Source organism: Xiphias gladius, chromosome 23 (assembly GCF_016859285.1).
Source record: "Xiphias gladius isolate SHS-SW01 ecotype Sanya breed wild chromosome 23, ASM1685928v1, whole genome shotgun sequence".
In the NCBI taxonomy this organism is placed as follows: domain Eukaryota; kingdom Metazoa; phylum Chordata; class Actinopteri; order Istiophoriformes; family Xiphiidae; genus Xiphias; species Xiphias gladius.
The window spans coordinates 2,604,854-2,749,032 of NC_053422.1; the positions used below are offsets into that span (position 1 = coordinate 2,604,854).

General features: G+C 43.4%; 4 protein-coding genes and 1 pseudogene across 4 annotated transcripts; 3 read left to right on the forward strand and 2 right to left on the reverse strand.

Moving 5' to 3' along the window:
• Nucleotides 1-12,567: 12,567 nt before the first annotated feature.
• Nucleotides 12,568-27,044, forward strand: LOC120785672 (annotated as a pseudogene).
• Nucleotides 27,045-36,945: 9,901 nt separating this feature from the next.
• pcdh12 (protocadherin 12) lies at nucleotides 36,946-56,246 on the reverse strand. The gene is made up of 6 exons (XM_040120203.1): nucleotides 56,204-56,246; nucleotides 52,935-55,872; nucleotides 48,630-48,721; nucleotides 44,054-44,205; nucleotides 38,259-38,423; nucleotides 36,946-37,582 (listed from the first exon to the last, which is right to left on the reverse strand). The coding sequence occupies exons 2-6, from the start codon at nucleotides 55,800-55,802 to the stop codon at nucleotides 37,329-37,331; spliced, it is 3,531 nt and encodes a 1,176-aa protein (XP_039976137.1). The 5' UTR covers nucleotides 55,803-55,872; nucleotides 56,204-56,246; the 3' UTR covers nucleotides 36,946-37,328.
• A 13,621-nt stretch (nucleotides 56,247-69,867) lies between these two features.
• gm2a (GM2 ganglioside activator) lies at nucleotides 69,868-77,052 on the reverse strand. Its single transcript, XM_040120772.1, has 4 exons — nucleotides 76,836-77,052; nucleotides 75,489-75,641; nucleotides 72,459-72,641; nucleotides 69,868-71,997 (listed from the first exon to the last, which is right to left on the reverse strand). The coding sequence occupies exons 1-4, from the start codon at nucleotides 76,926-76,928 to the stop codon at nucleotides 71,815-71,817; spliced, it is 612 nt and encodes a 203-aa protein (XP_039976706.1). The 5' UTR covers nucleotides 76,929-77,052; the 3' UTR covers nucleotides 69,868-71,814.
• A 2,370-nt stretch (nucleotides 77,053-79,422) lies between these two features.
• shtn3 (shootin 3) lies at nucleotides 79,423-118,902 on the forward strand. Its single transcript, XM_040120742.1, has 16 exons — nucleotides 79,423-79,689; nucleotides 88,215-88,275; nucleotides 104,514-104,608; nucleotides 105,565-105,739; nucleotides 106,143-106,240; nucleotides 106,502-106,583; nucleotides 106,970-107,064; nucleotides 108,329-108,475; nucleotides 109,597-109,750; nucleotides 111,445-111,619; nucleotides 112,176-112,246; nucleotides 112,841-112,944; nucleotides 114,222-114,284; nucleotides 114,817-114,946; nucleotides 116,708-117,011; nucleotides 117,989-118,902. Exons 1-16 carry the CDS (start codon nucleotides 79,618-79,620, stop codon nucleotides 118,113-118,115), a joined length of 1,953 nt encoding a protein of 650 aa, XP_039976676.1. The 5' UTR covers nucleotides 79,423-79,617; the 3' UTR covers nucleotides 118,116-118,902.
• A 4,711-nt stretch (nucleotides 118,903-123,613) lies between these two features.
• Nucleotides 123,614-128,471, forward strand: thoc3 (THO complex 3). Its single transcript, XM_040119128.1, has 6 exons — nucleotides 123,614-123,867; nucleotides 124,582-124,738; nucleotides 125,444-125,648; nucleotides 127,051-127,212; nucleotides 127,365-127,465; nucleotides 127,988-128,471. Exons 1-6 carry the CDS (start codon nucleotides 123,688-123,690, stop codon nucleotides 128,149-128,151), a joined length of 969 nt encoding a protein of 322 aa, XP_039975062.1. The 5' UTR covers nucleotides 123,614-123,687; the 3' UTR covers nucleotides 128,152-128,471.
• Nucleotides 128,472-144,179: the final 15,708 nt, after the last annotated feature.

Genomic DNA, 144,179 nt, shown 5'->3' on the forward strand with positions numbered 1-144,179 from the left:
TGACTTTCTCACTCTCTAATTGCACACACACACACACACACACACACACAAACAACCACACACACCAGTTAGACATTCCCACGGTAAATCACAGCCTCTGTGTGAAGAGCAGAAACTGTCCACCTTTCGGCCGGTCGGCTGAGAGCGGCGAAGAAGAAGGTGAGATTGTCACCACGCCACAGTGGAGAGAGAGTGAAAGTCCCGAATCCTCACGGTCCCACTTCAGTAGCAGTGAAATCTACTCAAGGATCCAAAGTAAAAGTGTTTCTCGTGCACTTTTGATATCGGTAAGAAATACTACTATCAGACTGATCGGGCTGATGAAAGAAAGTAGGAATGGAAAAGAGAAAAAAAGGATGAGAAAGATAAGGAGGCAAAGGAGGAAGGAAATTACGGAAAGAAAGGGAAATAAGGAAGGAAGGAATAAAGAATGTAAAAAAAAGAGAAGGATACCAGAGAGAAAGAAAGTCAGGGCCTCAAATCAGGTGACAAGAGAAGGAATGAAGGAGAAGAAAGGGGAAAGGAAAGGATGCAAAGAAAATGACATTAGGAAGATGAACAAAGATGGTAGGAGATCAGAAAGGAAGAAAGTTTCAGATCAGCTGAAGGAAAAAAGTAAAGAAAGAGGGAAGAAGGAATGACTAAGGAAGGAAAAGCAAAGGAATGAGGTGGGGAACAAAGGAAGCAGGGAAGAATGTCAAGGTTTCAGACAAGGTGAAGAAGGAAGACACAAAGGAACATGAATGGGGGGATGGATCAAGAAGGAAAGGAGGAGGGAAAAGATGGAAAGAGTGAATATGGGACGTAAAGAAAAAGAGAAGAATTGAGAAAGATGATCAAGCAAAGAAGAAAGGGTCCTAGAAAAGAGGGAAGATTCACATCAGCTGAGGAAAGGGTTAAAGAAAAACATATTAAAAAAATATGGGAAGAAGAAGGGGAAATGGGAAGGAAAGAAAGATTGTAAAGAAATTAAGAAAGAAGGAAAAGCTTCTTGGGAAGGAAGGAAAAAATGAAAAGGGATGGAGAAATGAAGAATGGAGGAAAAAATGGAAAAAAACGAAATAAGCAGGGAAGCACAAAAAGGAAGGAATGAAAGGAAAAAAGAAAATATGGAAGGATCCCAGAGGGGAAGAAATTCACTGACTGGATGAAGAAATAAGCAAAGAAGGGATGATACAAGGAATAAATTATGAAAGGAGGGAAATATCTTTATGTAATACGTCTACTGTGCTATGCCCCCCCCCCCCTTTCTCTCTCTCTCCAGCAGGTCGGGGCAGACGCCCCCCCACCGTGAGCCCGGTTCTGTTCAAGGTTTCTACCTGTTAAAATGGGGCTTTTCCTCGCCGCTGTCGCCAAGTTCTTGCTCAAGGGGGAATGTTGGGTCTCTGTAAATAGAACTATAAAGAGTCCTGGTCTAGACCTGCTCTATGTGAAAAGTGCCCTGAGATAAACTCTGTTATGATTTGGCTGCTAAATGAATAAAATGGAATGGAATTGAAGTGAAAATAAAGAAAAACAAGAAAACCAGGAGGGAAAGTGGAGACAAGGAATGAGGAACATGGGAAATGAAGAGAAGGGCAAAAGAAAGAGAAGAAGTGAAGAAAACAAGAAGAAAATAGGAGGAAAGAATCGAAAAGGGAAAAAGGAAAGACATGTTGAATGCAAAATACGATTCTCAGAAGTTCTGTAAAAGGTAAAAAGTAGAATATTTCCCTCTGAAATATGGTGGAAGAAAAGCGTAAAGTCTCTGAAATGGAAACACTTAAGGAGCAGGACATGTAAACTGGGCTGAAGTGGGGGCTCGGTTACTTTACAGCTCTTCCTCTGGCGGGCGGAGGAGGCAGCGGCCCCTGTGGAGACCAGGCCCCAGCCCCAAATAAACTGATTGAGATCGACAGCACAATCCACACATACGCTGGACTAATGGGGCAAATTGCTGAGTGAGGAGGCAGAGCGCAAAAAACAACCGCATGTGACGGACAGAAGGAAGACGACAATCACGAGGTCCAGACGACAAGGATGTCCTAGCAGGAATTGGCTCGCTGTCGTCACTTAGCACCGCGCTAAATTGTGTTTTTAAGCCGGATAGGACAAAGTGCGCCTTCTGTGTTTAATGCGTGAAATTGTCTGTGTTGTGACCTCTAGCACGCGCGGACGCAGACAGCTGGGTCGAGTCAGAACCAGTTTGTCTCACAGAGAGATGGGAATGCGCACGAGGCTGGTCGAATTAGACCTCACATGTTACACATGCAGGAGACACAACAACAGCAACACCTGTCCTCTACCATTTCCTTTATGTTTTATGTGACCTTTTACTTTAGCAAAATGGTCTCTTGAGATCAGAATCTCTTTTGGGCGAGTCACGACCAAAGTGGCGGCAAAATTATGTTTCAGAAACAACACGCACAGAAGGAGACGGGACTAAAGACGAGAGGGGAGGAGCAGGAAACCGAGGTAAGCTTGAGTATCATGTTTGTCGGAAAGTTTGGTTTCTTAAGAAAGTGACTCTGCTGACTCTGCAGTTACCATTTACGACCATACTGACCATTTAGTTTTGGTTTTCCTGCCCGGGTCCAGTCTCAGACGGATCATAACGTGGCTCCGTGCCCGTCGTGTGTGTAAATAGACAATTGTCTGCCAGCACATTTACCACATCAACCTTATGGCACAACGTTATCACTGCAAAAAAAAAAAAATCCACCATTGTAAATTTGAGACAGTACTTCTCCTCGGGCCCGGGGCCACTTTAGGGCCGCGTCTCTCTCAGCTGGGAAAAAGCAAGACCTTAAAGGCTGATGTCATGGAACAAAGGTCCCCATGTGCTGTGAACAACACACGCTTTCAGTTAGCATGTTAGCATGCCCCGTACACATTAACCTCCGAGTACGGCTGCGGCTGACGGGGATCGGGCCCGCGGTTTCACCGATATTAGGTCGCATGGAGTGGACGGATTACCGAACGGGCCTAGTGGACATGGGCCCGAGAGGTCTCAGGGGCCCCTGGGCCAGAGCCGCTGCATGAAGTGACTGTTCATATTTTCTTGTCTGTGTAGTTTATTAGGTGGTGATGATGATGGGAAGAGGATGAAGGAGACTCCGCTGACGCCGTCTCGATTGCATATAAAGGTTTATTACAAAGAAGAACAGCGTCAAGTCGAGCACCTGCAGGTCTGCTCGCGAGAGGGTGTGAAGCCCAGTCTGAGAATCAGCCTTGACCACGACTCTTAAACAGGACGGTTGTTTTCCTAAAAAAAGTCACTAACGTACGGTTTCAATCAGGTCTGGGAGAACTCCTCTGAGTCCCCCCGACCTAGGGCCTCTATGTGAACATGTAAATCTGGCTCTGCATATTTAACCTTACGCCTCATCTGAACGTCAGAGCTCAGTTACAAGACACTAAATGAGTGATTCAAAACATTGTACTATACTGTAAATCTCTGAAAATCCATCAAATTGCTGTTGTGATACTGCATCTCACAAAATGTTGTAACAATGTGCTTCTGTTGCTAATGTCTGTAAATGCAAAAATAAAGGGTCAAGAATTTGGACTTGTACAAAGTTCAAACCCCCTGTGGGTAGTTAATAGAGAATGATGCTGATTGTTGCATTAAAGTTAGAAGCAGCAGAAAGACATCGGCCCCTCCCACCGCAGCCTCCTCCAGTTTGCCCGATGTGTCGTCTTCTCGGAGAAGAAGAGGAAGGCGTTGACAGTGTTAATATTTATCCCGCTGAGCAAAGGCCACAACACTCTGCAGAAGCTACAGATGACTTTAAAATGTCATTTTCTAGTTCACTGCCCTGTAACTCTGCTGGTGCTTTAAAGAAAAACAAATACCAGCATTTAAATCACAGCTGCCTCAAACACTCAGAAACACTCACAACTGCAAAATGTCACAGCGATGCAGAGGATGCTTCAGATATTTACAGGATAATCCAGTCACAGCTTATGAGAGATGATTTTCTGAAAAACTTACCCACACTGTTTTAATTCAATTCCATTCCATTTTATTTATATAGCAGCCAAATCATAGCAGAGTTTATCTCAGGGCACTTTTCATGCAGAGCAGGTCTAGACTGGACTCTTTGTAGTTAGATTTACAATGCAGGTTCCACAAAGAGATGTCTAATCAGAGTAAGACTAATAATAATGATAATAATAATAATCAGATTAAATATAAGAATAATAATATTTGAAGCAGTGGGTGTTGAACAGGATCATGGGGCAGTAGGTGGTTTACAGTCACAGATCCAGACTCTGCAGCACCAGGGGCAGAAAAACCTGCAGAAGGCGACAGGAAGAGAGAAGAGAGAGACGAGGAAGAACAAAACTACTGGAGAGAGAAGAAGACGAGTTAGTAACGAGCTTTGATGGGATATGAATTCATACAGATGGAGAGGAAGAGGAGGAGAGAGGAGCTCGGTGCATCATGGGAAGTCCCCCGGCAGTCTAGGCCTACAGCAGCATAACTAGGGGATGGTTCAAGACCAGCCTGAGCCGGTCCTGACTGTAAGCTTAATCAAAAAGGAAGGTTTTAAGCCTCCTCTTCAACCTGGAGAGGGTGTCTGCCTCCCGGACCCAAACCGGAAGATGGTTCCACAGTAGAGGAGCCTGACAACTGAAGGACCTGCCTCCCATTCTACCTTAGGAGACTCTAGGAACCACAAGCGAGCCTGAGTTCTGGAAGTGCAGTGTTCTACTGGGGTAACAGGTTCTAGGAGCTCTTTCAGATATGATGGTGCCCGACCATGTGATCTCTTTTCCTAGCTCAGTTTTCTGGGTCAGCTGGAGAGTATTTAGAGACTCCGTGATGACCATAAAGTTTAAGTTTTGTTTTTGTTTGCATGTTTGTTTGTTTTCTTTGTAATTATTTGTGGTATTTTGCACATTTTACTATGTTTAGTGATCAATCCCTAAGTACTTGAAAGTATGTTATTGTTTTTAGCTCATCCTTAATATATATGTAGTACTTTGTGTATTTATATGTGTTTTATTTATATTATTGTATAATTAGCATTCTGTATTGAATGTTGTCTTATCTGTCCTGCATTCTGAGTTCACAGAGGCAAGTTACTAACTATGTTTTTTGAAATAGCAATAAGGTTATCGTAAAAAAAAAAAGATGACGGTAGAATTTACGGAACTGCTGTTGTATTAAACTGGTTTCAGCTACTGGTACCTGATAAACCGGCAGCTGAATGTAACTGCTGAGTGTTGTTGTTGGTTTGGCTCCTGGAAACGCCAATGGAAGAGAAAGGAGGAGGAGACCTGTGGTTAAAACAGCAAATCAGCCACCGCTGTGAAAAATCAGGAGTTCATACAGCGCACCTTCATGTCAGAACACAGACACTGACTTTGGGAGGTTTATTTTTCCCTTTCCCTCCTTGCAGCGCCGTTTGCAGCAGCACGGTCACATCTGTTCCCACATCACACCACCATCACTGCTAATTATGCTCCCAGTCTCCATGGTGAGAGCGGCTGGCTGAGTTTGGTGCTGTCTCACCTTAAGAGCCTATTTATATCCACACTGCAAATGTGTTGTCTGGTGGTTGCGCTTTTGGGGTCCAGGACTCCCAGGACGTCGCACCCCAGATGGCGGAGCCACGGCCGCCCCGGTGCATGACCGCTGACTCAACCTGTCACTCAACTCCTCATGCCGCCGCCAGCCGGCATCTCTGAGGCTGAAAACTTCATCCTGCTGTCACTGACGGCAAGTTCTGGGGGCTCGTACTATCTCTGAGAAAAACATTTCGCTGGTCAAGCGGAACATGTCGTGCTGAACCGAAGCAAAGGGATTTCTGTGCGGTTGGAAATCCCTCCCCTTATTTTCCGGTAAATCGATGTCAACCTGCAGGACGTGACAGAGGGAAACCAGCCACAGACACCTGGAAGAAACGGCAACACACCAACAGTCATCAGACTCAGAAATTAACACCATTTTCAGGTCTGCTTCCTCCAGGGGAGATGTGTCCTGCTTGAATTCCGGCACACACACACAAAGTAGATGATTTTGTCTGCTGCAGGTTCAGGAGCCAATCGGCAGAGCAGAGAAGGACATCAGGGAATGGTTTGCACCTGAGTAGCTTGAGCCTCAGTCTATTTAAGAGCCTTAAATAGACTCTCTTCCTTCCAGCCTCTGCCTGCTTGCCTGGGTTCAGGATTTCGGTTTTCTCTACACGAAACTCATTTGCACACTGCTCTCATGACTGAGACACAATATTTTAACAATATTTAACAGGGAATTTTATTTTGAACCGTTACTTATGTGTGACTGCTCTTTTAGTCACTAAAATGGTAGGAAATTGGGGTCTCGTCCTTTGTCAAACTGATAAAAGTTTCTGTTTCTTTTTTGAAGAAATGTAACAATAATTAGCCAAACTAGTAGGTCATAGTATCATTGTCAGACATCAGAAAAACAGGAAAACAAGCCCTTTAAACTTTTCATATGTATAGACAAAACAATTTCACCTTAAGGTCTATTTAGTGGCTCTCGCTGGCATGATGGGATTTGATTAAAACCCTGAAGAATAGCTACTAAAGGGACCATTTAGTCGAGATTTGTTTTACGTACGAGGCCAAAAAAAAAACTCAAAAGCTGAATTTTCATGTTAAGTTTCAGAGAAAATGTACGTTGACTGACAAACTGCTTCATTTAACCCTTGATAGACCCAAGTGAAGCCATCGTGTCAACGTTTTGCTAATTATCAACGTGTTCTTCAGTTTTGAGAGTCACTGGAAAACGCACAAAAATGTATAACCATAACTTGTCGTTCTGACTTGACTTGACTTTGCTATTTAAATACAGATTAAACAAGACACAGCTTGTTCATTAGTGGGCTTTAGATGTACTGATAGACGTATTTTTGAGCTTCGGAGAGAGCCAGTTTCGCATCTTTATACAAAACGGGGCAAACCATATCCTGTCTCCAGAATGGTATTCATCTTTTTTTTTTTTTTTTAAAATCCCGGCACAAAACATCAAATAACTGTTTCCCAAAATGTGGAACTATTCCTTTAAAAACAACCACAATTGTAAATATATTTTGTTTGTTTGTTTATGTTTCAGTCATTTCCAGAAACCGCTGGGCGCTGTAGTTTTTTGCCCTGCACTCATCACAGTGTATTTTTTGGGGGGACTATTTCTGGTGGACTAATCCACATTTGGTGCTCTAGTGAGCACTTGGGGCAGCGGGACGGCGTAGCACTGTGTGGGACTGAGTCAAATAAAACACAGCTTGCATCGGTGTGTACGGTGGAGCTCTATGGCACAGAGGAATGAGCTATATCAGGCTTTGGATAAACACACAATACTTGTCAGTAGAAGACATTCGTTGTTGGTTTTTTAATGGGATTTGTTGACAAGCAGAGAACTGGACAAAATTGCAAGACTCTTCCTTCAGACAGAGTCAAGACTGTGGATTTATATGCAAACCATTTCACCATTACAGCAAGTTGACACTAGATATACTGTATTTCTGTTTATAAAAGTGAGGCTCTGGTGCCTCCATAATGTGTTTTTCTGTATCTATTTTGTGTGTTTTCTACCGGTGAATGTGCTGGGTATGAGAAATTATTTCCTCCGCTGTATTTCATCATTTTCTCTCCTTTCCGAAGGCCAGCGGAGACGCAGGCTTGAAACACTTCTCCGCCTTTGATTTCTGAGTGTTTACCTTGATTCTTGTCATTTCAGAGCGAAGCTTGGCCAGAAAAAGAAAAAAAAAAAAAAAAAAAAAAACTACAAAAAGCTAATGAAAAGAATTCTGTGAATATGAAGTAAGCAGATGTTTCTATGTATTACTGAGATTCCAGAGGAGGTGCGGTGTGTTTGCAGTCCGGAGGTGTGAATCAGGGTCACATTCTCGGTTCTCCTTCCCACTTGATTTGAAAGAATCTGTTATGTCGTTTTTCTAGAGAGAGTAATGAGAGGTGGAAGTGATGTAGAGACGGCCTGTGCTCGGCGAACTCCTTCCCTTTATGTGGCTTAGGCCCATCAGTGAAAAGCTACCGAGAAAGTCAAATGGTCACATGGTAAAGATCCAACCTTGGTCGTCTGAGGGCTCGTGGATTATGAAATAAATATACCTTCATACTCAGGCGTGTTATCAAGTTGTTTCAAGCTGCTACTTGGATGGAATAGAACGCACTAAGGTTCAGACTGAGTCATGATATGTTGGGACGGAACACGTGGAGAGAAAGGTTATGACCACTCATGTTTTAGTTTTAGTCTCGGATCAACAAGAATCTCTCCTTTCCTATGATCCTAAAACGATAATTCCCTGATCAGGAAAATGTTTTAAAGTTACAATCCTTAAGTTTCCTGTCATGAAATCGAACCCAGTTTTTATTCTATTTACGCTAGGTATTTTACATTTATCAATCACTTCGCCAACCCTGCGCTGGATTCAAATGGCCGACGTTGGCACAAGAGATTGACAGATGCGGCATGTAATCCTCACTTACTGTTTTTGATTTTATATCACTGATATCAGCCTCACTGTGTTCACTCTGCCCACAGAGCTGCATTAAGTTACTGTGAAACTTGCCAAACATTTCTTACTTCAAGCTAAAAGCAACCGTTGGCTTTTACTGTGACGCAGCCGCAGGAAATGCAATGTAATTGTGATCAAGGTCATCGCTGACGACAACTATTCGTCGAAAATTTATCAGTAGTACAAAACAACAGTCATTTGGGTTGTATGTTATCAGCGGACTCGTTTTAAGTATTGCCGGGAGTAATGAAACAAGATGGAGCAGCTGCGGTGAGTTGTTAGAGGCAGCACATCTCCATCTCCTCAGCATTCTAACCAGCTCCTGTTACTCTGCTGTTTTTCTAGAAAAACAATCTGCGCTATGCGCGACATGACATCAGATCACGGTTGCAATCATTCTCGACTGGCTTCTTTATTAGCTGCTCAAAGAGCGGGGACAGCAAACGCTCGTTGAGCTATTGTTGAAATAATAGGCAGAACAAACACTGACACCACGAAGCCGATGCATGATCCATGAAAATCATCGAAAATAATAGGTGGCACTCAACAAATGCTTTCATATTTACACAAAGTACATGCCGTCATCGTTGTGTGTTTACATTCATGATCCATCTCAATAACCACAATTACAGTTATTTGGAAATAGTTGAATGCCCGTGAGTTGTGTTTCCAGATATCGCCGACAGTGTATACAGTAAGTGTTAAGACCGTAACCAGCGCGTGGAGGCTTTTCAGAGCACGCCTGCTCGGCTCAGTCACACGCAGATGATTTACGTTCTTTAACTAACTTATTTGCCTCCGGAATTCCTTAAAATCACATGAATTGATTTCTTGGCCACTCGGTGGAAGCGAAATCAGCCGTGAGCAAATCATCTTTCATATTATCAACTTGTAAAGGTGATATGACTACATGTTAGCACGCAGTCGCCTCTTTACACATCCATCAGCAACATTACCATTCGTTCGGAGTGGTGAGTCTAAGTCCAATGTTCACTCTCCCCTCAGCTGAGGTTTGGTTTTCGGAGAAAAAATATCTGGCGCTTTAGATATTCCACTTTCCTCACCGGCTTGTCCCTAAGTTTGTGCCTCTGCTGTTTGGCGCTGGACAAGCACTGTACAGTGGCTTCTTCAGAGCTGCTTTGATGAAAACAGCTGCACAGGAAAATGTGCTGCAAAACCAAAACCGCAAGCTTAAAGACGCTAAATGGTCCGTGCAGCTGAGGGGAATCGCAGTCGTGTGTCAGTTCTCTGCAGGTTCATCACAACTACCCCCTTTTATATTAAAAGTCATCATTTGATACATTGTTAATAACATAATATTGATAAGTGCATCTTGTGTGCACGAGAGAGAAATGCAAAATCCAAACATTTATCAATTGCAGTAGATCTCACATAACAGCTGAACCGTAAAGCAGCGATTCGCACCAAGAACCTTGAACCATAATAATGCAAATCATGACAACAGGACACAATTGAACCATATGGACTAAATGAGGAAATGAATCTATGTTGTTTTCCTGCGACGGTAAACTCCAGACGGCCTCACTCCAGATACTACATACTGTTTACTGCACCTTCCAAATGGTTGATTTCTCGTACGTAAAAAGCTGTTCAAAGAGCTTTCTGATTATAAAATATGCCAATAATTCCCAACTGTTGCACCTTTTAATGGTCCTTCGAGAGTTGCTTGAGGCATCAGAGTCACTGTGATGCCCCGTTTTTATACCGAATGGGATTAGATATCTGTGTCAGTTTGTCCATCGATCTGCACTCAGCTCTTCAGCTCCTCCATTCTGGCTTGTCACTCTCATTTTGGAAAGTTGGCCCAACTTGTCATTTCCTTTTTCGCAGACTTGCAGCATATTAATATCCTCAATCTGCATTTGCCTGAGGATGATTACAAAGCTTACCTTTCAATCACGGGACGCTAATGACGGCGGCCAGGCGTGATCAGGTGATTGATAGGTGGCATTTAGCCGCAATGGACCCCAATATACTGTGTCCTCTCACCAGAGGCCCGCAGGCAGGAGAGCAAGCCACAACCTTTCAATAATCGAAAGGCTCTTGCCCAGCGAAAGGCTGATCCTTTTGTTCTAATTAACCTGTGAAATGAGTTCAGCGGCTCCCTATCTACCCGTGGCGTAAACGCTCTAATAGTCTGTGAACAGCCAAGCGAGGAGAAGAATGCCAGGAGGTGGAAGGTCCACTGGGCGATTTTCAACAGATGCTCTCTGTCTCTGATAGCATTAGCATCAGGAGAGAGGAAGATCAGCCACAGTTTGATTCGGAGGGTATTAACTCAGAAATGAGACTTTTCAGAAGACATAAGAATCTCGAGTCCTTCAGCAACATTTAGGGGTGAGAGGGAGTTAAACAAGTGCTCTCTTCACTTTATTTAAGTAACTTTTTCACGAACTTTACATATTCAAAGACACTGTGAAACCAGTCAGCTTCTTCTTACAATAAGCTGAAGTCTGAGTGTTTCAGTTACTCAGCTCCTGACTCTGGATGGATGGATCTATCATGGTGAGCTAAATTTTCTGGCCTTATTAAACCCCAATCTGTAGAAAATGACTTGACTTGGTTACCCTCTAATTTGACTCTAACTGGGCCATGAAGCATTGTTATTATACTATACTATTACACTAAAATAAAAAGGGAATCGTGCATGGTTTATGTTATATGGCTAATAGAACAAAAATTTATAATTCTTGTTGGACAAAATGTTATTCACAGTTAAAGAAATGTAGGCTACAGTATCTTGCATTGTCATACTACTGATTTTTGGGGTTGATTAGACCCCAGAGAGGTTTAACTCCATGTTACATCCCTCATGAAGAAACTGCTATTGAACTCCTATATCAGAAATCAGCATGAACTTAATGGGATTTGGGAGGGGTCATCCTGTGTAAAACAGCACTGTCCATCCGTACCAATCACAGATAACAATCTATAGTTTTTAACCAGGTTCTACAGCTGCTGAGACCCCAAACTGAAGTAATATGTAATTGACTTGGATTTCCAAAAACATGTCATCAGTTCAAGTCATGTTTCTAAGCAATTTCCATGAAATAAATGCTAAATCAATGCTATGCGGGTATTTTGAGCTGTTTAAAAGAGCCCTGAGTCTCCAGGACCACAAACAGAGCTTAATTTACTTTGCATTGCGGTTGTTTTTTAACGTTTGGTCTAGTTCCCTTATTTCCCATGAACGGAAATCTTAATGCTATAGAATACAACTCTGTTTTTATGTCAACAGCTTGGGTTTGTCTCTTTCCAGTTTCAACATGACAACGCCCCCATGCACAAAGCCAGTTCCATAAAGAAATGGTTTTCCCAGTATGGTGTGGGAGACCTTGACTGGCCTTAACAGAGCCCTGACCTCAACCCCATCCCACACCTTTGGGATGAAGTGGTCTGTCGACTGTGAGCCAGGCCAAAAGAATGTGGACATCACTGTTTACCTTCATTTGTGTACTTTTAGTCTGGTGCTGTTATTCATTGATCGGGACACGCACTACTGGACTTACCTTCATCAGATGGACGCAAACATGTCTCCAGTGGGATAATAATGTTTCCCTGTAACTGCTGGATTTGGAAGTAGGGAACTGCTAAATATGTTAGCCATAACAACTTTAGAAGCCTGTGAAATAGTGGCTGACAAGACTCATTCACATTAGAAAAACTTAGCAAGGGAAATTATTCAGGTATTAATTGTGCAATGTTAAGTAATTAGCAGGTTACAGTGGCAGCGTGTGTCGGTGAATTTCTAATAAGGGTTTGTTTTGTTGAGTTCAATACTTTATGCAGATAACTTGAATCCATCTGGTTTTGAGGCTTCCACTTTTTTTATTTTACAAGAAGACACACATTCACACACACAGAAGCAGCATCAGAGCAGCAGCTTACTAAACTGTAAAACCCTACTTATCCTTGATAGTTTTGATATGCTGGTCTTTTTCTGCACCACCAAACCCCACTGAGCTTGTATCTATTTCTGCAGACGGGGAAGCAGCGAAGGCCTCGTAGAATAAGAGAGAAGAGGAGTGAGGTGGAAAAACAAAACAAATTCTCCAACACGATGCCTGAGGCGGAGAGGCTCTGCAGGCAGACTGGCTCTCCTTCATCTTCCTGCCGAACTGAGGAGAGGATTTTCAAACGCTGTCAGAAGCAGAGGGCATCCCCGCTACCAGGAAAGAGGGCCGGCAGCGACGCTGTCAGTCAGCATGCAATCCAAAGTGGCTCATCTGTCCGCAAGTACAACTTTATATTTATACCTTGTCTCTGTAGGAAGGTCTGTGGGCCTCCTGACAACACTACAATATGTGTATTTGTGTGTGTGGGAAATGAGATAACTAAGCTCACTGGCTCCTGCCTGCTTCATATTTATATGAATGTGAAACCTGTTAGTCAACTTTTAATTCAGATTACAGATTCATTAACAAATCCAACAATTAAAACAACAAAATATATCATAGGTCCTCGCCTTCGAGACCTAGGCAAAGAAGTATTTTCTCTTCTAAAAAATTCCAAACCTCATCAAAAATAGCTCTGACACAGGAGCATCATTCTACAAATCAAGGTCCTGGTCCCATCCGCTCTAGACTCTTACCAAGAAGCTTTAAAGTTAATGCCCAACTGCGCTCTCTGTACCCTTCATGGTGTCTTGTATGAGAGGACTGGCCGACCTTCAGGCTCAGAAGCCTAATGACGGCATGCTGTTATTTGTGATTTGTACACAGACTTTTTGTGAGTCGAGTCAGGTGAAAAGTCAGGCAAAAAGAATAATGATTTATTCGTAGTTAGGGGCCCAAAGTGTGCCAACAAAACATTGCCCACACCACCACCACCCTGGACTTTTGACAAAAGGCTGGGTCCGTGGATTCTTGCTGACCCAACCATTTGCGTGCCTCAGCAGAAATCCAGATTCGTCAGATCAGGCTACATTTTTCCAGCCTTCAACTGCCCAGTTTTGGCGACCCTGTGCCCATTCTGAATAAACTCTAGAGACTGTTGTGTGTGAAAATCCCAGGAGATCAGCAGTTTCAGAAACACTCAAACCAGCCGTCTGGCACAACAATCATGTCACTGTCAAAGTCACTGAGATCACATTTTTTCCCCATTCTGATTTTTGATGTGACCATTAACTGAAGCTCCTTACCTGTATCTTTAGGGTTTTATGCATTGCACTGCTGCCACATGACCGGTTACCGGTTTAATGTTGTGTGTGTATATATTAATTATTCATTATACAGTATATATACATACAGTCTATGATCCGGTGTCTTCCAATCACTAATACCCAGGGCTGTCTCGTTAACATGCAGCTCTGCCGCAGGTTTGTTTTGAGTCCAGATGCGTTCAACGATCCAACAAGTTCTGGCATCAATCTGCTGCTGTTGGCAGCTCGACCAGCCAAACAGAAATATAGATTTCACCCCAAACACACACTCACACTCTCCAACATTTACACTTGCATGCACGTTACCTTTGGCTGTTATTATCACACCGCACCCACTCAGAGATTTGGTGTATCGGTTGAGTGGCCAGGGGCTTCAAGTATTGAGTCCTATTACAGCGGTCTGAGCCGAGCGGGATATCATCAATGTAAACTTGGTAAATAGCGGGGGGGCCTCTGGCTGTTTCTGCTGCTGTCAGACAGGAAAATGAGCACAGACTTTAAAATGTCATTTGTGGTTGTTGGGCAGATTAAATGGACTTGTATACATTTGGGGAAAAAAGAATAAATCGGATATCAGAGCAGCTTCTGGTTGTTTGGCTGTAGTCAATAAAAATGGGTTGTGTCTCTATTTGGTTTGTTTGATGGATAAAAATAAACAACCTTCACCTGCATATAAAAATTCATCTAATTTTTCTTATTATCCCAAACCTTCAAAATTGTATCCAAATCTTCATCTAAAAGCTCCTCCAAACTGTTGTTGTAATCAAATTTCCTCAAAGAACTTCACCTTCATCCAACTTTTTTCCCAAACTTTAATCTTTATACAAACTTAAACTTTCAATCAAAACTTCTCCCAAACCTTAACCCCAACTTTACAACTTGTATCAAAATCTTCCTAAACCTTCACCTTTATCAAAATGTTCTTCCAGAACTTCACATCCATCCACATCTCCTCCCAAACTTTAACCATAACCTCAAACTTAATCCAATTCTTCTCACTAAACCTCAGCCTAAAAATATAATCTTTTATCCCTGCCTTCATTAAAAATCTCACTCAAAACTTCATTTTCATGCATATTGTTTTCCATAACATACACTTAATCCAAATTTTCTGCCAAACTTTTAAACACTTATCCAAACCCTCTCAAATTTTATCCTAACTTCAAGACTCTTTTTCTAAACTTTAACCCCAACCTTTAAGCCAAAACCTTCTTAAATCTTAACCAAACCTTTACCTTTACCTTTACCTTTACCAAGTAACATTCTAAAACTTTAGCCAACCTTAGTCAAATCTTACGGACATCAACCTTTGAGATTTCATCCAAACCTTCACTTTCATCCAATTTTTTTTTAAAGAACAAACCAAACCAAACCAAAACCGCAGCCTTTAAATTTTTATCCGAATCCTTATTTAAACTCTTTTCCAAATCTTCCCATTTATCCAAATTGTTAAACTTCACCTTCACCCAAATCTTCTTCCAAACCTTTTTAACTTTTATTCAAACCTTCATCCAAAATCTTACCCAAACCTCCAAATTTATTTACAATTCTGCCAGATCTTCACCTTGATTAAAGTCTTCTTCCAAACCAAAACTCAAACTTTAATCCAAACCAACATTAAATTCTCTCCTGCTTATTTCCATCCAGAACTTGACCTTAATCTAAACCCCTAAACCATAGCCAAATCGTTTTTTCAAAACCTTACCCTTCATTGAATCCTTCACCTTTATCCCGATACTATTCCAAACCTTAACCTTTTATCCAGGCTTTCTAAGCCAGCATTCAAAATCTTACCTTTTTTATAAATGATCTCAATTGTCAGCCTCATCCAGTGCTTTTTCTTCCAAACTTTACTCTTAATTGCAACCTTTACTTAATCCAAATATTAAGTCAGAACTTTATTTTATGACAAAATTTAATCCAAACTTTAAACTTCATAAAAAAATCCAAAGTTACACATCTAAATCTTATTCAAATTCTTCACCTTCTTCCAGACCTATGTTCAAATGTTAACCTTCATAAAAAGGTCATTGCATAAAAAACTAGTCTCGAAACCTTCAACTTTATCCAATGCTGTCCTGCGTCAAAACATGAATGTTCATCAAGATCTTCCTCCTGGATTTCTTCCAGTTAAATTATGCATTAAATTATGCAGAATTTCTTTGTGGCTTCTGCAAAATATTCAAGTCTTTACCTTCAAAAAGGTTATTCAAAATGTTAACTATTGAGCAAACCCTCATTTCATCGAAACTACCTCACAGAACCCACAATTTTATCCAGACCTTTTGTTTCAAACATTCACTTTCCCCCAAATCTTTGTGTTCATTGATGGTTTCTTCCAAATCAACAGAACCCCCCTTTGTATCATCTCATAAAGCACTATGAACTGTGCTCAATAAACTTTGACTTGACTTTGACTTGAATTTTTTGTTTCTGTCATTTAAATTCTCATTTTAAAATCTGAATCCAAATTGTTAAGACAAGTAAAGGCTCTCATTGCCTCGAAACTTATATAGACCTCCTCCTCTCTTTAAGTCTGAACCACATTCCGATCTTTCGTTTCGTTCAGATCTCCACTTCCATCCAAACTTTCAACTTAATCTAAATTTCAGTTTTTGCCACCTACCTGTGCAACCAGTCTCTAGCTGTGACTGTCATTTATCACAGTGTGAAACACAGCAGTAATATGCCCATAGCTGTAGGCTACATCACACTGCACACTGCACCTCATCTGTTCCTCCTCAGTTTACAGTTTCCCAAAGGTTTAACACATTGACAAACGTTTGAAATGTCCTCCATTGACTGACAAGAGTTCTGGCATCGACTGAAGGTCTCTGGGGATCAGTTCTGATGTCGCCTCTTTAGCAGCATAAAGCAAACCTTGTTAATGGAGTCCTGGAGAAAAAAATGCTCAATTAAACCCACAAAGAGAGTAGCTGAGGGAGATAGAGGAAGAGGAATATAAGATAGACAGATGGAGAGAAATAATAATTGAAATGAACAAAACCAAACGAAGAGGGTGGAGAGTGAGGCAGAGAGAAATAATGAGAGAAGGATAATCCCAGGTAGAGTCAGACAGGAAGGTGAAACAAGGGAGGAACATATAAAGTACTCGCTGTATGCGTCAGAGAGCTGCAGGACTGAATGACAAAGTCCCCATTAGACCAAGATGGAGTCTCCTGTCTGCAGCAAAGCACAGCCAGCGCTGAACTCGCTCAGGTGGATCCATTACAGAGGCGTAATTAGAGAGAAAAAACAGGGATTTCAGCAGACGGGTCACTGCTGCAGTTTACAGAAGAGCTGCTTGAAACTGATTTTAGATGGGGGCTAACCCACAGGATCAGCTCCTAAAGTATGGACTTTTGTTGTGTATGTTGTCTGTTTGCTGATAGTCAAGAAACTGACATGTTGAGATGTTTAGTGTCACCAGACAAATGACAGACGACAGCCCACCACCGGTTTAAAGTCCTGGTCAGCAGAATGTGCTAAAATGAATAGATTTCACTTGAAATGCCTCAATCAGTAGATTTTTTTCCCAAGGGGGCAAAGTAAATCCACTCAAATCCTTTGCATCAAGTCCAACTTTACTAAACTGTGACATATAGATTTGTGCCGCTGACCCAATAGCAAACTATCTTGACCATGATGACCTTTGAGGGAACAGGCAGCCAAAGAGTCAAAAACAGGGGACGCTACAGTTTATTAGCTGTGTTGCACCATCCAACCCTGCTCTGCTGGAGTATACACCCTTCAGTCACAACATTAAAACCGGTAAGTGGTTTTAATGTTGTAATGTGGAGATAACATCTATCTCTCACACAGTTTGGTTTTCATATGAAAGGAGACAGAAAAAGTTGTGTGACAAATGAAAGAGACAAGCGCTTACGCTGCTTACTTCACATCCCCAAACACCCGGCCAATCGTTGCGTGAATATGGCGTCAATGTCGATCGCCAGTTTCAGAAAGTGACTGAAATGGTCAGACGCAGTCGGTTCGACAATCCGACTCGGGTCTGGTGGGGCATACTGGCGCCTTAAGGCCCTGACATGTGAACAGTGGCACTGCGCAGTGCACACGTCGGGACACAAATCACAGTGCAGAGGCAAAGGCCGAATCCAAATGTCAACCCTCAGTCTCAAACTTCAGTGGTACTCACCGCGACGCGTTCACCGTCGTCAGGTCAAGCCTGCGAGTGCAGGAGACCGCGAGGCTTTATAAGCGGCTGATAGACAGGCCTATGGGCGACACTCGTTCAAATACAGAAATGTCAGTAAATAAGGACTAGACTGTGGCAAAATAAACTGGGCATTATTTACACTGTGAGACCATATGTTGTTGCTTTTCAGCCCTTTTTCTCATCCTATATATTTCTCATTACGCTGCGTGGCTTTTATAGGCTACCGTCACTTAAGGACTACGATGAGAAAAAGCATTTTGATTACCTCTGTAGCCAATAGTTCTACATACTTCTGTATCATGATGTGGTTGAATGATATTTCTGGCCTACACGATTCAAGTAACATTTTAATAAAGCAATTGCTTTTCATAACATAATAGTAAGTTCTTTTTGCTTTTTTTATTTGGTAGCTGGAAAAACTACAACGTCACGTCTGTATTGCAATGGATTGTGTGTAATTAAATCAGTGACATCTGGTGGAGTCTTCAACCCAAGAGGACTCTTTGGAAGTGTGCAGAAAGTCTGCTTGAGGCCCCTTGTGGACTATGAATTGTGGGTTTGGACAGCCCTCAGCACCGGCAGACTTTCCGGGAACGCACCTGGAAAGTCCGCGAGTCTACTAGTGTGTTGAAGTCTGGACAACTGGATTCAGCCAAGGTTCAGCAAAGGTTTAAGTCACCAGTGTGGACCAAGGTAGAGAGTGCTATTGTTAACTCTTGACCTATTCACATATCTGGTAGCCCTGGTCTGACTCCTGACAGGCTTAAGTTTTCTGGCCAAGAGTTTGATTGTGATTTTAAGTTGGTGTCCTACGGTTTACACAAAAAACTGTGGGTTCCTAATGAGTTCTGAAATGGTTCTAAGTCTGTGTTCTGAACTAAAGCACACACATACGCAGATACTCTCAACACACATTAGCTAGTAAACAGTAAACCTGCCTCTGTTCAAAGTAAAAAATGAATAAGCATGCCAGCATCTAGAAAAACGTGTCTTCATTTACACAATGTATCATGTTTGTTTAAGATGACACATAAACCGTCATATCGGATAGGGACACCCCCCCCAAGAAAAACCAAGATGGACATGCAATAGATGTCGAGTGCACTGAACATAGAGGATTTAAAGTATGAGTAATGACAAACGATAGATTCATGACAAAATTATAGATTCCAAACATGATAAAGTTAATAATGACTGAAATGTATTCTGTAAAAACAGAATCAAAGCGACTCGAATGAGAAATTAGATAAAACACAACTGACAATAAACAGCCATAATGAGTGAAAACACATGCTTGCCAAATTGACAAAATACATTAAGAATTTAAGCACAAATAACATCAGTATAGCTCAGCGGAGACATAGGTGAAATTAAACACTAGAAGTATATGGGTGGAAAATGAGAAAAAACAGCCCCAGTATAATGAAAAATATAAACAATAATTTCATCGTCCAGGCCTCCTTCCTTCACTTTTTATCTTCTGCTTGCTCTTTCATATATGTGAGAATCTCTCCATCTATCTGTCTCTGTCAGCCACTTTCATTTTCCTTCATCTTCCATACAATCTCTCATTATTTCTCTCTCTCCCTCTTTCTCTCACTCTCACTCTCTCTCTCTTCCAGCCTCTCAGCCTTAATTGAAGCAGAAGCAGCGGGGCGAGTGAGGCAATACCTGATTAGGAGGTTAAACTAATGGTGCGGCCCAATAGCAAATCCATCTGCTAATAAAAACAGGGAGACGATTATATCTGCACAACGTGCTCACCCTCGCTCTCGCTCTCTCTTATTTGATTTTCAGTTCAAAGGTGTTTTATTGGCGGAAAAATCTAAAGCATCTCATCAGAGCACAAAATGTCCTATACATCTTTCACTTCATTCATTTTATATCCGATTCAGTATCTAATCAATCTAGTTCAAAAGATAAGACTCGGCGATAACTGGACTAAAAGTGGATGAACGAATGAGGTTCTGCACCATGTTTTGTTCCCAACTGCCATGAAGAAGAGTTGGGATTTTGCTGGAGCTCCGATTCGTTCCTCTGACTCATGGTAGCGTTTAGAGACCTCCGCTGCGTCAGACTGACTTAGAAACTCAAAAGTCATGTGAAAATAATCCAAACTAATGGCCATTACTTAAAGCCATGGTATCAATAAATACTTTATAATGACAGTATCATCAAAAGAAAACTTGTAGATGGGAGTTTAAAGGGGCGTCTTCGTAACCTAAGGTTATAAGATGCTGACCATGTACTCACAATGCCTCCTGTTTGAGTCCAGTCGGGGACCTTTGCTGCTTGTCACTCCCACCATCTCTCTCTCTCCCCTCATTCTTCTTCATGTATGTCTTGACTTCATCCTATCCAATAATAATAAAAGCCCTCCAAAAAGATCCCATGTAGGAATTTACCATGGGTGGAAAAGACACAGACATCCAAAGGTTGTTGGGTTAGGACATTTTATTTTGTCAGAAACACAACTTACCCAACACAATTCAAAGCACTTTTTTCTTTTTCTTTCAGAGATCGCTATTTATATATATATAACGGACGGACAACAAATAGGTTGTAAGTTTTCTACAGAACTTATTTGCTGTTGCAGTTAATTGTATATAAGCTTAATTTTTAGGACACGTTACTGGAAAAGCACAGGTGTCAGTGATAACATGAGCGATGGCTCTGTTCTATTTAGGTGTCCCATGCCAGGACCCTGAAACTGAAGCAGCTACATGGAATTCAGCCATCATTCATTCGATTATTTACACCTGTGCTTTCCCTACTATGACTTGTCAAAATATATTCTTTTAAAAAGGCCTATCAAACCAGGAGTGGTAAAGATGCACAATATGGCCAAAATAATGCTGAGACCCCTGTCTTCATACGTTAGTGTACATTTGGAGTTTTTCCTGGTCCAATTAATTCTCCTGGAGCTGCTACAGTATGCAATGATATTTTGGACAATAGTGTGCAGCAGTTTGGGTAAGGCCCTTTCCTGGTTCAGTGTTTTTTTCCCAGTGTGGTGTGATAGCGCTTGACTGGTCTGCACGGAGCCCTGACCTCAACCCCATCCAACACCTTTGGGATGAGCTGGAACATGGACTGTGAGCCAGACCTTATCACCCAAAATCAGTGTTGGACCTGGCTGATGCTCTTGTGGCTGCCTGGGAGCAAATCCCTGCAGCCGGGTTCGACATCTGGTGGAACGACTGAAACCAGAAGAGTGGAAGCTGTTATAGCAGCATATTAATACCCATGGTTTTGGTGCCACACGCCCAGCTATTAAATATGGGTATACTGCCCACGTGCCCTCATTCTCTTGGCCTCGTAGTGTATCTCACACATTGCTGGTCTGATTGTTCTCTATATATCTTTTGGCTTTGTCACTGGCAAAATTTTGTTGAGGCTCCCAGTTTGTCCAAATTAAATTCTGGTGCTAGTCTGGCTGCTTCCACAGGAACTGATTGATCCAAGAGTCAAATTCAAATAGTTTTTCCTAAAACAGCAGTACAGACTGTTTTCTCCAAGTGTTTTCTCTTATCGCCATATGGGACCAACAAACAAGTTACACGTAGTTCAATAAAGGAGAGAATTTGGTCGTCCAGATAGAGTCTGCGACTGTAATATGTAACTATACATTTTGCTGCAGATATTTTTCTCTTATAATATAATATGCTTCTTCATTCGGGAAAGGGATTTCAAAATAAGTGAGTACTATTTTAACTTTGGGAGTTTGGGAGTTTTGTTTTGTTTCGTGAGTTACTGCAAAGCTTATTTTTCACTCCCACTGGTTAAGTTTACACTCTTTATATTAATGGGGTTCCTGACAACATGCACACAGGTTCACACACATGCACACACATTTCTTACTGCAGCTAGATGAGCTTGAGGTTCCTCCCCAGGTGATGCCGAGCTGCTCATAAAGCTATATGAGGTGTGGGATTAAACCTCTGTGAGTGTGTGTGTGTCTGTGAGTGTGTGTGTGTGTGTGTGTGTGTGTGTGTGTGTGTGTGTGTGTGTGTTTACACCCATATACAATGAACATCTGAATGTAAAACTTTTATTTTGAACTGCTTCTATAGAGAAACTTTAGCGGAAAATATTGACTGAATCCCCTCCTGCTCCACTGAGCCCTGACCTCTGACCTCTGGATAGTGTTTTAGTAGATGGGTCAGGCATGGACCAGGTGCTGGAACAGCAGGAATCGGTGGCTTGAAGAGGGGCTCCGTGATTGGCTGGAGAACCCTGCTTTTGCTGAAGAAACTTCTTGCTGTTTGAGGATCTTGAAAATGGCAGGAAGGTGAACTGAACAGAAAGAGTCTGCAGAGTCATCCAACATCAATCCGATCCTTCATTCTCTGCTCTCGTGTGTTCATCACGAAAGATGATAGTCCAGAATTGAAACGTGGACATGAGGGATCAACAAAAGGACCCCATTTCCACCTGGCATGGATTCGATATTGTGTTACATTATCTGGGCCTTTGCATTTACACCTGGTTTTGAAAACTGTTCCTGTTATCTCTATTCTGCCCTGCATTTGGAATCTCCACATGTGAATTAGTTAGGCTGAGCTGGTGGACTTGTCTACGAATGTAGTGATGCTGCTGTATGGGTTCTGTTTATTTTTCTTCTTCAGAGGTAGGGCTCACCTTTAGCTTTTGATGGGAACCTGGGGTAGCAGGAAGAGGCACAGTTAGGTGACCTTTTTGTACTTGTGGGATAGATTTGTTTCTTACAAATGAGGCCAAAGTGTACAGAAGACCTTGACACCTAGCTTAGATCAGAGCACACTGGAAGATGTGGTCTTGCTGATCTGATAGCATTCTTATTTCCCTGCCGTCTGTGTGCATTTGCACAACATTGACATGATGGGATATTCAGATACAGAATGCATGTTAATACCAGAAGAGGTTTGTTTTCTGCCTGCAACTCGAAAATCCAATGTCAATGAATAATCGGTGCTTAGCCCAGTAAGTGGTGAGTGTTTTGATCATTTAACATTAAACCTACTATGAATATATCATGTCAAGAACTGCTGATTTGTTGGCTTACACGGGAAACAAGAGGTGCACATGTTTGGACGTGTCGTTTACTACTAGTATGTGTTGCTGTTGTTGTCGCCGTGTCAGTGGCACACTGAAAAAGCTTTAACTAACTAACCGTCAATGTAAAATATTCAAATGACGTAGCTTGGTTCCAGACCTCTGGATTGCTGCCTGCATCTCATACTTTTTTAGCAATTCGATTTACTCAGGTTTCGTGCTTATTGATGGCTGTTTCCCAGATTGGAAAAACAATTGAGCCGAGGCAGAAAACGGTGACAAAAAGCATGGATTGTACAACTTGTTGTGAACTCTTAAATCGACATATTTCTTCCGTCAACATGACAAATGTTGACTGCTCCTAGAAACCTCTACCATAGCTTCTGTGGCGGCAGAAAGCGATGTCAGCAGGATGGATACGTCTGACCGAATAACAAGATGAAAATTAAATGGAAATCCGGTCTGACAATTCTCTAGTAGATATCCAAAATCGAGAAAAAAACACGAAGAAAAAAAATTCCAACATCAAACATGTAATATGGTTAAAAACAAGGATTCAGAAAAAAACATCAGTGTTGCTCCAAATGAAAGTGGAGGGATGAAGAGAGACAAAGAAAATGAAGAGGAGCGAGCAGAGAATCAGAGAGAGAAAGAGAAGTGAACCTGGAAGATAAACCTCCATCAGCAGCAGCAGCTTAGACTCTAATAAATGTTTGGTGTGGAGTAAATTGCCTGCTGGCCGCTGGTGTTTGACCACAGTCTGCTCTGTCACTGAGCCTTACAGCCTCTGAACTCACATCTGAAAAAACCCATCTGGGCCTCTCACACACACTTTGCACTGCTGAGGCCTGGAGAGCAAATAAACATTTATGTGGTCTGTGCACACAGCAATATAGGAGAAAAAAAAACATGTAAATTCGACAAACTAGACATCACATTCCTGCCAGGATCTCTTCATCTTGTTTCTCTACTCATCCTCTTATTTAATAAGGCTTTCACTTGACCTTCATTTCATTTTATGCTCAAATTCTACTGATTTCTGTGAATCTTTATAGCCACTCTTAAACAGATTTAAAAGGCTGGTTTGAAGCGGTTTTATCTGCAGATACAGTTATTTGTGTTCGACTACCAAAAATACCACAGCAGAGTCCTGAAGCCAACACAAAGCAGGCCTTCTGTGCCACAGGAACAAAGCATTTCAAACAGAAATAAGTTGGAGTTGTTCCTCCTCTGAGGCTGAACATGTGTATAACGATGAAATCATGTTGGAGGATCTGGCAGCACTAAAAACCTCTAGATTTTTGGCTCCATATGGCACATAAAGGCCCAGGAAGGTGTAAAGGAACAGTTTACTGGGATGAAGCAAAACAGGAGGAAAGGAAAATACACACGTAAAGGAACAACAAATGTTTTTTAGCAGTAAAAACCAACTTTCTAGCCAAGGATGCATTCATTTTGAAAACATTTTGAAAACATTTTTCTAGTTGAACAACTTCTTAAGAGCCAGTTCACACCATAGTGTGGCAGAATAAAATCCCTTTGAACAATTCATAACATGAGACTCAATTGTGTCGCAATTATGGGCAGGCCGTAAGCTGACAAGTGAGCTAGCTATCTCACCAAGTAAAAAACAAAGATCATTTAAAGCATAAAACTGGTGCTATTCTGGATTTTTCTTATTGTCAATAAATCCCCTGCGAAGACTGCAACTAACAATGATTGTTTTTTTACTAACAAGTACTGTCCGTCTATCCAAACCCTGATATACTGCATCCTATTCCTCTGTGACATAAAGAGCCACTGTTGTCCAGAAACTATTAAAAACACATCAGTGAGCCACACCGTTGCACTCGGTGACATGTCCCTTCATCACCACGAACACACACACACTGTAGTTTATTTTGACTCAGTTCCACACACACACACCGTCCCTCTGCCACAAATACCCATTAGAGAACGAAACTATATATTTGTGAGGGTTTTTTTTTTACAGACTTACATCTTTAGTAGGAACCAATGAGCGTGGGGCTGAGAGCCGCAGACAGGGTGGGGAAGTCAGAAAGTATGAAGAGATGGACTAACACGTTGTTTGATTTGGTCTGAGATTTGTTGACAGTAAAAATAAAACAAAACACTAGCCTTATTCTTAGAGGCTAGAGGTAAATTACTTATGTGCAAGTTCATGATCATTAAACAATTCCCATATAGGTCAAATATCCCATAACTGACAGCGAAAGCTAAAATAAAGCCGCAATACTGAAAAAGTAATGAATGCAACAAATTAGCATTAAATGCCAGCGAAGCTTCTAAACTGACCAACCAGTGGGTCACTCATTACAGACTTATACTACATCACCAAACAATGTTCAAACCCACAGGACTTCTGTAAGTGCTATGCGAAGTCAACTGGACATGCTTGATGTTCTTGAAAACGCTTCGCCTAGTTTGGCTCGCTTAGGACCCAGCCACCTATGGGGAACTTAGGCGAGACCCTACAAGCGGCTGAGAAAAATAAAGTAGTTAGTTGCATACAACAACTGGAGAAGGACCATGCTATTAACCAATCTCTATCTTTCAGACTGTACCCCGGAAAAGCCACCCCTCACATTTATGGGCTCCCAGAGATCCGCAAGGAAGGAGTCCCACTCAGACCCAGCATCAGCATTATTAACTCGGTAACGTACAATATTGCCAAGCATCTGGCCACCATCCTGGCTCCTCTGGTCGGAAACACTCCACATCACATCAAGAACTCCCTGGACTTTGCCAACAAGGTTGGAAAAATAAAACTGGACTCAGATGAAACCGCGGTATCCTATGATGTAACGTCACTCTTCACATGCATTCCTACCACAGAAGCAGTTAAAACAGTTAGGAAACGACTGCGGGAGGACAGCACTTTACCCAACTGAGCCGACCTCACCCTTGACCACATATGCGCCTTGCTTGACCTCTGCCTGACCACCACCTATTTCCAATTCAGTGAAGGCTTCTACAGACATAAGCACGGCTGTGCCATGGGCTCCCCGGTGTCACCAGTAGTGGCTAATCTTTTTGTGGAAGAGGTAGAGAGCAGAGCTCTGACCTCTTTTCCAGGAGCTGCCCCCAGCCACTGGTGTAGGTATGTGGATGACACCTGAGTCAACTTCAAAACCCATGAAGTTGAATCCTTCACTGAACACGTCAATGCAGTGGACAGCAACATCAAGTTCACTCGTGAGGATGTCAGTGGAGACAGCCTAGCCTCCTTGCATTGTGCGGAGTGCATCGAGAACGACAGAAGCCTCAACATTGAAGTATACCGGAAACCCACACACACAGATCGATACTTACTGTTTGACTCTCAATAGCCACTGGATCGCAAACTGGGCGTCATCACAACCCTACACCATCGGGCTCAGAATATTCCCATAAGGTCAGAGGGGAAAGAGCAGGAACAGAAACACATCAAGGAAGCACTTGGAACTTGTGGTTACCCCAACTGGACCTTCGTCAAAACCAGAAAAACAGACAGAGAAGAAAACTGCAATAAACAAAACCACATTATCATTGCCTAGGTTCCTGGATTATCTGAAAAACTTAAGAGGATCTTCTGCAAACATAACATCCCTGTGCATTTCAAGCCCAGTAACACTCTGAGGCAAAAACTTGTCCACACTAAGGACAAAATACCCAGGCACAAGCAGAACAACGTAGTTTACGCAGTCCAACGCAGCGAGGAACGCACAGACCTGTACACTGGGGAAACTAAACAACCGCGTAACGTAAATGCATGACACAGCACAGGAGAGCCAGTTCCTCAGGTCAGTCCATCTGCATCTTAAGGACAAAGGACAGCGATGTACGCATTTTGGCCGAAGACTGATTGTTTGAAAGAGGACTGAAAGAAGCGATCTTTGTCAATTTGGAACAACCGTCACTAAACGGAGGCGGTGGTCTGAGACACCACCTGTCAACCACCTACAATGCAGATCTAAGTTCACTCCCCAGACAGGTGAACACCCATCCACACCGGGACTCATGTGACAACTCACTTGATGGCAGGGTGGGTCATCGACTCACTTGTTACCCTAACGACCCTCAGGGTGTTAGCACCCAGCCACACCTTGACCCATATGATCCTAACGACTCAAATGATGATCGGGAGGGTCAACGACGCATGTGACCATCAGTTAGAACTGAAGAAGCCTTTCGGGTGAGAGGCGAAACGTCTTCAAGAACTTCATGCAAGTAAAGTTGCCTTTGCATGGCACCTACAGAAAACCAAGAACTGGATGTCTGAGATTATTCACAAACAAACCACAGGACTTTATTTTAAATTCTAGAGAAAATCCCACAGTTTCCAAACATACTAAATGTCAGGCTGAATTTTGGAGAAATGTGGGCAAAATAACAAACATGACATCTAAAATATTTCCATTTGATGGAATGGTGCTGCCTTGAAAAAAATATGGTTTCTGGGGTTTGAATATTTCAGTTTGTTTAAACATCATATAGCTTCAGTGAACAAGCTAATCAATATACGGTATATGCTACTTCAACTCTGGAGAAATGACAACCCACGAGGAAACCACTCTAGAAAAGCTTAAAGCTCGGTCACTATCTTGGTTGATATATTTCAATCAAGAACAGGATACGCTTTTTAAAGAATGGACGGAAGGAAATGTGATGGCGGCATCTCTCCCTCCAGCTGAAGTTAATGTTACAAGCATCGTTCTTCATCTTTCTGCAGCTGATCTGGCGGTTCAGGAGAAAACACAGGAGCTAACAGCAGATCTGTGGAGCGTAGCGGCCGTTACCATCGACGCTGTTCCGGGCACCGAGCGGTCTACATCTGTCGCTGCAGTTGGACATTGTCCTCGGCTCTGCTTGTGCGTTTGGCTGTTTGTTTGTTTGTTTGTCTTTTCTGTTTTTCAGCTGCCTGTCACACGCAGTGATTTTAGCTGGCGGTGGACGTCGCCACTGGCCGAACCGACAGAAGCCCCTGCCTCGTCCTTTTTCTCACTGCGGAAGGTCGCCTACTTTTTTCACTGATAGCTAAACACTGAAGTTTTGCTCTAAAGTCGTGAGGGCATTTGTTTCTGGAGTACTTTACTAACTTATTTTACTGCTTATTTAAAAGTTGAAAGAAAAACCTCAATGCTCCTGAACATAGAAACGTAGGAGCCCCTGCATTGCAGGGTAGGAAACAACAATACTTTTCGGTGCCAACTAAAATGTGTCTGAAGCACTGAGTACCCAAAACTTTTAAGTGTAGAAAAACTGACATCAAATGCTTTCTCGGATTTCTGGTCTTCTTTCATTTTTCTTGCTTACATAGATTATAATTAAAATCATAGTTTTGCCAATTTTAGAGTGCATTTCAATTAGGCGGAGTTCTCGTAGAGCAACATTTAAAATTTGTGAACTCAAATGGAGAAACACAAATACAGAATGTTCCTCAAGTCAAGGTGACGACATGAAGTATTGTTTTGGTATTGCTACCGAATCTCACATGATCAACACTACCTACAGTAGCCATACAAGACTGTGTTATGTGCATCAGTTAGAAATGCTTTTTTGTTTTTTTCTTAGATAGTTTAAATGCTCACGTCTCCATGAACCTCAGAGGCTTCTGTTACGTTGAAGATCAGCCAGCGCCCTACAATATTTTCACACTTTGTGGCAATCAGAAACGAATCTCTGTAACCTAGCTGCTGATCCAAAATTTAAAAGTGAATCAATATCATCTGCTTCAACCTGCCATTAGCTGCACAACAACAGCATCTGAAGCTCTCCCATTTTATGCTTCTAACAGCAATTCTGTCTTCGACTCGTATTGAATTTTCTCTGCAGCCTGATTTAAACACTGTCTTGGACCTTCTCGACTATTTTCAATTTTAGAAAAATACTGGCTCGCTCTGTGTGGGTTTCAAAAATCCAGTCAGTCCTTCAGCCAGTTAATTTCTCCACCATCGAACTGAGCCACCAACAGCTAGAAAATCTACATCGCGACCGTTTGTCCCCTCAGGGCTAAGTTTCACATCCATATTGGATGAAGCGCTATGTTATTTATTTATTTCTAAATTTTTTGTATTTGTGTTTATATAATCATTATCAAAAACTTCTCAAGTCGAAAACTGTGTTGATAGCTTTAGTGGATGCGAGTTAAATGTAATTCCAATTTGACAGTGATCTTGCAAAGAAACGTTTTCCGAGAGTGCATTAAACTGCAGCCGAAGACGGCCCCCGAATGCACCATTTCCTCCTGCGGGGTAATGTTTGCATAAAAACTACAGCGGCCCGCTTCGGTAGAAAGAGGATTCTTGCAGCTGAGAGCCACAGACAAGGTAGGGAAGATAGACAGTGTTGAGAGATGGACTAACACAGTGATGGGTTGGGTCTTTAGTTGATGATTATATTGTTGACAAAAAAATAAAGAAATAAAACAAAATAATAAGAATAATGCTGGCCTTGTCATTCTTATGTGTCGAGCCTGAATCAGACAGAGCCGAAGACTCAAATCTTCCAAACTCTTGTTTTTTTTGTGTTTTTGTAACATGTTTGTTGTCAGCAGAGAAAAAAAAACAACAAAAAAACATCTTCCTATTACTGGTTGTATGTGCCAACTATTGCCTCACCAACCACTCAACTCCAATCCGGGTTTACAGCGGTCCCATACACATGTTGTATCCATGGTAACAGCTGTCAACAGCCCCGTCCTGCCTGCAGTGCTCGGCAGGGAGCTGACAGTAACATCTGAGAAGATCGTGTTATTAAAAATGCCATTTATTTGTACAGAGTTTGGTGCAGGGCTTTAGCTGCTGCCTCTAGTTGTTGTCTTAATAGTGACAGCTCTGCAGCTGCTGTGTTGATCGGCCGGTCTGTGCCGCCATTGTGGCGTTAAAAACATGTCCCCTCAATAAACTGTCATTAACACGAGGCCTTGTTTCAGACAGAAATACTCCGCCCTATTCTGTCTGTCCAATATGTTATGGATGTGATGATATTTTTGATGTATGATTTTGTTGTCTGATTGATAATTAACCAGTTATCTGTAAAGGAGCCCGGTTCCCTGTGAAATCCTTCATTTAGGTTGTGTCAGGAGAGGCTGTAGATAAAATACTTGACCTGGCTCATCCTGATTTGAGTCTCAGGCTTTGAAGCCGCAGCTGTTCATCCACGGGCTGCTGCTGCCCCCCAGTGGTTCCTGCAGCTGCAGCATCACACAGGACACACAGAGCAGCGTCTCTCTGCTGCACCGACGGACTGTCATCGTCTCCACGGGACCACCGTGCAACAAATGTCCCAAGCTGGAATCAAACCAGGAACGTCGCTGTTGAGCGGCACCGTATGTGTCTTAACCACTAGGCCACCTGAACTCCCAGCTTCTTAACTCCGAGACACGTCCGGTCCTTAGAAGACATCCACCTCAAATTAGCAGTCTCTTCAAAATGTGATCGCATTTTTTTCTTTTCCAGTCAAAATATTGTAAAATGTTGATCTTCTGTTCCCGTAAATTAAATGATGGTTTTCTATTTTACACTTTGCAGCATTAGAGCATGGGTGTAATATTTTCAGCGATTGCATTTACAAGTGACTGCGTGTAAAAGTTTTGGTGTCTTGATTAAACAGACAGACATTGTGGCAGATACAGAATTAAAAAAGTAAACGGATCCAATAACCAGATGACAATCACAACCGTCTGTATTTACACTGATAAAGTATATTAACTGTAATACCATTTTTTTTTCCCCAATAGAAAATATTTCATTTAAATATGTTTGTTGTATTGACTTTCTTGTTGCTATTTGTATAATCTTTTACCTTTACTCTCTGTTTTAACGATACTTTGTTACTGTTATTCGACAATGACACTGTTATTAGATGATGACTACACTCAAATAACAGTAATAAGTAAAAGACTAATAATTAATGATCCAGGATGCGTGATGCAGTAGCTCATTTCAAAGTTATTTTCATTTTGCAGCTTGTGTGAGATTTTGAACCCAAAGATCGGAGAATTCTCTGTTGAGTTTTGCACATTGGAAACGTCAATCAGTCATAGTATACTGTGAAAAAATATATTCCTGGTGTGAGAAAGCCCTTAACAGAATCAGAAAACAGTGCAAACCGGTTTGCCTGCTGCTTCCCCTGATGAATAGCTTGTTATTTGTTGTTATGTAAAAGTTAAGAGTTAAGACACAGTTCAACAACTCATTAGTCATCCTGTCCCCCTCCCAAAGCACTAAGAAAAAAAGAAAATCAGTAAAAAAGAGAGAAAATAAAATAAATGCGCTTTCCTGCAGAGGTTGTAAACTTCAGGTAAATTATATCTAAAAGGGGAAAAACAGCCCAAAAAGGGGCTTTTTTTTATGTCCGTTCTCCTTTCGTCCAGCACTTAGCAGGAACTTTGCCAAAACAATCAATAACTGCAGCCTGAAAGCTGAAATGAAGTACCAGAGTTTTGGTGGATGTGTGTGGGGTCAGAACAGCAACACATAGCTCAAAGAAGCGCACTACGGCAAGCCGGGGGGTCAAAAACCCACCAGCAGAGTTATACTTGGATGGTACGAAATACTTTTAGCACTGTGTTAACAATGTTTCATGCTGGTGTTTACATAAGTTGTGTCAGGCAGCTTCAGAGAGAAACCACTGCACCGTTGCTCGGTATTTATATGTTCGAGTTTCTTCTTTTGGAAATTTGATCAGCTCAGATTTTTAGTCATGTTGCTGAAAAATTGCTCCTGGAGAGATTTAAAAATTGAGCACTTCCCGAAGAGATGAAAATGTTTTATAATTATGGTCATCAGGCCCGAGAAGATAACAAAGAATTTCATTTTTTTTTTTGTCTGAAGTTTTGCCTCGTTTTGCGAAATACTGGATAATTTTCCCTCTTTGAGCCCGGAACAGATTGTTTAAATGAAACCAACTGAGAAGTTTAGAGGGAGAATGCCGTCAGTCGAGTTACTAACAAACCATAAACATCTGAAACATGAGACCGGGTCCCTTCGAAATTTGAATCCATAAGGTTTCGGAAAAAAAAGTAGCAAAGTATCTCCCTGGAAAATTTAGTGGAGTAGAAGTATACAGGAGCCTAGCATGGAAACGCTAGAGTAAAGTACAGGTGCCTCAAAATTGTACCTAAGTGCAACACTTGAGTAAATGTACTTAGTTACCTTCCGCCACCGCCACTTATGCGTATGTGTATATATTTTTAACCCTCTGTGCCTTCGTGTGTCGTGGGGATAGTTTTCCCAGCGGGACGTGTGTTGCTGTTTAGGGTCTCACAGTAAGTGTCTCGGACCGGACCCCGGCGCTAACACAAGCAGCCCCACCTGACTTAGAGTACGAAGTATTTCCAGTTTCACGGTTGGGGGAAAAGTAGTTGAACTCCTTCGCAACGACACTGACAAGATCAGCAGAAACCGGTAAACCCCCGGTTGCAGTCCATCAGAAAACTTCCATCGGTGTGTAAATGGAACACAAACAGAAGACCATTTCTTTTTCTCTGTTTTCCTCCTCAATACAAACAACGGTTTATTTCCAACGCTTTAAGTGATATTCCAGCTCTTTCATCATCTGAGATGACTGGATCAAAATTAAACACCTGTTGTTCTCGCGCTGCTTCTGCTTTTATGTATCTTCTCTCTGCGTGTCCCCGCCGAGGCCCGGCTGTGCTTTATTCTGCAGCAGGTGAATCTACTTCTCCTCCTCCACATCAGCTCCTCCTGGGATTCACTCTCCGGCCCAAACATCCTCACATTTCCTGCCAGAAATAAGTGTATACTCCGCCTGTATTATTGGGGTTTACATATAATATACTAGTGTTGTTCTAATCGAGTTTTTATTGGATTTTGGTTTCTCTCGCATTCGGTAACTCACAGGTGGCACGTTTAATAGCAAGCTGTGCATTAGCAGCTTCCGGATCTGTTTTGTACCACAGGGCTGCTGCTCCCTCTCCTACCTGTTTACTCTCCGTCTGTGGGGAAAGAAAAATGTTTGTTTTGCTCTCGTTGTTTCTCAGTAAATCTAAACTGGACCAGTTTGTCTCTTAAATTCCCCCTGCAGACTGAGATCTGCTCGCTGCTCATCAGGCGTCTCCCGAGTCATGTTGGATTATAACTGGCTCACGCTTCATGGAATACAATGAAAACTTAAAAACAGAAAATGGATGGAAGATGCGATATTGGTAATATTAATCAACAAGAAGGGATTAGTCCAAGTATCTTATTCAAACTAAAAGTTGTTGTTTTTTTTTCAAAAGTGAACCAGTGACAAATGCTTAAAAAAAAACATAATAAAGACAAATACAAAATCAAGGAAATCCCTTCTTATTAAGGAAATATTATGCATAGCACTTAATATTAAAGAATATATCCGTTTGAAAAATAACACCGGTGCTGACCCTTTGGTGCCTGAGGACAGAGTCCGTGATGGTTTGACTTCGACCCACCTGGACTTGACTGCCTGTGAGCTGGAGGCAGAAAAATCCCTCTGAGTCTGAAAGACATTCTCTCAGACAAGCTCTGAAAAAGAGAAACGTTTAAACCGGGGAAAACCATTCAAAACGATTAAGGCGTCACATTAAAGGATAAGTCTGTCTTCACACGGTACTGACATGCAGCACCGTACTGTCTGTCGGTGTATGTACGGCATGTTGAGCAAGTTTTGGCTGCGATGATAATTCGTCTGTTCCATACTGGCTGCCAAGTGATCGCTTCCCGCCAGACACGCACTGAAAAACCCTGGGGTTAAACACCATGACGGCTATTTGGAAACACATTTATGCAGCATTTTATTGTGATACTGTGTGTGCATTTACTGCGGAGGTTCTAGGTGAAGAGGAGAAGAGTCCCATCTTCCTTCGTACTGTACAAATGATGAGGATTTAATAACAGAGTTAACTTTGGCTCCACGTGGCTCCCGACGGTCAACAACTGGCGTGGCTGTTTCATTTGTCTAATTTCGTTGACTTTGTCTCAGAAGCCTGGAAAAGAAGGCGAGATGGACTATTCAACTAGAATTTCTGATTGATTTCTCCAGTGCCGTATGATATATGTCTTTCTGATTCAGGAATGTTACACGTGTGTCGCATGACGGCCTCCTGTAACTTCTAAAAGCCGCCAGATGTCAGTGCGTTCGATGGCCTGGAGCAACTTACCTCTGTGAGGGCCGTGTTGAATTTAATGCACCATTTAAACAAGCGTGAGAACTGTGACCCTTCACAAATACAACTCACCCATCGGTCTATATACAACCGATCATCTCCACCACCCTGCTGAGAGGAAAGCTCACATCGACACTATAATAAAAAACAACTCAAATGAGGGAGGCAGAGTAAATTCTGCTGCTGTTTGTTACCTGGTGCCGCCACTAGGTGAAGCTGTTGGTAGTTCGGGAGAGGGTCTCTGTGATCCCACTCTGTGTAACTGTGTCTTTTAAACTCCAGAGGGCGCTATGCACAAAGCGAACGTCTAAGCAGTCACCATCCGCACACACTTGGGCTCCAGTGGCACGACTCTGCGTTGCCTTCAGAGGTCTCACTTGGAGGTTTCGCCCGAACCTTGACCAAACATCATTCTCACCTTACCCCAAAAATAAGGCTCCAACCTGAAATGAGCGGTTCACTGCGTGGAGACCAAACGTTTGATCCCACTCAAGTCCTCAGTCCTCCCACGATGTCAGCAGATGTCAGTCCGGACACACACACACACACCCCAATTCTTCTTCGCACAGCAGGGAGGGACTCGAACAGTAACTTCATCAAAAAATGAAGTTTTTCCAATGAAGTTCTGAATGCCACTTGTAATGATACACATTTTATTGAAAACGTTACAAATCTATCTTTCAATGAAACAAAACAAAAAGTTTTCTTGGTACAAAATTAAAAAAAAAAAAAAAAAAAAAAGTTTTACAAAAGACTATATACAAAGTGCTGTTCACCTGGTTTGCGCAATACAGTAAAAAAAAAAAAAAAAGAAGCGACAAATAAGACAACTTTGGATGGAAGTTAAATCAATAATTTAAAAGACAAATGGATAGGTATCGCAACCAAACAACATACCTACACATTAATCTTAAAGTATTTTACTTTCGGGAGGGGGGACTTCAGACACGTCGAGCATGGGAAGTTCAGACCGAGCCGCTCTACTGACAACAAACACTTTTTCCTCCCTTCCCTTCATTCAGCTCATTGTTGTTGTTAAGTCTTGAGGAAAAACAAAAAGACAAAAGGGACATTTCCCTCTGGTCACTGGCTCACTCTCTGCTGGCCAAACTCTGGACAACAGTGGGGTTTATAACATCCTGTCAGACAAAAATTCATCCTTCTAGAAGGGATCGACCCTGCTGCTGCTGCGTTACGTGACCGGGTTATAAGGACACACGGAGATGAGGTTCCAGTGCCTTCAGGTGAGAGATAATGTACACCGAGGAAACCAGAAACATTCGGAGTTTCAAATTCACTTTTAAAGATGAATTCTTTCTGTTATTGAAGTTTCTGCTTCGTTCCTCCCTTCATTTCCTGTTTTTCTTTCAAATCATTGTCTGTTTTTTCGTCAGTCCTACTTGTTTTTCTGAGTAAATATCCTGGAGCAAAATCCGTCCAAACCTTCGTTCCTGTTTCTCTTTCAGTCTACGGACTCCTCTGTCCTTGTCCTCCTCCCGCCATGCTTGATTCATTTCGTTTACTGTTAACCAGACCTGAATCGAAGTGCCTGATGCTTCGTGATTTACCGATGGTCAAAATGCAACAGCTGCTGTGGCGCCATCGTAGCAGGATCTGTCATTTTCAACACATCCGTGTTCATAAAAATGGGTCCAAGGATGCTTCAGTCATCAGTCAGTCCGTCAGTCTGTCTTAACCTGTGGTCCAAAGCAAGAGTATCTCACCAACTGCAGGCCAGATTGACATGAAATGCACTAACTTTATATAAAGCTCATCAAAATGTTGTTTGTTCAGTCCAAAAACTTTGGTGTGTAATACTGAAGGTCTGTTCTAACTAAACACAGAGAAAAAATTAGAGGCTGTGAGAAACCATACAAAGTAATCTAAAGGGGAAAGCCGGGAAACGATACACCTTGTTCACACACACAGAAATAGCAAATGGGCACAACGAAGTTTGTTTTTCTTGAGCATTGTGTTGCCACGCGTCATATTTCTAAATAAAGTCCTAGTGGCTAACTGGGAAGAGAATTTCTCATCTGTCTTTCTCATCTCTGCAGAAGACACTGTGCCACCGTCTTCTAGTGTCTGCAGTTGATACCAGACCCTGCACTGAGGTTCATTCACTCTTGGCATCCCACCACTTCATCAGTCTTCGAGTCTGTAGGTGGGAGCAGCGGCTAAAGATGTTTTTGTTGTCATATAAAAGCAGATAAAAATTAGCTTTATGTTCCTTCTAAAACATCAGAAACTCCTGCAGATGAACTCATCCTGCATATTCTGTCCATTTCTTATGCCCGGCTTTCACTGCCCTCCCCTGTCATTCTCCACCTGTCCAGTAGCTGCCCTCAGTGTGTTCCTGGCGCCTCCAGTCACCTGATCCCCTCTCCCACCTTTGCACCTGCTCCTCATGCCCTCATTAGTCCCTCAGCGTATAAACCAACTCCTTTTCCCCCAGTCCTCGGACACATTGTCTGTTGTGTTCTGTAGCTTTAGCGGCTGAACCCTAGTCACCTGCCTGCCTGCCTGCCTGCATGCCTGCCTGCCTGCCTGCCTGCCTGCCTGCCTGCCTGCCTGCCCCTCCTGCCTGCCTGCCTGACCCTCCTGCCTGCCCCTCCTGCCTGCCTGCCTGCCTGCCTGACCCTCCTGCCTGCCTGCCTGCCTGCCCCTCCTGCCTGCCTGCCTGCCTGCCCCTCCTGCCTGCCCCTCCTGCCTGCCTGCCTGCCTGCCTGACCCTCCTGCCTGCCTGCCTGCCTGCCTGCCTGCCTGCCCCTCCTGCCTGCCTGCCTGCCTGCCTGCCCCTCCTGCCTGCCTGCCTGCCTGCCTGCCTGCCTGCCTGCCTGCCCCTCCTGCCTGCCTGCCTGTCTATGACTTCTGCCTGCTCCTCTTCTTTTTTTTCTCTTCCTCACCCATGTTTTTTTTTTTTGTTTTGTTGATTGCCCGCCGCTCACCGACCTCTGCTCTGAAAAGCGACCGTGTAAACGCCTTTTTTATTTTCACTCGATCTTCGTTTGACTCCCGCTTTTGAGTCACAATCGTCAGACAGTGCGAACACACCTTGAGACCACTACTCTTGTCGCCGCATTGACACCGGAAGTATTGTTTGTACAAAAAACAGATTTATCATGGCGTTATTTACAGTTGCAGTCATTTAAATCATTTACGTATTTTATCAGTTAATGCCTCAAAGATCCCGTCTTTCGGTCAGTCACAGAAACAGTTTCTGTAACTTCCTGTTTGGACCTGCATCGCTCAGCTCTCAGTCTTTTCCAGTGTTCAGTGTACGGACGTTACATTTATCGATTAAAGTCGTGACGGTGTAGCTCGGCCCGACCTCTTCTCAGCGTTCCCAGAGCTTCTTGGTGCGTTGCCTGCAGCAGGTGTGGCGGTGCCGTCCAGGCCCAGCGAGCGCCGATACGCTGCAGAGAGTCGGTACAGGACGTCGGGTCGAGGGCCGGGGTGGGCGTCGGCCTTCTGCGTCATCAGCATCTCAAACAGCGTGCTGACCTCAGACAGGAGGGCCCCGCCCAGTGGGCCGTCCTTCTCTGGAGTTTTACCTGAGAGCAGGGAGAAGGCAAGGAGGTGTCACTCTGCTGCTATTTCTGGGAACTAAAAACAGAACTTCTAACTAGAACATTTCTTTAAATAGTTGATCATTTTTTTCAGTAAATTTTAAGCACAAATGGTCAAAATTCAATGGCTACTGCCTCTGAAATGTGATTTTTTTTTTTTTTTTTTTGTCCTCCATTATAATAAACTTAATATCTTTTGTAGCAGTAGCAATTTTAATAAATCAAATTGTAATAGCCTTTACATAAAAAAATACTTTCTGATTATCAAATGTAAATAAATAGATAAATAAACAAAAGTAATGAAGATTGGACCATTATTTGCAACCCTAAAACTAACTTAACTAACACCTACATTTCTTGGAGATCCTACAAATGTGACATTTTATAAAGACAAACTCATATGAAGTTTTAATGTTATGTTTTTGTCAGTGTTTAAAAACAGCACTGGTTGAATCCATCTGATCCTCAATAGTCTTTCAGAAGTGAAAGAACTGAGACCTGCACCAAAACAATATGCACCAAAAATGTGCAGCTATTTATTTATACCAACTTTGTTTATATAAAGCAATTAAATAGATTTAACTGCTATGATTTTTACTTTAACTTGAAGAGATCAACAGAGATTTTTGATTTCATGTGAAAGCAAACATAGTTGTTTTACCAAAGGTGGAGAAGGACGAGGAGTCCAGGCCGTCCCGGGGAAGGAGCTCACTATCAGGGGACGGCGGCCCATTGGGGACAAAAACATTGTCGTGATAGTCGCCAGCGAGCGGGAGAGAGAGTCTGGCCATCCAGGCCGGGTCGCTGACCTCCGAGAAGACGTCGTCTGCACAGAGAGACAGTGAGGGACAGATCCACGTGAGATGTTTGAACTGCACAGCTTTACCAGCAGAGCCTGTGAAGATGGATCTAGCGCTGATGCATTGCTCAATCAATGAGCAAACTGACAGGAAATAAAATGCCAACAAGTTTTTTAATGATCTATCAATCATTGAGTCAAGCATACATGTCAAATATTCTCTGGTTCCAGCTTCTCAAATGTAAGGATTTGCTGCTTGTATCTGTTTTTCTGAATGAATGAATCTCAACTGAATGTCGTCAAGGTTTGGACTGTTGGTCGGACAACACGTGCATCACCTTGGGGCCTTGCTACTTGCCGTGGGCCATTTTTTGTCACAAGGTGTCTCGGCAACTGCTGACCAGGGTTTCCTTGTAATGTAGCGGCTTTATCCCTTTTAACCACTTTACGCACTTTACCTACTAATCTATGATAATACGTCATCATTTATTGTTGGTTATATTCTGTACTATTAATCAGAATCTGCAAAGTAACTAGCAACTATAGCTGTCAAGTAAATGCAGTAAAAAGTACAATATTTCCCTTTGAAATGTTGTGGAGTAGAAGAATAGAGTAACATAACATGGAAATACTCAAGTAAAGTACAAATATCTCAAAATTGTACTCATGTACAGGACTTACACTTACACATATTGTGCACAGATAAGTGTGAACAATGCTGCTCACATTGCAGCCTAAAGGGAGATGCAGTATATTCTGATCTTTGGTCTAGTCACTTCCTTGTTCACTGTTTTGTGATTTGTAAAATTTAAAATCTGCTCTCCCTTGCGGGTTTGTATTTCTGTCAGTGTGAAATCTGTCTGCTGCAACAAATGCGACACAGGAGTCCTGCAAACAGATTCATTAAAAAACCAAAACGTCTTATATTCCCAGACTTTCCCTGTCGCGATACACCTTTCCAGAGCAGATTACAGACAAAGTGTAATGTTCCATGTTAGTTTCTGTGCGTCTGCTGGATGAGAACGAGGCAGGAAAAGGAGGAAATGACACACTGGTTCTATCTGGCTGCCGTCAACAGGCTTTTCCTGCCATCCATGGCGTCCAGCGCGCTTCGAACGTACGCTAAACATCACGTCCACACCGCCACAAAAAGCCCTGCTGGCCTGCTCGCTGCCTCCAGTCCGACGTTCCAGCCACCGTCAGGGGAGTAAACGCCGGGTGTGTCTGAGCGAAGAACACACAAACTGAGTCTCTGAGTCACAGAGAAAACATAGCCCAGATGATTATACGTCTCATTTCATTTATTTAGATACTGTAAAATATGCTGTCCGCTGGACATAAATGTGAAACACCCTCATTTTCTTTGTTCTTATCCTCATTATATCCTGTTTACGTCCTGCTCTTCCTGGTCGTATGCTGTTATCTGCTCGCGCATCCTCTTGATTTCCCATCAGAGCTATTTAAGTTTCATCTGATCTAATTTAGTCTGCAAACCACGAAAGATCCTCTCAGCGTGTTGTTGGAAACAGGTTGGGGAGGTGAGATGGGAGAAACAGCACGACGGCTTGTCACTCAGGGGAATAGATGGAAGGGACAAACAGAGAACGAGGAGCACAGAGGCCAGAACAGTGGGTTTATATGAAACATGCCAAACTGCTCGTTTCAGTTTCTGGTTTTTAACAGGCTCTGTCTGCATGGAGACAGTCTGACCTGCTACTTCATTAGCGTCCAGCGTTGCTATTTCGATTCTGCCACGCAGAAAGAAATGTATGCAGATGTTTTTCGTCAAAGAGCATTTCTAATACATTTCCAAAATGTGAGACTTTAGGGGAAAAGCCTGAACTAATAGTGTATCACTGTTCACAAAGTAATACTTATCTCATATCGTTTTTAAGCATTTTTAGCTTTTTAAACACATTTTAAATAGATAACGATAATTATATTAGCATCAGCTTTCATTTGAGACTTTATGGCCCTATATAAAACTGGGTGGATCCTTACACACACACACAGAATCAATCTTTATTCCTTGATGTAGCCTTTTTGTCATTTTTATCACCTTTATTTGTTTTATGCGTAAGCAGCTTGTTCGAAACTCGTGTTGCTCTTGAAAACCTGAAGCTGCGACTGCTCTCTGACTCGAGATCACAGATCAAACGTTCGGGCCCGATCCGGAACAGACCGACCTGCATCGCTGATTTAAAGTCAAAATTAGAGCCCGACCGATTCTGAATTTATGAGGCCAGTGCATATTATTGCGATTTGAGGGTTTAAAAAAAAATCAATTCTGCCATGGATACTATAATCTCAACGTAAACACACAATATTTTTTGATAAGGATCCAATAAATTTGGTTATTATAGAGCTATGACTAAAAGATGTACTGAGTGAGACATTTACAGGTGAAAAATAAACATGTCGCTGCTCTCTGATCAGTTAACTACGTAGGTGAGACACTGTTTGTAAGTTTCGTCAGACACATCAATGCAAGATTGTTCTGCTTCCCGATCAGTTGAAGATCTCACGCCTCTCTCCAGGTTTAGTTATTTCCTCGTCTTGAATAATGGGTCATCAGACTGAAATAACAATGTTTTTCATTCAGAGCCTGAAAATATTTCAGAGATACAAGACTTTACCTGGCAACAGCAACATTTATCACATGTCGAATTTAAACTGCGAGTCTGCAAAGTTACTCCTCGGCTCTCAGCTCAGGCCGATCAGCCTGTGGTCTCCTTCATCTAATCACAACCAGATGCAGGGAATTAACTTACGAACACACACGCAGAGTAACACACACACACACCCCAATGCATACACCCAGTGTGGCACAGACCGCACCCAGAGTTAACCTCCCCTCCCTCTGCCCCCTTTCCTCCCTTTGTTTTGGCAGCGTTTCACCGCAGATCCTCCGAACACAAAATCCTCTTTAAATTACCAAACGCATCGAGTTTCAGAGGATCCTTCAGAGATAAAAAGTCTGCTGCTTAAATCCACCATTCACAGCGTGAATCGGCGTAAGAACAATGAATGATGTCGGGAATAAGAGGATGAGAAGAGCAGCTACACCACTCAGTTCAGACTCTCAGTATCAGCCAATTTCATGTTTAACAAGTATCGTATACAGGGTTACTTCTACCTGACTCATCCTAAAATTCATGTCCCACAGGTTGTTTTGATTCGTACAAAAACACATCAGGTTCAGTGTTTTACAGGCCCAAAAAAAGAGAAATACAGCTTATTATTCAACAAATCCACTGAGGAGACCAAAACCAACAATGTACTGGTCAGTCTAAATACTTTCTAACTTCCCTTCTCTGTCTGTGGCCCTCAGCTCCGAGCTCGCCGCCCGATATGTGAATATTTAAACACAAATATCTGTATTTTATTTTTAACGCATTTTGCACAAACAGGTGGAAACAGCGCATCTGTTGGGGACTATTTTCAGCGGCGCATTAATCCACATTTGGTGCTCTGGTGAGGACTTACAGCAGCACGACAGTGTGTGTGGGCTTGAGACACAATAAACTGCAGAGTGTGTGTGATCGCAGTAATTAAGGAACATGAGGCCCAGTGCAACAGTGTGTTTTTAACAGTTTTTCTCAAACAATGGCGCAGAGAGAAGATATATCAGGGTTTAAAAACACGCACGGTACTGGTTAGTAGGATCAACTCATTGTTGGCTTTGGTTGTTTCATGGGACGTAGAATAATGTCAGTCTTATCTTTGAAATTTTGCCATTTCAGAGATCCTATATCTTTTCCTCTTTATTTATCCACACAGAAAAAGATGGACTACAGGTAACTGCCTTTCAGTTGTTTGTGATTTTGTCTGGTGAAACCTTCAGTCAAAGTGGTCGACGATGCCATAACGTTGCGAGCTGCACTGTGATTTCAACTCCTAGTAAAACATTTGGACAAGAAAACACGTTTTACACATGGTATAATGTGACACACGCTGTCATAAGCTTACATTTAACAACAGAATCCCTGAGAACACAACCACAGTCCCAGCAGACAAAGAAAACACACACACACACACACTCATACACACCCTCAACACCCATAATATCATACCAGACCTGAACAAGGAGACAGGTATGTGTTTGCGTGAATCATAACGACAGTCTTGGAGAAGGAGCAGCAGTCCCAGGTCAGAAAAACAAAAAAGAAAAGAGGAGCGTGTTTCACTGACGGCTTCATCAAAGCTTCAGCACACACACAGTGAGATGTCACAGTACTCTGGTGTGAGTTACACTGATAACAGAGCCTGCAGGGTAGAAGGTGAGTCAAGCATCACACACATAACAAAACATACTCCCACTCACACTTGTGTTTCACTCCCTCCTGTCATGAAGTGAAGCTCGCTCACCCATCATCAGTCGCTGAACCCCTCTGCTCACCCCGCGGCTCTGGCCACCACAATACCAGGAAGAAACTGTTTAACACGCACACACACACACACACACCTACTGCACACACTCAGACACTGTACAATCCCAGCGCTGGCCTACATACCGCTGTGGAATTCCAGGCTAAACAATAAGCATTGAGTGCGTTTGAGGTCCGGTAGCAAAAAATATACACTTTGGCAAAGATGGCGGTCATGGTTTCAAGGAAGACGTGAAGCTGGGGGTCATGGACCCATCCGGTGTCCTACAGCCTCACGGCCTGATTTCAGCCTTCGGTATGGAAAGGCTAACATGCCAGTGACCAAACATACACAACGGGCTAATGACATGGAATTCATGCTACTAAATTCATGCTGCCTTCATGCTGTTTTCACGTGTTCACGAGAAGAGTCCGTACGAAAGCCCCCCCCCCCGATGTACTCACGACCTCGGAAGTGGAAATTTTCTGAAAGCTGCGAGTTCACGAGTTGACGTGAGGCCACGGAAGCTAACACTAACAAGCTAACACTTTACACTGGACTGGTAGGTGTCAGTGTTGCCGCCGGTGTTTTATAAAGTAAACTGATGAAACTACACAGGTGGTTTAAGGGAAACCTAATGAGACCTTTCCATCAGTGTTTGGGGGAATATTCAACCATGAAAACACACAAAATCCCATTTGAAGACAAAGAAAAAGAAACAACATGTCTCTGAGCATGTTTGACACATCACGAGTTGTAGGAAAAAACCAGATGTGTGGGTGGATGTGGATGTATGACCTGCCACTGTGTTATTTCCTGATTTTGTCCTGTTTTCTACCTTTGTCAGTGTGTGTCCATTGTAGGTGACCACTCTGTATATTTCTGCAGGGGTCAAAGTTCAACTGCTTTTGTCCTGAGGAATTGAGTTTCACCAGGAGGCCACCGCTAAACTCAGCGACACCAGTTTACTTTGTAGTTGTCTCTTCAAAATAGGAAGAGACGGCTGCTGTATTTCCTGGTAGGTCTTGACTCTCTTTCATTGATCCCTTGATGTTGTTATGCTACCAATTACATGATCTAGATGTTGCCATGAACATTGTGTTTCTGTTGTCATGGCAATTGCATCAGTATAAAACAGGGATTTGATGGAGGATTTTGATGAAGCAGCTCTGGGCACGATGTTAGCCTCAGTTAGCAGGAAATCATTAGCATTTATGAGCCTCAAACAAGTCACTGCCATAGCGTGTGTGTGTGCGTGTGTGTGTGTGTGTGTGTGTGTGTGTGTGTACCAGGGTTGTTGAGCAGGTTGTTGAGCCCCTCCTCCAGATGTGGGTCTATGGGTGAGTCTCTTCCTGGTTCCCAGTCCACATCTCCAGCCTCGCTTTCACCATGTCCACTATCTTTGGTGCTCTGCCAATCAGAACAGTCCTGGCCTCCATATCTGCAGAAAGCGTGAACACGCGCGCACACACACACACACACACACACACACACACACACACAGAACAGTCAGATGACATCAGAATTGACACCTTTCTCCATAAAACATAAAAAGATAGTGAACTCATAAAACCTTGAGTCAGAAAGTCAGTCCCTGTGTTTGCTTTGACACCGAAGAACAATACAAATCAGACCAATAAAGTAAATTTTATATAGCCCCAAAATCAGTTGGTCTTATAATTTGATTTACAATCTGTACAATATGCAACATCCTCCTTACACCTTTGATATGGAAAATGAAAGGAAAATAAAAGATTGATAAATGTACTACTTGGTTTGAGACAACTTTTTAGACATTTTCATGGATCATGTAAGAAACTGAGTAGCAATTTACAGAAAGAACAAGAATTAAAAGAAAAAATAAAACATGAAAACATTTTTTTTTCTTTTTCACAGAGAAACAAAGAAAGTAAATCCTGATAAAAACCAGACAGAACTCCAGTGTGAATCTAAAGATATGGAGCCAGAGGTTTGGTGTAGCGAGATAAAATGGTGATAAAATTCCTGAGGTTTTAGTTGACAAATCCAGTGATAACCACAAACAACCCCTCACACACACACACACACACACACTTCTGAACCTGTAGAGCTACGGCACCAGTGTGCTTGGCTGCAGGCAGGCTCAGACAGGAAGCACCCGTCAGATAAAGGTGAGCCGACAGACGAGTTAGTCACTCCGGAGCAAACACGCAGCCTCATTTTATCCCGACAATGAGGATTAAAATCTTATCTGACTCTGAGATGAGATGTTGCCGCTTGGGTCCTGTTCAAGTTACTTCATGGTTTCTTCACGGATTTGGTAAAGAACAACTTTAAACACCCTGCCAGTGTTCAAAACATGACTAAGATCTAAATAAAAGCTCGGCATGAACAAAACAAGTCCTTCGAACTGAACCACAAAACAGCTCCTTTGTCCCTGACGTTCAGAACAAGGCACATGAACCCTTTTCCTGCTGATTTCACTGTGAGCAGGACAACACGGCCACGGCCGAAACAACCTCCTCGAGGGCCCCGGGGCACACATTTGTTGTCGGGCCCCACTGTGCATGTCAGCTTCATCATTTCCCCAGACATCCACAAATCAAACAGGGCTCTACAACAGAAATGGTTAGTGGATTAATCAATAAATTGGTTGACTTAAAAGACAATGTGGGTAATTGTTTAATGGTTAAAATCATTTTTTTAAGCCGAAATGTGCTGGTTTCCCCAGTTTTCTGAGAGTAAACTCATACTATGCGGTTTTTGGGTTTCGGACTGTTGGTGAACGGGAGACATTTGAACTTGTCGACTGCGGCTTCAGGAGATGACGGTGGGTCTTTTTCCCGATTTTCTGACCTTGTATTAACTGAAAGTTGTGCTTAATCAAGTGATGTAGACCCCCAGGATCTGGAGTGAACCTGCCCGCTCTGCCCGGTCGGTAATCCGGCCTTCAACACGGTTTGTCACTGGCTTCCAAAATCCTTCCGAACGACCAAATGATTCTCACAACCGTTTGCTGATCTCCTATCACTATGTATATAGTCTAAGGTCTGCACATGAGTGTGTGTGCTAGTGTTTCAACAGTGCCAGTGTGAAACAGTGTGTGTATCAAGGTGATGTCAGATCTAATCTCATCGCCACGGCGACACTGAGGTAGCTGCTTCCTGTGAATCAGTCAGACGGAGCTGCTATAGCCTGCCCTTCGCGCCCACGCCCACACACACACACACACACACACACACACACACACACACACACACACAGACACACACTTTAACACTTTGGGGGTTATGAGACACTCTTCCTGTGACATTGAGGGTTTGACTTTGTGTCCTGTTTGTCTGTTGCTGTTATTTCAGTCACGGCAGGTCAGTCGGTCAGACACACCGAGGAAGACTTTTATCAGCCACAACTTCGGTCTTTCACCACATCAACTCAAAGCAAAAGGCTAAAACGAACGTCGCCTCACTGAACTTGAAATAAAAACACAGGAAAAACACAGACATCTGACATGAGCTGTGACACTGTTTAAACTTGGGATACTTTTCAAGTTGCACCTCAAGGTGTAGCTGTCAGTCTTTACAGCTTGGCCTCTTCAGACTTTTACCTCCTGCAGGGACGCTGGAAGTAGGTGAAGTGGTGCCAGACATGCCTGCTCTTTTTTAATGGGCGTCTACACGTGTACCGAATGTGGTGTTTTTGATGGTGTACAAACGAGTACTGCGTCCGTTCAAGGCGACAGAAGAGTCGACCGCCTCTTCAGTCCGGATTATACTGTAGATAGGAGGCAGAAATGGACGGCTGGATCCCATTTCATCCGTTTTGGATTTGTGCTTGTGGCTCAGGGTTTCACAGGTCTACGTGTTCGTAGAATTTAGCAGCCTTTCCTCTCCCGTCTTTGTCTATACGGAGATAAATGTGTTTGATCCTTTCGGTATGAAATCAGAGGCGGAGGTGCGAGACCTGACATCAAATAGCCCAATCTGAGCCTCTACCCGCCCAGGTGTTATAAAAGTAGGCCAAACTTCTGCTTAGGGCTGGAGAGGGTTAGTTCTTCTAGCAACAAACGTATGGAATGGAGTCCGAATGGGGACGTGAGGATATTCTGTTGAAGTAACACAGGCTCAGGCAGCTTTTTTTGGGCAACTATGCCTGCATCTGTGTGATGGTGTGATCAGTCTCTATAGGAACTGGACGAGAGGTTGCTGCTGTGTTTGAATATAGCCTGTAACTTTTAATCAGGTGAACTTGCCCAATTTATCTCACAAAACCCAAAAACATTCACACTCTTCTACTCAAATAAAAAGTAGTTGCAGGCTGAAAACCCACCACAGCCGCACTGATTGGAGAGTTTGCTCAGTAGTTTTCATAAAACTAAATGAACACATGACAACCTGTACATGCTTTTCCCAGCAATTTATCAAAAAGGAATAACTACAAGGACTTTTCTAAGCTGGGTCACTCTCCCATTGATTGTCTACAGATCATCCAACCAACTTCCCGTATTCACCGGCCAGCTCTGCGGTTCCTAGCTTTGGGGAGGATCTTTGCAGATTGACAAACGCAAACAGAAATGTTCAGGTTCAAGAGAAACATCTGTGAGTTCTTAAAATGGGTGACATGCCCCTTTAAAGTCCGTCTGTCCGGCTACCGGAGGCAGCCTGGTTTGATCAGAGAGCGCGGCAGTGATCACAGTCTGCAACCTGCGGCCAGCTGGCTCCGAAACAAACCTCTGCTGATGAAGAGGGTGACGGAGGAGAGGAGGAGACGCTGATTTTTTTCTTAGGGATTTCAGTCTGTTTTAAGGTCACAACACTCTCCCTCACCTCTAATGTGAGCCTCATGCGAGACTCAGTGGTGTAGAAGTTACAGACCAAGTGGAACGGGGCAGGCGACGTTTCCAAATGTCTTTAAACTCTTAAACGTCTCCTAGAAGGCCGGCACGGAGAGGCTGGGGTTGTGTCTAGTGACCTGCGTTAGGACTTGGTCCCGTCTTTGCTACCCAGTAACAAAACATTCAACGAATGCAGGGCAAGGATCTGGCCACACGGGGAAAATTTGCACCAGGGCCACAAATATTACAGTTCTAATGTTCAGAAAAAAGAAGATTTGAATGTTATCTATGAGCAAACTGAGTATCTGACATGTTCAGCCTGGTGTCGTATCTACTAGGAATCGACATGATGAGGTGAGTTGGTGGTAAAAACAGACGGCCACCAACTCAACCCAGCTACTCTGTTTTTCATCCTTTTCCTTTTGAAGACCTCAGACTGAAAACCACATGAGACAGACAGTGCGGTCTCACCACATTACAGAAAGTTAACTCCTCATATTGGATGAAAACCACGACACTGTTGTGATTCCCAACAATACCGACAGTTTCGGTTCGTCAAATAACAGCCTGATTTCACACCACCTACTAGGATTAACGATTGGCTCAGTTAATTAATGTTAAGGTAAAGGTTATGTTTAGGTGTTGTTTGGTTTGTTCACTATTTTTTTAACTCCCTATAGCTTTTGCAAAGAATGTATACTGTACTTTGCATACGTTTTCCCAAACAAAACTACAAAGTTCCTCTGAGATCAAACTGACTTCTGCCAGAACGTCATTTTCAAATGCAAGAAACAGATGTTGCTATAATGTCGGTTATATGGTAAAGTAATGAGAAACCTTCTTTATGTTTAAATGCAAGCTGGTTAGAACAGACAATGAAAAATAAAACCAAAAAGAAAAAAAAAAACATCAGGGAATGTAAATTTGAAAGCAGAAGGAGCCTACTGGTTTGGCTCTGTTGTGGTTTAGCTGGGTCTACATCAGAGGAGGACAAGAGGGAGGAGGAGGGTGGAGGACGGAGGAGCAAGATGAGGAGGAGGAATCAGACTGACCTGCCGTTGCGATGAGAATATTTGTTCCCCCGGAAGTTTGGCCTCGGCTGCAGCTGACCCTGCCGGAGGAGGGAGAGGAGCTGGGATATCTGCTGCGGGGAGGAAGAGGAGGAGGGATGAAAGTGAAACAGAGAGGGAGAAAATTGTTAGAACAAGGACTTCACGCATTAGGCCAAAGACTTCTTTCGCCTGACATCCGTACATCTGTACATGAATGACCCATCCTCACGATCACTAACACCCCAAAGGCACAAGCGACCATGCAGGGCACTGGCCTAACCAGTGGGAGCACATCACTCAGGGGCAATTCGACATGTGGACAGGAGCGGACGACGTGCCCCATCTGCTCTGCCGGCTGAGCCTCTGGCTGACGCTGACCGTTTGCCCCGCCAGTTAAAATGACCGGCGTCATCTGTGGCATATTATTTCGGCTGTAGCTGATTAATATTAACAAAGGACAAAAATTGAACGTTTGACTTTTTGGTTTAATCGCTCCCTGTGAGCCGGTGAGGAGCCTTCTGTGGTAAAATACCCTAAACCGATCCCGGCACATCAACGTCAGTGAGCAAAATCTTGCAGTTAATTCATGAATTCATGCGGATCGTGCATCAATCAATCATCTCCGGTATTTGGAGAAACAGCTTGTGAAACATAATCTGTGCCAAAGTAGGTGATCTAAAGCTCTGACATTTCTTCAGCATTTCATACCCTCTGCTGCTCATCTGGTTTTCAGGTTGTTTCAGATTATGAACAGTGTGTCGGCCTTCTCAGCCAACACAGGGTGATTTCGCACGTCAAATGAATCTTCAGTGTTTTTAACTTCAGGTTGTTACCCCCGTGGAAAGCTGAACCGAAGGGGTAACAATAAGGCAACTGGACCGATTCCGAGGCAATGTGCTATCGAACCCCTGTCCTGGGAGCAGCGGGATTGTCTCTCTGTGGGTCTGACTGGTTGAACAATAAGCGCAGCTGATTTCAGCAACGCTCAGGTAAAAAGTGAATAAACATTTTCTTTCTTTCCCTTTTAGTTAGTTTAACAGTGTGAGAACCGAGCGGCTGCGTCCGTCTCACTGCTCAGAGCTTTCTGCTGACAGCTCTGTTATACAGCGGATACACACTGCACACCAGGGAGGAAACACACACATTGGGGAAGGTGTGTGTGTGTGTGTGCGTGTGTCTGCGTGTGTGTGTCTGTGTGTGTTCACATGCTAAAATATGACTTTGTTTTAGCCATGACATTTGTGTGTTTTTGCACATGCATGCTGCTGCAGCGACAGGAAATGGCCTCTACGTAAAAGCCTATTCTTCTCTGGCCGGTTTCCTTCCAGGATGGACTTCAAAATTTGGATGAGTGGAGGGTGTGTGTGTGTGTGTGTGTGTGTGTGTGTGTGTGTGTGCGTGTTGAGGTGGAGGTGAACAGTAAATCCCCCTCCTCCCAGGCGTCCAGCAGGCCTCTTCCTCTCCAATCTGGAGGGAGGAGAGAAACTTCTGAAGCCAGAGAAGTGCCAACTGGGCCGACTGGGAACATGGAGAGGGGGATGCTGGGTAAAAAGAAAAAAAGCCTCTTCCGTTCTTTAATGGGATTCACGTGAGGATGTCAGACCTGGCCGAGCTCTTTGTTCTGTCTACTGGGCGTTGCCAGCGACTTTCGCCCTTGATGACGCGGGTTTGTGTTTCAGCCGGCGCAGCCTTTCTACAGCTCAGCAGTGTTAGAGCCGCTGTGTTGGCGGCCGTGTTCGTGACTCCGACCGACTGACGGAGCTCTTGTGAAAAAGGCCAATTGTATGTGAACGTGTTTTAGATTATTCCTGAAAAAATATTGACAGTTCTGAAGTTCTAAGTGGGTTTTCTTCCCTTTAAAACAACCTCCAGTGGCGGCTTCAGCTGTACAAACTCATTGTTTTGGTCAAGCCTTGTTCAAACCCACAGAGCTCTATTTTATATTCTCGTGGAGATCGATACGTTTCTGAAGATACCAAGTACGACGGGCTGAATTTAAAGGTATATAAAACCAATCTAGAATACCGCTTTTGTAAAATAATTGCTAACATAATGAGTAAATATAAATTCTTTCAGCAGGTCATGGAAAACCATACTTTTCATTCCTCTCTATATTACTAACTCAATAAACTGTAATTTTAAGGCTTCACATGACCAAAGTATATCAGTGATTCTGTCCATATTCCCTGAAACACTCAGATTAGATGAACGAGTCACATTTAACTTTACAAATGTGATTTACTAAAACACTGCATCTGTTTCTTCTGATTGTATTTATCCCATGAGGGATTGAGAGATTTCATTTTGAAAAGATATTGCTAATCTAATATGGCACTTTTTTTTTTTTACTGTCAACAAATCCCATTAAAGACCAAAACCAGTGTTGGTTCGTCTCTCAATACTCTCCAACTTCCCTCCAAGTCCACTGGTTCCTCACAAATACAGTAAATAGTTTCCCTTTTTAAAGAGGCTCAGTCATTTCCTCAAAATGCCGGCCACTGTAGTTTTTTGGCAAATATTACTCAAACGGGAGTAAATAGTGAATTTGTTGGGGGACTATTTTCAGTGGCGGATAAATCCACATTTGGAGCTATGGTGAGTGTCTGGGGCAGCAGGACGGTGTGTGTGTGTGTGTGTGTGTGTGTGGGACTGAGTCAAACTAAACTACTGTGTGTGTGTGTGTTCATGGTGATGAAGGAACGTGTCACCCAGTGCAACGGTGTGGCTCACTGATGTGTTTTTAATGCTGTTTGGACACAATGGAGGTGTGTGGCTCAGAGGAATAAGACATATCAGGCTGTAGAGACACACGCAACACCTGTTTTCTTTTTGTTAACAATAAGAAAAACAAGACAAAACTCTGGAAAACTTTGTCATTACATTGTGTTTTAAGGCAGATCCACACCGCTCTAATGAGTATATCTGGGCAGATACGGTATCTGTAGCTGACCGGCTGTGCCCTGGTTCGGTATCCTGCTCTGCACTCTGAGTTGCGGTTTTTAGTCTGAGCTGTTTTTCTTTCCTCCTACTCAAGCTCAGCTCAGTAAAAGTGATTTTTGGGTCATTTGTAAGCGACAGAGCAGCATGTCAGAGTGGTCTTAGCTTACACCTCAGACACATAGCAGCTTACTTTGCCCCCCCCCCGTTTCAATATGAATCTGATATGTGATACTTACCAAGAAAAAAAAGGACTGTCGGAGCTGCGGGAAGGTGGGGGATTACTGTCACATGACACATGAGCACCTGAATAAACTTGCTGCTTTTTGGCTTCACAATCATCCGTCAGCTATTTAACCCCCCCCCAAACACACACACACACACACACACACACACACACACAAACACACACACACATCCACTCAACTAAAGCCTTCAGCCTGTATGAATAAGTCATCACACAGGAGGCTGAAAAAGCAGAAGTGCTGCTGGGAAAATGTAAGGGAAGCTGGTCTGTGTGTGTGTTGGGGGGGGGGCTCTCTACTTTCTAATGGACTTCACCTCAGATTAATCTTAAAGCCTGCAGGGGGAAGACTTAATTACTCCAGCACTAACTATAAGCACATGTTGGAATAAATGTGATCACATACTTTAGATGGAAGTAAATTACATTTAAATGAGAGCCAGCAGCAACACATTAGCCTTAATGTTCAAGCTATAGTGGAAAAATGTAAATAAGAAGACATTAAAAAATCATCATGCAGATTTAGTGAAATCATTAATGCCACGTAAATGGATACATTTGTTAATTCAGCTTGCAGTATAGCTATCATTTGCTGCCTTGAACCCAACTTCAGAACCTCAATCATGAGTTTAAGTCTTGCAGCATGATTTTAACGAGTTTTAAGGAATGCTGAGCTGAGTGAACTCAATTTTAAGTTTGTTATAAAAGACATTGTCAGCTTGTTAGCATGCTTCCAAGCATGCGTTGTATTTGAGTTCTCTAAATGTACCCTCCAGAAACTACTTTTTTCGTCCCTCGTGAATACACTTACATGATGGAGCTTTATTTTGCCGTTACACGCATGTTTTTAGGTGAGTCTTAGGTTTTTCTCTGATACAAATAGAGCATTACATATGAAGACTCTGCAAAATCCATTTGATGAGAGAGGAACTGACCTCCACACTTTTGCTGTGAATTGGAAAGCAGATGCGAATGTGACTAACATTGCTGATTGAACTACATCAGTCTTGATGATCTACATCATCAAACTCGGAAACAAAAGCTAACTAACAATTTGAAGCTACCAGGGTAGATGAAATAATATTTATTGCTATAAATATTGGAAGTAAGATTCCACAACTCACCTGCACCTCCGGGGAAGCTGAGGAAAGCTCGATGGAGTCCCCAAATGCAGCCATGGAGAGTCGAACCAGGTTTCGAAGCATCTGCCGGTGTTCTGCATCATGCCCCCCTCGTCCCTCCGAGGTCTTCGGCCTCCTGAGAGTCGCCTGGGACCCCGAACACGCCTGCTCTGCCTCTTCCCCTTCAGGGCGAGCCTGGCGCTTTAAGGTGCTTGAATGTGAGACTGAAGAGGACGATGAAGGGTTCCTGGCTTTCCGAAGAGTCCGGTAAGATGTGGCGGGCGTCAGAGGCAAAGTGCCATCAAGTTCAATGTTTCCAGGTTTCCAAAGGGTTCTGCAGTGATGGGTGACAGGTTGAGTGGCATCCCCTTCTGGGTAACCTTGGGAATGAAAGCTTGTGTTCATGACTGATGGGGTTAATGTATACTGGCTCTCATTTTGTTGATCCTCTGACATCACTGGAGGCGGAGCCAGTGGCTGCGCTTCACTGTCATCCTCAGGAGGATCTTCCTTTCGCCCCCGGATGACGGGAATTAGCTGAATGTCAGACTTTCTGATGTTCTTCTGGGGGCGCCGAGGATGGCGGGTGTAGGTTGATTCAGCCTGTCTGCAGTTGTAAGCTCGGTTGTCCCGTTTCTCAGGGCGGCAGAACGTCGTCACCAAAGCGATGGCCAACAGAAGTAGCAGGCATGTAGCACCCAGGCAGATCGCCATCATCATAGTGAAGCTTAGCTGTCCACGGTTACCAGGTGACGAGTTCTTCAGATGGTCCTTGAGGTTGATGAAAGTCACCTCCAAAGTCACCTTGGTGGCCAGGCTGGGAGTGCCCATGTCTGATACAGCTACGTCCACCTTAAATGTTTTCCCGATTAGCTCAGTAGCATTGGTGGTGTTAACAAACAGCTGGCCTGTAACCTGATCCAGCAAGAAGAGTCCATAGGGATTTCCATCAGTAATGAGGTACTGGAGTTCTCCATTGCGCCCTGAGTCTGGGTCTTCAGCCTTTATGGTGGACGCAAGGAATCCAACAAGTCCCTCTCTGACTGGCTGATTAATTTGAAAATGGTTGGATGCCTCCTCCAAGTCATTCCCCAGCTCCGTCACTATCTCACCCTTGTCTGCATTGACAGGTACACTTAAAGAGGCCACACCCTTTCTGGGTTTTGGCTCCTTGATGACTGGGTAGTTGTCGTTCACATCCTCGATATCAACCTGCACAGTCGCGGTGCTGGTGAGAGGTGGATGACCGTGGTCGATGGCCTCCACAATGAAAGAGTAGGTGTTGGATTCCTCATAGTCCAGAGGGCGCTGGATGCTTATAACACCACTAGTCGGGTGGATGGAGAAAGATTGTGTTTCCCTCTCAAGGTCGTAGGAGTTATGTATGAAGTAGGACACTCTTCCACTGAGCTCCAGGTCAACATCGTGAGCTTCGACTTTGAGAGCATGGTAGCCAGCAACATTGTTCTCTTTGAAGGAAGTCTTATAGAGGGAGTTGGAGAACACTGGGGCGTTGTCATTCTCATCCAGAACATGGACAGGCAGGTGTTTAATACAAGAAAGTGGAGGATCTCCATAATCCTGGGCAAGGAGAGTGATGTTATATTGCATAACCTTTTCTCGATCCAGGCTGCCATTGGTTACAATCATGTAATTGTCACCGTGGATCCGTTTAAGGCGGAAAGGGCCGGATCCTTTCTGAATATGTGCTCTCACTTTGCCATTTTCTCCTGAATCTGCATCAGAGACCATCACCAGAGCGAGAAATGTGTCCTCTAGTGCTCCCTCTAGTACAGTCGCCAGAGGTGAGTTGGGTGGAGTCCAGGTCATGTGTATCCTTGGTGCGTTATCGTTAACATCTCTAAGCTTGACGTGCAGTTTGCAGTGCGAGGGGATAGCGTTGGGCCCTCGATCACGGGCCTGTATGATCACTTCATAAGAGGCCTGGGCTTCATAGTCCAGGGGTGCTCTGAGACTCACAGCTCCACTTTGTGGATCCACGTGGAAGAGCCTCTGAACCTCTGTACGTGTGTGCTTACTGAGCGAGTACTCCACCTCCCCGTTGGCACCCTGGTCTGGGTCAGTGGCCTTGAGGTTGATGATGATTGTCCCACGGGCTGTATCCTCAGCTAGCTCCACAGTCGGAGTGCTGTCCTCAAACGTCGGGCTGTTATCATTTGAGTCCTGAATGTTAACACGGACTAATGTACTTCCAGATCTGGGGGGGTTCCCTTTATCCCATGCCACCAGGGTGAGGTCGAAAGAGGTCTGGACCTCCCTATCCAGTTCTTTAATAACAACCAGCTCTGCTTGTTTTGTCCCATCTGGACCGACCATCACATCCAGAGCGAAGTGTTGGTTGACAGACAGCGAGTAGGTCTGGAGGCTGTTGGGCCCGGCATCAGGATCTACCGCCCGGTCCAGAGGGATACGCATTCTGAGGCTGGCCGTCTCTGAGATCTCCACTTCCTGCAGAGGACTGGGGAAGCTGGGACTGTGGTCGTTCAGGTCCATCACCTCCACATGAACCCTCAGGCAGTTCACAGCACCGCTTTTCCTGTAGAGGACGCTGAAGGCCACCTCACACAAGTCCGAGCCCCGGCACAGCTCCTCCCTGTCCAGCCGGCCTTGGGTGGAGACAACCCCATCTCGAGTGCTGACGGAGAAGGGAAGGGCTTTTCCGTGTTCTACCACCTGGAAATCCTCCAGAGGACCACCTTCGTACCTCTGCCGAAGGTCGTCCACCAGCCGGCCGACCTGGGTTCCCGCCGGCTGCTCTTCCCAAACCCGGAACTGGATAGCTATTGATGACGGCTCAGAGGAGCGAGCCTCAGAGCAAAGACTCAGAACCAGAAGCAGAGCCAGCAGCATACTGATGTGAAGTAAAATGAATCTCCTGTCTACTGGCTAAACTGACATCTCCAAAAACAACTGCCCCGTACTATAAAGAAAAATACATTTTTTTTTTTTTACTTTAGAATTTTAAATTACTTTAAAACTGACTTTTTTTTAAATAGAAATGAAAAATATCAAGTCTCTCTGTTACAAACATCAGATATAATGATGATCAATTACAGTTTTTCTTCAGAATAATCTTTCTTCTTACAAAACAAACAACCACAACCAAACTAGTGAAGAAAACTGTTTGTAAAGCAAATACCTACAAAAAAACCTCCAATTTTGTCAGGAGACAATTATAGAAACCTATAATTAAGAAATCATCCTCTCTCTCTTCATACACTACAAGCTTCTCTCTGCCGGTTGTTACTCACTCATACAGCTGCTGGCGTCCAGCCTCTCAGTTCATCCTCCTCTACTCGGGACAGTTTTGCTCCAACTGAGAAAGTTTGGATGTGGGTTTGCACATGTTGGTGGAGCCCCAGCCAATCCGAAGGGAGGAGGAGGGTTATATGCAAATAAATCCAGACTCAACACAAAGAAATGCCCTCCTGCCCTGAGGAAATTCAGCACAGCTCTGGAGTGCTTTTAAAGAAATATGACACCACCTCGCTGTCCCCCCGGTCGGACTGCGTAATCTCATCACGACCTGCAGCCTGGGCCCTTAAATCATTTGGAAAATTTGTGTTAAGATAAATCCCAGTGGGATTATAGGTCACGGCGAGACATATAACTGAACTCCGTCACAATGAGGAATGGTCTGCGGTACTGACAGCCAAAACACAAACATAGATATGAAGACAGGCCGTCATCATAAATATGGCGACAGCTTCAGAGCTGCCAGTCGTCAGTAACGCTCTGCATTAAAATGCCTGTGTAAGCAGACAGGCTTTTTGTTCAGAGTTCTAAAAGTAAGTTATTATTGTGTATTCTTTAAACCTAAAGTCTGACGCATGCACAATAAAGGGCATCCAACGAAGTGACGGCTTTCTCTTCTTTGATCTGCCAGGTTTTTTTTGTTGTATGTCCTTGGAAGTTAACAAGATGACACAGTTGGTTTTAGGACGTAAAAGCAGTCCTTCAACCAGCTATGATACCAACGCTCAAAATTCAGAGGCCTGTCCTTAATGTGACAAAAGCCACATTCCAGCTTTTTCCCCAAATATAATTATGAAGAATTAGAGCGTTCATCTTCAACCACAGGCCAAAGGGATCAAAACATTTCCAGCAAATCATGGCAGGAGCTCTTTTCAGTCATTTCTTTTCAGTTAAAGGTTTGTTCGTTAGTGAAAACATCTGCAAGTTTCGAATCAAGTATAAATCCCGGCTCATATGGATTTAGGATTGATTTGCATTAGAGATCTGCTCAAAATGGACAATTTACAGCTTTAAGAAAGAGTGTCGTGCATTTTTGAGAAGCTTCATTCTCGAGTGAAACTGTAATAACCTGTACTGAGCTTTAACACACAATTTGGGTTGTGATTCACTCAAGAGACATCAAAGAGGTGGTTTGCAGACTTGAGCAAGTATGTATGCTGTCAAACATTTGACGAAGACAACGTGAAACATATACTTTGTTAAGATATGATTTCAGGTGCATATACTGTAAACTGTGTACATTATTTCAGTCTCTGTTTAGAAACCTGCAGACACCAAGTTAAAAGCATTAAAACCAGTCAGAGCTCACAGCTGCAGTTCCACTGATGAAAGCTAAATGGTTTCCCAGCATGCACAGAGCTTATTTTTCATTTGGTCTCTGCAGGCTGACAGAGAATCAGGCTGAAGAAGGTTCAAGCGTATCGCTTTCCTCTCAGCTCTGAGGGACGGCGACCGTCTAAAGCGTAAAGACGTCAGCGCACTGTCACCTGCCAATGAAAGACCTCCACTGGACGGAGAGGTGAATGACTGAGGAGGTAACAGAGAAGAGCACGGCCCTACTGACAGGGCTCTGGGTTCATAAATGCTGGATATAAGAGAAAAGCAATGATGATGAAAGCAAAACACAATGCTCAATCACAGACTTTCAATGTTTTGAGACAAGTGCATTAGAGTAAAAAATAGCCAAGTATCAGCTGCAAAACACTGTCGAGAAAATGTAAACTAAGAGCAAAAGATAGTATGATAAAATTAACAGGAAAAATCCAGTAAAAGCAAAGTCCTAAAAAGCAAAAACGAATGCATGGAACAATAAAATACAAAAACCGATTCAGTAAAGCACGATGAAACGCAGGGGGTGTCCTGGTGGAGGTCGGGGTGCCGACCATGGGCCGCAGTGTACCTCCCTCTCCCATTATTTCATGTTATCATTCTACGGCCTGCTACCGAATAAAGGCATGAAATCCAATTCTTCATTATGTTACGAGAAAACGTAATCCGGTCTGTATTTCATGCCCTTCATAAGCTATTTGCTGTTGCAAATCATTTGTATATAAACTAGTTGTGATTAAACAAAATTCTAGGAGACAGGGTTTCAACAGCCATGACTGAAAAACAAGAGGTAACTTTGTCCTGTAGTTTTTCACTGAAACAAAGAAGCAGGCTTCTTTGGGCCAATTCTGTGATCTGGTTTCATCATTGTTCACTTTGAATTTGATTGAAGTTTAAGCATAAAAGAACCAAAACGGGTTTAAAATGACCGTTAACTTCACGTGATGTCCGTTGAGGCGACGCAAACCTGAGCCGGGGTTCATCCAGGCAGAGCAGAGGTCAGCCAATCAGATTAGATTATCAGCAAAACAAACACCATCAACCTCCTGTCTGCAGCCAATCAACTGGCACTCTGTGTGTGTGTGTGTGTGTGTGTGTGTGAGAGAGAGACAGAGAGGAAGAGGGGGAGAGAGACTACATTCCCAGTTGAATAAGTCGCAGGAGGAAAAATGCTTTTGCAGACAAACGTCTGCTTCCAATTCATTTACCACCTGTACGAAAGTGTGAGTGGTCAGACGTTCCATACCGTCAATGCTCCTGTGTGTGGTGACAGCTTCCTTCAGTCCACGGCTCAGCGGAAGCTTCGAAACATTAACTCTTTCAGTGCTCCGCGATTTGCTCTCATTCATTTTCAATGTGAGACAACACAACTCAGATTTTTTTTGGTTTTTTCTGTCTGTGATTGGTTTTCAGTTTTGGAAACAGGAGGGAAAAAGTGGGAGTGAAAAACAAACTACTGAATGAAGAACAACTGCAACAGCCGCAGTGATTTAGGTAAAACTGTAAGTATACCTCATCCCTCTTTCTTCAAGCATGGCTGATAAGCAGCCGTGCAGATGATAGATCACAGCACGTTGGCTTATCTCTCACACACACACACACACACACACACACACACACACACACACACACACACACACACACACACCCACACACACACACTCATCTGAGTCCTCTTATAATTTTCATGTAGAGGCGGATGTTCAACATCTACAAGCCTGATCACTACATCTGTGTGTGAGTCTGTGCATGTGTGTGTGTGTGTGTGTGTGTGTGTCACTGTGTTTAGTGAAGGGAATGTAAAACTGACAGGAGTGTATTTGTCACCAGTTCGGTTGTAAACATTGCTTCAGTATTGGATGATTCTGTTCTTCGGGTCCAACACAGACATAATTCATAAGATCCTGGGCCTGGGACTATCATACCTCCAACAAGTCATCAAGGTGAGCAGCACCTGGGACCACCACCCTCCTGCGTCATGGAAAACCTCTCGCGCTCCACAGCTTTGTGGGTGTCCCTACGCAACTGCTGCGCGTGAAAAGCGCCTCATTTCAAACCACATCAGATTAAGTGCCTCACCTGATTCTGTGTTTGTGTGTGAGTGACTATGTGTGACCCCATTAACAGCCATTAGCAGAGTAGTAGACAAAAAAAATGCACCTTTTGTTTGGCCTGAAGCCTTGCGGAAAGCAGCTGAAAAACGCTGCAGCAACAGCGTGTGTGTGTGTGTGTGTGTGTGTGCGTGTGTGGGCGCGCGATGTTAAAAGCAGGATGTAGCTGATCTGCTGACCCACATGTTGCCAGATACGGATCAGAGTGGAAGAAGACAAATACCATACTCTCCAGTGAGAGGATGCACTGTGTGTGTGTGTGTGTGTGTGTCATTCCATTCATTTTCTATAATAGCTCTGTGCCTGAATGAATGTTTTCATTTTCATCACATCAAATTTACAGAATTCACAGCTGTGTTAGAGTAAATAGAAACTTTTCCTGTCAATCTCTTCAGACAATTTTCAGTTAAAAGGAACAGTCTCATTTATTGTTAAATATTTTATTCCATCGCTTTCCAGTTTCTGAGGTACACCTAGATAGAACTAATGCGGGCTAACACAACAGTCCTGCAATAAATCCTCCGCCCATGAAGGTCATAATGTTCAGTTTTTAACTGAATCTGTTTAGGAGGATGTTGATTTATATCAGTGGTCATTTTGGAGGCTGTCACTCATGGTGCTGTTGAACTGTACTGGGTTATACTGAAAGGTGTTCCTAATATTTTGTCCATCCCATTTATATGAATAAAGGTTGAGAAAATATCAGCATCACCTTTCAGTATAAACCACTGCAGCGCGGCGTCAACCGTGACAGATAGTCGCGGTTGACGCCGCGCTTCCTTGGGTCCCTAACAATACACAGGTGAAGTTTGAAGTCGCTCGGGTGAGCGGTTGTCAAGAAAGCTGAAGGACAGACAGAGAGACATGTCCATGTAGGATAAGTCTCGCGATATTCTGTATTTTCAATGTATATTGAGTATTGTCTGCATGTCCAAAGTCTACTTTATCTTATTCTACAGTGACTCAGGCAAACTCCTTCGTGCTGCCCCATAAAGTCACTAGGAAACCAAATGTGGATTGATCTGCCACCGAAAACGTCCCCCAACAAAAGCAAAACAAAGCACTATTTCCTCCTGTTTGAGTAACACTTGATAAAAACTACGGTGGGCAGCTGTTATAGGTCGCTACTGAGCCTCCATCAAATACAAAAATGAAAGCTGACGTAAAGATTTAAGTGTTCCGTAGGAACCAACGGGCTCGGGCCGTGGAGCCGCAGACGGGGTAGGGAAGTCGGAAAATACTGAGGGACAAACTAACTAACTGTTGGTTTTGCTCTTTTCATGGGATTTTTCTAGAAGAAGAAAAATACAGCAAAGACTAAGGTCAGCTTTATCTTTTAAAAGTTAGTGAGCTAATCTGCCAGCATGTTTACTGCTTGATACACGATATTAGTTCACTTTTATGTATAGATCACCATTTGCCGTTTGGTAATATTATATTGTCAGTTTTCACAAAACAATGCCAGAGTAGTTCCAATTCACCATGAAATGATTGAAAACTACACTTGTTGCCTTTCTGAAAAACTTTCAAGGCACCGTGTTGAGCTCTGCCTTCACTATTGGCCTGAGCGCAGTTATAAACGTAGCTGCGTCTGTTGCAAATGAGCATCATGAAAAGTTTGACCTGACAAAGAGCAGACTGGGATCAAAACGGTGCCCCCTTAGGTAATTAACAGTGTGGTCTCGAGTCGGTGTGAAGGCGTTACTCTTTTCATCTGTTCCTTCATTATCACGTCCTCACCTGGAGACACAGTCGGGGGAAGAGGTGTTAGAAGGTTTTCGCTGGCCGATGCTTCAACACATTAGGGGATTCACTGGGAAAAAAATGAGGATAAGCTGTGAAACCGAAAAATAGACTCAGGGGATGACCACAGTTCACACCAAGACCAGGGCCATCTGAACCACATTGTATGGTCGATCCAAAAGTTGCCAAGATCCAAACCATTTGGAGATATTGAGATATTTCACCCAATAGGTGAAAACTCTCACCTGCTGGCGGCACTAAAGAAAGGACAGGGGATCACTGACGTCATTAGGATTCATCCTCTTGACACCATGAATATCTGGACCGCGTTTGACGAGAACCCCTCCAAGATGTAGTCAAGACATTTCGCTAAAAAAAATCAGAGGATTGCCAAAATGATTCATCTTCCGGTGACCATGGCAATCTGTCCGACAGTTGTTGAGATATTTCAGTCTGGGCCACAGCGGCCATCCCTGGAGTTACGCTGTTTGTACGGCTAAAAAGAATGTCATACGTGTTTGGCAGGAGGATGGATAGCTACCAGTCTCTATTCGGGTTGAGCTCGTTTTCTTTCTTAATCACAATTTTTACCTCTGAAACGTTTGCATTTGCATAATAAACATTAGAATAAGTCCGAAGAAAACTTGCTTTTCCCTCGGCTGGAGAGAGGTTGCTTCTGTGCGGTGACCTTCGCGTTGGACAAAGTCTCAGTGGAAAAAGCCGAGCTAGTGAAGCTGCCACAACACTGAGTTCTCAGGCCACAGTACCACCATTACAGCCCATACTTTCACAGTAGTTTACGCAAATTTAGAGTATTTTCTAAATTACAACGTTTAGACGTAACAAAAAAAGTAGAAATATAAAAACTATAACTGGGATGGACCATAGGTAGTTAGCTAGCACAAAGCGTTCAGTACTGTTTGTCAGAGCCGTTGTCCCATTGGTCGATCCAACATGACAACAGGTGATGACACCTGTCTGTTGACATCCAATCAGTGACTGAGCTGAACCCGTTCACCTCCACTTCTATTGTCCAACTGAACGGCTGATTTGTTTGTTTACGTGTCGACCTCCGACCTTACTGCTCCTTCCTTCCCTCCTCCCCCTCCTCATCACCTCCTCTTTGTCTACCTCCTTCACCTCTCCACCCGTCTTTCTTTTCCTTAAACATTTCTGCAGACTTTCTTCCTCTCTTCGCCTCCTCGCCTCCTCCTCTCCGCCCTGCCTCCTCCTCCCTCGCCTCCTCTCCTGCATCTGGGAAAAAGCTCCTATCACAGGAAACAGTCTGATGGTTGAGGCCAGGAACAGGATGTCCTGCAGAGGAGAGGAGAGGAGAGGAGAGGAGAGGAGACGAGAGAGGAGAGGATAGGAAACGAGAGGAGACGAGAGAGGAGAGGAGAGGAGAGCAGAGGAGAGGAAACGAGAGGAGACGAGAGGAGAGGAAACGAGAGGAGACGAGAGAGGAGAGGAGAGGAGAGGAAACGAGAGGAGAGGAGAGGAGAGGAGAGGAGAGGAGAGGAGGAGAGGAGGAGAGGAGAGGAAACGAGAGGAGAGGAGAGGAGAGGAGAGGAGAGGAGAGAGAGAGGAGAAGAGAGGAGAGCAGAGGAGAGGAAACGAGAGGAGAGGAGAAGAGAGGAGAGGAGAGGAGAGAGGAGAAGAGAGGAGAGCAGAGGAGAGGAAACGAGAGGAGAGGAGAAGAGAGGAGAGGATCAAATTGCTTCTGTACTGTTACACCAACAATAGCAATCATAGGTAATACCCAGAGACACTGGATAACTTTTAGGCCTCTTCCAAAGGAGTCCGCTGTCTCCTGCAACAGCAAATACATTCTGTAGGAAATGCAACCACCGGCTGGATTATGTGCAGAAGCAACGTTTTTCTTGAATAAATGAAGTTGCACATTCAGTAACGGCAGCGGAGTTGGCCAGAGACAGGATTCGCGCGGACTCCGAGTTATTATTGTCTCTCCCCAGTCTCTGCTGTCTCCCCACTGGGGGGTGACGAGGTCCCACTCTCCACTCACACAGTTCGATCAGCGTGAGGTAGCTCCCTGACCTGGACACTGTTTACTTCGGTTTGTGGCTCAGTGTCATGCATCTGAACCATGTGCGAGCTCGTGGCCTCGCAAAAATGAAACAACCGATGGGTCCGGTTAGATCCCTCGTCCAGGGGGCTAACCTCGCCGGCCTCGGGTGGGCCGCTCATGTAATTTACTGACCGGTGCCCACCTTTTGCCTTTTACACTGTGCTCAGAGGCATCTCGTGCACAGTATTGTTCGTTTCCTGCCATTCGTGAAATTAATGCCTGGCAATCGCCTGGCAGCTGGAGAAGAGGTGACGGTGCATTTTAACTCTTCAGCCGTCGGGAACTTCAAAAAGCAAAGACACCACAGAAACCAGAAAAGGCATTGAGGGGGATGAAGTCGACTTTCCCTGATTTTGCATCATCATTTCAAGTGTCTATGAAAAAGAAATGGACACGATATCGTGACGACATGCACGCTGGGTGTTTTCTTTAGCGGTTATGTTATCGGGCTGCTAAAATAAAGGCGACACTGAACGCAGTAGTACCAGAGGAAACACTGTTCGCGGACATTGCTATGCGTTTCGGTTAATTGTTTTTCCTGTGATTAGGGATTTCTCCACTCTCAACATGACCTACTTGACCTCCGCTAGCTACACACACACACACACACACACACACACACACACACACACAAAGCCTAACATAAGTGTGTTCTGATTTTTGTCAGTAGACTACCTGTAACTGTGGAAGAGTGTGTGTATAAAAGTGTGTACATAAGGGTTGAGAACCAGGAATTAAGACCCTTCAGATGTGTTAGAGGACAGAGACGGTTCTGTTTCCACACCTTGAGTATGGTTGGCAGTGGGTTTTTTCGTTTTGATTTTTCCCCTGCAACTCACCACTCAAAGATGTGTGTACCTTTAACAGGAATTGTTGCTCTAATCAAATATCACCATATAATTTAACACTATTTTCATCAGCGGGCAAAATGGCGAAACGGGCAAAAACCAAAATAAAGCAGTTTTCTTTCGGCTCGGTCACTGTGGAGGCTGAAGGCTGGAGACTGGGCTCAGCTGAGGACAAATAAGAAGAATAAGAAGAACCCTTTTTGCTAATCAAAAAAAAAAAACAGCTCTCATCACTAAAATAGTTGCATATTCATTGTGTGCACCTGCCGACAATTTCTCTTATCCTAATTCAGGAGTAATGAAAGACTATTATTATTTCGTTATTGGCATCGATTCTTACTGACTTGCATCATCATTGACCCAATGGCAACGGCCCAGACGCACTATGTCATCAGACGACCTTCACATACGGTATCTGAAACCGGTATAGAGTTACTGTTCAAAGTCACGCAGTCGAATAAATCCCATCCGCGATGCACAGACATGCTATGAAAATAATAGTGAGGCTCATAAATCTGCTCCATCTGCTCCATCTTCTCCCTGCCGCCTCCCTGTCACTATTCAACTCTACTGAAGCTCATCTTTATTTAAATAAAGAGAAGCATCCCGATCCAATCAGCTTGAAGTCAGTCACGCCCCCACAGCGTTACGGAACTTCAACACATTCGGCTTTGATTCATTTTCTGGGGGTCCAAAGCAAAAGAATGGACTTAAATTGGATTTAAATTTTGCAGCTGCAGCCAGACACGAGACATGAGAAAACGCGGCGCGGATGCTTCCATGCAGGCAGTGTGATTTTTTTCATTACCTGACTTTTAAAAATAAAATTTCATTTACTACACATCGAGTGTTCAACACATGATCGTGATTACTGTGTCATTATTAGATTTATAAAAGCATTCCTCGGATCAGGGCCTGCTTCCCGGGCGTCGCAGCGCTAATAGTTGGTTGTGCTGGTGAAATTCCCAGAAAATATTCCACAGCAGCTTCCTCCTGCAGTAAGAATATAAACCGTTTTACCTGCTCAGGAGTTGTATGGAGCTCAAGTGGCAGAGCTGCGGGTCGTCCCTTAATGGCAGGCGTGTTGGTTCTACGCCCTGATGCGTGCCGGCGTGTCCTTGAGCAGTGCGTTGAAACCCCAAACTGTTTCTGATCAGCACACAGGTGTGGGTTTATCTACGGACGGCCGCTGCAAACTAGCTTAGGCTTTAAATGCTGTGGTAATTGACGGTTTTCAGTGAACACACACGGTTCAGTGAAGCGCTCGGTTGTGCTCCGTCGCAGTCCTTTAGTAGAATGACCATAATTACTGACAATGAAAATGAGTATCGTTTGTACTATAAGCTGTAAAAGCAGAGTTGCAAGTTGACCGTGTAAATTTTAAAGCAAACAGTCTTTTCAGATGCTCTTCGTAGTTCTGATAAATAATTGCCTATAATCACGTTACCCTTTTTACAGTGACTCACGTTCACCCAAGCACAAACGTGCACCCATTACATTTTAGTTCCGGTTGATAATTAGGTTGGTTCTTTTCTCTTTTCCAGTTCTACATGGAGCAAATGTTTCCATCTGTTCTCATGTCCCCAAGAACGAGAAATTAGGAGAAGAAGATAGAGTGCGCTCACTTTCTTTTGTTTTTATCCGGCACCTGCAGAAAAAAAGAAAATGAAAATGAATGGACGTGTGTTTGCCTCCGCATTGCTTGGTTTTCAGGCACTTGAATACCGTCAAGCACCGAGTCGGATATATTGTAGCTTTCAGAAAAGTCAGACTTCCCCAGTTGTTCTTGTGACCCGGACGCTGAAGTAATTAATTAACTGATTACAGTAACTGAGATACGACAGCAACGTGACATTACCCATAAGCACAGGTCCTGCTCCAGTACCGATGACTGTGTCCACTCTCGTTAAAAAACAAAACACACAGCATGACCCGAGTTAGTGAGAGGTAACGGGTTGGGTTTTTTGATTCTCCGGTCTTTTTTAACTGACACGGGGAAGGTTTCTTTTTTTTTTTTTAAACGCTGGCTCTGGCTGAGCGTGTCTCGAGTAACACGGCGCAGTCACTCGGACGGCCCCGGCGGGACCCGTGTGTCCTCGGTCCAGCTGGTCGGGGGTCGGGGCAGAGAGTGGACAGGGCTCCGGACACTGTCAGATCACCTGCCTGAGCGTCTTGCGTCTAGCGCGGTCACACACACATTATAGACGCGTGGACCTCATATGTACCTTTGCATTTAATCTAGTTGGACACAATCAGACCTAACAAGGATTATGCTTGGTCGTCCCGCCGCTCCGACCTCTGCAACAACTTTCCACCTGCTCCTCACCTCTGAAACATGTTGGAACCAACTGCAAGATAATCTTCTCAGTAAATCGGGTTCATTTCTCAGGTTAGTTTCATCTCTGACTCCGCAGAGACGCCATGAGTCTCTGTTATAATTAAATTCTGGTGAATCTTAATAAGCTGCTCGCGGAGCTGTGAGAGAAGCATCCGGATAAAAGCGGTTCAAAGTCGGTGGCACTCTGTCGGCATTAGCGGCGCGTTGGGCTCACTTCCGCGCGCTCGACTTCAATTCAGTTCCAAGGGTCCAAACTTAAAACGAGTGCAGATAACAAATTCATCTCATTTCCAGCGAAAGCCACATTAAAACACAGTGAGGACGTTTGCAGACACAGTCAAAATCTGTTGTTCTGTTTCTTTGAGACGTGCCAGAAATCCTTTATTTGCCAATGGTTGACCTTTAGAATTTGAGAAGGCAAATGGGAATCACTGTGATTTTGTTTTTTCGTCCCCTAGGGGCCATAATCAAACGACGCAAGTATAAGACATTAAAATGATGAAGTGTATTATTATTATTATTATTATTACTGTTAATACAGCACATGTGTGTCTGGCGTGCACATGCTGTGGCTGCTCTTTAAGTGAAACCACATTAGCCTCGCTTGGTAACAAGGCAGTGCACTTCCTGTCTGAGGGGACAAGTGGTCTGCATCTGTCTCCTAACACACACACAAACACACACACACTCAGGTGCTTTGATGGAAATTTTAACCAGCCACACATTGCCAGTAATTGGGAGGAAATTCTCTTTGGTTTTGAGTGATTAAACATACAGTGTGTGTTCCTGTGCTCTGATCTTCTGTCGTACACAACAAGTCTGATTTACATGTTTATCTTGTTTATTGAACAGGTGTAGAAATAAAAATGTGGAGGGTTTTCTTGCCTCCGCTCTCTGTCTGGGACGTGTCCGTCCTTGGAATTTTTTGTCTTTTCTCATCATCAGACAGTCATCTCGCAGTCTGACATGCCTCGAAACTAACACCATACGATCTATTTATGTGTTTAACGCAGACGGAGACCGAGGTTGCGTTAAACCCTTCCGTCGATGTGAGGAACAATGTTATCTGCAGTGCTCTGGAGAAAAGAAAAGGGGAGATTGTCCCGAGTGTCGGAAAACAGCCAGCAGGTTGCGGGCATCTGCCGAGGCCTCATCATCATGCACGTCAGCGCAAATGAGCTTCATCAGAGCGGCTCAGGGTTTGACCGGTGGCGAGCGGCGCTTAAAAACCGGGCAGAGAGAGGCGTGGTGTTGAAGCCCCCAGTGTTTCCTTTCACTTTAACCCCAACCTGTCCGTTTGACCTCGACCCAGCCCTAACCCTCATCTGTGGGACGCCTAACCATAACCTGACATTAACGTAACATAAGCTCTAACCCCAGCCGTGGAGAGCAGCATTATGGGAAACAGTATCCGCGCGCAGAGTCCCGTCATGTTCACAGGGTATATTTCAAAATTTCAAAAATGTTCGTTTGTTTCATTATTTCAAAACAATGGCTTTCCCTTACAGGCTTCTCTAAACGTATTTTCTTCTGAAATGGATTACACGTGGCATGTACAGTAGTCATACCAGGACATGTTATCTAAAATAAAAGCCACATGCTGCGCAGCTGCCGGTTAGATAACGGCACCTTTTTTCTTTTTCTTTGTTACGGCTTCAAGCACCGATGTCAATCTCACGGGGAAAAGGTCACGGTCATTAGTTTTTAAGATCCGCCGGTCGTCGGTTCAGTCGCTCTGCCGTTCATCTGCGGGATCTGATGAAACCACAAAAAAAACCAGTTAATGAGCGTTTCCAGACTCCGAGAGCTGATTCTCATCAGAAACCACCGGCTTCGTAGTCAGGGGCTGAACACACGCCTGCGGTGTTTCTTTCTGTTGGATTCACTTTTTTTTCTCACATGATTCTGTGGTTCATATTCGTTTGTTTCAGGCCACAGTTGTGCAGGTTTTAAATTCTACGTTTTCAGTGAAAAGAGAGGTAGAACTGCGTTCACACGGTTCTTCAGCAGGTCGAACTGTGCGAGTCCACTTTATGTTGGATTTGTCGCTTTCCTCCTTTTGTTTTCTGTTTTCTTTGCCGTTTCCTGTTAAGATTCACTGCTGCAACGACCCCAAATCTGATTTTGCACCAAAGTGTCTTTGTCCTCGTAAAGAAACCAGGACTGTGTGTGGTCATTTTTTTTTCTAATTTTGGGTTTAGGCTTGTTGCAGGAGGAAACTTGATAAATCACAAAGGACTAGAACTGTCCCACTACAGAGCTGGTGTGTGCTATTGGTCCTGATGCTGTTTTTATGGCTCACACTACATGGTTTCATGTAGCGAAGCAGCGATAGTACTGGTGGTGGGTGCAGTAACAGCGGTGGTAGCAGTTCTGCTGTTCGGCTCAGTGGAAAACTGTAAGCGCCAGCTCTTCAGAGGAAGGGCCGCCACCTTGTGGTGAAACGTGAAACTGCCCCTTCGTCGTGATCGAGGCTGTTCTGTGCTTCAGTCTTTTAGGATCAGCGCGATGGTAAGAGCTCCACTGACGACGCATCCATCCTGTTTATGATCAGATCTTGATGTTAAATAAATCTGACGACATATTTGATCTGATTTTCTCAAAAGTAAAAAGTTCATATAAAATAGCCTTATTATTATCAATAATAATATTTTTGTGTGCAGTCTTGAAGTTTTGCTTCGCTTCCTGCTTGTTTGAGAGGATCCGTGCATTCGGCCTTGTCTTCTGCAGCGAAACCCAAACCACTACACTGAGCTCTGGTGCCCGATTCTGCCCGTCAAGCCCACTTCACTGTTCGGCCATAAAAAAAAAGTCCCTGGTCTCCTTGTCTGTGTATTAAGGATCATTGGCCTAGAACTGGGGGACTTGGTAGAAAATATTATTAATCAAACAGCGTTTACTCACTTTGACTGCGTAGTCGCTTGATTTCAGTCTGTATCATAGTTATTCACACAATGTGAATGAACTATCTTTATCTTGTGTCCTCGTTACACGTGTCCAGTTTTACTGAACTGAATACAGGAAATGAGGATTATTCACTGAACTTAGTCATTAAATAAGCATTTTTTCCTACCAGGGCGGAATCTTCTCTGGGTTCATGTGGGAGCAATTTAGGTTTTAATGATGAGGACTGAAGAACCGTAAATCAAACAATCTGTGTGTTTCCACAGGGAAAAAAATAAAAATACAAAATTTATTGGATGAAGTTTATTAAAAACTGTACACTGTGTGTAATGAATTACAAGCATGATTTCATTATCAAATGTCATTAGCGTGGTACAAAACAAATGAAACCTTCAGGCAAATTAAAGTCATAATTAACTAATATCAAACTTAACTCCCACGTATCAATTCTCTCTCTATCGCTGTTTAATGATTTTATTTTTATCTCTTCGTCATTTCGCTGCTACTTCTAGATACTGTATAGTAATTCTCCAAAAAACCTAATCAGGCACTCAGTAAAAAAAAAAAAAAAAAAAAAAACAGATGGAGGAAATTGAAAAAGAAAATCACAGTCAAATTCATTGAAGATAAAAGTACCATAATTCCGATTTCCACCCGATAATCAAAAACCCCTTCCCCGAACGTAATGGATGTAGCGATTGAAGCAAAGAACCCAAAGCACTTTTCTTAAAACAACTGGCAGCTTCGCTCACAGATGAAAAAGCACGAAGGAGTGTGTGAAGGGTGTTATTATGTAAAACAAAGCGAAAGAGCATTTCATCACAAAATACACAGAACTGCTAGCAGAAGCTTCATTTGTTTTTCCATTGAATTAAATGGAGAAACCAAATGTTCAAAAAAAGCCAAACATTCAATTCAAAGTCTTTGACCCCATAAGTTCGTTTGAGGAGCTTCCTCAGGGTTATTGGCAACATTTCCCCATTAATCTGAAAAACTCAGACAAATATTGCTGATGTACTTTCTTTTTTTCTGTGGATGAACAGAAATGAAACGGAACCGTGGTGGTTTCCACCAAGAGACCGGTTTCCTGCCTATTTTCACAGGATGAATAAAGGTTTTAAATTTTGCTTGTGTGAATCGGACAACGTGTCGAGAGCAGCTCAAAGTTTTCAATATTTGTTGTGTTCCTCAGAGTGTCGACGTGAGATAAAATATCCCTGCGCGAAAGAAAGTGGCAGAGAAGACACACGCGCACGCGCACACACACACACACACACACACACACACACACACACACACACACACACACACACACACACACACACACACACACACACAGCAGCAGCAGCAGCAGTAGCACTCGCTGTTAATTCACACAGTGACAAACTGTTCCCTCGGTTAATAAAGGAGCAACGTGCTGCTGGTGAAAGGATCAGATTCCTCCGAGCTTTATGATCCAAATCATATCTACAGAACTCTCTCCCTGTGAATAAGGTTGCATAGAACTGAGTGTACCTGCTGTATATACATTATACATAAACATCGTTTGCCCTATTTGGAAAAAAATGACAAAGGGATGTTGTTTCTGATTGTGATGTCAAACCGTGTTTAACCTACAAGCAAAGAGACTGAGGACTATGCCGAAGAAATAAAGGACATTTTCGCTTCTTCATCGCAGAAGTATGAGAAAAAAGACTCCTGAGAAACAGGAAAATTCTCTTCTGTTTTTTGGAGAACAGAAAATGGAGAAAATGGAGAACAGAAACTAAAAATGAAATTCTTATCTGCCGATCAAGAATTACCGTCACTTTTTCTCAATTGCAATGAAATCTCATCATTCGAAACATCCTTGCGTCTCATTATGCTTACGAAATGGCACCTTGAGATGCTGTGGCTCGATGGCTCAGATGGATCTTAACAAACGGAAAAGCTTCACTTTCGTGCAAAAAGCAGCCGTGATTTTGAGTGAAGACCGGAAGTTTTTGTGTCTGCACAGAGGGCGTTTGTTTGCATTGTTAAAGGATTCTATAAACTCTGTTTGAATTTAATGTGCTGTTTGGCCTGTTGTGGTTTTGCCTGCTAGTTAATGTATAACACGTCTGTGATCTTCTTTTTTCTCACTGTCATCTGACAGTAAAACTTTTCTACAGACCTCTGCGTGGTTTATCAGCCCCGGGACTTTGTGCAACTCCTGCTTTTGCTTCCCAATTTTCAATCAATCACTTTAACGTGCAGATGAACCAAAACCTCAAACCTCCAGACTGTTTGGTGTCGTTCGGCTGGACTGAACGGAGAGAGCGAGCTTGAGGCAGCCCAGCTCCTTGCCCTGGCTGCCCAGGACTCCCTGGACCCGATAGTTCCCGTTAGTCAGCCAGTAGGGCAGATCCATGTAGGGCAGGTAGAAGTCTGACTGGGGGAGAGAGTAGGAGCCCTGAGGAGACAGAGAGGAGGGTCCGGGTCAAACGGTGTTTAAACAGAGGGAAAATCCTGGATACAAGCTGGGTCAGCCATAGACTTTGCATTACTTTTTATAAGCCCAAAATTTCTTATTGATTCCTAACATTGACATAAAATGCAAAAAAAAATACATTTTACAGTTACAACCGAATTCAGAAGACATGTGTAGTTTGATGGCATTTCCCCGTGCGTGGCGGTGCAGCATCGTGACTGATCTAAATGACCCTAATCTAGCGGTCATGAGTCTGACTTTGAGCTGTGGCACAGTTGTACAAATCGTTCGTGTTCCTCGGGGGGATTCAGGCATTTCTTCGATAGCGAGTAAAGTGTAAGGGACCAGCAGAGCTTCGACTCTTTCTCCAGATCTCTACCATCAGTGGAGAACCACGCTAGGAAGCTGTCTGTGGTCGCTGGGTTTCAGCAAAGCACACTCACAGCTTTGAAGGGGCAGCGGCAGGGCAGTCCGTAGGTGTGCAGCGGCTCAGGACAGTCCCGACCAGGTGGGATCAGCTGGTTCAGAAGATCGCAGGCGTCCTGATAGTGACAACTGCCCAACTCCTCCACACAGGGGACCTTCACCCAGAAACCGGCCACCTCCTTCTCCAGGGTCACATTCAACTGATGAGGAGACAACAGAGAGACTGTTTGAGGTTCAGGTGGACAGGCTGGAAGCTTTTTGACAAGATCTTCATCCAAAAAAAAAAAAAGCGCGGAAAAGACAGAAGTGAGAAAGGGATGTGTCACAGATCAAGGCAATGACTTCAGATCCCGTTACCTCCAATTTTATCTTTGGACGAAGATGGTGAACGTCAAAAATAATAAATAAGATCAGACGACGGGAGGAGGTACAACAGTTTTGAACAAAACCAAATCCTGTGACACACAGATGCTCAGTGCAGCTTTCCTTAAATATAAGGTTAAAAACAATAACGAAACGAGGATAGAAATGACTTTAAAATAGTATTACATATGATCTATGGAGCAAAAACGGGGAGTATCTCTAGTACTACCGTAGAATACATATATAATATATGAATGAAAACACAAGGTGCACTAAACAGATAGAAGTAAAATAGAAGTGGAACAACACGAGAACAAGACTGTATGAAAAGAGATGTATGTAAGAGATTAGACAGTAACGTGTGAACAAAAGAGAGGAAATGTTCTGCAGAGTTTTGAGGAAGTCCTGTGAGAAAACGGATATTACGGTTTACTGACAGCGATTAGAGAGACCGACCACGCTTCACATACTAGGCCCCGATGATGGCGAGAGAGACTGGTCAGCACTCAATTTGCCGTCGACGCCTTAATGACCATCTTGTGCACGAGGGACGCTCGCTAATCCGCTAATACATTTTTACATCGGTTTCCTCCTTCAAATTATTAGAGAGCGAATTCTGCTGCCCTGTTTTTATGGAAGCTCTTATTTGCTGACATGCTGTATGTTAAGTGTTTTTCAGAATATCCAGTTATTCAACATCTGGCACGAATGAAAAGGAAAAATATAAGGAGGGTGTTCCAGCCTGACTCTTACTATTTTTTAACCTCTTTTGCCCTTAAAGTGGGCTCTCTCACGGTGTTTCCTAGTTTGTTAAACTGATTTTTTAGCACAAGAAGCAACGATTGGGATAATACATGTATTCCAGAAATGTTCTTTCTTGAGACTGATACGGAAATGTTACGAAGTCCGACACTGTGAGATTGTCACGGCTCTTACGTGAAAGTGACCAGGGTTCTTGTTCAGACATGAGACCGACATGTTCAATCGTCATCAGAATTACTTGCATTCATTACAATCTTGATCTTTTAGTCATTTATGAAGTAAAAACACCGAACGCTTCATGGTCGGAGCTTAGCAAATGCAAAGAGAGGTATTTGATTTTTGAGCTGTGATAAACTTGTGTTGAGAAATTTTTATAGAAACTCAGTTTTGCAAACCTCCCCCCTTTGTAAAGGCAATGCAGGACCATTTTACTTATATGGCACATTTCATTATAGGTAAACTCAACAAAACACTTTGCCAGCCAATTGTTTTGTCAAGTTGTGTCCAAATACTTTAAATACAATGTATGATGTGTTTAATCTCTGTCCAGTAATTTAAAAAAAGAAAGGACGATGACTCAATAAACTTATTGTGAATGTTTTCGACCCGGGCCCTGTTTTTCTCATTCGTAGCATCATGCTGACTGATTCTGATCAAAACAATCAAACCGCAACGTCTTTCAACACAGCAACGCTCGCCGCAGTTGAACGTGTCTGAGTAGCAGTTATCAGAGCATGTCCGACAGTTGTCAGAGCCCGATCCGGTTCGATTTCACAGACACAATGCCGCTTGTTGACTCTGCCGGCTGCTGACGGGGGCAGTGCCGTGTCACCCAGAGTCCGGCTCGCACCGGGTTTATCAGACACATGTCCTCCTTGTTTACTCGAGTTAAACTATGTTAGAGCAGATATCATTGTCTCCCGTTGGCTCGGTGATCTAAAGTAGATACGTAAAATCAAATCCAACGTTGGACTATGTCCTTGCTTGTTTCAGCACCAGTTGGATCTGAAGGCCACGAGTTTGAAAAGTTAAAATTAAAATCTGGGGGTGTGGGGTTAGACAGAAGTGAGATTACCAGGCCTCCGTAGCCCCCCTCAAAAAAAAAAAAAAAAAAAAAGAATTTGCTTTTCAGCCTCTCTGCTTAATGTTCATTGCGGAAGAAGAAAGGAGCTCTTCCCGGTCTCTCTGGGGCTTGAATGAAAACCTTTTAAATGCCAGATAGCCTGGAAAATAAAACCGATTAGGTGACTCCGGCTGAAAGAAAAGGAAACAGTTTGACGCATCAGAGGACGTTTTTAACTGGTTTAAATCCTCACCAAAAAAACCGGGCAGCCAACAAACTCGCAAGATTTATGAGACTAAATTTAAACTAAACTTTAATCTAAGACGTGAAGCATTCTACTAAGTCAATTTAGAGATCAGAAGTTTGGAGATTTCAAGATTATTTTAGGACATGTTGACACACTATTATCCTTGTTAATCCAATGAAATATCCTCAAAAGCTCATTTTTTTCCCCCCTCTCTCGCTTTTCATTTAGCCAAACTGTTCAGTTTCATGTGAGCAGCCTGTTCTGCTCACATGAAACTCACAGGACGAGCAGCAGGTCCAGACACGCCTGGTTTGCTCCAGAAAGCAGAACGGGACCGAAAACTACTTGCACACGGGACATTACACAAGACAGTTGAAACCGGTCTTTAATAATACTGTGTTTAGGCTCCCTCATCTCCGGTAGTCGAATACCACTGACTTAATGATCTCTTCACCAGCTGCTGACATTTCCGCCTTTCAATCTCACTCTATTTAAAGACTGAGCTGTGGGTTTTAACAAAGACGAGTGCAGGAAAGTGTGAAGGATTTTCTCAGTCGAAGGCAGTCAGGCGCGGCCTGACGTTAAAACAACAACACGGGAAGTCGTACTCACAGCCAGGGGTGCGGCCAGTTCAACAGATGTGGACCCAGAGGCGGAGGCCATCAGGTCCCCTGGTATGGCGATGGGGTCTGGAGACAGGGTCAGAGTTTTCAGCACGGCTGGAAGATCAGGCTGCCCGCAGTTCTTCCAGTCAAAACCCAAAATCTGTACGGAACACACAGACCACAGATCCGTCAACGCAAAACCGGCGGTTTCACGTCTCTCTGGACGTTTAATACATGGATACTTCACATTACTGTGCCAAGTCCGAGTCTTATCAGAGTATTCAAGAACCATGTCGGTGAAAATCCACTTGTCCGCACTTGAAACCCGAGCGACATGATCCATCACATGTCTGCTATCAACACAGTGTGGACTTTGTAATCACCAAAATAAAAATAGGAACATGAATTTATTACTCTCTTTACAACCTTTTTTAAATTCAATTTGCGTCTAAATGTTCTTTTATCTTTATATATATACACACACACATACATATATTTATATATATACACATTATTTTAACTACATATTTTCTCTCATAAACTATTTATTTATCATGTTCTTATAATATTAAAGCACATTGTGAACTTGTTTTTGAAAAATGTTAAAAGTGTAAACATAAAGTTTATTCTACTTGCTGCAATGATCACGTGAAAGCAAGTCTCAGCAAGTTGACTTTCATTTCCATCAAGTATGAGAGAAAGAAAGTAAAAATCTCAATATTTTTGCTCAAATGTTTTATCACTGCACCAGTTTGTATTTTTTTCTCCTGGTTTAGTGATTTATTGTTTGATCTATATATTGTATATATATTGAAAAAACGAGTGCAGCGGGTTTTTCTTAAAATTTCTTGTGTTGTCCAACCAACGGTCCAAAAAAAAAAAAAACTTTTGCTTGATAAATGATTCATTACCTTAACAACACCTTTTCCAGAGCTTTCTACCACCCCTCACTGTCTTCTTCGGTAGATGGAATCGATGAGGTCTGTTTAACAGTAAGATGGTAATGGATTTAATGTGGGCTGGAAGATCTCGAGATGTGGTAGGAGGCTCGGGACTGTCCGGTTTAATTTCCGTTACGTTTTGTTTTGCTCTTGTCGAGCCTCCGGGTCCCCGGGGGAACTTGAATACGGCTTAGTCTACATTAAAAACGATCGACGGCGACCATTCTATTAATCGACTTGTTGGCCGGTCGACGAGAGGCTGAAGTGGTTATCTTTCCGTAATGTTACCGGGAGGCTGCAGTAGGACACTTTAAAGCACGTACATCAGCCCGCACCGGCGGATTGTTACGGAGGTAGCGGCGGTGCTGCGGCTGCGGCTGCGGCCGCCGGTGCCTGTTGACGGCGAGACTCACCCGCGCGTTGGCGACTCTCCTGCCGCTCACTTGAGACACAGCGACGGCCACGACCAGACTCACTGTCACCGACCACATCGCCGACTTAGCCATCCCGTTCCCTCTCAGCGGAGACGCCGACACAGGCCCGGGGGACCAGAGAGACCCGCTGCGGCGACTGTGAGCCGTTAGAATGAGACCAAGCGCGGACCGAGCGTTTCTCCCTGCCGCGGACGCTTCCGTGTTTACTATCGCGCCGGATGGGTCTGTCACGTGACCGCGGCGTCAGGTCACGTGACCGGCTGTCCTCTTTAGGTTACACTCTCTTTTGCTTCCGACTGTAGTTGTTAATATTTTTTGTATTGATTTGTTAATCGACGTTACATAACGTGCCAGCGTGTGAGCACGAGCAACAAGCGGCTGTAAAACCGGACAGGCGTAAAATAAACAGACGAATCGACACGTGAAGACAAGTACAAAGGGATTGAAAGCGCGAGCACAGTGTTGCCGTGTTGTGAATATGAGTCAATAAACGGAGAAATGGTTGACACCGATGTAAACTTGCTCCACAGCAGCCGTTTGGGGTAAAAGTGTGGTCGAGCTGGCCGCTTCCTTGGCTCCACACTTATTACACTTATGTGTTTAAGTGTGTTTTGTGGGCTGATCCCAATAGTCTTTTCTTTTTTTTTTAAAAAGAAATCCTGTAGTCCAAAACAAAAAGTGGATAACACCAATATTTTGACTGTTAGTTAAGGAAATAAAATTGCTGTATGAATAAGATATGAATATATATATATATATTTTTTTTTTTTTTTTTTATTTTTATTTTTATTTTCTGGGGGTGCAGTGGATGCATTGATATTAATGATTCACTATTTTATTATGAATTACTTTGCCTTTATTTTTCTATTCATAAAAGCATTTTGTGTTGATTTTATATTTTAATAATTTTCCTATTTTATTTTTGGGTCAGTGCACGGCTCAGACTTGGAATCAGTAATTCTTTTTTATTATTATCATGGTCAGTGTATTTGCTTTAATCAATTTATCCACAATTGTATTTTTATATTTATTTATATTCGATCGATTAGTTATGTGTTTATCTGTGGTAGAGTTTCTCATGGTTGGGCAATTGGACAGTAGCCAAATATTGCAATGTGTATCATTTTTGGTCACGTCCTTTGACATACAGTATGGTCAGAGAGAAAATCAGACTTCAGTCACTGTTTAGGTAAACGAAGAGCAGAACTATCTTTTCCTCTTCGATTTCCTCTATTCACACACATTATTGTATTTCTTCTGAATATAAACAGCCACCTGTCCTGTCTCATTTCCCCCGGCATATGTTTCCTTTTACTGATACAGGTACATGTGGAGTATATTTTACTACGTGCTTCTGAGTGTAACAAAGAGTCTCTTTATTAATAATAATATCAAATCGTTCTGTTTATTATCATCATTACTATTATCATTGTTATTATTAGGCACATAATGACGGAAATGGCCGACAGTCTCCTGTGGTTGCATGTCGGCGCCTCTAGATGTCGCCGCCGGACAGTTATTGCGCCGTACACACGCGCAGCACATTTCACGCACGCACGCACGCACGCGCAGCACATTTCACGCACGCACGCACGCACTCCACTGTAGAACCGTGTCTGCGGAGCTCAGCGTCAGAGCCTGACCTTTGCGGCTGACCCCGGATCTGTGGCTCAACCCAGCAGGTTCTAACACACGTTGGTCTGAGTCTGCGCCTGAGAGCGTCACGCTGCGCGAGGAACGGGGTGCGATGTGACGTGTGACACACGCTGACGTTGCGTCTGTTGTAACCTGAGGTAGGATTCAAATGATGATGATGATGATGATGATGATGATGATGATATATGTATTTAAATGCGTATGACGGATTCCTTCATGTTCAGCCTTATTTTGGTTCACACGTGTGTGAAGTGCATTGAGATGACTGTGTGTGAAAAGTGGCGTACGAGTACATTTTGATCGATTGATCGATTGATGATAGGTCAGTAATAATGATAACAATGTAACAGCTCAACTGTGCCACAAAGCTATAGGTAGCCTGCTATATGCTAGGCTAGGAACACGGCCATTATGTAGACACAGGACATGAAAAAGACGTAAAAACAAACAGACAAAAGAGGAAAATAAAACAGACAATAGGTCCATATTAAAAATAAGTTAATGGCTCTGGCTTGGTAGATTTTTCCGTATTTTCAACTGCTACTAAATTGAACTGAATGTGACAAACCCCAGGTCGGACTCTCCCATCAGCACTTGAACGCACCCTGACTCCCCTGATGGGGCCTTAAAGTGTCTGGAATTGACTAAAGTACAAGTGTCCCAATGCTCGGGCCAAGTTGAAGACTTGCAGGCAAGATTCAAAACAAAGAAGAAAGCGTAAAGTTCCTGTTCATGTCCGGCTGAACTTTTTTTTTTTTTTTCTTTTTCTAGCATCACATCTTTCCACGCGCATGCACAAATGGTTTGGTCCGCCGACTCTGCCCGCAGCGCCGAGGAGGGAGGAGGAGGAGGAGGAGGAGGCGGGAGGAGGGGTTCAGGGGAGCCAGATGATGCTGACGGTGAACGGAGCAGGAGGGGGAGGAGGATCCTGTCCGCCTGCAGCAGCGGCGCACCGAGCTCTTCTCCATCCCATGTGTTTGGAAGAAAAAAAAGAATACTAATGACAATAATGGGCTCGGGTCCGAACACGTGCTGCTAGAATAATAGCCCCGTGTAGCTTTCTCTTCTTGCGAATAACACAGTTTGGTTCCAAACAGACCTGAAGATGCTTCCCCGCTCGTCATCCGCGCAGATGGAGGGTTGCGAGGAGGAGAGGGACGCGCACATGCAAACAGAGGTAAACCGCTAACAGACAGAAAACGGCTCAACCGACTCCCTCCGGTCGGCTTGATTCTGCATGTAAACCACTTGAAAGGTGCGGGAAAGGTGCCTCGGTGCGTTTTCCGGTGCAGAGGGGACATTTTGCAGGCTCATTTCTGCCGGGATAATTCGCCGGCCGGCTTCTCTCGGAGGTTATTGTAGACATCAAAGAGCCGGACCCCTCCCTAAATTTCTGTCGCTCTTCTTGCCGTGAAAGCGGAGAGAAGCAGTTGTACCCTGAGCTGATGCTACAGCCGCATTTTCCGTCGGTTTCAAGGGGAAGCTGCAGGATTCGTAAATGGGCTTTTCATCTGTATTTGGGCGTAAAGAGGCTGACAGTTTTATTCTGGGCTGTGATGTCTGACTTCATGCCTCTAATAGTGAGACAAAGCCTCGCCTCAGGTTTGAACTGATATTTAGCAGAAATAGTTTGAGTCCATTTTTCTTAGTGGTTATTCAATTAGGTGTGAAAACAAAAAACCTGCATCCCGCCCTCAGCGGCCTCAGATCGGTAATTTCACGGAGGATTTCAGCCTAAACACCCCAATGCAAAGGGAGGATACGGTGGGAAGTGAACCCCAGACCCCTTCTAGTGGTAGTGCCTTGCTCTAGCGGGTTAGGGTACACAGGGGATTGAACACACCATCCAGTTAGTGTTTACTGGCTCCACCCTTTGACCCCAAGGCCAAAATCCAACCCCTGCCCCCGCAGTCTGCAGTGCATTGCTTCATTCCTTGAGTTAAATGGGGAACCAAACCCTCAACCTTCACAGGATTTGTCAGTGCCTTGCTCCCCCCATTGAATGACAAAGAGGGAATGGAACTTGCAACCCGGCCTTGCTTTACCGTTTGGGTTCAACAGTGAGAAATCTAATCGATGTTGGTGTAAGTGCCTTGCTCACCAAATTACCGGGAAATGAACCGCCAACCCTAGTAGTGTGTTAATGCCTTGCTCTGCCCATTGACGTACATATATAAAAATGGATTTCTTTGCTCTGCTCATTGCATTAAATTGGGAATTTAATCCCTGACCCCTTAATGCTTTGCTCTGTTATTTCTTACATTGAGTTGATTGGGGAATTGAACCCACAACAGTCACAGTGTTTCGCTAATGCCTTGCTCCCCTCATTGACCCTGCCTTTCTCCACCAGCTGAGTCACGATGATATAATAATGAAATCTTATCCACGCTGATGTTAGTTTCTTGCTCTGGCCACTGAGTTACTAAGGATTGGAACCCTCGACTGTAGAAGTGCGTTAGTGCCTTGCTCTGCCCAGTGGCCTTCATTTACAGAAAGGGACGCTCTTGATCTAACCATTGCCTTACACTGGGAATTCAACCCTTAACCTCTTAATGCCTTGCTCTAGTCACTGAATATCAAGGAGTTACTGTTGTCTTGAACTTTGATGAATATTTAAGTAACAATCTAAGCAAAAATAGTCCAAGTTCAAAGATGCACGTACTAGCCTCCATGGCTTTCAACTACAGTTCATGGTCTTCATTCACTAAATTGACCTGGCTCAGGTGTGGCATCGTGTGACACCTGATCACCACAATTGCTTGTTACCACATGATCGAAGGTCCACACTTACGTCAGGGGATCAGACACCTGAGCCAGCTCCACTCACAAAATGAAGACCGCGAAATGCCGTTGAAAGCTCGTGAGTGGACGTTTGATCTTTTATTATTCTGCTACATAAAATGGCCTTAGTTGTATTTGGGTTCACATGAAAAGTTGCTGAAATGTAACCGTTGCAGTAAAGCAATACAGACTAAGTTATCCGTCGGATGAATCAGTCGATCAGTCAACAGGAAGAACGTTGACTGGCCAAAATGTTGATAATTGATCAGTTGCTTAAGTCGTTTTTTAAAAGCCGAAATGCCAAAGTGTCGCTAGTTCCAGGTTCTCAGTCGTAAGGATGTTCTGCCTCTCGGTGTTTTACATGATAATAAGTGGACTACCTTTGGACTGTTGATCAGACGAAACAATTTGACAGTATCACCTTACGCTTTAGGAAACTGTGATGAGCAGTTTGAGTACCTTCTGTTTTGTGGACCAGAAGATTAATTAATTAATATAGAATATTTTTTTAGCAGATTAATCAATAATAATAATAAAAGGTTTTTAGAAAAAAAAATTAAAGTAACCTAAATTAAAATTTATAGAGTTTGGCTAGCAAATAGCCAATGGAGCTTAAAAAGGTGACAATACAATAACACATTCAATAATGTGCTTGCTCCAATATATTTTGAACACCAGCTGGTGCAAAACAATCACAAGAAAAGTAGAAAAATATATCTAATCTAATGAACTAGCATAAAGCATTTAGCTGACAAGCAAAAAGTCATAAAATCGTTTGTTTTTCTAATTGTTACTGTACTTGCTGACATTTGTGACTGAAAAGAACTGCAAACCACATATCAGTGTTGGTCGTCATTTTGTTATAAATATTTTCTGTAAAAGAAGAAGAAAGCTACAAAGCAAAGCTACTTGGCAAGTGTGTTACCGTTAAAATGCAGCTGCTTACATTTTGATTTTAGCAGAAAAGCGTCTCAGCAGAAAAGGTCTGCCTGTACTGTACAGATCTGACAAGTAAGTGGGGAATTATGTTTTTATTTGAAAGAAATGTGTAATCGTGCCTCCCCGTACTCGCTGAGCGGCGCGGGGAATCGGACCGCTGACCCTGGCAGCGTCACTACCTTGCTCTCCGCCGGCGAACCCGCTGCCCTCTCTGTGCTCCTCAGGGAAATCTGAGCTGACGGTGTGTGAGACTGCAGGTAGAGCTGGGAGAAAGTGGGCCGAGTGCCTCCTGCAGCTGAAGGAGACATGGAGCTGGATGCTGAGCGTCCTTTTGTCCTTTTTGTCCTTTTTATCTGTAAATAACGGCTTGGTAGGTAATAGGTAGTAGGTAATACCTACATCCCTATCGGGTGGCACCAGTGGTAAACACAAGGAAGGTCAATGATATGAGTTTATTGTACTTATTATGAAGTTTCACTCATATTAATATCACTTTCTATAAATATAACTTGCATTTTGTCTTTAACAATTTGTGTTGTCCAGCCTGAGGTTTTTTTAAATTTTGCTGTGACTGACCGATGACCACCTGAAGGCAAACACCTGGTAAATACAGACTGGTCACTGGTCTGGGGTTTTCCTGGCTTTACAACGGGCCACAGATTGCCCGAATGCATCATTAAGCCATTGACGGGCCTGCACCGAGTGATACTAAAGGCCACAGAGGACACATCAGTTGTGTCTCCCAGACTGTGGCAAAATGCTGCATTTTATCAAATACATTTAAAAATCAGGTAAAACGAGACTTGTTGGTCTTTTATGACATATTCGGCCTAGAAATTCAGATCTCGAATTTTCATGTGTTTCAGTCCTTTGTAGGAGACTGTTATGCCGAGTTGGGCTATCGGGGAGATCCACCTGTACTGACCACCTGATTACACCATGTAGACTGGTGGGAGTGAGTCAGGCTTACTCTCTCCCCTGGTTTCCACCCTCTTGGTTTGTCGGGTCCTCCGTCAACAGTTGCTTAAAATAAGACCATTTCTAATTACAGGTCACGTGTTGTCTTCCCTCTTTGTCCAAGCTGGGGTGAGACACTTGCATCAACTCTGCTTCAGAGTTAAAAACATTTTGTATGCACTGATAAATTACTGTGTGTATGAAGTCCAACTTTAAATCTTAACGCTCTCAAGTACCTCGCATACCACTTGTGAAGACAAACTTCTGACTAGATTTCTTATTTGCCATAAGTTGATTTTAAAGAAAACTCAGAATGAGGGAGCCTTTTGTGTTCATCTTCTCATTTTTAACATCACTGCATTGGCCTGATGGAAGGGGCACAATCAAAGGGATAAAAAAAAGTGAAGATTAAGAAGCAGCAACTGCTACACTATCAGTCTGATTTTGATTAACCGGCAGCGGTCGGATTGTTATCAACTGGACCATGGCGAGTCTGCATCATTTATAGGGGCCATTTTGTTTAGTTTTCTTCATTGCGTCGCTCCAGAATAACTAAAATAACTTGGAGATATTCATTATATATGTAATGAATGATTGGACGTGCAGTCAGTGCTGTCTTCTGAAGGTTGTTTGAACCCAAAAGGGACAGTTTTCTTTGTCCGTTTATTGTTATCTTGGCTACTCAGGAGGTCACGTAATGCTTTAAGAGTTCCAATTACAATTTTAAATGAAGTGTACGCAGAGCACAGTAGCATTGCGGATACTCCATTAATGACTGTGGTCCTTCAGAAGGACACTGTATAGATCTGTCCTATATAGAACAGAAGCAATAACTTCAAGTCTGGTCATAAATTAGATGATGTAATTCTCTTGTTAACTTGAGATTAGACAGTAGAGGAAAAGAGGACGGCTGGGTTAAGAAGGGTTCACCAGAAAGAGATACTTGGTTCAGCAGAGGACTCAAATAATTTTATTGTTTTTCCATCTCTGAGAGTGAAAGCTTTGTAGTTTCAATTGATCTCCATCTCCCACTTACTCACTGTTGCTGTGTTGGACAATTTTCAGTCAGTGATATGGGGGCGTGTCTGCACCTTTTATCGACCTACTGTTTGTTGTAGGCTTTGGACAAATAATAACAACAAAGTCTACACAATCAGGACACTGTTTCTTAGCAAAACATGTACCCCCCAGACACAGCTTTTGACCATCCTCAAAGTGTTTCTGTAGATTGGAAGAGCTTGGAATAGCATAGCTTGAATGCGCATAGTCTTTCCGCTTTAAAGCGCTTGAAAGGCTTTAAAGCGGAAAGACGACCAAGATTTTAGACTTTTAAACTTCGTGATCAGAGTTTGACAAAAAATTAACAACACAAGGTCCAACTTAAAGCCCCTTTACACTGCGCAAAAACTTTGGGCTATCTGAAAGGAAAGTTGACAATCAGGAGAGAAACATGGTCAAACCTTTGGTCATTAGTCCAAAACGGTGGTCCCAGTTCACTCTGTGAAAAACTTCCACCAATGGCCGATCTGGAGCTTTAGCCACCAAAGACAGCCTACAGCAAAATTCAGACAATGTCAAAAATTTAGGACCAAATTCTCACAGTGCGACTGCTGCTACGACCCACCACCAAAAACAACCAATAAGGATACAACATGTAACAATGCAGAATACACTGGCCAATTTTGTAAGTTCAATTTTTGGAAAGTTTAGTAAAAAAAACCCACACTTTTCCCCAGCCACGACCAGGTCTACACTCTTCTCCTCCTCTCTTGTGGTTTTCCGTTGCATAGAAGTGTCAGTACTGTGGCCAAAGCTTGTTTATTACTTTTGCTGCATTTTCAGAATGATGACCCGAGCAGATGACGTGCATCTGCTCTCATATGTTTTTTTCCGTTAACATCGCACTACGACTAGACATTGATCACACAATGTGACATCCCTCAAATTGATAATGTACAGTCACAGATTTATTAGACCCATCCTGCACAATGAGACATACAGTAAACTTACCCTGTCTTTGTTTTGCACGGTTTAAAGGTGCCTTTACTTGTTGTGGCCACATCTCATGGAGCTCAGTTGTGAGGGAGACGGTGTAGTTGTTTTCATGGGACCTACAAATAACAACCAAGTATGAAATTTCAGTCATCCACAGACTTAAGTGACTGAAATTCCATGCTAAATAAAGATAACTAAACAATGCCCATGACGACTGAGCAACTCCATCTGCTGAGGAAAGTCATGACATAGCCATCTTGGATTTTCACAAGCCAAGTGGTGCAGGTCGCGGGATGCAATGTGGGATAGTTTGGCAGCATCACAGCAAAAGTTAGCCGTCCAGCACAGCAAGAATAACAGAGAAACAAGATATACGAAATGGGGATATCATGGTCTGAAATCATGGTCTAACAGATACTCTACTCTTCTCCATGTTCTTAATTCTTCAACTGTCCAACTCTCAACGCTGTCCATCTTCTTTCCATTTACTTATACCTTGTTTCTCCGTTAGTGTCACTGTTTTGGATGGCTACTTTTTGCTGTGATGTTCGTAAACTATCACGCAATGGGTCCCACAACCTTTATATTTGGCTTGTCAAAATCCAAGATGGTGCCATTTGCAAAACAATCAATTTGGCTGAAACTTTCAGAAGCATCAATGAACTTGAACCTTGTGTTGAAGGGTATTTTTGTCAAGTTGCTGTTTTCAATGTCAGTAATGAACCTTCAAGGTCACTGTGATTGGATGTTTGTCACTGAAATGCACCTTGGGAATCGTAGTTAGTCACCTAATAGAAAATGAACTAGACTTTTACTTCCAGACCCTGGACACCCCATACACAAATCGGGGTCACTGTTTATGATGAAAGACAAAAGTAAGTTCACGGTTTTAAGTGACCACCACAACACTTGTGATTTAGGTGTGATTTACTGTCCATAGTTTCATCCAAACCTGTTCTTTCCTCCCAGAAGGAGTAAATATGAAGTTTGTCCTGGAGTGTTGATGGCGACTTTGCACTTGTTAACCTCATTGACGTCTGCAGCTGCTGCTGTCACCCAAGTTTCATTCCTCCAACATCCAAACCCGGCCTTTCCACAGCTGCTCATCCTAAATATAGCACAACAAGGCATACTGACATCCTGTGGATGTGAAAATGAGTAGTTACGGCCTTTTTGTAGGGCAGCCGCCATGTCAGCAGAAGCAGAGAGAGTTGGTATGTTATCAGAAGTGAAGGGCTGTCTGTGTTATTAGGAAGGCAGGGCAGCATTTTGAGACAATGGAGAAGGGCAGTGCAGTCCTCAGCAGGGAGGGGGATCAGGCAAAATGAATGTTTATATGGAGTAGATGGTGAGCAGGAAATCTACTCGTACTCGTACTTTGTCTAGTCTCCTGAGACACCTGAGAAGTGTTAGTTGCTAAAATGTCCAAACCTTCCATCCTTCTGTCGCTGGAGTATTTGAAAATTTCAGAGGAGATAGACAGAGGCTGTTTTACAGTACAAATAGTCTAATGATGCATTCACAGTCTGCATATTAATACAAACACTTTAGTTCAGAATTACTCAACCAGGGGCCTTGGATACTGTTTAGGTTTGTGACACAAAATCAACTCGACACCACGGGGAAATCTTTTTTTATGTGTTGACCTCCAGTGGTTTCTCTCCTTGCTACAGTGATGTAGAAGTGCCATCCCGGTTGTGTTTTGGTACACTGTGACACCACTGTTGGGTGTGTTTACAGGCGATGTTAGGTGTGGTCAGACCTGAATCAGACTTCTAATCTAATAGGGCAATAAATTTGTACGAATTATTAATTCATACAGTCAACTTAACAATTCCACATGGTGCCCAACATCCACAAGGTTTAGCTTAGGGGTTTGGTGTGTTGACAGCGGGGGCGAGAGGTGAAGGCAAGGTGTTGGCACACTGACACCTGGGACATGGGATTTCACCTCTCTGGTGGAGAAGAAACTGGAACAAGTAGAGGTGAAGTGATACTAAGTGCGGTCGATACACAATATCTGGGCCCTTAAATGGCACAAAGTAATGTATGTCATACTTGTCATAATGTACTCGTCATACTAGTTCATATTTGAAAATCTGGAGAACTCATCTATGGAAGCAAACTGGTGGTCAGGATTTTTTTGTGCCTTGTCTGGTGTTTTGTTACTGGAGTTACTGTATGTGGCAGTTATGGAGTGTATGGTATCTCGTAAGTGTCCCTGGTACCAAAAATCCTCAAGTCAAAGATCCTTGCCCACCAGGTCTGTACCTCTAGGGGTGCAGTGATGCCACTTTTTCTCTTAGATTCCGATACTTCAGCTCAGGGCATCTACTGATACCCGGGACCAATCTGATATTAGTGCCCTCTTTCTCCCAAAATAAAGTTCTTTAAACCTCACTGCATGGAATCGTATTGTGATCATTTTTATGTGAGGTAACGTGAGGCCAGGTGGCTGCAGTGGCACTAAAAATGTTGTGACTGAGTTAGTGTTATCGGTAGCAGAAATAATTCATTTGTATAGTGACATTTAGAAGTTTTTATTCAACATTAACCTCAACGTCAGCTTCTACTGCTCCAAAAACTTAACACGATCATTTAACACGATCAATTTCTAGGAAACTGTTTCTTTATTTTAGGCGACAAATTACGTAATTCCAACATACAATTTTTTTATTTGAGGTAGGGAAGCACTAATTTGTGGATGCACGTTTTTAATTGGATGTTTTTTAATCACACGTTTATCAGCATAAACTATCAAATATTTTTTTTCTCATAATTACCAGACTCGTCATCTGTAGGTTTTAAATATTGACTAATACGTTCGGGTACCATTTTTGTCTTTTTGTCCCTGGTGCTCTGTGACAGCTAAGCGTGTAAACCGTCCTCTGAGCAATCAGTCTGCGGTTGTATCTGACTACCACATACAGTGTGTTTGTGTAACTGTACTCTGCTGGTATCAGTGACCTGTGTATCCGGTGTGTTGTGGAAAACGATCTAATGGTTTGGCCTTGCTGTCTGCTCCTGCAGTGCACCAGACTGACGGAGGAGAGAGACGAGGCCGAGAGACAACTCAAACACATCAAGAGAGGTGAGTCTTGCTTCCTCCCACCTCCTCAGACTCCTCCATCATCAGACACCAGGCGTTGTTCAAACTCACACAAGTTTATTTTAAAACACAGCCCAGACACTTACGCATAAGTTTCACTTTACCCCACAAGGATGAACTAAAAAAGCAAAGCCACACTAGTGGTGCAGCACTGAGTATTTCTCTGTTGGTCAGTCAGTGTTTTCCACTTCGGTTAAGACTTAAATATTTCAACAACTGTTGGATAGATTGCCATGAAATTTTATACAGGTATTCATGGTCCTCAGAGAATGAATCTTCATAACTTTGGCGATCCCGTGACTTTTCATTTAGCACCACCAGCACACCCATTTTCACCTGATCAGTTAAATATCTCAATATATAGTTGATAGTTTGGCAGATTATTTTGTGCAGACATTCATGGTTTGCAGAAAATCTGATTATTCCACTAGTGCCACATTTGTAGTTTGGAGTAAAATGTCCCAACAACTTTTAGAAAGATTGAAAAGAAATTTGGTATAACCATACATTGTATTCATGTAGCGCCATCATCAGGTCAAACCTTTAATCTGTTATCTTTACAATACTTTGGCTCATGTCCAAATACCTGCAAAACTAATGAGACTCACATCAGCCTCAGCTGTTCTTTGTGTTTAGTGCTAATTAGCAAATGTTAGCATGTTAGTTTTATCGATGTGAGCATGTTAGCATGCTGATTGAGTATATGCTATCTAGCATAGTTAGCATTTAGCTCAAAGGACCACAGTGTCCAAGTTAGACTTTTAGCGCTAAAACCACAAATTAAAACACAAAGTGTATACAGGCCTTCTGAGATTAACCCCTCGACCTATCCAGGTTTCATGATTTTCAAATCCAACCAACACATCATCCTGCCTACAACCAGACAGCTAACACCTCCGACCCCCCCCCACACACACACACACACACACACACACGCACACCCTTCACACCTTTCCTCCACACCTGTGTCTGCATGACATCGCTGACACCTCATCCTCTGAATGGGTGTGTTTACCAGGGGAGGGCAGGGTTTCCCCGTTTCCACGACGACTGCCAGGTTATTTAGCCGACTGTAGAAGAGTGTTTGTGTTTTGTGGAGTTTAACCTCTGGTTGGACCCAGTTAAGTGTTAGAAACGAGGCTGATAGCGCTGCAGCTCCTGGCTTCCGTCATGACTATTTACAGAGGTAAGAGAATGCATTGTCGGCTGCTTTACACCTCATCAATCGTGACATATCAAAGTTTGTGGATGTTGCTGGCAGTGTGAGATGTTTAGGAGAAAATCTTCATGTTGATCTGAGGCAAGTTTTGTTTCACAGAGGAAATAAAAGCATCTTCCATAGCAGCAGGATAAAGACTCATATGGATAAAAAGTTTTTCCTAATATCACTTAAACCTGAGTTGAGACCCTTTCCGTCTGTTACAGGAGCCTGAATTTTGACATTACAGGCCTGTAAAAGTCTACCACTCAGCACATTTCTTGAAATACGTTAAAATCACTTTGGAAATATAGTCACGGTCTCCAAATGTTTATTTATTCATTTTATTTACTGGTTTATTTACCAGGGACAGAGTGAATTAATAACCATTGCTGAAAGTGCGCAAAAGTTAGCCAGAAGACTATATTTCTGAAGTTCCAGGACAGATGTTGCATGGTTGCTAGGATATAGGCCTAAGCATGCAGACCAATAAAATGGTAATGTTAAGAAAAAAAGCGTTTGCCACATTATCAAGTACCAGGTAACAGAACTTTAAAAAAGTGTACATAAAAGAGTCTTTTACAGCCTTTTTAGTCTTTTTAGTGAGAAATATCATCATCGAGTAGTCTGAAAATAGACATTGTGCATGGAAACAATCATTTTAAAATAATTCAGTGCAATAGTACATGTATATGTGTATGTATAGACTATCTGGATATAAATGGTGTGGAACCAGGGCTGTGTCCACTTCCAGCTTCACCTCAGTGTGACGTTTCAGTTGTTGACGGTTTAAATTTCTGCAGCCTCACAGTAATGAGTTAGGGACAAAAGCAGCCCTGTGTTAAAAAAGAAACACAAGGGGCCGACTTGGTGGGGGAGGGAGTTGCTTCGGGTACAGGTGTGACACTGGAATATGACCCACAGGTCCAGTGTGAGTAACAGATCCATGAGTTTGATGTCTCATTAGACACCGAGACACTGCACTACGGCTTATAATATTACGAGGAAGGATTTTGCAACTCTGGAAGGTTATTACAATGGCAAGGATTTTATCCTCCATTGCGAGGATCGTGGGGAAAACATTACAGCTACCTTGTTCGCGTTATAGGTATATGAACACAGCGGCTGTAAGTGAGCCAGCTTCAGCTTTTTTGCCCTATTAAATGCAAGCTTTGTGCAAATTTTAGTCAGACAAAGAAGACAGATAGTCTGCAAATCTAACCTAGTGCTGGGAGGCTGGAGTGTTATTTTTTTTTTATTATACCGTACCAGGTGCGGATCTCTAAATGCACTGAGAATTTTGACTTTTCTAGCGTTGGGTGTAGTGTACCTTTCAGGCCACAGGACAGTACTCGAATCGTGTTGAGCTCATAGTAGAAAAGAAATGGTGGTTCACTAACTTAACATACAAAGGAAAAAGCTGATGTCTGCTTGACGAAAGATCTTAATGCTCAAAGTGTTGCGTCATTAACTTTTGGGAGCTTTCAGTACCTTGTGTACAAACTATCTCTTGCTTTGTCATTTTATTTATAGAACTTCCATTTAAAATATGGGCAAGAAGTTGCATTTTGTTTCATCAAAAGTTGAGCAAGGCAAACTTTTTTGTTGGTCCTCTATGTGCACAGAGGTCTCACTGTAGTTCATTTCAATGGCAGCTGCGTTACACAGCGGTAATGACGGCCCAAACATGAACAAGTGTCTTAGCAAGCGAGAAATTTATATCCATCTGACTACTGACTAACAGTGGACAGTAGAGAAGACACAAAAATAGAAACATGAGCTGAGGAAAGAGAAGCCAACTGAGAAAATATGTCCAGCTGATGAATGTTATTGTATATATATCTATATCTATATATCAGATGAATTACTGTGGCGACTTTCGAGTACGTACCCTGCCATTCTCCGCTAATGGTGGAAGTATTGCCTTTGATAACACAGTATGCATTAAGGTGGAATAAAAGAGGAAAATTGTAAGATAAATAGATGACAAGTCTTTTAGTTGGACTCCAACCCCCAATTCAGTTAGAATGTCAGAAAAGTGTCCGCAACAGCAAAACTGGACCTAAAATTCTTCAGTCAACAGAAATTCGAATCCTTCTTTTAATTTCAGGCCCCGTCACTGAAGTCTTTCATTCATTCACTCATTTATTCATTCTTTGCCTCTACCCAGAGAAGACAGCAGCCGCTCCTGTCATGTTATTCCCATGAATTATTAAAAACCTCTAGCCATGAATTATACAGCAGCAGAACATGGGGGAAGGATGGGTGTGTGTGTGTGTGTGTGGAGGGGTGGGGGGTCTAGGGGTGGGGGTGGTTACCACTCCTGCCGACTCTTACCCATTGTGATCCTTCAAAAGGCCTTTCTACCTGCTACTCCATATTTGATGGCCACATTTCAATAGATTTAATGAGGGGGACTTGGCTCACCAGCAGGTACTTGATTTTAGCTTCATTTGAATCTCAAAGGCCAGGCTGTGTGGGATCAGCACAGATGAGGGTAAACCAGTGAAAACATGACCTGACTTGACAGTCGCTGTGAGATAATACACTCACCGCGATGATGGATGACCACGCTCATGATCACTCTGAGGGTAAACTGAATCTGTCATGTATCTGATTTGCTGAGCAGTGGTAGACAAGTTGGGGATTGTTTTCTGTGAAATTTGCTGCAGACATTCATGGTCCCCAGAGGAAGAATCCTAATGACTTTGATGATTATCTGGCTTTTCATCTAGCGCCACCAACAGGTTAAATTTTCTACTTGTCCAATATTTTAGCTCATGACACGGTGCCTCGAACAGCAACCGTTCCTCATATCTAATCAACTAAAGTTTATCGTCAGTGCCTTCAAAGATGACGTGCATTTTCTGATCTGCCACCTTTATGGTTAAGGTTTGGTTAAGTTTAGGTACATAAAACTACTTTGTTAAGGCTAGGGAAAGATCGTAAGCATGGTTAAAAGAGACTGACGTCGACTGATGGTTAGAGATGAGGCACAGGTGTAGGCCAGTATAAGCAGTGAAACAACATCAGACACCATACTGATGGAGGCAAGATAGACTAAAGTGTTAGCGAACAAAGCTGTAGATATTTGGTTGAAGTGTTTATTTCTGAATGACATTTCATAAGACAGAACGTGAGAACCGTAATTTACTGATCATGGAGTAATTATTTCATGATCTCAGCGGAAAAGCGTGTCAAAATATGGGTATGGATAACAGACATAGGAACAACAAGAGGAAACGACTGATGAAAAACAGGAAAGTTAAATTACGAAAACGTATATGAATCCTGGAGCAGAGGGAGGTACAAGTACTGATGTTCATCTTTTTAGAGGAGGAGATTCAGAGAGCTTAAGATGCCATCCTCGAATGAAAAGTCAAAAGGTTTCTTTGCCTTTAGCAGAGAAGCAAGAGGAATTTAAAGTGCGTGGCTGCACCTTCCTGATCTTTTCAGCTGGTAGGAAGCAGGCGGAGCTAATGTCTCACAATCTGTAATGTATACTTTGCATTAAGCCAGAGCGGCAGAACAAGCCATTCGCAAAGGAGCTGAGTGTCAAACATGCCTCTCAGGATGGGATTTTAACAGAAGCAGATGACGAGGAGAGAGAAATAAGTTAGGGTGAGTTATTTTCATACATCCATGATAAGAAACTGGAAAAGAGATTTTTATATATATATATATATATATATATAGACCATTTAGCCAAAACACTAAAACCAATAACTGGTATTAATGTTGTGGCTGATCAGTGTATGCAAAAAGTGCAGGCGATACAAAGGACCTCCCAAGGGAAATTGACTAAAATATCTTTCCTCAAAAACCAAAGAAAGGAAATAAATCAAAACGACAAAAGAGCCCCAATAATAATTGAAATACAGAAGTGGCAAGTAAAAAAGATAAGTGACAGGATTTTTAAAAAACACAAAAAATCAAGTATTGCACCACCGTGACCCCAACAAATCTTGTCACTGATCTTACCTCACAGTAAGAAGGTTCTTGGTTCGTACCCCGGTTCAGCCGGGTTGCCCGTTGGTGTGAATGTGAGAATGGCTGGTTGTTAGTCTCTATATGTCAGCCCTGCTATAGACCTGTCCAGGGTGTACCCCGCCTCTAGTCCAATGTCAGTTGGGATTTAGCTCCAGCCCCCCGCAACCCTCGAAGGATAAGCATTATAGCTAATGGATGGATCAAGTATTCCTTGTTACCCAGGGAACTAACTACATCTTACATCAGTGTTAGGCTACACGTCATCTAATGCTACTTTAACTGAACATGTAGCTGGAAGCTAACTGCGATACCACTCAGCTTTGGAGAACTGGTCGCCTGTAGCGCTGTTAGCTTATGCAGCCTAGTTATTCAGTCTTCTGTACTTAGATAAAAGCCTGTGGCAGCACTTTCCCTGCATTCAAGTGCTGTTGGAAATACTGTAATTACATGCTGAGAGCACAGGACCAACAAGCTGGTGACATGTGACCAGGAAAGTGTAATTTTCTCAGACAGAAAGGCAGAGATGATGCAGCTTTTTGAGTTCAGAGGGAAAGTACGTGTGTCAGTGACAAATTATAATTCTGAATAACAGAACAAGGCTTTTGGCTACCTAAACAAAGACTTTTGGCCATTTCTTTTCATCCGTGGTGTTTGGAGTGTTCGGATTTTTTTCATGATCTCCCAGATGTTAGTCAGTGCTGTGCTGGAGTTGAGCTCAAGAGCATGCTTTGGCCAAAAGCAATCCCAACAGCTTAGGTGGTTACGCTTGCATACAGCGCTGTAACTACAACGCAGTATTATATAGAATAACAGAGCCCCTGCAACCCTGTTTCCTAGAAAATTAGGTTTATATACAACTAAACTGCAAAAGCAAATATGTTTGGTAGGAAACGTAATTGATGGTATGTTGTTAATTTACATATTTGGCAAGTAGCAAATATGTTGATACTGAACGTATCAGTAAAATGTTTACAAGGCAAATCTTTGTTTTCCACCAAAATATCTGATCTTGCAGCACAACATCCACTTGTAGTGACTCCAGCGTTATTAGAGTTCTTTATGGTTGTGTTTAGCAACTCACAGTACTTGGTTAAGGTTATGGAAAGTTGGTGGTCTGGTTCAATACAGAAAAAGTTCACAGTGTTTACTTATAGTAAACCAAAACCAAAAAATTTCCCTAACCAAAGTGTTTTCGTTGTCTAAACCACAGACAGGACTTTGGATTCGAACCTCGGTCTCTGGTGTGACAGTCGTGCACCACCCCAACCACCTCCTTGGCTCTGAACCATAGAATGTATTTGCTGTTGCAGTTTAGTTGGATATAAATGTAATTTCTAGGAGACAGGGTTGGCCCCTGAGTATCTCTGAAACCATTTTCATAGGGTTGGGGGAAGTCATGCCCATCAGACTAGAGCTAGTATTGTTGGATTGTTGTTGCGGAGGTTTAACACCAACAATAGTTCCCTGTGCCTTCGGTTTTGAGGTGCTGGGAGTGGAATAAGCTTTTTAGAATAAAAGAATAAGCTCTCTTTTTGGATGAGAATTGGGAGGTCTTTGTCCGACCATTCCCGACACTTACTGAAATTTGTTTGGCCAGTTGTATTGAGGCAAGAAACTAAGCAGGGTTTGAACTTCTCTTTCTAGCTCTTCTCTCACTTTACACAACTTCCTCTGTCAATTTTCATGTTTAGAAATGAGTTCAATGAATGCCTGTCTGGAGAGACTCTCTGATAATATACACCATTGTTCCCATATTTAAACCGTTTTTATGGTATTATTCTTGACATTTTGTAGTTGTGTGTGATTTGATGTGCTCCTAAAGAAGCAATAATGTAAACCAAATGCAGACATAAAATAAATTTGTCAGATGTTGACAGTTGAACTGCAGATACTGTAGATTAATTTAGTTATTGATAGACTAAATTAGGGTTAAATTTGTCAGTTTTGCAAATCATATTTACAACTCTTAGTCTCTGAAGTAGAAGCTTAAGAGACGCACTTGACGGCAGCATTAGCCTCCTATTGTTCACAGCTTAGCTTGGGGTTAGCGTTACAGCTTATACACCACTGGTATTAATACTCATGGTTCTTTCTGCTGTAAATCCTCCGTAGGCCGAGCAGCAAAGTGACTTTTTCAGTCACTGACACATTGCAGAGTTCACCAGAATTCTTCATTTTACATATGAACTACTGAACATCAGCACACATGAACGTTTTAATCATAGACAAGCCTACGAGGAACAGCTATCTGCTCAGTAGCACTTATTGGTTGGCTTGTGTTAATTCCCTGTCCAGCTTTTTAACCCTGTTTCAACACTTTACAGTGGGATTTCACCATTACTCACAGATGAATGTGCTTACCGTTGGCTAATCCTCCAAATCATCTGTTAATAACATGCATCGTCACTAAAGGGCTTTTACCAGCTTCGGCTCGGTGGTGAAAAACAAAAGCAGCGCTCTGTTTTTAGCCTGTCAGATCATTACAGGTTTTAAGGGCACGTCATTTATCTCATGAAGCCCCGAATTTGGAGGAGTTACTGACGCAGAACAGTTTCTGACAGGAGTCAGAGCTCTGTAGGTCTCAATGAGAGGAAACCCTACTCTCAGTTTAAGGCTCTCAGCTCTCAGTTATGCTCCTGGGATGCCTCCAGAAGAGCTCAGTTTGTAATGCTGAAGCAGGGAGAATTCATCATCAGATAAGGATTCAAAGGTTTATTTCTCAAATACACAAGTAATATGTGTAGCGGAATGCAATCTGGCAACAATTTTGACAATCAAGTTATGGTTTTAAGTAAATGCTTAAAGAAAAAAGAGCCAAAATACCCACATACTAGTTTCTTCTCAAATGTGCTGGTTTCTGCTGGTTTCTTTAGTCTTCTGTGATATTAAACTGAATACATTTGGGATTTAGACTGTTGGTAAGACAAAATAAGCATTTGTGAACTTTTGCTTTGAGAAGGGCATTTCTTTTACTATTTTCTGACATTTTATAAACCAAGCCAATGAAATGATGACTCAGAACATAAGAGGCTTATTAATCAATAACGGAAATTTATGTTAGTTGCAGACCTGGGGACTCTAAGTAATGACTGCTGTTTTATCAGGATTACAAAATATTTGTTTTGTATACAGGATAGAAAATGTTAATCCAATCCAATAATACAGATCTTTTTGTGGGGACCATAAATATGTGTACTAAATTTCATTATAATCCCAAATCAGCATCCAAAGGTTTTTGAGACATTTCACTCAAAACAACAAAGGTTGGCCCCTTGGTGGCACTAGAAGAAAAAGTCAGAGGATCACCAAAGTCAGTGGGATTCATCCTTCAGGGACCATGAATGTCTGTATAAAATTTCACGGTAACTCATCCAGTAGTTGTCGAGATATTTCAGTCTGGACCCAAGTGGTGGGCCGTCCAACACACCTTCATTGCCATCCATAGAGCCACATAGCTACAAGGTTAAAAACGACAAGAAAAGCTTCTCTTGTTTTGCCCTAACAATTGGTAGCGAGTGACCAATCTGCCCCGACAGCATCATTTACCGGGAAAAGCTGTTTGTTATCCTCATGATCCAAGACTGTGGCAATTTAAACGTTGTTATTTCTCAGCTGTACAATGATCTCATCCACATTTGTTACCAAATTTGTGTTTCTGTCACTATTCTTCATGGATGCAGCTATGAAGCTATGTGGAAAGATGACGTAAAGCTCTGACTGGTTGTTTGTTCCTCCAACGGTGAAAATATCCATCAGTTGGCACAGCACCAGATTTATTTAATTCACTGAACAAAATGAAGATCCGGGCAACGGTTCAGAGGTGTGGAACCTGAAATCGAGCATCATAAAGTACAGCAAGACGCAGCCAACTCGACCTTTCACACTGCACATCATTAGCTAACGGACAATTCTCCAGTGTTTCCCTAGTGATGGCGCCAGCTGCTGGTTTCTTGAGTGAAACAGAGTAGAATAGAAATGGAGCTATAAATATCGGAGTATAACCCGCTCTCCACCGTCTCTGCCTCCCGTGTTGCGTCTGACCCACGGAGCTGCAGCTGAACTGCGGTGTAGCCGAGCAGAGGAGGATCCACCGTGGCATGTGGGTTGAAACATTGGTTAAAGGGACTGAATCGAGTCGTTAGAGAGCGCTGACGGTTTAAATGAGTCTCTGGCTGGGAGGGAATCACACCACCAAAGCCCATCCAGAGGCATTAAGCAGTGAATGAGGGATTAAAAATAGATCCAGAAGCCTTCCCCGTCCTCCTCCTCTTTCATATCTTCCTCACTTTTCTCAGTAGTTCCCTCACCTCAAACCCAGAGTCTCAGGCTAATATTATCTTTCGGTTTAAGGAGGATCTTGGTCAGTTAGCATCATCACCTCTGAAGACAGTTGATTAATTATGTATTAATTGACCAAACTTGCACAGAGTGCCATTATTTGGTCTTTGCAATGGAATGAATTCTGCTCTTTTTATCTCTTTTATTTCCTTTTTTCTATTAAATAAGCTTCAAATAAGACGTTTAAAGTCTAAACAACAACACACGCCGGCCACGTGTGTCGTATATCACCCTTTTACACCTGAAACACACACTGGGTGCAACATACTGACAGAACAGGTAGTTACTGTACCAATCCAGGGAGCAAGCCTCATAAAATTTCTGCTTCTGCTGGAACAGTTTTTGTGTGTGTGGGCTTGAAAACCACAGCTAAAAGGTATTTTTGGGTGGGTCATGGGTCGTACACCATCGCTGTATTGCCCTTGACATGAGACTTCAAAATTAAGCTGCGATATTCAAGGTTCGATACATAATGCAGTTATGTCCTCAGAGTTCAGGTTAGGTCTTCGGTACTACAGGGAGAGGAATGCAAAAGACAGAACACCGTCTAAATTATTTCAAGGAGTGGAAACTCTAAAGACTGACTCATGCACCATAACTCTAGCTACAAAAACTTAGGCCCTTTAGCATTCAGGTTTAGTTAATACAGTAAGTAGAATCTCAAAACAATAAGTATCGATCCAGTTTAACGGCAGAAGGTTCATAAAGACAGTTGGATAGAGTCTTGTTTACCTTCGATCTCAATGTAGTGCACTACATCGTGGGACGGCTCTTGGGATTCATAGCTTATTTTCCAAAACTATAGGTATCACCATCAGCCCAAACCTGTATCCAGTGGTAAAACAAGTCTCACTCAGTCACATTCAGTGAAGATTTGTGAATCGAACGATGGGGAGGAGAAAAGTCTCCTCAGGGAGCATTCCTTTTGCTTTCTTTTGCTCCCTGGCTTCCTCTAAATGGACTCTACTTCTGCTCACTTTGCCATTATTTTTTTTTTAAATTGCCCTTCTTTCTACTTGCTGTATATTTCTGGAATATGAAATAATATCAGTGTCTTGCATTTGCAATCAAAGGTCTGCTTTACCCACTTATCCGCTTGTTTAAATGAAACAAGACTGGGTCAGAACCTAGTAAATGGTTGGTTCTGCCCTTTACCTGTTTGCCCCTCTCCTACTCTCTTTGCATCAAAGAAAGTAGTCGCGGACATTCGTGTGTGTATAAGGCTCGCCTCGCTGTTGCTGTCCAGCCAGCAACGGATTTGGATCAATTTTGTTCAAACAGTGAAGCACTGTTGAAGCTTTAAATGAAGTCAGCTCTCTGTGATGGAGAAATCTGATCAATATCTGAGCAGACTGCTGCTGCAGTTGCACTGTCATGTCTTGGTGAGTGTGCGTTCTCTAAAAGCATCCCTGCGTAATGCATCTACACATTACGCACACTTAGCTACACACAAAGCCCCGTTAAAACCAGCAAGCCTTGCAGGGGTGTGTCGCTGTGTGTGTGTCCGTGTGTCTCCGTTTGTGTTTGTGTAGGATTAATTGTGTTGCATTCAGGCTACGTCCTCAGACAGACGAGCATTAGTCACGTAGCCTGTGAGAAGAAAACCTTTCACCTGAGATGCATGTTAGGTAGAATCAGGGTGAAGTGTAATGGGCTCGGTGGGCCTGAAGGCCTCACTGGCACAGATGGAGGTTTTGGTCTGGGTCATGGTCGTCGTAGTGACATGCCCATTGTCTTTTTTCCCTCAGTCTGATAATATAATAGTAGGTCTGAGCAATACACTCCGACGTGAGGTTCACGCAGAGTTTTCCAATACGGCCACAAAAATATGTGTATTTTTCTCTCAGTATCATAAAATTACGCATCGAGTAATAATAGTAAATAATAAATAATAGCTGAATTAAAGCCCCAGCATCATAGTTTTACCACAAGGCAAAGTTTACAACAAGACATGGCCGCCGTTTAATCTGCCCACAGAAAGTCTGATATTGCTACATACCGTTATAGTAGGTGACGAGAATGAATTTGCCCACAATAAAACCAAACTTTCTCTCTCAAGTGGAAATTAAGAAAATTGGTAACACTGTGCTGGAAGAGTGACAACACATGGTAAAAAAACAAAACAAAGTAAGTAGCTAACAGTCGGTCTCTGCGGTTAACACATGAAACTATTGTATTATTGGCTCGATTAGAACAGTAGTAACATTAGAGCCCTTTATAACTGAGCTTGCAGGCTGCACGTGTAGCTAGCTAACATTTTTGTTCGGGTAAAATGAGCTGACTTCTATTCAAGCTTCATCTCAGAGTGTTTTGCAGTAGAAACGGGGCAGTTTATTGAGGACACTCAGATGAACTGTGGGAATATATAAAAGGATTTTGGTTCTTCTTTAATGTGACTGGGACATTATGTGGCCAAACTTACCTGCACTATACGTGTTCACGCTATACGTCACATAGCGTAACAGCGAACGAGGTGCCGATCCCAAGCACCCACCCAGTAGTTACTGTTGCTGTGTCAGACCTTTAAGCCACCGTTAAACACCGTCCTCATAATCTGCAGACCAAGTGATGCTGGGGCATCTTTTGATCTTCTATAAAGTGTGTTTGTGGTCTGTAATGTGTAGTGTAAAAACAGGCAATACAATGTATATAAATACATAAAAATGTGTGTTAAGCACATTTAAACTTGTCGTCCGATACCCCGGCCTCTGCAAAGAGGCAATGGGCAAACTTCTTCACTTAGGTGCATTAAAAAAACACTGCTGCACTGCCCTTCTAAAGCTATTCCATTGCATTTTTTTTCTTTCTTCTATTTTTTTTCTCATCTTTTGTTTTAAGCCAAAAAGACAAAATATAACTGTCTCAGTCCAATTTGAAAGAATTTTTTCTTTCAGTAACTGACTTTACCTTTTGTGTTACATGCTTGTAAAACGGAGCCCAGCCTGGATGGTCTGTATCGCTGGATTTGGAATTGGTTGTTAGAGACTCCATCTGTGTCACTACAGGGCTAATGGCCAAGAGCTTTTCTGAAATTGACCGTGCTGGTATTAGAGCTAAGGGCGGGTGGGTGGGTGGGTGGTTGGTGGTGGTGGTGGTGGAGTGGTTGTGGATGAGTGGCCCAGTTTGGAACATTTTTTTCCCCCTGTCCATAATCCTAACGTCTGGCCTGTGTATATAGAGACCTTTTCCTGAAAAACAGTCTCTTTTACCAGTTTGGGAGGCGACGTAATTTGGTCTATGAGTAGACGACATTGTGGACACAGGGCTGATTTTTTTAATGGATGTCCCGTGCTGATTGTTGGAAAACCGTTATGTTTCTGATCACAGGAACCTTTTGGAAACTGTCTCTTCTTGCACAAAAAATTCTTTTCATATACCGGTCTGTTTCAGACCTGTTTCCGGTGTCGGTTCATTTCAGCACACCGACAACTAAAGCATGATGTTGATCCGTCGACCCTCCACAATGGCAGGATATGGTAACAGAATCGTTCAGACTGGATCAGGCCCTTTTGTTGTCTGCGTGAAACCTGACTGTGCGCCGAGCAGGCAGCACGGTTTCAGTGACAGCAGCCCATGACTCATGCGTGCATGACAGGACAGCCTGTCATTAGCTGGCGAATCGATGTTGGTGACGTGCAGTATGCGCTGCGCTGGTGTTGGCGAACGTTACACTGTGTACATGCAGAATGCTGAGGGTTAAAATGCTGAGTTATCGTGGTTGAACGCTCCCAGCACTGGAGAGATTGGTTTTAGTGTCAGGGGCCGCTCTTCAAACGACACAGGGGAACGGTGAATGTGATGAGGGGCTGTATGCAATTAAATTAAATTGTGTCTTTTTTAAATACCCGGTGTTACAGGGTGCTTATGGATATTTGTGTCTTTACCGATTCACTGCCACGTTAAATGATAATTCCTCCGCGTCTTCCTATTTAGCGTTTCTACGCGGCATATAAACATTTGTTACACATGGTTTGTAACACGCTATGATGCAGCTGCAGAACTGAGTGTTTGTTAATATGTTTGTTCAAAATCATAACTCTTTCTCTGGACACCCATAAGTGGATGATGCTGTGTAGAAAGATGAAGAATGATAATATAGAGGACACAGTTTTAATAATATGAAATATGTCGTCATGGGACATAGGTTATAGCTGTTGACCAATACTGTACATTAGTAAACACTTAAAATGCCCCTAGAGCTACTCATAACTACATTATAGTGTATTATAGATCATCTATTACCTGTTTACATACTGCTTTTAAATGCTAAATAGGAGGAATTAAGTAAAGTGTTAGCATTTTGCCTTAGGTCAGTAGGTGACGATGGCGACAGATGGAAAACGTGCGGCGAGAGTGAACGGGTTGACAAGCAGAGGCTCTCCTTCAGAGCCGACGCATGGGTGTCGCAGTTATGTGTTGTGCATCACAACTCAGCAAACCGTGAGGTCAGACCAGTGAAATCCTCATTCGTGGCGGCCTCAGAGGAGGTGGTGTCAAGTTTGCAGCAGTGGTTAAATTTTCAAGGCAGGGGAAGGGGGCGTGTAACTCTAGTTTGAGCCACAGACTGACAGAATTCAGCATATAAAGTGTGGTATATACACTGAATATGTTAACAACTCAAAAAAAACAGCGCCATCGGCCGCACTTTTACTTTCCAGTGCACTTAACTTGAAATGATTATATTATATGAAGCAAGATGACATTTATCTCCACTGTTTGAGCGGGTCTGGCGGTGGTTGAGGGCAGGAAGAACACGAACACCTTTCCCGTTCTGCCCTCAGCTGTGTGAGTGAAGAGTGTAATCAGATTTGGGCCTTGTGCATCGACCAGGGGGGACTCTGTTAATGGACCGCGGATGTTAGCAGGTGCCTTCCTGCCGGCTCTAACCCAGTCCAGCCACGGCAGCCCGAATGAGTCCAGGACTGACTGTATCGCCACAGCGAGAGAGAAACAATCAGTGTAGATAGGGAGACAGAGGCATTTTTATTTCAATATTGAGATGTATTTTTTCATTTAAGTTGTAAATTTCTCTTTCCCTCACGCAAGCCGAAGCATGGACGTGCGGAGAAGAGCGTTGGGTATATCTGTTTAAAACTGCTTTGGATTATTCCTACGTGAAAAGGGTTCAAATATGTTATTGAAACAAAGCCAGCAATCTGACTGATTCAATACAAAACGCAGCAGAAGAGGAAAGAGGGAGATGGATGAGGGAAAGTAAAGGAGAGAGTGGATCTTTATTTTGACAAAGCTTCTTCATATCTGGGTCATTTTAAAATAACCGAGGACTAGCCGAGCTCCGGTGACATGTTCGACAGCTGCGAGCGTCTAACGACCACAGGCTCACTTTGTTAGCTGTTAATGTTTGTGGAGGTTTTACACTGACACACACTGATCGTGGTCTCGACAATAGGTAACGTCTTCCTTCATATTTTTTTCCATTCCAACACCAGTGCTGCCTTTTCCAGTTGAACTGAATTGAGCGAGCTTGTCGTTTCAGCGTGAGGAGTAGATGTGCTCGCCGTTTGCTCCTGGGATGATGCTGTCGCTATGTAAACGACACCATAAACAGATACTTTGTTCAAAGGTGCTGAATATGATTTGGTATTTTTCTCGGGAGAAACCTGAAATCTCCAATTTCATTTTGTTTTAGTAGACAGTCTTATGGTCCCGAAGGAAAACGAAGAGCAAAAACGTTTTGCTCGGTGCCTTTACACCAAATATTACAACCGGTAACTGGTTTTAAACCAGTAACTGGTTTTAATGTTGTGGCTGGTCGCTGTATATTAAACCTTTTAATGTCCTGTCGGCTGCTACGTGCCAGTGCACATTTCTCTCGTTAAATGAAAAGCAGCAGTTTGTTAATCACACAGATGTTTGAGGCGTCAACCTCCTGTGTTTACCAGATGTCCGGTATCGATGAGCCACTGATGTTTGCACCTCGATCAGTGTCATTGTCACATAACCGCTGTCCTTTATGGTGGGATTTTTTGGGGTGTCCAGGATACCTACTGCTTTGCCTGCTTCTCCAAAAACATTTTAGTGATTGTTTGTTTATATGATCCAATTTTACCGGTTTAAGTTCCTATTTTGTAATATTTGTCAAAGGAAAACTGCAGTTTATCACAACTGGGGTTTCAAGATTTTATTGCACTTTCCTTAAAATATTGTCAATAAACCAAATCAAACCTAAACCCCCCAAAAAAGAAGAAAAAAAAAGACAAAATAAATAATTACATTGACTCCGCCTCTGCCCGTCAATAGTCGAATAATAAAATAATAGAATAAATAATAAAAGAGTCTTTATTTCCAATATGAGGCAACATACAGCATAACTGAACCCTGCTCCCTTTGGACTGCATCACAGATGTTTTTAGGAATGAACATTAAGTCAAATATCAACTTCAACCTTTCAAAACCAGGTTATATTTTTATATCATTTTATATTATCTGGGGTATTTTATACCCCAGATAATGTAAATCTACACTGGTTGGTCATGATACTGATTATTATGATAATATTGCTCTGATAATTATAATAATAAGACAACTAATACTCTGTAATCCTAAAACTGTCCGTGTGTGTGTGTGTGTGTGTGTGTGTGTGTGTGTGTGTGTGTGTGTGTGTGTGTGTGTGTGTGTGTGTGTGTGTGTGTGTGTGTGTGCGTGTGTGTGTGTGGTTGTCACTCACTCTCAGTGTCTCAGATGGTGATTGAGGAGGTGAGCGTTCTGCAGACTCAGCTGGAGATCGAGAAGTCGTGCCGGGAAAATGCAGAGGCTCTGGCCACAAAGGTCAGACAACGCGTGTGCGCACACACACACACGCGCGCACACACACACACACACACACACACACACACACACACACACACACACACACCAGTGCTATAAGATTAGCATCCTCAGGGTCCAGCTGGCATTAACAGGCGAATGGAGTGAACAGTAGAGTCAGGATGACTCTGCACAGAGATGATTTGACTACATTATCTGAGTGTTACTGCCTCCACAGCAAAAACTGTGCGTGTATATCAGACTTCAGCAATGTTTAGAGGTAGATGCACCAGTTACATCATCTATTGTGTGGACGTGACCCCTGGTCTCTGGTGGGACGGTCGTGCACTTTGTACGCCCCCCATCCAGCTCAACCACCTCGTCCTGACCCTGCTGCTGTTAATAAATGTAGCGCGTCATCCATTCATTCAAAAAAAGAAATGAAATAAAAATAAGTTGCCTCTGAGCACGATCCAGTTAAAATTACATCGTCACTACGCTGTAAGCTTAGTGGCCAGGGTTGTTTCCATAGACGATGGACACGAGGAGATGTTGCTGTTGAATGTCTCTTTTTTTTTTCTGTAATCCTGTAACACAAACTTAATTCCATTCGCCCCCATTGTATTGATGAGATTTCAGAGTCAATTATCTCAAATGGAATCTAATTATCTCATGGCCAGATACCACTGGAGAGAAGTGAGAACATTTTCATTTTTATTTTATTTAATTTATTTATGTTGTGGTAATTTGGTAATACTTTTTTTTTTTTTTTTTCAATTTTTTTATGCATTGAATTTATGGTCCAGGAAACAGTAAAATCTGGTGAAAAGTATCAAGTAAGTATTCAGCAAACTCATAAACATGCAAATACTTTCACTATTATGGTGCAGTTTCTTAAAGAAGAATATATATTTTGATTATGCATACTTTTAATGATGCTGTCATTGCTGTTGACCCCTGCGACCTTTGACCTCCAGCTCAACTGTGAGAACAGGAAGTTGAAGTACCTGAGCCTGTCTTCTCGGCCGTGTTTGGACGAGCTGCTTCCCAGCATCTCAGACTGCATCGCACTGGAGACCGACGCCGACGCCGACGCAGACGCTGCGGACAGCAGCCCCGACAACTTCACACAGTATCAGCAGCAGGTTAAAGGTACAGCACGTAGAATTGGACCTAACCAACAAGAGGTTAACTAACTGCCCTTTAGCACGTATGCCTGATACTGACGGTGCGACATTTTAGCCGCTAGTGATCAAGAAACAAGCAAACTTGACTGTTTTGCATTAAAATGTAAAAATAAAAGTTGTGCCCCAATGGACATGGATCAAAAGGTGATCGCTGAACACAGACAATCGCTTAAGAATCTCATTTGTTCCTCTCTTTTTTGTTTTCTGTGGTATCCATGAAGCCGCTGCACCACATTCCGGGCGTTTCTGTTCATCAGCACCACACTAACAAAAATCAAGATTTTAGTCTGCCTGCTGGCAGTGTACCTCATTTGGTTTTAGTAGGAACGCACTTCACTGTCACGTGTTCACCTCCGTTTTTTTGTCAGAGCTGAGGGAGACAGTGAACAGCCTGCTGGAGGAGAAGAAGAATTTTGTTTGTCAGATCCATGACCAGCAGAGACGGATAGAAGAGCTGATCACACAGGTGAGGAAGGAGCAGTACTGGCATCGACCCGCGGGACCGATTCTTCAGAAGCCTACTGTTCACACTCAAAATGCCATGGCAACAGTGTTATTCAGTTTCAAGTGTCACAGTCTAGTTCTTCGCAGAAGCAGAGATGAGAGGCTGTGACTCTGTCATCAATTCTAAAGTTTTGTTTACGAAGAACATTAAAAAAAAACACATCTTTATCATTTCAAAATGTCTGGTCAGTGATTTTGGTGAACTTTCTTTCAACGTCCGCAGTCGGAGAAAGATCAGGCAGAGATGAAGGAGCTTCGTGAAACTGTGGAGCAGCAACGAAAATCCATCAAGAGATTTAACAGAGGTGGGTCGCAGGACACACGGTGAGGTAATGCCTCGCAACGGTCACGAACTCTGACACACACGACCTTCCTTTAATTTAGCGTGTTAACTAACATTTGTATTGACATGCTACATATAGTATCCGTTAAGCCGTGTGCAGACTCAACTCAAAGTGGATTTTTAAGGCGGCTTAAGTATCATTGACTATACTGACTCGAAGTCCGCCATCTGCATCAGTTAGTCAGCCGCATCACAGTCTTTACAGCAAAACAAACATTACTTCCATTACCTTACACGTTGCTGTGAGTTAGATCTAAACCGTCCCGGGCAATCGATCCAAAGGTGCAACTGGATGTGAAGTCCTTCTCTTTGATCTGCCTAATGTACTCTGTCTCTCTGTCTCCGCAGTCTCCATGATGGCGGCCCAGGAGTACGAGGGGATGAAGGAGCAGCTGGGCCTGGAGCAGAGCCTGCGAGTTACAGCTGAGACCTACGCGCATGAGGTGAAGAAACGGCCGCGGAAAACACGCTGGCGGAGTGAAGCTTACACACTGTACTGTAACACGTGGTACAAAAGAAAGGGAGAACGCGGAAGAGTGTAAATGCACAACTAGTGCTCACGTGTTAGCTTGAAAAGGAAGCTGCATGGTTTCTGACAGAGAAACACGTTTTGAACCTTAAAGCTGCGAACAACGGTGTCAATAGTTTGTGAAGTTGTTAGCTGACACGGTAGCAAAGGGGTGGCCTGTTTACACATGCAGCAGACCCAGAGCGACATTAGCATCCCATCCGAGCCATGTCTGTGTCCATCTGAAGAATATGATTCCAACGTTCGCGTTCCTTTTAGCTCAGGTTTAGTCTCCACCAGCTCCTGAGGAAAAACATCGGGCTCTGAGGCTGCTGGGTGTCGGCGAGAGCAGCGGCTGTTACGAGAAGGGATCCTTTTCACATCCATTTGGCCATATATTTTCACTAATTCAAAATCAATATTGATTTATGCAGGGTGAGATACAGTGCTGATATTTCTCAATGAATTATTTCTTTTTGACATTTGTTTGTTGCAGTTTTGTGTAGTAGCTAAAGCTAAGAGAATAACTAGCTGTTTGCACCAAAAAGGTCCAGTTTGTCTTTGCAGCTTTGGTGGGAAGAAAGAAATTGAGAGATTTTGGAATATTTGATCCGAATGTGACACGATTAATGGAGGTTTTCAGCGTGGTTACGTTGAAAAGAGTGGCGTCTTCAGGTTTTCCTCCAAGCAGCACATATTTAACTCATCTTTTCATGTGGTGAACATGTGAAAATCATATTGGAGGAACTTCTGCATTTCAGGGTCGCTGCACTTTTCTGACAATATTTCGCGTTTCGCTGCTTCAGCTCTCTGAAGTCGTCCCGTCTGATGATATAACTAACTGCTTTCCATGAATTACAAGCTGTCGAGTGATGCTGCTGCTAGCTTCAGTGATAAATGCGCTGTTGTGTTGGTAATTGACGTGTGTGTTAATAACCTAGTGTCTGATTAAGGAAATGTCCTGAATCTACTGTTCACTGACCCGAAAAGTGAAGAGCCTGCAGGATTGAAACAGACTGTGTGTGATGGACAAACTGGAACGATATGTTGGAAGTTAAAATGTACAGTGGAGACCACTTTCCTGTCCACTGTAGAAGATGAGAGGATTCATCTTCCTCCCCCTCCTCTCTGTCCTCCCCTTCTTCCCTGGCCTTCCACTTCTCCCTCTTTCCATTTACCTCCTCCTCCGTCTCCTGCAGATGCTGGTGAAGCAGAAGGAGGCCAATAGGCAGAGTATGCTGCTGCTGCAGAGTGTTGAGCCCAGCGTTCAGCTCCTGAAAGCTCTGGAGGACGTCGCCGCCATCACCAAAACCCTGGAGGAGGAGCGTCTGCAGCATCAGCAGAAGGTACACAAAACCTTCTATTGCAGCGATTCTAATGTTCCCTGTATTTCAGCTCCCCTGAGGGAAAATGCTCCACTGTGTTCACCTGCTGGTCTGTAACTGTGTCTGTCTGCTGTTTGCTGCTGAGCAGGTCGTGATAATGATAATTCTGATACTTTCCTGCAGGTTCCTCACTATGAGAGGCTCCTTCAGATTGGTTTCACTTTGTCGTTTGATACATTGTTATGATTAAAATATCAATTATTGCCGCTTTAAGGCCTGTCTAGATTTGGGAAGGAAGTCAAAAAGCTTTTGGGTAATTTTGCTCAAGCAGAAACATTTTCAGATCACACTGATTTGTCTCCGCCTCAATTTGGAAGCTTTCCGGGCCACCAAAGTCTTTCGGTTGACTTTGTGTGACCCTGCACTACCTCTAAAATTTACTTTGCTGTGTGTGCACACACTTTTTGGATCAGAAGGGCAAAGGAAACTCATCGTCAGACGATCGACAGGTATCATCGATTAATCATCACACGCGCACTGTAGTTCAGAGAGGATATTATGTATTGAAGACGAGATGAGGGTCACAATCTCAGTCTTTAACTGGCCATCCAGGTCTCACACTCTTGAACAAAAGCACAATACCATAAAAGTAATACTAGAATAAAATCTAGTTTGCTCTCAGCTACAACACTTGATCCATTGAGACTCTACGTCTTTCAGGTGAGATCGTGTCTGTTTTTTTCAGTCTTGAGGATGTTTCTCCACTCACCAGCGGCTTTAACAGTCCCGTTGACCGGTTGCGATTCTCTAGCACTTCAGCCTTCGGGTCATACACAATGATGATGCTGCGTGAGGTTTATTGAGGTCACGTATGAGTCATTAAGGTCATATCGTAGTCATAGGTCCTTCAAGGCTAAAACAGCGAGTCCAGGTGCCTTTTCTAGAGAAGGTGCAGTTGCTTGTCATGGAACTGAAATTAATATTTTCCTTCCAAATAAACAATTAAAAGAAGATCAAGTTTTACCAACATTGAAAGTAAACAGAACAATCTTCAGTCTGATAATAGACTGCCTTTCGTTGTGTAGCCGTGTTGTGAATCATACGGTACGTCCGTGTGTGTTCGTGTGTGTGTGTGTGTGTAGGTGCAGAGTATGGAGGCTCAGCTGGAGCAGAGCTGTGTGAAGAAGCAGCTGGAGACTCTGCAGAGGCAGCTGGAGCTGCTGGAGGTAGAGAAGAAGGAGGTGGAGGGACGACTGGAGCAGGCGGAGAAGAAGAGCGAGGAGCTGCAGAACAGAGGTGGGCGGAGGTGGAGACACACACACACTCACACGTGCACACATAGAAAGTGGAAACAGCAGGTGGAGTTGAGGAGGTCCCGGAGTGGGTGGAGGAACTGGAACAGCTGGAGAACAGAGGGGCTGGACCTGCACACACATGCACACACATGAGGACAGTTGAGCCTGTTCATCAGTTAAGAAGTGAAACAAACACACACACACACACACACACACACACACACACACACACACACACACACAAAGAAAGAAGCGGAAGGAGATTGTAACACACACACAAACGTTTAGTGTATATACAAGGACACAGCACGCATGGCAACAGAAAATACTCATTTCTGATTGGCTAGCAGCTGTCCACCTACTCATAGGTTAAGCTGAAACACACATTAAAACATAGTAGAGGGTTTAAACACACCCTCTTCTTTTTTTGTCATGGTGTTCACTCCCATCGCCTCCATCTTATATGTGGCTTTTCTGAAAATAATTAGAACAGATCACGGATCGTTTCATATATAGGTTATAAGAAGCCGTTATAAAAGAAGGAATAAACAACAGGGGTGTTGGGAGCATTGGAGGCAATGAGCCCTAATGTCAGCTTGCTCTTTATATGTTTCCTGCGTTGACAGCCGGGCACCTACAGACACATATGGGGGGGGGGGATATGCACAATTAATGTATGCACTGATACTTTTACAGCCCATGGTGGCACACACACGTGTTGTTTGACCCAGTTTGAGCGCTCCGACTGAGGCGGGACAAAATCAGACGGAAAACTGCAAAGTCAACACTGCTGTCGATTCTGTGGTTCAACTCTTACCTTCTCTGATTGAGTTTTGACAAGTTCTGCATATGTTCGTGGAAAATCGACATAAAAAGTCTATAAAGACACACTGACAAAAGCATGTGAAAAGATGTCCAGCTGCTACACTCTTGGCTTCATCTTTAAAAACTCATGTTAACGAATATAGTAATATTTCCATTTTTCTCCATTGTTGTCTTGAAGCTTTTCATGTTCATGCAGTTTTGGTTAACAGCTACTTATGGAAAAAGTTTTTAGCTGAGGCAGTAAAAATCTCGCACCATTTATACGCTACTGTGGTTGAGCCATAGCCATCGGCGCAAAAGTCCGATTTCAAGCTCAAATTTTTTCTTATTTAGAATCCCGCAGGTAGAACTAACACCTCAGTGAGAAACAGGGGACGGGATGTGCATTGAACATGGTTACCGGCGTCTTCTCTTTCCTCTGTGTCCTCCAACATTAGTAGCTGTTGTGTGTTGATTTCCCCATTGACGTTGACGCAGGCCATTGACCCATCTGCTGCAGGAAATCTGGCAAACGTGCAGAATTTCTCCCTTTGTGCAACACGGCATCTGTCTGTTCGTCTCAAATGGGTCGCATGAAGCCAGGGCCAAATCCACCAACCGTCTTCAACCAAAAAGACCGTTTAAAATAAATAAATAAACAAACAGAGGCCTCTTTCACGGTTACTTTGTGCTGCACGGTGACCAGAGATGGTTTCTTCCCTCTGGGGTGAAATGTGGAGGCCTGAAGGATTTCCTTCAGCAGAGCTCCCGCACAGCAGAAAAAGGAGAAAAAAGCACCAACCAAAACGAGAGAACAGTCGCAGCAGCAGTGGTGCGCTAGTAGCTGCTAGCAGTGTCATCTCTTTCCATTGTTTTCCTTCCTCTCCGCAGTCCACGAGCTCCAGGAGACCCAGAAAAAGATCGCCATGACGACCATCGCAGCACCACCTCCCCCCGAACCTGGGGTGGCGCCGCCTCCCGCCCCTCCCCCACAGCCACCTCCTCCCCCTCCTCCTCCCCCTCCACCGCCTCCTCCGCCTCCCCCATCGAGATGCAACCCCCTCAGGTGAGGACGGGCTATCGCACTGTCACAGACGTTTCTGTGGTCACTTGTACTTTAGGGTCAATGACGCTGAAGTAGAAGCCTCACTGACAACATGCGACAACAGCAGCCGAAACTCTATTTGCACCAAATCCCGCCAACAGGATAGAGCGGGGGTGGAGGATCGAGACGATGTTAACGGGCGGGAAAAGGGAGACTGAAACTAAAAGCGCGTCCAGTAAAACACTCACTGTATGATTTGTCTTAGCCTGCCGTAGGTTTACAGTGGTCAAGTTGGGTTAATTTAACAACAGAACCCATTTAACGAATGAATTAATTTCAAAGTACGTTGACAGACGCAGTAAAGCACGTCCGGAGAGGAGTGATCAGGGCAGTAACAGAGCATTAAAGCGGCTGCTGGAAAATACTGAAGCCACACGGAAAAAGGCGAAGAGACATTTACTGATCTGCAGATTTTACAGGCACTTTTGCAACAGTTATCGGCTGATCGGGGCCTGATTCATCAGAGCATTCGTAGGAAATGAATTCCAGTTGTTGTTTGTCCCTGTCTCCCTCTTAGCTCTCTGATAGCCATCATGAGGAAGTCTTCAAAAGGCTCTAAAGCCTCTCCGAAGGCAGAACAGCCTCCAGGTGGGTTCAATTACACCTCCTTATATTTACAGTTCATGTTTTTACATGTATGCAGTACATTACGTTATTACATAGGGACGGGTCACATAGATAAAATCTCCCTTTAGTGTATTTTTTGATTTTCTATCACGGCAGCTATATGCAGTAGATCATGATGTTTCAACTCCAGGGGCCCCGCAAAGCCGCATTTTTCACTGCGTGCCAGTCAATTTGTGGTTCTTCGGTTAATTGTAACTTCATCTTAGAATATCCAGTACACACCACGACAACACAATATCAGCCGGCATCCAGTGGGGCGTCCAGTGGGCCCTGCTTCATTAGCGGATCATTAGGCCCTACCATGAAGAAGAAGCACCCTATATCAACATCTGGTTTTACGACCTCCCTTTTCTAGAAGGGAGTCCTACATCCTAGTTCAGGAATCCTGTACACAATGCACAGAGAGTGGGAGGAAGGTTGGGTTGATAAGGACCCAGCAGCTCCTTTTGGCCCCTGAACAAGTCAATCTGGCCATGCATTTGACTTCGTCAACATCCAGCTTTCTCGGCTAACTTAGAAGCCTCAGCCCTGCTTTTTCTTTCTCGCGCCCTCCAGTTGCCGAGGGCGTGGACGATGTGAAAGTGAAGGCGGTGAATGAGATGATGGAGAGGATCAAACACGGCGTCGTCCTGCGGCCCGTCAAGAGTCAGGACAGCAAGGTGAGGACAAGACGGGCAGACAGAGAGGTTTTAAGAGTTTATTTCCTGCGGTGGTTTTCATTGATCTGTATTTTTATTTATATTACTGAGGCATTTTTTTTCTGTTCATTAAAACCATTGATTTCCATTGGAAAGAATCCAAAAGTCACGGACACCCGGAGGGAATCTGCTGTGCCCTTTAGGAAAGAGCATTTAATCAGCTGTCAGCTGTCGGCCAATGAGAAACAAGAAAATGGCAGCACGGGATGCCAAAGATATTTTGAGGACATTTAGAAAACACCTGAGCTAATTCCACCTGCTGAGAAAGACCATGAGGTGCGTTTGACAGCTCTGATCCCGAGGTCAAGAATGAACTTTGAAGCTGAAATTTAGTCACATAGGTTTGTCCACCAGAGAGCATCGACAGAGAAATGCAAAGTAAGAGTACAACGACCACGAAAACAACACAACAGGCATGTTGGCTGACTTCCAGGGTTCTTTTGCCTTCAGGCCTCATTATTTTTTACCCGACATCCAACCAATAGTCAGGGGTCAAAGGTCAAAGGTCACATCACCCTGACAAAGGATGTGCTTAAATCTTCCTACGACCTGAGAATGATCAATTTTTCCTTTTCCAGTCAGGATCCAAACACGCGGAAGCAACAGACACAATATTCCTGCTCCATCACCGTGCTTTACTGTAATTCCTCCCACTATCAGGTCATCTGGCCCCACATTTCATGCAGTCCTAATGCACTCTGGCTGATTACTCTCTTCTCTTTTCCTCTCCACGTTTCTCCTTTGTGCTGCCGCAGAGAATAGCTGTAAAAGTGAGTATATTGACATTTGCGTCAATCTTGTGATGTGGTGCCATGGTCAACCCCCGGGGGAAAAAGACGCACACCCACACACACTGTTGACCCTCCAGTTTTAATCAGTTAAACGCACGTCACTTTAACAACCATTTGAGATGACTTCACGGGCTGGACGCTGGGTTATTGTTCTTCCCTTAAGGGAGGCTTACTAATGGGGAGGTCCTGCAGTGCCAGGGTAGCCAGGTCTCAGTCAGTTCAATCAGCGGGGACGGTGAGTTTCCCTCAGAAAATCCCCGGCGCCGCGACGCTGCGTTCTAATCGAAGCTGGAAATCAGGAAATCCCAGTTGGCAGATGTAGTCTCAGACGCTGTCATTTCCACCTTTTCTGTGATTCTGGGCCGCAGTCGTTGTGCCCTGCTCTAACTGTTGGCTTACGAGAGGAAACGTAAAGGAAAATTATATGTGTTTTCTTTTTTTTCCCAGCAACCACCAACGTGTGAGGAGAAGCCACAGGAGAGCGCCATGGACGAACTGAAAGGCATCCTGGTAAAATGGGCTCATAGCGTACATTGTTTGAAAGCTACCTGCCTGGACCCTTTTAAGATTCGAGCGTCATTTCTACAACTTATCACTGCTTGTTTTGTAACAGGAAATGAAAGGATAAAAAATAGGCGAGGAAAACATTTATCAGTAAATCTGGCTCGGGGTCACCAATGCTGACTTTTTGAGAGTAGACTCTAAGAAGTTATCTTTCAGAAGAGACCACGACCATGAATGTTATCGAAAGGGCACAGGAGGAGTAACCGTTTTTTTGGTTGTTAAGGGTTCAAATTGATTGGGATCGATTGAAACGGTGATAAACACGAGACATCTAAGTTAATAATGTCTCTAATGCTGTCGAAGGTTTTGTTATGTGAGTATTTTTTGTACACGTGGCATGAATGCATTTTTTTTTATCCTCATCAGTTGAGAAACTGAGAAACTAGAAAATTTTTACCCCCTTAGTCAAAATTAAGCATTCAGTTACGTATGTGAACACACACGTCACGCGTGTTGTAATGTAATGAACTCCCCACAGGAGACGGTGAAGAGGAGCCCAAGCAGAGGCTCCCAGGAGGCAGGGCCATCTCCGTCGGGGAAGAAGGACAGTGAGCTGGAGGTCATCCTGAGACGCAGACGCAACAAGGCGGGAGAGGCCGGCTCCGGAGGTAAACGCACCTGGGGAAGAGATGGGTCGCCACATGGGTCGGTAAACAGTGGTGACTTCACGTGTAGTATTCTAGAAATGGATGTTGTTTTCACCGAGTCATCTTTCATTAAGGCCTGATATGAAACGTCCTAGTACATAAACTTTACCTGTTACTTTTTATATAACATACATCTCAGAGGTGGATCCAACATCAAGTTTTACATCGAAATCTTGTTTTATTTGGAAGAATGTTGAACCACTGGAAAACGGGCTTCATGTAGCCAACGTTAGCGTTAACAGCTGTCTACTTATTTAGTTCAGCATCAAACTTCGTTCCTTTACCCACCGGCGGCTGTCTCCGGCGCTGGAAAGCAACGCCAATGTTAACCCTTCTTTTCTTCTACTGAGGTTAGCATGCTAGCCCCTTAGCCCAGGCCTGTCCCGTCTTGTAATGGCACCTTGCGATGGCGAGTAAACGTAGCGTCCAGCCTGCCCTCAGACCAACGTGAGAGGATGAAGAAGCAGTGCTATTCTCGCGTCTATTCTAACATCTTGTCTTGCAAACGCAACTATGGCCGAAGCTCTCGGCAAGTGACCATCACCGCCCACTACCGGCAAGAAAGCACGTACGGCGGCAGAGAAACTGACATGTAGCCCCTTTGAATACACTGTCAATGGGACCGTTAGACCCTGTAATTTGTTAGGAAAGTATCCCCGGGATTCCTCTCAAACAGCTGCACAGAAAAGAGAGAGACAGCTCGGTCAGAGCTGTGAGGGTTCGTATGGGGTTGCGCTGCTAAATATCATGTTGCCGTGTCAGTCAAGCTTCAGAGCGCGTGGTATTAACACTGCGAGCGTCAAAAGTCAAAAGGTTCGACTCCTGCTGTGGCTGCTCTCAAAACAAATTTCATGCTGTGAGGGAGACTGCAAAAACCTTTAGCTCTGTACGAGCTGCTGCTGCTGCTGCTGTGTGTGTGTGTGTGTGTGTGTGTGTGTGTGTGCGCGCGTGCGTGTGTCTGTTTGTCCAGAAGAGGGCGCACTGCACCGCTGGATGAGCACACGCTGTACGTTGAGGTCAGATCACTGCTGATATGGATCCATCAGCTTTTCCACCATTGATTGACCTGGTCTCGCTGAATTAACCACAGCTGCCTGATTTCAAGTGTGCAGAGGATTCAAACTCAATACATGACTGGTATCAGACAACTGACAGAGGAGTCAAAGGGACAACAGCCTGCCCCAGTGACAGGTTTTCTAAAATCAGTTTTCAATATTTTAAATATAGATTATATTCTTGATAATAAATAAACAAAGGCGTCTGGATTTTTTGGGGGGATGTGTGAAAACCATCCACCTTGTTCATCAGCGTTGTTTCTTGTCAGCTCTAACTGAAAACTATATTGAAAATCTTAAAAATAAAAATGAAGACCAGTGGTGACTTTCTTGAATTTCCTTATTTGCAGTGTCGAAGTTGTGTGTGCTGTGGCACAAGGTTGTGTTGTAAAAATGCTGCCCCCTTTCTGGGATAACGTTGAGCTTCAACTCCTACTACTGATCATACTTTGAATGTAAATGAATGAAGGCTTTAAATTTGCTAACATTCACAAGTGAGTTTTTCTTTCCAGCAGTCACTTTATATCAACAGCAGGATAACCGGAGTCTCTCTGGAGGCTCTGGGTTTAAATCTGGCCTCGGACCATCGTTGCGTGTCTTCAGTCTCTTCTTGCCAGATTCTTTTTCACTCATTTGTGAACAATCGACTTTTTGATTTTTTCTTCAGATGAGCGCGAGGGCCAGATGAGCAACGTCTCCTCCTCCGACAGCCTGAACGGGAGGCGCACCAGCAGCGACTCGGGCAAAGATCCAGAGGGGCCGGGGGGGCTGAGCGTCCCCTCCGAGCCGGCGGGACCCAGGGTCGGCCCGGAGAGACGGGGGTCAGGGCCGGGGCCTATCGTGGCCAGGAGGAAGAGTTCTGACACGGGCAGAGAGCCCAGAGTGGGCTCCTGGCAGGAGAGGAGGTCCTGCAGCTCTCTGTCTGAGAAGGAAACAGCAGAGTCTCCGGTCAGCAACGGCTGCGTCAGCAGGTGGAGCATCGCCGCATCAGGAACATGACAACCGGGGGGGTGGGGTGGAGGGGCTCCAAAAAGTTGTACTTGTTTTGTTTCTTTTAACTTAAATTCCAAGGTAACTTTGCCACACCCATTTTAAAATAGTTCACTCGGGTCACATACTGCATGTAGATACTTTATGTCAATAGAGGACATATTGTTGCAGGCTAAACAGAGTAGGATGTGACTGTGAGTGTAACTAATCAGTAAATTGAATGATAATTTCCTGTGTTCAAATTTCCCTGATTTACATTTTTTTTTTCTAGAAAAAACTTTTTTTTTTCCACCTTTTTTCTAAACATAAACATTTTCAACTTTACGAATAACTAACAACACACAATAATATTACGTACATAATGAAATCGACTTGTTTCAGAATCGACTGTTTGGTTTTCATGTTTATGGATATGTACTTCTCCACCCTATAATAGCCTTTCTTAGACAGCTAAACACTACCTTAGCTACATTTAGAGATTCATGGGAAGCCAGGTTGCTGGGAAAAATCTGACTGGAGGCTGCAAATTCAGGAAGTTTACATGCAGTTTTCAGCCACTGCTTTCATATTTTGAGTCCACGAATGATTCGACACTGAGGCTAGATCAGGCCGAGGGCGACTCACTGATTCTCATTGCCGTGCGATTGTATGAATTTTAAAAATAGCCTGCTATTTAGCTGCAGGACCTGACATACAGTGTATAGACTAATCTATGCCAGTTTCAGTTTCAGAAGTTGCGTTTGATTATTTTTGATACAGGGAAGAATAGCTACAAACTCAGAGAAGCGTCTACACGGCCAAGAAATCCAGTTTTGCCAGGTTACCGAAGCGCGTGTAAACGCACCTCATGTTTAGTGGAACCCAATCAAGCTGCTCTAGCTTGATTATGATTTACATTGTTTAAACATGGACAGCATCGGGTTTGATTACTCCGTTTTTTTGTCTCTTCTCCAAACAGTGCGGGGGAGGAGGATAAAAGTGTGACGGAGAAGTGTGTCCAGTCAAACGGAGTCGACCACGGCGAGGATGCACACGCCGCCGTCTGCGCCGGTCCGGTCTACGGCAGCGCCGACGCCGAGTGCTAGGATGGACTCCGAGGATCCTGGGTTTTGTTTCTGGAATCTGATCCGGGCCTTTATTGATTGATGATCTAGGGTGTGCGATCACACCTTGGCTCTTTGTTTATTGGGTCAGAAACCACATGAAAAAGTTGACTTGGTTTTACGTTTGTATTTGTTTTTTTCTGATTGAGACTAACCGCTCACACACTAACTACAGAAGGGGCTGTAAAGAAGAGTCAAATTACTGACATGTAGCAAATTTATCAGACAGTTTTGGTCCAAGCTTTTTTTTTCACCACACTGACACAAGTTGAAAAAGCGGACAAGTGCAAGTCCAGAGATTAAATGTCGTCGCTCTCATGTGAACGAGTGAGTTCAGATAGGCTGTGTCTGGCGTGAACGCAGCCTGACATGTCTACCCATTGTAGAAATGTTCTCGATCACAGACTGTGACTGTTGCTCATCCATAATTAGGACACAGGGCATCTTTAAAAACTGAAGCTAAACCTGCAGCCGGGTGGAAATTCTCAAGTGCACTGATTTCCAGCCAGGGGTTCAGGACCCCCAAGAGAGGCCAGAAGCTGAGTCTCAGAGGTGGGAAGAATATTATTGGGGTAGGAAACGGGAAAAATCTAACTCAGTTACACAGAATTACGTTTATTTGTCTCACTTGTTTTCACTTACTCTAGTTAAATATATATATTAACGTGTGCCAGTTTCCCCTCGGTTTTCAGGTTTTATTATCTCCAATAACCTGAAAGTTCTTTCTGGTGAATCTTGTAGGTACAGTACACACACACACACACACACACACACACACACACACACACACACACACAAAAGTGGGTTTTGATCAGAAACCAGCTGTGAAGTAGAAAATGCACACACACTTAAACATCGACGAGTTGGTGATGTCAGTATGCAGGTCAGCTGCTTTTCTCTACAGCTCAGTAAATAAAAAACACCAACCACGGCGACAGTGCAGCCAGTCTGGAGCTTTCTACGATGGCTGATACTCTGCCAGTTGTTATCCAGTAACATCAGTCATTTTCTCTGAAGGTTTCCAGATACAAACCTGCGGATCCTTGAGGACAGATTGACCGAACTGTGTGAGGGAAGCTGCACTTTTTTTGCACAGAGCCTCAGTTTTCTTCAGACACTTCGTCTTGTACAATGACCGCAAAGCTTTAGGTTGATGTTTGTTTTCTGTTCGATGCACAAAGGATCCCTTCAGTCTCACTTTGTGTCATCAGAAGGAATGCACCGTACTGTACAGTTTAGAACCCAGCCCTCCGACTTCTTCCGCCTCTCCTCCACCTCTTCTTTACTCCCAGTTGTCGTTGGGGGCTGCACAATTGGTTTACGTATAATCATATTACAGTTGGCTTCATCAGTGGCAATACTGAAACACATTTTACTTTGTTTCATGCTGCAGTAAAACAAACAAACAAACAAACAGTAGTAAATTAAAAAAATCCAACTACTGTGTTGAAACCACTGTGGCAGATATTCTCGATTAGGGTTGGGACAAAAAAAATGGAGAATTTCTAAACTGAGCTAAACCACATATAGATAAATACTGATATATTCGTCATCGGTTGACTTATTTAAAGCAGGAAAGGTTTCTGTCACTGGAGTGTGTGGTCAGTGATCAGAAACTAAAGATTAAATCATATGTTCTTACCAAACCACCGGATGGAATAAAACATACTGAGGATTCAGCTATGCACAGAACTTTTCCAGTGGTGGAGCTAAAAATGGTGCATTTATCCCGAGGGCGGCGCTAGAGACGCCAGTCTTATTCATCTTCTGGGGAGCAGACGTTTTAACTGAAAGGGACTTTTCATTCCTGCCAATTAGATATTCATATTTGATATGAGAAAGTGGAAATTTTGGTCTGTTGGTGGCGCTAGAGTAAAGGTCAGGAGGTCACCAAAATCATTGGGGTTCTTCCCCTGGGGACCAAGAATAAGGACACAAAAATTCATGGCAATCTGGCCAGAAGTTGTTGCATCATTTTGCTCTGGATCAAAGTGTTTGCAGAGTTCAATCAATAACTATTGATATATCGATAAGTGGTCCCAGCCCTAATTGTGTTTATCATTAGACTGATTGACAACAAACGTATCACGAGTTCAACTTAATTTGATTTTTCCAAGCAAACTGGATCCACCAATGAAGGCCATTGAGCTGTAGTGTAAATGGACCTTGAGATAAGATTTTTTTTTTTCTCAATCCGTATTTTCCAAGGTCAAGAATGAACCTTCAAGCTCTAACTGACTGATGTTTTCAGTGACGTCTTCATTGTGCAGCCCTGACTCTAGTACCCGGGTATTTAGAGGATCTCATTCGGTTCAATCCAACCTCTTCCTGAGTCTAAACGGAGGGAGGCTGCTTGAAAACCCCCCAGGAACTTGTCCGGAAAGCACTGCATGTGGAAAGGGCCTTTTCCCACTCCGCCGCTTTTGCTGCTGAGGCGCCTGTCCAGGTTTCAGCGTGTTGACTATCAGCGTGTCGCCAGGCTTCGATGTGGAAATCAGACAAATGTGGAAGAGAGATGTGACCGATATTTCAGGTTTAGGAGGAACAGAACGAGAGGTTTGTGCAACAACAGCAAAGACGCTGGGTGGGTTTCAATCTTGTTTTTATGCGCATTTTTAATTTACATATTTAAAAAAAAAAAATCAATTATCACAAAAGAGTTTTTACATTTGGCTGAGGTGGAAAAGTTAGTGCAGCGCCACCAACAGTTTATCTCGAGTAACCAACTTCTAATATTCACACAACAGTAGTGGATGGAAATGCACAATAGTTCACATTTCCTTTTGCCGATTCTCTCGAAATTCTGTTAAGATTTTGCCCTACGTTTGGATGGAAACCCACCTAGTTGCACAGATCCATCTAAATCCCAGCTGACAGAAATGTTCTCAGGGTCCATGGGACAAAATTTCACCAAACCCACTTTGGAGGCCTTGACAAGAAAACATTTGGTAGAAACAAACAGAGCCATTAAAAAAAGAAAAAAGAAAAAAAAAACAGAATGGTGGTGAAATAAGCAAATGGGTAGAACAGCCTTGGAGGAAATAGGTGCTTGTGTACTTTGTCTACCTCTCCACAGACGCCTGCCTCTAAACCTATGTGTCCTGAACAACCTTTTGTGATGTTAAAACTCATGAGACATGAGACGAGATGTCTTTCGCACGCCTTCCTCCACCGAATCAGCACTGAGTCCAGAGTCCTGTACGCAGATCTTCTGAGACGCCCTCATTGTTTCCGCACCCGCTCAACACGTTCCCCACCACATCTCACCGTGCATTCCCTGACTTTTACTTTGTAGGGCCTGCTGTCTATATATAGCTTTCCTGACACACGATGCAACATTAAGAACCATTTTGAAGAGTATGCAATTACATGAGGCACATTTGTATGATGCTTTCACACCTCGTCATTCTTTTCCGAAAACACAGAGTCACATTTACAAGTGCATTTTGTTCTGTCCTTTAGGTGTCTTTTATTTCATGCTAAGGAGTTAATGAACTGTTAGGCTGCACAGTAAAGAACCCGTTAGAACTATTAAGCTGCCACAGGCCTGAATATTATGCATATCGAGGCCTTGCGCAGGCCTTCGGACGGCTGTAGAGCGGGCCGGCAGCCGGGTTTATGTCGTGGGTCCTTGTACTGATTGCATAGTTGTCAACCAAGTGGCTACTTAATAAATTTGATTTGCTGTATCTGACAGAGTTTGGGTGACTATGGATATCGTGTGTGTTTGGGATCAAAATGGAGTGATAAAAGTTTTTTAAAACATGGATTTTCATTTTAGCATCACTTGAAATAAATTGCAATTCAAACTAAAACAAGCGTCTGTCTTCACTTGAAAAAGGAAATTAGCAAAAAGCCACAGACGAAAAGTGACTAAGCCTCTCAAACCAGCAGTAAATGACTTTTGGCCACATGGGGGCAGCGCAACGAGCTGGAAACATCACATTGAATTCACTGTAAACCTGGCAAACGGCCACATTATCGTCCCACTGGAGCTGTGCTTGTGTCCCATACTCACTTTCCCTTTGGCACTGGTTTGCTGACCACCAACCCCTTCTCTATCAGCTCTTTGGCTGCTAAATGTTCCACTTTCTTCACCAGCTTGCCACTGACGTTGTCTGCTGACTGGTGCCGGGCAGGCAGTGGAGCTCTTGTTTTTGCTGAAAACAGCCGCCGCTGTCGCTAAAAAACGACCCGATCGATGTGCTGAATCAAAACGGTGAAGCCGCGAGGCCGCACAACCGAACCAATTAGCTGGAAGGCACTAGAAGGCTCTGCAGCGCGGAGGGAAACTGCAGAGTCTGTCGACAGTTCTCCTTTCACAGCACAGGCAGTCGTTTAATCCATTGTTACCCTGCAAATATGGATTACAGCTGCTTTTAAATTCAAACGGTGTTGTGGCACTTAAGGAGTCTGTTCACCCAAAAAAAACAAAAACAAATCTCACCTGCTCCGAGGGTTGTCTAGCCATGCAAATAGTTCAGTTTTATTGCCGGAGACAATTGGATTGTGGTGAGGAACCAGCCTCCGATGAAAACTATTGTCAGCAACACTGCTGTTGCCCACTAAAACTTGAGGACCCTTACCAGGATTCCATACCATACCATTATTAACTACAGTCTGTTTTCACGTTTCGGCATTATCGCCACCAAAAACTGGCACAACAGCTCAGTATAACACGTGAAACACAGGGACACACACCGAAGAGAAAATGACTGGATGCAAACAGACCATTCCTCGAGGCCGAGAGCGCCGTCCTCCTGCTGGACAGCAACCCAACAGCCAGGAGCCGCGGGCAGAGAGGTCTGGATGCCAAATACCGAGCAAGAGGCGGCAGAACTCGGGAGCTCAACGTCAAACTCCAGACACTTTTTTGCGAAAACACCAAGAAGCGGCGAAGGTGGAGAAAAGAGCTAAAGTGAAAGGTTAAAATGGAAAAAGATTAAAATAACAACCTGGTAAAGAAGGTTCGGGAGTTTCACAGAGCTCCACAATCATGCAGCCCTAGTGGAAAGGCATTATGTGGAGAAGGTGAGGAAAGGAGGCAATGAGCCAAAACAATAATAACCTTGAGTTATGGGAAACTGAGGAGCTCAGAGATTTCCAGAATTTACAAGAGAGATGTACAGAGATGAAGTTATGTGAATATAATGGATTTACGTGAATGTACGTGGCAGAGGGGGATACAGGGAAAAACCCGTCTCAATGTAGCACCGATGTGCTGAGTGTTTTAACACTGTTTGTTTCTGCTTTAGCTTATGTATATATGCACGTTGGCGCGTTACAGGATAAACACACTTAAGAGTTGAAATATCTCTTCATAGAGGCCTGAGGTATTCAGAACATGACAGAGGCGGGAAAATGGGATTTTATGATTTTCATCATTGTTGTTGATGGACAGCACTGAACTGTCCAAGTGGCGCACGAAGCAGAAGGGGTCTGTGATTTTATTCATGCAGGAGGATTAAACCCTGAAGTTTTGGTTCACACTCCGAAACACGAGGGGGCGCTACTGCCGACACACCGGCGCCGAATGATTACGTAGAGTTTCAAGATGTCGTCGCAGTACTATCAAGAGATGCAGGAGAGCTTCAAAAATAACAGCAAGAGTCGGGAGTTCCCGGCCCATACCGCCAAGGTCCACTCGGTAGCGTGGAGCTGCGATGGCAGGAGACTCGCCTCCGGGTCTTTCGACAAAACCGCCAGCGTTTTTATCCTGGAAAAAGACCGCTTGGTGAGTCGCCGTGCCGCTTTCGGGCTAGCCCGCTAGCGTTAGCCTCGTTTCAGTGAACGAGTGGATGTGCAGGGTTTGACTTCTAACGTCGGCTGACGAGCTCCAACAAACGGTCACAACATGTCACAGCCACGCAGATAATCCTCAACATCACACTAAAAAAAAAAAAAACACCTCGGCTTAAAAATGAACGCCAGTCATCGGCACCAAACTACAGCCTCACTGCCCCGACTGATGTCGGGAGACGGCGTGTAGCTTGTTGTGAAACACTCGGGACGTAAACAGAAGTTCCCTCAAACATCCGCTTGCATTTCAAATTTCCTCACGCCCTAATGAATACGAGGCATATATATAAAAATACAAGCTTCTCCTCGTCCTAAACGATCCCTTGTAATCATTGGTTTACGCATAAGTTACATATAATTAATAGTAAAATTGGAACAGCCAGTGTGTAGCTCAGTGTTAAATGGCTGATTGGACTGTGAGTTCATTTAGATGATGTAGATTGTATTTAGTCTCCAGTGATGGTGGCTTTGCAGCCGCTTTGTGGCCGGTTTGTGGACCCTTCTGTCGTCCTGTCCACCAGCTTTCCTGATATCTCCCACTACGGTGTGAACATGGTGTCGTGTCGGCCGTACAGAGGTGTTTATTTAAGGGCTTGTGGGAACCGGGCTGACGAACACCTGTTAAATCTGACTTTGTCTCCGTCCCCAGGTGAAAGAGAACAACTACAGAGGTCACGGGGACAGCGTAGATCAGCTCTGCTGGCATCCGACCAACCCAGATCTGTTCGTCACAGCATCTGGAGACAAGACCATTCGCATATGGGACGTCCGTACCACCAAATGCATTGCCACTGTCAACACAAAAGGTGGGGCTTGCGTACACGTGGTGGCTAGGGTTTGATCCACGGGAGCTTGAAAAGACATGTACCAATACCTTCTTTTCTTTTTTTTCATTTTTATGTTAAAAAAAAAATACAAATAGCAGCTATAAAATGGAAGTTAGGGAGTAAAGCACACAATGAAATCAGACATTTGACAGTTTGCCCATACACTGTTTTCTGTCTGTTTTGCTCTTTTCAAACTGGATGAAGTTGGTCAGAGCGGAGCAAGATATGAGTTGCAGCTGCCATAAAGGTACCCAACAGTAATAGTGTGTTCGAACTTCTGTGGAAGTTATGGTCGCAAACTTGCAGCTAGAAGCTTAACAGCAGGACTCCAGACGCTAGTTTTCACAGTAACACGTCCTGAATTACACCTCCTACGACTGGCAGAATCTACGAGACATCCTGCTTCTTCCCTGCTGCTCCGTTTCCCTCCGTCCATGTGAAAAAAACGACAAGCAAACTGACTTATACACTGCAGAACCTGTACCTTACTTAATTTTGGGGAGTCGTGAAACCATGATTTTAGGCCATGACAAGTTAAAACCCATTTCATGAGTGTGTGAGGGAGGAAAACTGCAAGAAATTGTTGAAAATGCAATTAAAGACTTTTGTTATTATCAGAACTCCTGATAAACCTTTGTCCTTGAGAGATATTATTATTTTTTTTAAATCTCAAATGTTTTTTAGGAGAAAACATCAACATCTGTTGGAGCCCTGACGGTCAGACTATCGCCGTTGGGAACAAAGACGATGTGGTGACCTTCATCGACGCCAAGACTCATCGCTCCAAGGCAGAGGAACAGTTCAAGTTCGAGGTGAACGAGATCTCCTGGAACAACGACAACGACATGTTCTTCCTCACAAATGGCAACGGCTGCATCAATATTCTGAGGTAGGAACCAAACAGAACCTGGCAGGAAAAGGGGGGAATAGCACAGGGCGATCCTGCCGGATTTCTCTGCACACAGACAACCCCTAAACTTTGTGTACCGTGCTCTCAGTCAGCTTTCACACACTGACACCTGCCAGCTGCCGATATCTGCTGAGGGGGTCATGTTGGACACTGGTGCTTGTTGGCGTTAGATTTTCCCGCAAGAAACACTTTCATGTAGATTTTCAAATTCCTACTACAGGCAGATACAAAGGCTGAAAATGTGCTTTCAGCAGTGGAAGAAACTGACCATCAAATCATGTAACTATCTTCTTCTATGCTGTTCACCACAATATATATATTTATATATAGAATTTTTTTTCCCACGTTGCTGTGACACACAAGGCTGGTTCCGGTTCTCTTTAGATATTGCAGGATATTATATAAAGAAACTTTAATACAGTGAGGCCTCAAGCAGCCAGATTGTGGTAAACAAAAGTCACACGACTCTCGGGCAGCTCATTTAACGGACAGAGGTTTTCGGCATCCTAGCGGTTTGAGAGGCTACACTTGGTCTGCAGGCTGGATCGCGCTGAACGATGAAGGTAGAGTTGTCAGCTAAAATCAGTTGCAAAAGGTACCCACAGACAGTGGAGCAGCTACGTTTGGTGTGCGTCTCTGTAAGAAAATGTCTTTCTACTCACCTGCAAAATTACCCCTGGAATTTTACAGGTGAGTGTATTTGTTTGTTCCGTTTGACAGGTGTACCCTGGTTTTCTCAAATCAAAAAAACTGTTCCTCCTCTTGTGTAACTGTCAGCATCAGGTTCTCTCTGCTGCTGTTTAATTTAGTTTGATATTATCTCCATGAACAAAGCGATATAAAGTAATATAAGTTTCACACTTCGGTTGTCATAGGAGCCAGATTCCGTTTTATCCTGCTCAGCTTTTCAAACGAGGAAATGGTCCTTCTACCCAAAACTCGCGTTGCAGGGCAATTTTTTGTAGTTTGCAGGATTTTATTTTCACATTTTTACGCTCACGGATGCCACTGAAGAAAAGCAAAATCTAAAATCAAACTGCATCAAACAAGCGTGAAATGTAACATGTTGGCTTCACGCCCCGTAACGGCTTTTAATTCCCGACCCGTCTCAACGCAACGTCGTGGTTACCAAAGGAAAAGCAACCCAGGTAAACAGCTTTCCTCTCATGATTCTTGGGTCATCTGCAGTTTATCTTATTCACTTTTTACTCTATTTTCATTTATAATTGTTATAACACTTTTGCGAACACGAGTTTAAAGGCAGAGTTACAATAGACGGCTCCAAACACACCTTGTGTGAAGATCCTGTAAGGTCACGGTTACTGGTGTTAAGTCTCCAGCTGTGATCCAGAGCTGAAATAAACAGTTTGGTTGTTTCCAGTTATCCAGAGCTGAAGCCCATTCAGTCCATCAACGCTCACCCGTCCAACTGCATCTGTATCAAGTTCGACCCCACGGGAAAATACTTTGCCACAGGCAGTGCAGATGCCCTGGTCAGCCTGTGGGATGTGGAGGAGCTGGTGTGTGTCCGCTGCTTCTCCAGGTCAGTCACATTGGCATTTATTGATAAATAGGCCTTCATCATTATATCACAATACGACTCGTGTCACTTAACTTAACCGTGACTTGACCCCGCGAGATCTGTCTGGGTGAATCTGTCCTTCTGTTGAAACGTTGATTTCCTTTCTATTGCAGGTTAGACTGGCCGGTGAGGACTCTGAGTTTCAGCCACGATGGCAAGATGTTGGCCTCGGCCTCCGAGGATCACTTCATAGACATCGCCGAGGTGGAAACAGGTCAGTGCAACCATTTGCCATGTCAGAGAGCCCAGCAACAAACTAGTGGCTGCTTGTCTGCTAAATCAGGGACGGTGACGAGAGGTGGGTTTTAAGAAATGCAGTTTATGGGTAGTTTTAAACACTTTGAATTAAAATGTCAAGAATGTCAAGTTCTTAGAACAGTTTGAACAGTTTATTGATCACAAAGATCAATAGATTTTAATGAACATAACTGAGGCAGGAGCTTTGTGTCAGTTATTTAGTCACCGTTGTCAGTGCAAAATGGCAGCTCCAGAAAAAAAGTCCTAAAATCGTAGGACGGCTTTCGCAGGTCGTAAGTTTTTCAAAACGATCCCACTTGGGGCCTGTAATTTCACAAAAAGACCTTGAATGTTATTGAAAAGTCTTTGAAATGGAGCAGAATGGAAATCAAAACCTGAAAAATAAAGATTTTTCTTGTTTGTTTGTTTTTTTTAGATTGTTTTTGCTCTGACATAATTTCACACATTTTTAATTTCCTCAACTGTCGTCTGTTTGTAGGAGAGAAGCTGTGGGAGGTTCAGTGTGATTCTCCGACCTTCACCGTCGCCTGGCACCCAAAGAGGCCGCTGCTGGCCTACGCCTGCGACGACAAGGAGGGCAAGTACGACAACAACCGAGAGGCGGGCACCGTCAAACTGTTCGGCCTCCCCAACGACTCCTGAGACGGCGCAGTTGAGGTTGTACTGCTGAAACCGCTTTGCTCCCTTATGTCTCAGTGATCATAAGAAGTTGAGCAAATTAAAGGAAGCATCACAAGGAAACAAAAAAAAGGATGCTGCGGCTTTGCATTTTGGATTCATCTCCTAAAGCAACAGTAACCTTTTGCCACCAGCAGATGGTGCAGCTGTCCTAACCTTCCTTTAACATCTGGCTTCATTCCCTGTGTCTATACACAGATGACGACACAATTCCTTGTGCTGTAATATATTGTCTTTTTGTAAAATATGCGTTGTTTTTGATATTAAAATCGGTCTCTTTGTAATTCTTGTGTGTTTTTGCGCCGTGATTGCTAAATTACTACATGTGATATTTGTTAAAATCTCTGAGTTGGGTTTTCAGGTGTTTACGTTGGAGTGAGGCGGGTTTACACTAAGGTTTTTAACTGGAATCAGTTCTGTTTCAACCTGTCGTGGAAAATGAAACGTGACGTGTGGTCTATAAGAATCCGATCAGCCGGTAACCGGTTTCGGTATCAATCACACATGTTTATTCTTATAAAATTTGCGAGAAGACTGGAGTCTTGAATCATCAAACGCTGATGCACAGCAGTAGGATTTATTTATATATACGGTACCTGTTTAAGACTGTTGCCCCGAAGCAGTGCTGTTGTTATGTTAAGTCTCGCCAGAGAGTCTGAGCAGGAAGCAGTCATTTGATTACTCTGGACCTTGAACCGTCCGTCCACGCCTGCAGCGTTGGTGTGTGTATTATATAATAAAATGAGGAGGTGACGCGAGATGTTATGAACATATACACTAACCCAGTATACTGACTGTGTGCACACAAAACCCCACAGCCCATCAGTCACACACACATGCATCCAGAAACAGCATCTCTGCGTTTGCAAAAGCCGAAAAACAGATTTGCTACTGGCTTTCTCTTAAATATTAGCTAATGTACACTATTATAAAACAGGGTTCCTTCTTTACTGTGGCTGCAGAAAATGAACCAGGACCGATGACCAGCACCGGCTGTCGTCTTTTGCACCACATCCAGGTCGTGCTCTGTCTAAGCAGTTTGCTCTTGACCACTTCATCTTCCTCTTCCGTGTCGTAAATACACATCATGAGCCCAGATTTAAGGCTTTCTGTCCGGGCTGGTGGCAGCTAGTCGACCCCCCCCCCGGAGTCTTGGACCAGCGGGCTGCAGGATGTTTTTCACCTTGTGGTTTCCTGTCGTCTTAATGTTGATATAAGCAGCCATCCCACTGTGCCCACTTTATTTTAATTTAGTTCAGCTCCACATGAGAACTGTGCCGTTCAAGAAAAACAAAGTGCCCAAAACCTTCCTGTGGAGTGACCGCTCTCTGCTCACTCAAATGTATTAGTTGTTTCATCCAATGTACCCTAATTTTTTTATTTTCTTAATGTAAATCTGGACAACGCAGCCCACTACTGCATTAATTTCTCAAGCAAAAGGCAAAGAATTCATATGGAAGAAGGAAAAAAAGTAACAGCACTGGCCAGTTGTTAAAATGCCTGAGAAGACCTGTGTTTATCTTTACCTAACAAGGACCTCTTGCAGATTATGACTTGCGTCCACCAGGAGCTTAAAACCAAAGTAGAAAACCCCGTCTTGCCTCCTTCAACAGTTAAACATTCTTTTCTTTCGATCCTGACCTCAATCTCTCCCTGACCTCAAACAACGAGTTATTTTAACTTGAACCACAGTTTTTCTCTAACCTTACTCAATCGTTTTTTAACCTAAACCTAACCAAACCCGAACCGCAAATTCAAGACGACTGCAGTCGCCGTTCTCTTACAGGAGGAAACGACAAACTTAGTACAGCCATCTTTCAGCCAACAGTAGGTGATTGTCCAGCCTCCGTTACATAAAAGTACTAAGACAACTACTATTTTAACTTAGTAGAAAGAACAAAATATTGAACAGAAACTCCTGCGTCAGTCAAGCTGTGCATTTATGTTGGTAACATCAGTATCGAATTTACAAATTCCTCCCAGCAAAGAGTTTCCAAGAGGTGATTTGACAACTTTCATGTGATTTCAGGTGTTGTATCCTGGCATTTTACATCAGCCTAACTCTTAGCGTGGAGTATGGAAACAATGGAAACCAGTGCGTCAGTCTGAAGGTGAGACTCTTAAATGACTTGAAAAACAAAACAAAAAAAAAGAAAGAAAAAACGAAGTGTAATGAATAATGATGTGTGTTTGTTTAGGGATCATTCTGAGGCTGACATGAAAAGCAGTTGATCCCAGCACCTGCTTTTGAATCTAGCGTTCTGGCCTGTTGCGGTTGGATGGCCCTTGAGTGTGTCCTCCCATCAGTCGATCCCAGTTATTTATCGTAGCCGAGACATTGTGAAGAGGTGGGTCAGTGTCCGTGGATGTGATTGCCAGCCAGCATCATGGGATGGTAAATCAAATATAAACGGCTGCGGGGTCTCCGTCATCTGCCCGTCTCATCGTGTAAGCAGGGAGGTCCATCTGATTTGACTTTAATGGTCTGATCTACATGGAGCAGCCTCACTGTCCCATTTACCGTGAGCCCATAAATCACTGTTGTTTTGGCATTTGGATGTGGCTTTAAAGCTCAGTGGGTAGGGAGCAGCATTATATAATGCTGGTGGTTTATGCAAACGCTGAATAATAGATTTCATCCTCTCTAGCTTTTGAGCAATTGTCAAGGAGGTACACGGTGGAAAGCTAGCAGGACAAATCTTTAACAACCTTATAGTTCACTGTTGATAAATGTTGGTCCGACCGCTCTAAGTGTGGTCACACAACAGTCGTTCAGCCTACGGTATATTCGGTTCAGGGAGGCTTCTACATTCGCTGTCCTGGTGTTAAGAGGATGTAGAAAGTTGGAATATGTGGCCTCCAACAAGAAACAGAGAAATATCACTTGATGTCAGAGCTCAAACTTGTGAAGTACACTAGTAATCTGCATTTATCAGAAACATGCAATACTCGACGCAAGCGTGTCTTAACACGCTATCGGTGCGATGTACTTGTGCAATCTGCTGTAGCTGCAACGACAGGGACACCTGCTGCATTCTGACAGCCTTTCAATGTGTCTTCCCTCTTAACGTGCTTAACGTGTCGACCGTACGGAAGGTGAAACAGTGTCAGATGTGAGCCTGCAGCCTAAATCAGGTTTCACATGGATCGATAATCTCATTCACTGGACAGCAGCTTTCCCCAAGGTGATCCTCCCGCACGCCGATCAATCTATTCGGATACAGATAATGCTTTCAGACAAGGTGTGTGTGTGTGTGTTTGCACATTTGCATGTGTATCAATGATGTGGTATTTGAGTATTTATTCATCTGTGTGTGTGTGTGTGTGTGTGTGTGTGTGTGTGTGTGTGTGTGTGTGTTAAGGAAGGGCGGCTGCCTACACAGAGATAATCAGATCAACCCGTCCATTTGCTTCAGTCAGAAAGAATAAGTCTGTGGATCTGTTAAAGGGCACTTTCGCTGTCCCGGATAATTGCTGCGCTGCATCGACCGGCGGCTTCCTGATTGATTTTTGGATTTTTGGCGAGATGAGAATCTTCGACGCCCAGTCACACTCTCTCACACTCTCTGTTTTCCCGATCGCTGACCAAACTTGCTTTCTTTAAGCTAGAGGGGAGAAAACCAACGTGACCGAAATGCAATTTAAGGCTGAAAACGTGCAAATATTCCTCCGTTGTTCCTTGACTTGAAACTGCTACCCGAGAGAGCGCATTGGAAAAAACGGCGTCGGCCCAGGCTACACCACACATAGAGTATATCCATCATATTTTCTGTTAACAGAAATGATAAATGTGTAGCGAGATCCTGATACGACTCTGAGACATCTCTGTCACCGCGGAGCTTATCGGCTTATTCTCACGTACTGCATGTGTGGGATTTCAATTTGGAGACTGGCAAGAACAGTGTCAGTTAGACCAAGGAATGCAAAAAAGCTCAATTCAAAAGAGATCAACTCCAACACTTCTCCTCGGGTCCAACTGCAAGTAACTACAACCAAAATTATAGCGTTGTTTAATGTCGGAGCTGGTAAGTAAAATACTACCAAGACTGATAGTGATGATAGACAAACATATCCAAATAAAACAGATGTTGACTAAAACCAGAATTTCTCCACAAACTCGAGCGATTTTGCTCCAGTGATTTTGTTTCATGTTTCGATAGAACTTGAGTCGTCGGGTGTGTATTGGTCCCTTGTGTCCAGATAGATCTAAAGCTCTCTATGCTCGTCGTTCAGCATCAAAGCAAGTAAATTCAAGTCTGATTTATTTTTGTGTGAGTGCCTGTGTGCAGCGCTACACCATTTAGATTAATGAAAGAATATTGGTTGGTGAATTCCATCGTCTACTTTATCTAATTCGATACCTACTTAGATAACTGAGTACCTCGTTCATGACTGAAGATACAAAGTATATGAAGCTGAAACCAGATCTGAACGGCCTCATCTAAATTTCACACAGGCCTCGTAAGGCAATTACTCGTCCAAGATTTAATCGTTGTCTCCAGATTAAAATGATCGATTTTGTTGAAATGAGATCGGAGGAGAATCACCACGTGTAAAAATGCAAAGGTGGTGCTTGAGGGTTGAGTTTCAGGAGGTTTTTCAGTCGGTGCAAACCTCTCCCTTTCTCGTTCTCTCGGGAAAAATATAATCGTTTTAAATTTTCCCACCGTCTTCTCTCTTGTGCATCCATCCGTAGCCAAGAAGAGCTCCAGAACCTTAAATCTGAGTTTTTATAAACCTCTGCACTATCAAAGTTTTCACTGTGGAACAATCTGTTTTCCACTGAAATATGTTTGAGGGACGTTAAAGCAAACATCTGAAATCTAATAGTCTCAATGAGGGAGAAAAATGCCAGTAAAAATATGTATTTGTATTGTTTTCCTCAAAGTATACATTCTTGCAGAGATTCATGAAGAACGGCCTTTCAAAAACCGATGATGTTGTTTAATAACGACATTTCCAGAAATCTCAAAGTTTCTTTCTGTTTGTTATGTTACCGTAGATGCGGTTTTGCCCGTTTGGGCATGAAAGTACATTCTTGTAAATTGGGAACAGTATATACATAGACAAATAATCTAAACTCAAAGGTCCACTTACTAGCTTTCAGAGCTTTCAAACAGATTTGTACTTTTTCATGCGGCGAGAATGTAAATTTTTAACCTGTTTGTAATCCCACTTTTAACACATTTTATATGAAAACTCAAAATGATGAAAAACAAGATTATTTTGATAAATGTACGGCTTGATTTTTTTAGTTGTAGGTCATGGGGTCGTGGTGTAGCCACGGAGCGCGCTGGTCGCCGCCGTAGCTACGCCGCAGTGCACCTCCTCGGAATGATCATGGACAATACTATGCGTTACAGTGACGCTGTGAGCAGGCGAAATCTGACGCTCGACTATAAATCTGAATCCACGCTGGCAGGACTCCCATTAATCCCTTGCGTCCAGAATAAATCTGGTTTACCTGATCAGACGACCTTAAATTCTGCTGATGTGTCGTATGTGTTTTTTGATGGCACGATGACCATCATGCATAAATTTGAGTTACGTTAGAATAGTCATGGCACCGTGAAGACTTTGTGGCTCCGTTGGAGGTGAACGGGTGGTGGCTAACGGAGACCTGTGGTTGTACTGGGCAGCGTCCAGGTGTAAATGTCCTAAACAGTGTGGGCGTGATGGTACAAGAGCTGAAAAAAGGGGCACGGGTGTGGTCAGTCTTGTTTTCCTGGAAAACGCAGGTAGAGAGGGGAAATAAAGAACCTGGATAAACTGTAGCGAGAGCAGCATGTGTGTGTTCAGCAAACCAGCCCTGGATAAATACAGTCCGCAGCTGCAGGATCCCTCTGAGAGTTTATCACAGACAACAATACATGATGTTCAGGTTTCTAAATAGCGGTTTTGACCTCAGGGAATAAGAAGCTAGGACGCAGATTACTGCTTTAACTAGAACTGCAGGAGTCAGGACTTTTCTTTCTGGAGAGGCAGTGGACTGCTGACAGCGGAAACGCTCGGCTGGCTGAACCAAATACTCTGGATAAGGACAAGCAGCACGAGGACACACACACACACACACACACACACACACGCAAGCAGGGGAGAGCTGTGGAAAGTAAAGAGGGAGAAAAGGCTGGACAGCAGCATCCATCTTATAGACATCAGACGTATTTATTTCTTCCTCGCGCCCTCCTGATTGAAAACAGATAACTTTGTCGTGCAGTTCATTTATTCACTCTGTGAACTACAGATCATCCTGGTTTATTTAAGATCCAAAAGCAGCTCATTAGCAAGAAAATGAATACAAATGATTGAAGTATTGAATGTGTTGTAAAACAGAAAACATAGTTAATTCAGAAATGTACGCAAAACATCTGCGTGAATTAGAGTTGCACATTTTTTTCATTATCAATTAATGTGTCGGTTATTTTTCCTTTAAGTCCTTTATATGATATCAGAAATTGTGAAAAGTTGCTTATTTTGTCCAGTCAGTAGTCCAAAGCCCAGAGCATCGAATTTACAATGAGATTTTTCAGAGAATGTTTTCAGTCACAGATGTCGTGACTTTTCCCGTAGCGCCTCCGGAGGGCTACATTGTTGGTTTCGAGCTAAATATCCTGATCACTGCTCGGTGGAGGGGCATTCAATTTTGTGCAGACATTCATTGTTCCCGGATGATGAATCTTAATCACTTTGCTGATCCTCTCGTTTTCTTCCGGTAACGCCACCATCAGGTGGAAATTTGATTTGTCCCATGACCATTTGGTCCATGACCAAGTAGCACACGTACCTGCACACCTAATGACATCGGCGTCAGCATCAGCTGTATTCTGTGATTGGTGCTGAGTACCAAAAATTAGCACGCTAACATGCTAGACTAAGACGGTAAACAGTTTACCTGCTAGACATCGGCGCGTTAGCTTACTGACGTTAGCATCGGGTTCAGAGCGCCACTGTGCCCTCGTAAAGCCTCACTAGAAAACTGTAAAGCCCCATTTGGTCTGGATTTATATCTCTGGAGAGGCGGGGTGATCTTAACGTTACCTGTTAAGTCAGTGATCTTGATCCCGTCATTGTCTTTTAAAGTGGATCTCCTTTTGTGGTGTGAAATTTTGTCATTTGTGTGAAAATGGAGGAAGTCAAAAATATTTTTGAAGCCACCAGGTGAGCAAGCCTTTGTAAAAGCTCGCCAAATGGGCTGCTGTAGTGTCAGCTACGGGTAGGTACTGGTATTCTCCTCTGGCTTTGTACCCTGTAATTTCCCGAACAATGAGTTTAATTACCGAGGAGCACAGTGAATATTTTATTCCCCGCCTCGCCCTGTAATGTTAATCCTGTCCGGACGGGGCTCGTTGCTTGATTAATGATGATTGGTTGATTATCATAATTGATGTGTTCTGCTAATGGTTTCAGGACTAGGGTGCGTACGGTCATTGTGATTTCTACAGACTTAGAATGACTTAACAGTTAAAATGCACAGTACGGCTGAAAACACTTCAACATTTCATACATCTTAAGCTAATAAAAGCGTTGAATTATCCATAAAAGATACATCGTCACAAGAACGGAAACAAGGCTAAACAGTGAAGTCTGTAAAACATTTCTTACCTGACAGACTAGCGTTCTTATTTGCTCACCTTGACACTTTTGGCTGTGGCTCCGCCAAACGTCGCAGTTGTTGATCACTTGTTTGCTGCCATGTGGACACACACGTTTTGCCTGAAGTTGCACAGTCTACTCTCTTTGTGTGTCAGTTTGTCAGAGTTACCTTGTGGAATCAGACCCCCCACCCTTGCGGACTCAAGATTAATCAACAAGCAATTCCTATGTTCACCTGATGACTCTTTATCGTGTTTTCTTTCATACCCAGCATATTATACAAGTTGCTTACTGCCCTTCCTCTTCCTCCTCTTTTGCTGCTGAAAAGAGAAAAGGGATGCTGCGGCAATTAATCGTATGTATTTCAAATGAAGCGACTAACAACGGTGATGGATCGTTTACCGAAGCAGGAACGATGGCTCGTTCACCAATGATAAACTGGACTCCTCTCTGTGACTAATGGACTAATCAGAGCTGTAACACAGCACAGCAGAGGGGGAGGAGGAGGAGGAAACAGACCTAAAAATGAAAACAAATAACCGCTGCTTTGGGGAACCTGTCCAGGAGCAGATGCTTTTGCGGTTTTACTGCCGATTGCGATGATTTCTGGGTCTTTAAAATCCTCTTCTTTCCGTCTTCATATACAATATAAACTACCCATCCTTGCACCCCAGTAACCTCTGCCGAGGACCAACAAGCCATAAAAAATTCCTGGATCCACCCCCTTTAAGTGGATCTGCACCAGAATTGAATGGGTCCTTCCCCGGCCCACGCCCCATCCTTCCACCAAGTTTGGTGCAAATCGATTCTGTACTTTTCGCATAATCATGCTGACAAACAAGCAGAGCAACAAGCAGCCATGGGTGAAAACACAACCTCCTTGGGGGAGGTAATAAAGTTTATTGCTGGACAAATAATCGTCAGTGCAGCAGGTCAAGTCTCCAAGTGTTAAATCTGTGCTGGGTATGTTCATTTAAACACTGATGTTTTTGCAGTGCGCAAACGTGATAAGGTGTCAGACTGCATGTGAACAGTTGGCGTACAAACACATCAGAAAACACATATAATCGTGTTTCTGTATGAATAATTCACCGTGATCCAACCTGACGTGGTGCCGAGCAACATCTGGTCAATGCGACTGCTGCGGCTGATGTTGTTTGGCGAGATGATCACCAGGGCGGGGAATAGAAAACCTTTCTCACTGTCAGAGGCAGGATTAAGTTTTCTCAGGAGTAATTTTATTTAGAGAAAGCAGCGGCTGCAGTTACATGAGCCGGTGTTTTCTCTCGAATGTTATCGGTCAGATTCATGACTCCCACAAATGGGTTTTCCTGAGCACCACACAGAGGGATTATATAAAGTGTCCTGATGACACACTGTATGTAATATGTGCACTCCACCGTGAGCAAACCTTAGAAAAAGACAGAGCCTGCTCAAAGACGTGAGGAAAGATGCACCACTCTGAGACACGGCCAGAACGGGAGAACTGGGAGAAGACGTTTCAACTCTTTACCGACTCACTGTATATTTTGACAATACGAACTATTCAAATTTTGCATTTGATTAGTTTCTTGGAGAATTAGCCAGTTATGACTGATGGAGTCGGCCATACTTGGTATTTTTTGTTTGTAAAATTAACGGCAAATGAACCATCCTTTCTAGTCCAAAAAACCCATAGAGCTGCAGTGGAGAGCCGATTCCAGACACCTGTAGAGGGTTACTAGTTGCATAGGGATAGGAAATGTGTAAAATAGTGAATGGAGGTCATTTCATTAAGGCGTAATAACCGGTTTCTACTACTTTATATTGCTGACCAAGTGATAATATACAGTATGTGCAGTAATTCATTGTCATTAGCAGAAAGTGGTCACTGAATCAATGATTTGCTCCTTTGAATGTACAACTAGACACGTTACTTTTACCGAGGGGTTTCCATACGAAGAAGATTGTCAAAGTCTGTGTCATATTTACACCCCGACGTTTTTCAGCTGCTCTTAATTCGAAAATTCACACCAGCATTTCAAGGCAGCACACCAATTAAAATATCAGCTGTGCGGCAACAAGAAAGATCTCTATTTTTTCCCCCCTTTTCTCTTAGACCATTACTATCAATTATGTACATGTTGCAAATGACTGTTTTCCAAAGCGTAAGTCTGTAGATTAATCTCCTACCTTCGGGACAACAGCAGAGTCGGCACCGCAGACGCGTTCAGGTCGCATTGCGGCGATAACAAACAACAACGTTCAGTATCTGTACATCCGTTACACAACATTCACAACATATTCTCGGTGAAGTTATTGAAGCCGAGGCTCAGCCCGTGGACAGTTCAGACCTGATGACCAAATGCGTTCTGGAAACTAACAGACCCGAATCACATTAATTAGCGTTCTGTCTGGCAGGACATTGCTATTTAAAGGCATCATGGCTTAATGCAATTACACCCTCATGCCTGTCTTTGTCATGGAACATCCTACAGCTGCCTCATGCGTGTCAAATTTAAAACATATAGTACAAGGTTCACTTCACTGTTCTGCTGCTGCTTTTCCCAGGCTACTGAGTTGTGTGTGTGTGAGTCACTGTGTTTGGATTGAATGTATTCAATTATTTTTTTTTAGTGAAGATGAAATGCAGCAGCAGCAGCGTAAGAATAAATTATCAGAGATTTTGTTTTTGCACAAGACGATTGTGTCCACGTATAAAATTCAGTCTATAATAATGTACAGTAAATGAATAAAGCCCCTTTTATATAATGTATAATATGTAAGGAAGATTACAAAAATTTCCGCATCTGGAATTTTTTTTGTGGGGCGGGAAGGGAAGGGAGATATAACAAGGAAAAATGAGGTTCCTTGTCATGTCTGAGTCGTGAGCCTGAAACTCTCCTCGGGAGCAGCTGCGGTGCGATCGTCTCTCCGCACTCAGCAACATCACACATGCACCCTGATTCATTTAATAATAAGGATCTAATCGTACACTGCACGCTCTTGCTGATTAAACACTCTGAAAATGTGCTCAGCTCTTTCTCAGCAGCATGGCAGGTCGTTTCTTTATCATACTCTATTATACTTAGTTTTGTTTTAAAGACAAAACATCATTACAGAAAAGGAGAATAAGGGAAGAACAGCATTGAGAGTTTCTGTATCTAAGTTAAGTTCAATTCCCCCTGTGCTTCTCACCAGTGCTGAAAAGTGTTGAACTCCATAAGTAAGTGTTTTTACTTAACTTACTGTGATAACTGTGTTGATGCTACGTGTGTATTTATACAGTAAATAAACAAAAATCTACTAACTGGTATTTATGCTGAATTATGACGGTTGCAGAAATAAGAAATGACCTGGATATGATGCAAGTACTTCAATCAAAATTTCCAAACAACTGCTAACACTAACAGGCAGTGAAAGTTTTGTAAGTTTACCGATCTGCGGCCACAAGCCAGGCAGCTGGAAGCGGGAGTAATATCCACAATGCTAACGAGCACCGGATCTGCTGTCTGACTCCGGTACACGGACAAATCTGGTGGGCCCCGAAGCACCCAGTCGGTCTCTTTGGCATTCCTCGCTCTACGGGCTGCAGTTCGGCATGTAAGGGAAGTGTCAAGGACAGCCGGTCTGCGCAAGAGCTGCGGCCGGGTTGAGGCGAATCCAGTCGGGTATATGGATTTGTACAGGTTTGCAGTCCCGAACAGTCTCAGCAGCAGGTCCACACAGCTACGATAAGCCCTGAGGGGAAAAGGCATAGCGGTTCGTCACCTGCGGCGCCGGTTAAGAAAGCCAAACTGTGTCGACAGGTACTCAAGAGAGTTTTTAACACTATTGAAGGGTGCAGTGGTTGGCAGTTAGTTTGGTGACATAAGAGGCGAGTAGGTTGGAGAAGGCGAGAGCTTTTGTCAGTGTCGGACTGTAAAGAACGACGATATGACTGTTTCCCGGGGGCAGTATGCACCAGTGTAAACCTGCTTCGGGCTGAACTCACAAAAATACCAGTAGATTAGTTTGTTTATTTTTGGCCAGCAATGGTCAGAAACTTGACTATCCTGCTGGGGGTGCAGAATAGAGCAGACACAGCTCATTTGGGGTTTTGGCGTTTTATTGAACCATTCAAGAAACTTTGACTTTGTCCACAAAAAAAAAAGCTCATCCCTAGTCATCTTTTAGAGAAAAACAAAAACAGGACTAAGAGTCTAAGTCATGCTAGTGGCTTTGTGAGGTGTACAGTGGCGCTTTAAGCTAAATGCTAATGGTAGCATGCTAACATGCTCAAAATGAAAATAATAATATGCTCATACAAAACAGGTGTGAAGTTTACCATGTTAGGTTCATCATCTTGGTTTAGCATGCCGTTTTTTCTAACATGCTAACACTTGCTAATTTGCATTAAACACAAGGTACAGCTGAGGCCGATGGGAATAGTAGTCAGGAATCTGGTCATAAACCAAAGTATCGGGCAATTTGAAAATTTGACCTACTAGGATTCATCCTCTGGGGAACACGATTTGTTTGTTTAAAATGCCATGACAATCCATCCCGTAGTTGTTGGGATATTATAGTCTCGACAGATGTGACCGAGATTGACGTCCATCGAGCCACGCTGCTAGTATGGCTAAAAACGAGAGACAGCTTCTTTAGGAGTAAAACTCTAGGCAAGACTAGCGAGGAGGTCACAAAAATGTGGACTTCAAGTACCACAGCAGTAATGAGATTGTAATGAAATATTAACTTTTCAATATGCGGACAATGAGAAATAGTGAGAAACGCCTTAAGATGAATCCAGAGGGAAATAACTGTAAGTGATTGAAGAAGCAGACAGCGGCAGCCATTTCACTGATCTCACACAACGGTAACATTAAGCCTTTTAATTTTGCCAATAATCAGACCTGCCTACATATTTCATTAGCTGAGAGGTTTCTCCACAGCGGAAGTGGGTGTAATGCTTTGTAAGTAATCTCTCCCCGTTCCCACAGGATGGATTTTTCCGGGGAAACAAGAGAGATGACGTGAGCGCCATTACGAAGATTTGTATCCTCAGAGGGCAGAAATGGCTGCGGACCCAGGGAGAGTATTCCGGGGTGAGAGCATTGTATCTTCCAAAATATGCCAGGAGAGTTAGTTCTAAAAAGGCTACAACATCCTGCTCAACAGGAGTTTTTCTTTCTTTGTGGTGTGATTATGGGTCCAATAAGTCCAATATGTCTTTCATACCAGTATTCTTACAGGTTGTTGAGGGAAAAGCCCATTCTAAAGCACCCAAGACCTTGTTGGATATTAGTGATCAGCTTGCAGAAACATGGGTCCACTTTGGGTTTCGTTTGGGGTATGAATTGGTTGGATTAATGGATCGGACAACAGCAGCTCTCCAACAGTGCTTCCGAGCTTTAGAAAAAGCTCCTTCAAACCTTTGGCAGCGAATTAGCAAACCGTGATGCATCTAGCATTAGTCATCAGGAATAGTTAGACAACTAGCATGCCCGCTGCAAGCTGGAACGCGCCTCATGCAATTGTAGTTCTAAAAACATCTTCAGATATAGCAACTTAAAATAATACACTCTAATTTTCCATCTAAGTCACTCTACATCTGTGGAACCTTTATATTTCTTCTGTACCTCTGTTCTTAGTGCTCTCATCACCTCATCGGGTTAATCCACTTGTTTCTTCTAGTTTATCGCACTCAGGAGCAGAACGTGAGATTGTTTTTAGCGTGACATGGCTGTGAGCAGCAGGCAGCACCTGTCCGGTGTGTTTGGTCTGTGTGTGCGTGTGTGTGTGTGTGTTTGTTTGCTCAGTGATAAATGAGGCTGGTAATGACACTCTAACAATGAGTGCATTAGTGTTACACCGGGCTTCACATCAGCAGCCTCCAGCTACAACAGACAGACAGAAGGCAGCAGCTCCGGCTGCTCGGAAAGCTGATGACACCTGAATGCAGCAGCAGCAGCAGCATTATTTTTCTTTATAAAACGCTCAGGCGTCTGTTTCTCTACCTTCTCTGTCAGTCTTTCTGAAACTCCGAATCGGGTCTGGTCGCGTTTTGTCCATTTTCTAAGCCAAACGACGATCTACTCTTGCACTGGACATCAACATGTGAACACCTTGTTATTTTAGCCAAGATTTTGAAAAAATATTTGCTTTGTTAGCATGAAACAACTGCAGCTCCCATGAGGCCCCGACAGCGGGGTAATGGCCCAGGTGTCTGTACCGTGTGTGTCCACCTGATCCGCGTTTGTTTATAATTAGAAGAGCTCACTGGCTCTAATTAGTATGGGTACCACAAGGAATCTTGTTTCCTAATCACGGACGGGCTCCCTACTTTTCGTCACATACGGACAGTTGACAAATTAAAGGAGTAGTACAAAAGTTGGAGGATTATCGTTCACTGGAAGCAAGAGGAAACAGCTAAACTGGCTCTGTCCACTGCCCACGGCCTCAAAGATCCCTAGTTAACAAAAGGTTATCTGTAGTTCTGAAAAAGCATTGGATCACGCAGTTTCCTCAAAAGACAACATTAGAAGGTTTTAAATTTCTTCAGTTTAATTTAGAAAGCTGTTGAATATCGTCTCTCGCCCGCTGTGGGCTGTACTGCGAGTTATAAAATGTTTCTGCGGGTGACTGTGGGCTGTAGGGACAGGTAATGAACCTTTAAGCTGACAGTAGGGATTGTTTCGACAGGGGGCCGGTGCCGCAGGAGGCAGGTTCCAGTCAGCACCGTCAGACCTGAGGCGGACGCCGTCACCACTGCTGCTCCAGTAGCTGGGACGCTCATTGTCTCATAACGGGCAAATGGGAGTTTTTTCAGTAGGTGATCCATCCGTCCAGGTTGCATTCATTTAAATCTTCGTCTTATTAGGAATTACTGTTTTATATATATAATCCTCCCAGGAGACATCATCCCTGCTGCTTTTCCATCATTCTTTCAGATTTTGGCAGGTACAACTGCGAAACAGGTATCAAACCTGCATTGGTGCTGTATTAAAGAGCTCTTAAAAAGTCCTAAATTTAACTCGTTGAAACCCACAGAAACCGTGAACAAACTGAATTTCATTGTATTTCATCAGAATGTAAAAATGACCATTTGTGGTTTTGAGGAGTTGCATGCTGCTACTTTTCCTTGACCGTGGCAGGAGCCACCTCCCTGGAATCTTCCGTAAAAGTGCAACTTGTTAGAATGAGTAAATTTAGATTCTTTCATTTTTCTTTTGAGATTAATTCGTTCAAGCTCTGCTGAGAAAAAAAAAAAAAAAAAATCGCCGTAAGTGATGCTGTGTCACCCACAGTGAGTAAGTTAAGGCTGCTGATTCTGTCAGTTTCAGGTGATAATACGTTAAATTATTCACTGCACCTGAATAATAAAACAGAGGCTACTGAATTTGTTTTTAAGCCACTGGAATATCTTCAGTAAAAAAAGATGGTTTACTCTTTATTGGATTTCCACCTCTGTGCATTATGTCTCCTGTGTATTAAATAATGACAGAACTTAAATCAATCTACATGTCAAAATTTGAGAAAACACAGTTGCGGGTTAGTAAAAGTTTTTTCTCGAGTAAAATCCCGATTTTGCATGAAATACATTTGAAAATCCTCTCTCACTTTTTACTGGTAGGTGAAGGCACCAACCCACAGTTTTACCACAGAGACTAGATCTAAGCCCGGGTCCCTCAGAGGCCACGACTGTGTCCAGTCCTGGTTTCAAGCTTCGGGCGTGAGAAGAGCCCACGTTATTATTCTGAAAGCAGCTCGTCTGCTTTTATTCCTGATAAGTTTCCTCTTTTCCTCTTTAACTGTGGAAGAGTTGCCTTTAGGATTTTTCACTTTCCTCTTACACGGTCTTTACACCGTCGGGCGTCTCACGACATGTTTCAGCTGCAGATTTCAGAAGCAACCCTGCACAAGGAGCCGTCCTTTCTCTCTGGTTCTACATGAACCATTTTCTCTGTCGCCATATGCCTCCTTGCTCCCTCCTGTCTTGGAGGAACAGAGTGGAGGCTGTGAGGTAATAGTGCGCAGGAGGGGGTGGTGGTGGAGAGACAAAGGGGGGGTGGGAGAGACGGGATATAGGGCAGGCATCAAACGGAGGTTTGGCTGCAGACTGGTCGGGATCCCTTTCGCCGCATCAGGTCAGTAAAACCAGACGCACCGTGCGCCAACATATCACAGAAACCGTGTTGGGCGAGCGGCGGCGAGGACGCCCGGTCCTCATTTTGTGTTGTTCGGTTGCTTCTTAGAGGAGGTGATTTGCGTTTGTGCTGCAACACCTACTGAATTTGGCGGCGTGAAGATGGAGATGCGGAGTGAGAGGGTGCGCGCAGGTTGTTGTTTTTTCTTATAGGCGTGAGCTGCTGGCGTGTGTCCGTGTGTGTTTGTGCGGATAAAAACACAGGCTTGCGGGCGACGCACGCTCTGCGGGC

What these genes read in the sequence shown, in the direction of transcription:
- pcdh12 (XM_040120203.1), bottom strand. Translation starts at nt 55,802, where the DNA reads ATGCTGCTGGCTCTGCTTCTGGTTCTGAGTCTTTGCTCTGAGGCTCGC. An exon ending in CAGCTTCCCCGGAGGTGCAG is followed by an intron (nt 48,722 to 52,934) that starts GTGAGTTGTGGA and finishes TCCTCCCCGCAG; the next exon opens with CAGATATCCCAGCTCCTCTC. An exon ending in CAACCTGCTCAACAACCCTG is followed by an intron (nt 38,424 to 44,053) that starts GTACACACACAC and finishes CTCTCTGTGCAG; the next exon opens with ACGACGTCTTCTCGGAGGTC.
- gm2a (XM_040120772.1), bottom strand. Translation starts at nt 76,928, where the DNA reads ATGGCTAAGTCGGCGATGTGGTCGGTGACAGTGAGTCTGGTCGTGGCC. An exon ending in GGAGAGTCGCCAACGCGCGG is followed by an intron (nt 75,642 to 76,835) that starts GTGAGTCTCGCC and finishes TGTTCCGTACAG; the next exon opens with ATTTTGGGTTTTGACTGGAA. An exon ending in AACTGGCCGCACCCCTGGCT is followed by an intron (nt 72,642 to 75,488) that starts GTGAGTACGACT and finishes TCTCCTCATCAG; the next exon opens with TTGAATGTGACCCTGGAGAA.
- shtn3 (XM_040120742.1), top strand. Translation starts at nt 79,618, where the DNA reads ATGCTTCCCCGCTCGTCATCCGCGCAGATGGAGGGTTGCGAGGAGGAG. An exon ending in CATCAAGAGATTTAACAGAG is followed by an intron (nt 106,584 to 106,969) that starts GTGGGTCGCAGG and finishes CTGTCTCCGCAG; the next exon opens with TCTCCATGATGGCGGCCCAG. An exon ending in GAAGGCAGAACAGCCTCCAG is followed by an intron (nt 112,247 to 112,840) that starts GTGGGTTCAATT and finishes CGCGCCCTCCAG; the next exon opens with TTGCCGAGGGCGTGGACGAT.
- thoc3 (XM_040119128.1), top strand. Translation starts at nt 123,688, where the DNA reads ATGTCGTCGCAGTACTATCAAGAGATGCAGGAGAGCTTCAAAAATAAC. An exon ending in TCCTGGAAAAAGACCGCTTG is followed by an intron (nt 123,868 to 124,581) that starts GTGAGTCGCCGT and finishes CTCCGTCCCCAG; the next exon opens with GTGAAAGAGAACAACTACAG. An exon ending in TGTGTCCGCTGCTTCTCCAG is followed by an intron (nt 127,213 to 127,364) that starts GTCAGTCACATT and finishes TTTCTATTGCAG; the next exon opens with GTTAGACTGGCCGGTGAGGA.